The following is a 144,179-nucleotide window of genomic DNA, read 5'->3' on the forward strand; positions in this document are numbered from 1 at the left end:
GGGTTTTACCTGCCCTCTCGGTTGAGCAATGTTTAACGGGGACATATGTACTCTTGCAACACTAATTTTTCAGGCCCTCATCTATACTCTTATCCAACTTTTTTTCCGGCCTTCGCCTACACTCATAGTACCTCAATGTTTCAGGGGTTCGCCTATACTCTTTTGACAGAAATGTTACTGGGGTCTGTCTATACTGCTGCTACATAAATGTTACAGAGGTCTGCGTATACTTCTGCTACAAAAATGTTACTGGGCTCTGCCTATACTTCTGCCACGTTAATGTTACAAGGGTCTGCCTATACTTCAGCTACAGAAATGTTACAGGGGTCTGCCTATACTGCTGCTACACAAATGTTACCAGGGTCAGCCGATACTGCTGCTACATGAATGTTGCTGGGGTCTGCCTATACTGTTACTACAGAAATGTTACTGGACTCTGTCTATACTGTTACTACAGAAATGTTACTGGGGTCTGTCTATACTGTTACTACTGAAATGTTACTAATACTGGGCTCTGCGTATACTGCTGCTACTGAAATGTTACAGGGGTCTGCCTATACTCCTGCTACTGAAATGTTACAGGGGTCTGCCTATACTGCTGCAACACAAATGTTACAGGGGTCTGCCTGTACTGTTACTACAGAAGTGTTACTGGGGTCTGTCTATACTGTTACTACTGAAATGTTACTAATACTGGGCTTTGCCTATACTGCTGCTACTGAAATTTTGCAGGGGTCTGCCCATACTGCTGCTACACAAATGTTACAGGGGTCTGCCTATACTTCTGCTACTGAAATGTTACAGGGGTCTGCCTTTACTGCTGCTACATAAATGTTACAGGGGTCTGCCTATACTGTTACTACAGAAATGTTACTGGGGTCTGTCTATACTGTTACTATAGAAATGTTACTAATACTGGGCTCTGCCTATACAGCTGCTACTGAAATGTTACAGGGGTCTGCCTATACTGCTGCTACAAAAATGTTACAGGGGTCTGCCTATACTGCTGCTACATAAATGTTACTGGGGTCTGTCTATACTGTTACTACAGAAATGTTACTTGGGTCTGCCTATACTGTTACTACTGAAATGTTACCAATACTGGGCTCTGCCTATACTGCTGCTACTGAAATGTTACAGGGGTCTGCCTATACTACTGCTACACAAATGTTACAGGGGTCTGCCTATACTTCTGCTACTGAAATGTTACAGGGGTCTGCCAATACTGCTGCTACATAAATGTTACTGGTGTCTGCCTATAATGTTACTAATACTGGGCTCTGCCTATACTGCTGCTACTGAAATGTTACAGGGGTCTGCCTATACAGCTGCTACACAAATATTACAGGGGTCTGCCTATACTGCTGCTACATAAATGTTGCAGGGGTCTGCCTATACTGCTGCTACATAAATGTTACTGGGGTCTGTCTATACTGTTACTACAGAAATGTTACTTGGGGTCTGTCTATACTGTTACTACAGAAATGTTACTGGGGTCTGCCTAGACTTCTGCTACAGAAATGTTACAGGGGTCTGCCTATACTGCTGCTACATAAATGTTACAGGTGTCTGCCTATACTGCTGCTACACAAATGTTACAGGGGTCTGCCTATACTGCTGCTACAGAAATGTTACAGGGGTCTGCCAATACTGCTGCTACATAAATGTTATTTGGGGGTCTGCGTATACTTCTGCTACTAAAATATTACTGGGGTCTGCCTATACTTCTGCCACGTAAATGTTACAGGGGTCTGCCTATACTTCTGCTACAGAAATGTTACAGGGGTCTGCCTATACTTCTGCTAATGAAATGTTACTGGGGTCTGTCTATACTGTCACTACAGAAATGTTACTGGGGTCTGTCTATACTGTCACTACAGAAATGTTACTGGGGTCTCACTTGACTTCTGCAACATAACTGTTACTGGGGTCAGCTTATACCTTTGCTACAGGAATATTACAGGGGTCTGTGTATACTATGGGTGCACTAAGTCTTCCCATCGTGGTGTTCTACCTATCTGGCCCAAAAAAAACACTGACTGACTAGGGCATGGAGTGTGGGCCGAAGCGAACATGTATTTTCTCTCACGTTACCACAGCTATCCGGGGCACTGCAATGGTATTTCTTTATGTACCGTCTGCGGATTCCTGGGACCCACCCATGCTGTGGGTGCACACAGACTTCCCATAGCGGTGTTGTACCTGCCTGGCACTATAAAAAAAAACAGACTGACTAGGGCATGGAGTGTGGGCTGAAGCCAACATTTATTTTCTCTCATGTTACCTCAGCTATCCGGGGCACTGCAATGGGATTTCTTTATGTACCGTCTGTGGATTCCTGGGACCCACCCATGCTGTGGGTTCACACAGACTTCCCATAGCGGTGTTGTACCTGCCTGGCACTATAAAAAAAAACAGACTGACTAGGGCATGGAGTCTTGGCTGAAGCCAACATGTATTTTCTCTCACGTTACCACAGCTATCCGGGGCACTGCAATGGGATTTCTTTATGTACCTTCTCTGGGATCCTGGGACCCACCCATGCTGTGGGTGCACACAAACTTCCCATAGCGGAGTTTTACCTGCCTGGCACTTAAAAAAAAACCCAGACTGACTAGGGTATGGAGTGTGGGCCGAAGCCAACATGTATTTTCTCTCATGTTACCACAGCTATCCGGGGCACTGCATTGGAACAAACAAGAGGAGCGATACAGCGCTAATGAGACGTTCACAGCTACGCTAGCATTGGAGTCCGCTCTATGCCCGCGATTGCTGAGGGTTTGTGCAGAGGCCTATGTCCTTGGCGCAGTGAAAGTCTGCCATGTTTGGGCACTCTGATTTCATTATGTGTACTGACTTTAAGTTCCTTGGCCCCACCCATGCTGTGGGTGCACACAGACTTCCCATAGAGGTGTTTTACCTGTCTGTCCCCAAAACACTGACAGACTTTGGTAGGGTGCAGAGTGCAGATGGTTTACCCCTTGCGTTGTCGATGAGGTATCCGACACCCAAACAGAATGAGTATTGTGTGGACACATACATTCCCCATTGCTATGTCACTCACAGCACCTTGGGCCACACAAGGTGTTTGCTGGGACAGAGGCTGACCCAGGGCCCGCTCACATACTTCCCACACAGAGTATTGCTGCATTGTGGAGATGTGTAGAAGTGCTGGGCTGGTACCTGAGTCCCCTTTATGACCACGTTTGCATCTCCTGACGGAGGTAGCACAGGATTGGAATGAAGATCGAACGTTAATTTCTCATTGATTCTCAACAGCATTGTGGGCTATCGCCCCCCCCCCCTTTTTAAAGAGGGTCGCTACCTGGCCCTGCCAACCCTCTGCAGTGTGTGCCTCTGGTTCCTCCTCATCGCAGACGCACTTATAAATAGACATGAGGGTGGTGTGGCTTTGAAGCGAGTGTGTGGCATGAGGGCTGCTGAAGGCTGCACAGGGACACTTTTGTGTGTGCTACGGACGCAGGGTCGTGTGGTTGGTTGGGCAGCATGTAACGCAGGAGAAGAGGCAGCGGTGTGTCCAGCAGGCAGTGCATGTGCTTGGTTGGAGGTAGTGTGGTGCTTAGCTAAGGTGTGCCTTGCTAATGAGGGTTTGTCCAAAGTAAAAATTGTTGGGGGGGGGGGCACTCTTGCCGCTATTGTGGCTTAAAGGGGTTGTCCCGCGGCAGCAAGTGGGTCTATACACTTCTGTATGGCCATATTAATGCACTTTGTAATGTACATTGTGCATTAATTATGAGCCATACAGAAGTTATAAGAAGTTTTTCACTTACCTGCTCCGTTGCTAGCGTCCTCGTTTCCATGGAGCCGACTAATTTTCGCCGTCTAATGGCCAAATTAGCCGCGCTTACGCAGTCCGGGTCTTCTGCTTTTCTGAATGGGGCTCCGTGTAGCTCCGCCCCGTCACGTGCCGATTCCAGCCAATCAGGAGGCTGGAATCGGCAATGGACCGCACAGAAGCCCTGCGGTCCACCGAGTGAGAAGATCCCTGCGGCCATCTTCATCAGGTAAGTAAGAAGTCACCGGAGCGCGGGGATTCAGGTAAGCACTCTCCGGTGTTCTTTTTTAACCCCTGCATCGGGGTTGTCTCGCGCCGAACGGGGGGGGGGGGGGTTTGAAAAAAAAAAAAACCCGTTTCGGCGCGGGACAACCCCTTTAATAGTGAGACCTGGGAGCCTGAAATGCAGCCCTGCATGTTGCCCCTGGCCTGCCCTATCCGTTTCTGTGGCGTTTCCATCACTTTCATAGGTTTTCCAGAATTTCCCAAGTGAAAACCTAAGCGGATCATTGGTCATATACAAAAATGCTCGAGTTGCCCATTGACTTCAATGGGGTTCGTTACTCGAAACGAACTCTCGAGCATCGTGGAAAGTTCGACTCGAGGAACGAGCACCCGAGCATTTTGGTGCTCGCTCATCTCTAATTGACACCAATTCTTCACTTATCCAGTTACATGTGTCACAATAAATCAGTCACACAATAATACCTAATACTTTTCACTGCATCTTTGACTCAGATTCTGCAAACATATCTAACATAACATTTTCTGTAGAGTAATAAGTTGGCATTATACAAATAAAGATTATTAGTATCATTATTATTAATATACTATATCTTGCAAATCTACATTTGCATAACAACCAGACTGGTAGTTAGGTTAGAGAAAGTAAATTGACAACACTTACAGAAACCATTGCTCTAACACACTGGTATCCAATCTGTTGGTCAGTAGCTGTTGTGAAACTACAACTTCCAGCATGCTCAGACTGGTGACCGCTGCTCTAGAATATCCTGTTCTTTATTCTATTATAGGTGCTATTGAAATCTGACTTTTTGTTATAGATTTTGTTAACCACCACTACTATATGGACAGTCTGGTTGTACTGTATTTGCTATCAAACCAATCATGTTTGTATTGCTGCAGTCCAAGAGATAGTAACCAAGGGACCAGATTTTAACAGTCCCTGTAGTACAGTGTTACAGTACTTTCAGTGATAAGCTAAATTAGTGATATTGAGTAAAACCCCATAGCCACAGTATATTATTTTGCCTATTTTGACACCTAAAGTAGTCATTAGGTGTCATTAACATTATCTCTTTCTATTAAATAGCAGTTCTCTAATAATTATACTCTTGAAATTTCACCCTTTAAAAGCGTAAGAACAAATCACAACGACTTTTTTTTAGCAACATATTGACAGAATACTGGCTACTAAAGATGAGCGAACACCAAAATGTTCGGGTTCGCGTTATTCGAAACGAACTTCCCGCGATGTTCGGGTGTTCGTTTCGAATAACGAACCCCATTGAAGTCAATGGGCGACCGGAACATTTTTGTATTTCGCCGATGCTCGCTAAGGTTTTCATGTGTGAAAATCTTGGCAATTCAAGAAAATGATGGGAACGACACAGCAAGTTCTCCTCTGCCACAGCTGTAACAGCTGTGGCAGAGAAGAACGATGTTAGCCCATTGAATTCAATGGAGCCGTCAATACAGCCGACTCCACTGAATGCAATGGGCTGCCGGCGATCGCGGGATGAATTGTCGGAAAGGGGTTAAATATATAAGCCTTTTCCTGCAATTCATCCAGAAATGTGTAAAAATAAAAAATATATATATACTCACCTGGTGCCGGCAGAAGGAGTTCAGCGCGGCAGGCTGCAGTTCTCCTGAACTGCTCTGAACAGCTGTGAGTAGTATTCAGCAGCCGGGGATTTAAAATCCCCGCCTGCTGAATAAGATGCCTCTGATTGGTCACAGCCTGACCAATCAGAGGCAGCCCTCACTCACCCATTCATGAATTCATGAATGGGTGTGAGTGAGGGCTGGCCTCTGATTGGTCAGGCTGTGACCAATCAGAGGCATCTTATTCAGCAGGCGGGGATTTTAAATCCCCGGCTGCTGAATACTACTCACAGCTGTTCAGAGCAGTTCAGGAGAACTGCAGCCTGCCGCGCTGAACTCCTTCTGCCGGCACCAGGTGAGTATATATATATTTTTTATTTTTACACATTTCTGGATGAATTGCAGGAAAGGGCTTATATATTTAACCCCTTTCCGACAATTCATCCCGCGATCGCCGGCAGCCCATTGCATTCAGTGGAGTCGGCTGTATTGCCGGTTCCATTGAATTCAATGGGCAAACATCGTTCTTCTCTGTCACAGCTGTTACAGCTGTGGCAGAGAAGAAGGATTTGTCTTCTATATGTTCTCAATGGGGTTGGCGCTGCTGCCGCCGGCCCCATTGAGCGCATATAGAAAAGATTTCTCAGGGAAGAAAGTTAAAGTAACCCGAACATCCGAACATCGTGTGGTGTTCGTTACGAATAACGAACATCCCGAACACCCTAATATTCGCCGGAGCATCAAGCTCGGACGAGTACGTTCGCTCATCTCTACTGGCTACCCTTAGGCCTCATGTGCACGGGCAGGTCAGATTCCTCATGCTGAAGCCCGCAGACCTGCTTACTTGTCCGGGTCTTCTTTTTTGTGTACTGCGGATGTTTGCCCTGACACACAAGCGCAATTGTTTTCCTTTTCAAACTCCTACTTTCCCACGGATCGGATGGCTTCTATTGACTTCAATGGAAGCTGTCCGTGTAGGAACTGCAATAAAATGTAGCATGCTGCAAATTAATTTTCCACATGCGGAATCCAGAAAACAAATCTAAATTTAAGTGCGGACGCCCATGGTTCCCCATGGGCGGCTTGACCTGCGGATCTTCTACTCGGGTGCCTCACGTAGATTCCGCAATTCAAATCTGCCCATGGACATTGGGCTTTAATCTTTCAGTGGCACATCCAGGGCAGTGACTTGAAATTTTATTTTATTCCAATCCTGCAAGCATATAAGATATGTTTTTCCTGTTTTTAAATTTTAATAAGTTTGTTATACAATTGCTAGTTATGCAGTCCCCAAATATAGTGATCAAAGTGAATGAAAAGCAAGGCTTCCCTTCCTTTCTGCAAATGGCATGTATATTAATTGACTAGCAACACTGTCCTATAAGGGCTTTATAGCTGCACTATGGTACATAGCTGCATTATGATCCCTAACAAGTTCTGAGAGTTAACAAGCACATATAAAAGTCAAACAGTCTGTAATTCTTTGATGGATACTAGTGGAGTGCCTTTTTCTAAATGATTGCAATGATGTAGCAGGATCTATTGATCCTCTTGAAAATACATTGGCAATGTTAGCACCAAAAAATACACTAAATAGCTTATTTATGATTAAACAGTTTAATTCTTGCAATTTTTCAACATAAATACAGGTGTTTGTATATTATCACTTTACTTCTCTTTGCCCTTTTGACTTTATACATTTACTAGTATTATTCTATATAACAATTGACAAGTGATGAAGAGTTTCATACACAAAGAAAAAAAAGACACCATAATGTTTTCCTGACAGTTTCATAATTTTCCTTAATTCAGAAACGAAATAACTATGTTGATAACGCCTCTCGCATTGTAATCTATTCATGTATTGCATTTCATCTTGCCTATAAACCTACATGTTCCCTCTGATCTCAGTTGAATTGGAAAGGGTGTTTCAAGTAAATATGCTTTTAGTGTAAAGTGATGCATGAGTGGTTGGCAATGTATAAAAGTAGAATTGAATAAATTGTGAATTATTTGGAAGAGTAAATGAAGTGCATGGTGTTATGTTTATCTACTCTGTTGTATCTATAAGAACATAAAGTACATAAAAATGACCAGGATAAAGTTACAATGGCAAAGCTAATATGTTAGTTTCATTTACATTTTATGTTACTTAATAGAATGCTGTGTGAAACTCAATTTCTACATGTTATTCATACTGTAGTTGTTAGAGCAAAACTCAGATCAGCAGATCCCGGGAGTCAGATCCCACCAATCAGATATTAATGGTCTAACTTAAAGATAAGCTAACAATTTTTAAAACCTATATAACCTCTTTTAAGTATTCAATTTAATTATGGAACTTCTAAATTTGCTCGTAGGTAGTACACAAAGGAGTTCAAACAGTTTTCTGGCCACAGGTTCCACCATCAAGTAAGGGCTTAACTGGATCACCAAAGTCTTTAGCACCCTATAAAAAGTCACTGTCAGTAACACAGTAATGCAGGTAGCCCTCTCTTTCCTTTCTTTAAATTTCAGCAGGGGATTAGAGGGATACATTTTAATATCAATTCTACTGAATATGCAAGACATTTCTGAAAATGTAGAATTTCTCATTCATTTTTTGAAGTTTGAAGTACAGTGGGTCGAGAAAACTGTTGTGCAAATATGTGCAAGGCTATATTTGCCACTTCGTACTGAAAGTCCAGCGCCTAGAGCATCGAGTTGCGAGGGACAAATTTTTTACTTTAGTCCTTCAACTTGCTCCCAGCAGTGGTAGCCGAGCCCTGTTTTCACTGGACCAGGTGGGTGTGGGGGGTTCATACACCGTGATGCCACTTCCGGAGGGAGAGATATAAGAAAGAGCAACCTGACAACTTCTCCCCTCTCATTTTTGCTGTCCAGCAGGAGTGAGTGGCAGACTTCATTTTTTGGCCGATCAACAGTCAGTCTGCCGCTCTACCAGAGGAAGTCTACCAGTCTGCCGCTCTACCTGTCACCTGGAACATGACTTGATCACCCCTTATCAGCACCAGATTGAGGGAATGTGCTAAGCACATTCCTCAAGGTTTAAGAGTGTGGAGAACAGGTTGTACTGTAGGTTCTCTCATAAGGAGGGGGTAAGGGCAGCATGGGCTGAACTGTATGCACTCCTTGTAAAGGGAGAGACTGAACGGAGCACACAGAAGGCTCCTGGGTTGCCTCAATAAGGGGCATCATTATGGGGAGGGGGGGGATTGTTACCACTACTATGTGAGAAACAAAGTGTTTAATTAATGTACTTTGCTCCCCCCCCCCCCCCTCCACCTCCCCTAACACTAATATTTTAGAGGGAGTTTAAAAAACTATTTACAGCAGCTCACTAGCATATATACATCTCAAATTTTGCTGCATGCTGAAATTTGCAACTCTTACCTATCCTGGCCATTTTTGTTATGTTGCTGCATGGTGAACACACTTTTGCAAAAAATAAAAAACTCAGACAACCCTTTTTTAGGTATGGTGGTAATCTTGGTATTTGTGTAGTGTTTTTCTTTTTTTCAATTTCAGTGTAAAGTTTTAATCCTGTCATGGTAAAGTAGTAATATTCAGTCACAGTACAGTGGCATCATCCAGTCACAGTATAGTTGTGTTATTCAGTTAGGGTTAGGTTGCATTGTCCAGTTACGATATGGCAGTGTTATGCTACCACAGCATGGGGATGTCACAGTTTAATGATACTACAGTTATGCCCTGCTGGTGTTGCCCAGTTATGGTATTGTGGTGTTATCCAGTCACTTTATTATTATCTTTGTGTTTGGCTATTCTATGTATACAGATTCCAAATTCTGAGACAATATAGTACCACCTTATTTTCCAGTAGAGCACATTAGACTTGGAAAGTGCACGCTTCAGCATTGAACCCCAAGACCAGGCTGTGTAATAGGCAGCCTTGCCTTGTATACATGTCATTGAGTGGTTTTCAGATTTATCAATTATGTCACTGATAATTTGATATCCTCACAATTGATAATGATTAGAGATGAGCGAGCACCAAAATGCTCGGGTGCTCGTTACTCGGGACGAAATTATCGCGATGCTCGAGGGTTCATTTCGAGTAACGAACCCCATTGAAGTCAATGGGCGACCCGAGCATTTTTGTATTTCGCCGATGCTCGCTAAGGTTTTCATGTGTGAAAATCTGGGCAATTCAAGAAAGTGATGGGAACGACACAGCAACGGATAGGGCAGGCGAGGGGCTACATGTTGGGCTGCATCTCAAGTTCACAGGTCCCACTATTAAGCCACAATACCGGCAAGAGTGGGCCCCCCCCCCCTCCCAACAACTTTTACTTCTGAAAAGCCCTCATTAGCAATGCATACCTTAGCTATGCACCACACTACCTCCAACAAAGCACAATCACTGCCTGCATGACACTCCGCTGCCACTTCTCCTGGGTTACATGCTGCCCAACCCCCCCGCACGACCCAGTGTCCACAGCGCACACCAAATTGTCCCTGCGCAGCCTTCAGCTGCCCTCATGCCACGCCACACTCATGTCTATTTATAAGTGCGTCTGCCATGAGGAGGAACCGCAGGCACACACTGCAGAGGGTTGGCACGGTTAGGCAGCGACCCTCTTTAAAAGGGGCGGGGCGATAGCCCACAATGCTGTACAGAAGCAATGAGAAATAGAATCCTGTGCCACCGCCATCAGGAGCTGCACACGTGGGCATAGCAATGGGGAACCTATGTGCCACACACTATTCATTCTGTCAAGGTGTCTGCATGCCCCAGTCAGACCGGGCTTTTTAATTCATAGACACAGGCAGGTACAACTCCCTATTGTGAAGTCCCTGTGGACCGACAGCATGGGTGGCTCCCTGGAACCCACCGGCGGTACATAAAAATATCCCATTGCAGTGCCCATCACAGCTGAGGTAGTAATGTCATGTTTAATGCAGGTGGGCTTCGGCCCACACTGCATGCCCCAGTCAGACTGGGGTTCTTTAGAAGTGGAAACAGATGCATTTATAATTCCCTGTGGACCCACAGCATGGGTGGGTGCCAGGAAGCCACCGGCGGTACATAAAAATATCCCATTGCATTGCCCAACACAGCTGAGGTAGTAATGTTGTGCTTAATACAGGTGGGCTTCGGCCCACACTGCATGCCCCAGTCAGACTGGGGTTATTTACAAGTGGACAGATGTAGGTTAAACTCCGTGTGCACCTACAGCATGGGTGGCTCCCTGGAACCCACCGGCGGTACATAAAAATATCCCATTGCATTGCCCAACACAGCTGAGGTAGTAATGTTGTGCTTAATACAGGTGGGCTTCGGCCCACACTGCATGCCCCAGTCAGACTGGGGTTCTTTACAAGTGGACAGATGTAGTAACAACTCGCTGTGGACCCACAGCATGGGTGGGTGCCAGGAAGCCACCGGCGGTACATAAATAAATCCCATTGCAGTGCCCAACACAGCTGAGGTAGTAATGTCGTGCTTAATGCAGGTGGGCTTCGGCCCACACTGCATGCCCCAGTCAGACTGGGGTTCTTTACAAGTGGACAGATGTAGGTTAAACTCCGAGTGCACCTACAGCATGGGTGGCTCCCTGGAACCCACCGGCGGTACATAAAAATATCCCATTGCATTGCCCAACACAGCTGAGGTAGTAATGTCGTGCTTAATGCAGGTGGGCTTCGGCCCACACTGCATGCCCCAGTCTGACTGGGGTTCTTTAGAAGTGGAAACAGATGCATTTATAATTCCCTGTGGACCCACAGCATGGGTGGCTCCCTGGAACCCACCGGCGGTACATAAAAATATCCCATTGCAGTGCCCATCACAGCTGACGTAGTAATGTCGTGCTTAATGCAGGTGGGCTTCGGCCCACACTGCATGCCCCAGTCTGACTGGGGTTCTTTAGAAGTGGAAACAGATGCATTTATAATTCCCTGTGGACCCACAGCATGGGTGGCTCCCTGGAACCCACCGGCGGTACATAAAAATATCCCATTGCAGTGCCCATCACAGCTGAGGTAGTAATGTCGTGCTTAATGCAGGTGGGCTTCGGCCCACACTGCATGCCCCAGTCAGACTGGGGTTCTTTACAAGTGGACAGATGTAGTAACAACTCGCTGTGGACCCACAGCATGGGTGGGTGCCAGGAAGCCACCGGCGATACACAAAAATATCCCATTGCATTGCCCAACACAGCTGAGGTAGTAATGTCGTGCTTAATGCAGGTGGGCTTCGGCCCACACTGCATGCCCCAGTCAGACTGGGGTTCTTTACAAGTGGAATCAGATGCATTTATAATTCCCTGTGGACCCACAGCATGGGTGGGTGTCAGGAAGCCACCAGCGGTACATAGAAATATCCCATTGCATTGCCCAACACAGCTGAGGTAGTAATGTCGTGCTTAATGCAGGTGGGCTTCGGCCCACACTGCATGCCCCAGTCAGACTGGGGTTCTTTACAAGTGGAATCAGATGCATTTATAATTCCCTGTGGACCCACAGCATGGGTGGGTGCCAGGAAGCCACCGGCGGTACACAGAAATATCACATTGCATTGCCCAACACAGCGGATGTAACGTCAGCTGTAATGCAGGTGGGCTAAAAATTCATTTGATTACACTGTAGGCGAGGGCTACAAAAATTGCTGTATCAACAGTACTAATGTACATCAAAAAAATTGGCCATGGCCAACCAAGAGGGCAGGTGAAACCCATTAATCGCTTTGGTTAATGTGGCTTAAGTGGTAACTAGGCCTGGAGGCAGCCCAGTTTAACGAAAAATTGGTTCAAGTTAAAGTTTCAACGCTTTTAAGAGCATTGAAACATATAAAAATTGTTTAGAAAAATTATATGAGTGAGCCTTGTGGCCCTAAGAAAAATTGCCCGTTCAGCGTGATTACGTGAGGTTTCAGGAGGAGGAGCAGGAGGAGGAGGAGGAATATTAGACACAGATTGATGAAGCAGAAATGTCCCCGTTTTGGATGGTGAGAGAGAACGTAGCTTCCATCCGCGGGTGCAGCCTACGTATTGCTTACGTATCGCTGCTGTCCGCTGGTGGAGAAGAGAAGTCTGGGGAAATCCAGGCTTTGTTCATCTTGATGAGTGTAAGCCTGTCGGCACTGTCGGTTGACAGGTGGGTACGCTTATCCGTGATGATTACCCCAGCCACACTAAACACACTCTCTGACAAGACGCTAGCCGCAGGACAAGCAAGCACCTCCAGGGCATACAGCGCGAGTTCAGGCCACGTGTCTAGCTTCGACACCCAGTAGTTGTAGGGGGCAGAGGCGTCACCGAGGAAGGTCGTGCGATCGGCTACGTACTCCCTCACCATCCTTTTACAGTGCTCCCGCCGACTCAGCCTTGACTGGGGAGCGGTGACACAGTCTTGTTGGGGAGCCATAAAGCTGGCAAAGGCCTTGGAGAATGTTCCCCTGCCTGCGCTGTACATGCTGCCTGATCTCTGCGCCTCCCCTGCTACCTGGCCTTCGGAACTGCGCCTTCTGCCACTAGCGCTGTCGGATGGGAAGTTTACCATCAGTTTGTCCACCAGCGCCCTGTGGTATAGCATCATTCTCGAACCCCTTTCCTCTTCGGGAATGAGAGTGCAAAGGCTCTCCTTATACCGTGGATCGAGCAGTGTGTACACCCAGTAATCCGTAGTGGCCAGAATGCGTGTAACGCGAGGGTCACGAGAAAGGCATTCTAACATGAAGTCAGCCATGTGTGCCAGGGTACCTGTACGCAACACATGGCTGTCTTCACTAGGAAGATCACTTTCAGGATCCTCCTCCACCTCCTCTTCCTCCTCCTCAGGCCATACACGCTGAAAGGATGACAGGCAAGCAGCATGGGTACCGTCAGCAGTGGGCCAAGCTGTCTCTTCCCCCTCCTCCTCATCCTCCTCATGCTCCTCCTCCTCCTTCTGAACGCGCTGAGATATAGACAGGAGGGTGCTCTGACTATCCAGCGACATACTGTCTTCCCCCGGCTCTGTTTCCGAGCGCAAAGCGTCTGCCTTTATGCTTTGCAGGGAACTTCTCAAGATGCATAGCAGAGGAATGGTGACGCTAATGATTGCAGCATCGCCGCTCACCACCTGCGTAGATTCCTCAAATTTTCCAAGGACCTGGCAGATGGCTGCCAACCAGGGCCACTCTTCTGTAAATAATTGAGGAGGCTGACTCCCACAGCGCCACGCAAGTTGGAGTTGGTATTCCACTATAGCTCTACGCTGCTCATAGAGTCTGGCCAACATGTGGAGCGTAGAGTTCCACTGTGTGGGCACGTCGCACAGCAGTCGGTGCACTGGCAGATTAAACCTATGTTGCAGTGTCCGCAGGGTGGCAGCGTGCGTGTGGGATTTGCGGAAATGTGCGCAGAGCTGGAGCATCTTTCCGAGCAGGTATGACAAGTGGGGGTAGCTTTTCAGAAAGCGCTGAACCACCAAATTAAAGACATGGGCCAGGCATGGCACGTGCGTGAGGCTGCCGAGCTGCAGAGCCGCCAACAGCTTACGGCCGTTGTCACACACGACCATGCCCGGTTGGAGGCTCAGCGGCGCAAGCCAGTGGTCGGTCTGCTCTGTCAGACCCTGCAGCAGTTCGTGGGCCGTGTGCCTCTTCTCTCCTAAGCTGAGTAGTTTCAGCACGGCCTGCTGACGCTTGCCCACCGCTGTGCTGCCACGCCGCGTGACACCGACTGCTGGCGACGTGCTGCTGACACATCTTGATTGCGAGACAGAGGTTGCGTTGGAGGAGGAGGAGGAGGAAGGTGCTTTAGTGGAGGAAGCATACACCGCCGCAGATACCACCACCGAGCTGTGGCTTGCAATTCTGGGGGTGGGTAGGACGTGAGCGGTCCCAGGCTCTGACTCTGTCCCAGCCTCCACTAAATTCACCCAATGTGCCGTCAGGGAGATATAGTGGCCCTGCCCGCCTGTGCTTGTCCACGTGTCCGTTGTTAAGTGAACCTTGGCAGTAACCGCGTTGGTAAGGGCGCGTACAATGTTGCGGGAGACGTGGTCGTGCAGGGCTGGGACTGCACATCGGGAAAAGTAGTGGCGACTGGGAACCGAGTAGCGCGGGGCAGCCGCCGCCATCATGCTTTTGAAAGCCTCCGTTTCCACAAGCCTATACGGCAGCATCTCTAGGCTGATCAATTTTGCAATGTGCATGTTTAACGCTTGAGCGTGCGGGTGCGTGGCGTCGTACTTGCGCTTGCGCTCAAACTGTGGCACTAGCGACGTCTGGACGCTGCGCTGAGAGACATTGCTGGATGGGGCCGAGGACAGCGGAGGTGAGGGTGTGGGTGCAGGCCAGGAGACGGTAGTGCCTGTGTCCTCAGAGGGGGGTTGGATCTCAGTGGCAGGTTGGGGCACAGGGGGAGAGGCAGTGGTGCAAACCGGAGGCGGTGAACGGGCATCGTCCCACCTTGTGGGGTGCTTGGCTATCATATGCCTGCGCATGCTGTTGGTGGTGCCTCCCCAGCTGATCTTGGCGCGACAAAGGTTGCACACCACTGTTCGTCGGTCGTCAGGCGTCTCTGTGAAAAACTGCCACACCGTAGAGCACCTTGACCTGTGCAGGGTGGCATGGCGCGAGGGGGCGCTTTGGGAAACAGTTGGTGGATTATTCGGTCTGGCCCTGCCTCTACCCCTGGCCACCGCACTGGCTCGGCCTGTGCCCACACCCTCACTTGGCCCTCCGCGTCCTCGGCCGCGTCCACATCCTCTAGGCCTACCCCTACCCCTCAGCATGCTGTATTACCAGTGATTTGATTTCCCAGGCAGGAAAGAAATTGGCGCAAGGCTGCACTCAACCGTAGCTGGTTGCGTCTGATTTTTTTACGTTCTCCACGCAGCACACACGTACCCAGAGCCCTTAGGACTGACACAGGCAGGGCAAATATACTTTCTTCCCTTTTGTTTAAAAGGATAGGCCCACTGCGTCTATTCACTGAATAATAATTTTAATAACTGTGTTGCGGCCCTGCAAAACTGTCACAGAACTTTACTGTTGCAGAGTTACTAACTGTGGCAGAGCAGGTATTTCCCAGGCAGGAAAGAAATTGGCGCAAGGCTGCACTCAACCGTAGCTGGTTGCGTCTGATTTTTTTACGTTCTCCACGCAGCACACATGTACCCAGAGCCCTTAGGACTGACACAGGCAGGGCAAATATACTTTCTTCCCTTTTGTTTAAAAGGATAGGCCCACTGCGTCTATTCACTGAATAATAATTTTAATAACTGTGTTGCGGCCCTGCAAAACTGTCACAGAACTTTACTGTTGCAGAGTTACTAACTGTGGCAGAGCAGGTATTTCCCAGGCAGGAAAGAAATTGGCGCAAGGCTGCACTCAACCGTAGCTGGTTGCGTCTGATTTTTTTACGTTCTCCACGCAGCACACATGTACCCAGAGCCCTTAGGACTGACACAGGCAGGCCAAATAGAATTTTTTCCCTGCTTTTTACAAGGAACACCCACAATGCGTGTATTCAATGAATAATGTATGTCTTCTGGCCCTGCCTACACAATTCTATCCCTGTAGTATTAATGCCGGGTGCAATGGTCTGCACAGCCGGTTTTGAGGAAAAAAAAAAATGCAACACTGCTAACAGCAGCCTGGACAGTGCTGCACACGGATAGATGTGGCCCTAGAAAGGACCGTTGGGGTTCTTGAAGCCTACACTAACTCCTAACACTCTCCCTGCCTAACCCCCACTTCTGTCCCTATTGCAGGGCGCAATGCTCTGCAGATCCAATTTTGGAAAAAAAAAAAAAAATACTGTGCTAACACAGTACTGCACACTAGTAGATGTGGCCCTAAGAAGGGCCGTTGGGGTTCTTGAAGCCTACACTAACTCCTAACGCTCTCCCTACAGCAGCTCCAGCACGATAGTACTTTCCCTTAGCTAAGTCACAAGGCATGTGTGGCGAGCCGCGGGAGGGGCCGATTTTTCTACTCGGGTGACATCTGATCTTTCCAGCCACTCACAGCAGGGGGGTGGTATAGGGCTTGAACGTCACAGGGGGAAGTTGTAATGCCTTCCCTGTCTTTCAATTGGCCAGAAAAGCGCGCTAACGTCTCAGAGAGGAAACTGAAAGTAACCGGAACACCGCGTGGTGCTCGTTACGAGTAACGAGCATCCCGAACACCCTAATATTCGCACGAATATCCCAGCTCGGACGAGTACGTTCGCTCATCTCTAATAATGATGAATGATAGTTGTATCATCAATCTTATTCTTTATTAACACTGATCAATTATCATTATGATTGCTCAAAAATAAATGAATCATGACAATAATTGGTGAGTGTAAATTGGGATGTATTCAGGCATACTTGAGCTGTAAATAAAGCCCTGTATATTCATAGCTATCCTGGCATAAAGCCATTGTATAGACAACCCTTGTTATGACCTTGCTATAATTTTGGGAAACCAATAACCTGCAGCCCTTGGCTCTTTTCTTCATGCATGTGGCCAGAAGGTATCAGGTACTCTCATTAGCGCTGCCTTCTGGTAATGAAGAGACCTAGAGTCCACAAGAGTTGATTTCTACACTGGACAGAATGGGATGAACATTATGGGGAAACATTGTTTAAAGGAGATGTCTCGAGGAAGCAGTTAATTTTTTTTTTTGCCCAGTCCCCCCCATTAAACACACATTACTAAGCCCCCCTGTAAATGACATTTCTAGCTGGTTCGTACTTACCGTTCCAGCGTTTCAGCAAGTTATAAAAGTTTCCTCAAGATGGCCGCCGGCTCTTTCCCAGTCGCTCGCTGCAGCCCGACGTGCGCGCTCCCGAGACGCCGCCAGCTGTGTCTCCATGGCAACCGGACGCATCGCAGCCGCCGACCAGACGCCCCGCAGCCGCCGACCAGACAGCAGGTAACCGGCGCTAGCCCCCGGCTCCCCAGCGCTAGCTCCCCCGGCGCAGCGACAGCCCCCCCCATCGCAGCGACAGCCCCCCCGGCCTAGCGCTAGCTCCCCCGGCCTAGCGACAGCCCCCCCGGCCTAGCGACAGCCCCCCCGGCCTAGCGCTAGCTCCCCCGGCCTAGCGACAGCCCCCCCGGCCTAGCGACAGCCCCCCCGGCCTAGCGCTAGCTCCCCCGGCGCAGCGACAGCCCCCCCGGCCTAGCGACAGCCCCCCCCATCGCAGCGACAGCCCCCCCGGCCTAGCGCTAGCTCCCCCGGCGCAGCGGCAGCCCCCCCGGCGCAGCCCGGCGCAGCGGCAGCCCCCCCCCCGACCCATCACTTACCTGGGAGGCTTCTCGGGGCTGCTGGGCTGGTCTTCTCCGCTGGGCAGCTCCAGTTTCTGCACCTTCCTCTAACAGAGGATGGTGCAGAATGGCCGCTTCAGCGCGCTCCCGAGCAGTGACAGCTCGTCTGCGCATGCGCAGAAGAGCTGTAGCGAGGAGCACACTGAAGCGGCTCGTGCTGAATGGAGAAGACCGGACTGCGCAAGCGCGTCTAAAAAAGCAAGCTGCCGGCGAATTTAGACGGAACCATGGAGACGAGGACGCTAGCAACGGAGCAGGTAAGTGAATAACTTCTGTATGGCTCATATTTAATGCACAATGTACATTACAAAGTGCATTAATATGGCCATACGGAAGTGTATAACCCCACTTGGTTTCGCGAGACCACCCCTTTAACAGTTTTTATTTCCAGGGCAACACTGTCTATTAAGTAGGTTTGATGGGGAACTCTTACTACCAAAATTTGTATGGGAGCTCTAATTGTAATCACTTGATTATGTTGGGAACACTAGCTTTCACTTTTGATTATGGGGAACTCTGGCTACCACTTTGGATTTTAGAGGAACCTTAAATTTTTCAGGTTTCAGTACTCAATGTCATCTTCAACTGCTGATAGCAGCAATGACAAAAAGGACATAAGCAGGAGTAGGCCTTACCAGTGCCCTGAATCACTGAGAAAGTGCCGCTCTTCCCTATATAGGTATCCACAGCACACTGATACAGTTGATAGCTATGGAAGAGCAGGGAGTCGGAGATTGGCAGAGGATGGGCCAAGTTGGCACATCAGGCAGCTCCCACTAAAGCCACAGCTCCATGTTCTGCAGGAGGCGAGGCAAGCCCACTGACATTTCTTAGAAGTTGTTCTGCCGGTGCATTAAATCTGCAACATGCAGAACAGATCATAGAGGGGATGACAAAGCATGCCTCAGTACCACCACCTCCTCTTTCTCCCAGTGGCAGGCACACAGTAGTCAGTCTGCATCAGTAAGCCATGAGCATCTTCCCTCTACATCACCCCATACTAAACTGTCTACATTATTCGAAGCAGTCCAAATGGATCAGTCTGAGGAGCTGTTTGACCATTCAGTGTTATGGATATCAACTAAGGCAGTCCAAACAACTAGATGGAGAAAACTGTGATATTGAATTCATTGATGCCCAACCATTTTCTTGCTCCAAAGAGGAAGATGAGGGTGGGTCAATATGCGCACTCTGCCTTCAACATGCAATATGTATTCAGGGGAATAAGCAAATGGATGTGTCAGTTCCCATTGCTCACTGTGATATACAGTCCACTGAGGAGGAGAAGAACCACGAAAAGGGGGTGGATGATAATGAGGTGCTTGACTCAGCATTGACAGACAGCAAGAGTCATCATCGCAGCTTGCAGGTGGGGAGAAAGAGGTAGACATTGCTGGGCAGCATCCTGCCAAACACAGAGTATGGTGCCACTGAAAATTAAAAGGGCAATGTGGTGACCCTCAGCTACTACTAGTTGCAATAGCAGCAACATCAGGCCCATAGCTATGTTTACTCATAGGACTTCTGCAGCATAGGCATTCTTTGAAACCATACGTGATGACAGAAGTGTTGTCATTTGCAGTAAGCAATTAAAATGCAGCAAGAAGGTAAACAACTTCAACACAACATGTATGAACAGTCACATGAACTTCCACCACCCACTACCTTGGAGAGCCTACCTGAGCCGGAAGGCAAAGAGTCAACCTCATGCTTGTCCCTTTTTTATTGCTGTAGCTGTCTCTTCCTCCATCTTCCTCCCTGTTCATGCAATCACCTCTGAGCACAAAGAGGCAGCTTTGTGTAGAGGTAGTAGAATGCCTACTTCACGCTTTTCCTCCATAATTGATGAACGGGCTACAGTTTCTGCTGGTGGTGGTGGAACTGCTGCTGCTCCCATTCTCCTGCTTCCGCCATGTTTCCTCCTGCTACTCCCAAAACGAAAAATTTATAAACCTAAAGAACATCTCTACGTCTTTGTCTTGGAGAAGGCCCTTGCTTGGCTGTTCTATTCATCTGGTAGAATTTGCCCTTTGCAAATTTTATGACATTGCTTTTAAAAAAAGCAGCAAACCTACTTACTGTCTCATGTAGCAACATTTTTTGGTATCTCTACATCTGTTCCTTCGAATAGGCATGTGCTTGAGTTTTGTGTTCACCATGCAGAATTTCTTCTTGTAAAATTTAAGACATTGCTTTTAAAACAGGCAACACACCAATTGTCTTCCTTGGCACAATTCTTGATCTAGGAGACTCTTTTTTTTTGTTTTTAGTGACACCCATGTGCTATTAAACTGTACACTATTTCTTCTATCTTTTGGGATGACCATACTGTTCCTGAGATCTCTAGCTGTATCCCCATGCTTTAGGGGACATTGGCTGCATTGAGGACCTTCTGGACTGCAAATGAGTGAACCCAATTTTCACTCCCATTGACTTTAATGGGAGTCAGAAGCGACACTCACGTATTATGATGATATTCGGCCTTATACTGACATGAACCAATTTAGACTAATCGCTCATCACTACTCTAGAGCAGAACAAACAAGTGTGGCGGTTCAGTTGTTACCATTACTGCCTGGCAATGCTGGGGTTCTATATTCCAATCTGTCCAAGGACAACATCTGATTGGGTTTTATATGTTCTCTTTGTGTTCATTCTTGCTGTTATTCTTTTCCTCCTCTAGAACAGAAAGGACACGTATGGTGGCTCAGTTGTTAGTACTGCTGCTTTGCAGTGTGGGAGTTGTAGATTAAAATTTGATCAAGGGCAACATTTGGATGGATTTTTTAAAGTTAAAGGGGTTCTGACATCAAAAAAAAAAATTGTACTCACCTTGCCTGGCTAGGACCGATCACCAGGCATGTCCCCTCCAGCCGGCATCTTCTTCTGTGCCTTTAAAGCAGAGCAGGAGCGGTCAAAAAGACCGCTTCCTGCTCTGGTCCGTCCGTCAGGCACTTCCGAGGTGAACGGACGGACCGCCCACAGCAAGCACGTCACAAGCAGTGCTTGCTGTGGGCGGCCCGTCCGTCCTGCTGAACTCCGGAGTGCTGCGCATGCGCAGTGGAGACGCAGCCCGTCCTGACTCCTGTCAGAGGGCACCTCTCCATTGCGCATGCGCGCGATCCCGGAGCGGCGCGGCTCGTGCAGACAGAAGAGGAGGAACAGCGCCTGCCGGGAGATGACCCCCCCCCCCCCCCCCGATGTCAACAACAACAGAAGAACAGGTAAGTATTATCTTTTTATGCTTTAGCAGCCATTAAACCATGGGTTCCCTGGGTCCATTAGGCACACCAGGGAACAATGGCTGCTAAAGCATAAAAAAATTATTTGTGTCAGAACCCCTTTAAAGGTGTTCTGCCCTAAAAAGAAATTTGATACTTACCTATTCCTCCCCAATCAGTCTACTTACCAGATCTTCACCTCCCTTATCTTCTCTTGTCTCCTGCAGTCTGGGGTGGGGGGGTCACTTCACCTACAGCTGGCTGACTCCTCTTCCTGTGATGTTATGTACATTGCCCGCAGTCCTTACTGCCAGCCAATGTACATTACGTCACAGCTCACAGGCCAGTAGGGGGAGTGCCGATCTGCTTCAGAGACTGCTCATGTGAGCTGTCTCTGAAATAGATCAGAATACCTTCCTAGGGAGTGAACGCTACAACACAGGGATATGACCTTCACTGACCCACCGGAAGGTATGTGAGGAATGCCATAGCAAGTTGGTCAGCATGTGGTGAGGTGACCCGGGGCACTGCAGAAGCTCAGCAAGGAGAAGATGTGGTAAGGAGACTGACTGGGAAGAAACAGGTGAGTATAGAATTATTATTTTTTTAATGACAAAATCCCTTTAATCTAGAGGTTATTCTTGATGGAATCTGAACCTAGGACCTCAGCACCGAATGGCAACAATGATAACAGCTGAGCCACTTTCATAGCAGAGCATGTTTACCCTCAAAGCTAATACTGTTCATAGCAAAAACTAACTACTGAGTATTCTTACTGACATGATGATTAGCGCATCACCTGTTTTTACTTATTGTTTAAAATATCATTTGTTTTAGATAAGTATATAAATAAGTGCAAGCTATTTCCCAGACATATTGTGTTCAAATATCAAATGAAATTCACACATTTCAAATCATTTGTTGCCAAAAGATATATGAGAAGCATGGAAGATGACCCAAAGTCTTGAAATAGTTTTAACTCCTGCGGTTCTCAGAAGTATCACTTGTAACTTAAAGTAAATATTGGCAGGATATGTCACATATAGAAACATAAAAAAATTGATGGCAGACAAAGACTAGTCTGTCCTTATAGTATTTCATTTTCAGATATTCACTTATCCCAGGCATGTTTAAATTCATTTATTGTTGATTTTCTAACCATGCCCGCTAGAAGATTGCTCCAAGCATCTTCTACTCTTTCAGTAAAAAAAATATTTCTTGACGTTGCTTTTGATTTTTCCCCAACTAATCTCAGAATGTTCCTCCTTGTTCTAGTGTTTAGCTTTCTTCCTGAACTTTATTTATACCTTTAACATATTTAAAAGTTTCTATCACATGACTCTTCTCGCATCTCTCCTCCAGGCTATACAAATTAAGTTCTTTAAGTCTTTACTGATAAGTTTTGTTCTTGAAACTTTCCACCATTTTTAGTGAGTCTCCAGAAGCAAACAGAGTTTGATCTTATCAGAGCTCTATGCAACGGGATCACAATCTCCATCTTTCTACTAATAATACCTCTACCTATGCTGCTAAGAATCCTACTTGCCTTCTTTCTTGACCACTCTGTGGATTCATTTTGGGGCTGTCAGAAATCACAACCCCTTCTATTCTAAGTCCTGGATAACATAGATCATGGATTGATACTCATTCTGAGGATTTCTTTTCCCTAAGTGTAATATTTTACGTTTGAAACATTAAACTGCAGTTTCCATTGTTTTAATATTTTTTCCAGTAGGGTTAAATCTTTTTTCATGTTCAAGACACCACCAGGAGTATTAACTCTATTGCACACTTTTGTGTCATCAGCAAACAGACAGACCTTACCTATTAAACCCTCTCCATTGTCACTTACCAACATATTAAAAAGAATAGGATCCAGGACAGACCCTTGTGGTGACCACTTGTAACTTGTTCCTGTTCAGAATACACTCCATTAACAACACTCTGATATCTTTCCTTTAACCAATTGCGAATCCACCGATCTATTAAAGGATTAAGTCCAATTTTCAATAAATTATCTATAAGCACTTTGTAAGACTATATCAAAGGCTTTATTGAAATACAGATAGGCAATATCCATGGCACCACCTTCATCTACGATTTTTGTAACATAGTCAAATAAATCAATGAGATTAGTTTGACAGGATCTTCTTTCAGTTAAGCCATGCTGTTTAAGGTTCAACAGGTTGTTGGCTTTTAAGTGGTCAAATATCCTCTTTTTAGGAAAATTTCCATTAACGTAACTACTACAGATATCAAACTAACTGGCCTGGCGCTCTCCACTAAGCTCTGTCAATATTTTTTTAAAGTGGCAATAACAGTGAAAAATAGAAAAAATATACAAATTCTAGGGTAAATATGTTATACATTGTGACTTTTTACACCATATAACTGGCGTTCATGTATATCATTTGTGGACACAACTGACCACTCTATTGTGACCTTTAAAAATGGCAGAAACAAATGCAAATCAGGTCAAACTAGGTCTCTATTTGCCTTACTACAATCAATGGTTTTGTCATGGTTTCAATTCAAATACCAGTTTCTGGTGTGGGAGAGGATGGAGAACCATATGATGTAGATGATAATGCCGTCCCAAAACTGAAATTGAAAAGTAGGTAAAGGGGTATTTCCATATGAAACTTTTATGGCATATTCTGTGCAAAGTCTGATAAATATGGGTTTCACCTTTGGGACCTGCAACTACCTCTAGTTGTGGCCTCCACTCCTCTTGGACCAGCTGAATGTTGTGGTCAGGGCTTATGGAAAAAGCCAAGTGAGTTTTGCTATGATGTTTCTGTAACTTTTACATTAGTGAATTAAAGTTACTCATACAGTATAGCATAGTAAGCTATGCTGTTTTTGCAGCTCCTGAGTTACAGAAAAAGTGTAGCTGACTGTGCTACAATGTTTGTGTAACTCCCATTAACTTCTATGGGAGTTACAGAAGTAGCATAGCAAAGCCCGCTAAGCTGTTTCTGTAAGTCCCGGCCACTGCATTCAGGTGGGCCAAGGGCAGTAGGGGCAAAAACTAAAGATAGGCGTGAGTCCTAGAGGTGAGCCCTGCATCAAACAGAATTTATTGCATATCTAGTGAATATGCCATGAAAGTCTAAATTGGCAATACCCTTTAAGAAGCTTAACAGTAGCATCCAGTGACAATCAGCTGCTGCCAGGCAAATAAGATCATGGTATTCATAGATGCACATGACACGGACATAGTTCTACCAGATTTCAAATCATATGCACCAACTGCATATGAAATACCGTGTGTATTTTTGGGTGCAATGGTACTAAAACAAGGTTCAAAAGTGGGCAATCATGAAATTCATGTCATCAGTAGAGTTGGGTTTCTATGTAGATTATCAAATCCCAGATGTAATAGATACTGCTACTGTATATTCTAAAAGTAAAGTGATTAGGAGTGATCCTGATAACTTCATAATCAATAGTGTTGCTTTTCATTCCTCAAAATTTGTGAAGTAAACTCACAAAATAACACTCTACCCATATCAGGAATAATACAATGCTCCCTGGATTCCTCTTTCATGTGTGTACACACATGAGAAAGGCTACCTAGATACATGCAATGATGTTTTCTACCCTAAGGCAACTCACTTTAATATCCTCTTTTACTGTCAACAATATATTTAAATATATCTAATGCACTTCAACTTTCAAATAGCCAGAAGCAATCCTGTACTATATCTTCAATAAGTTATCTGGAGCTTTATGAGAAATTATTACATATGTGCATGAAGCATAGCCCTAAGGCCTCATGTCCATGGGCAAAAGAAGAATTAAAATCCGCAGAGGATTTTAACTCTTCTCCTGCCCGTGGATCCGCATCCCATAGGGATGCATTGACCACCCGCGGGTAGATAAATACCCGCGGATGGTCAATAAAAGTGATCTGGACCATGCTCCATTTTCGTGCGGGTCTCCCCCGGGGACGGCTCCCGCGGGCTTCTATTGAAGCCTATAGAAGCCGTCCGGATCCGCGGAAGACAAAAATCGGAATTTACTCACCAGCTCCGGTTCTTCCCTTCGCCGCGGCGCCATCTTCTCTCCGTCGCGGCCGGATCTTTTTTCTTCGGGCCGGCGCATGCGCGGGGCACGTCACCAACGTGCCCTGCGCATCCGCCGGGCTGAAGAAAGAAGATATGGCCGCGATGCAGAGAAGATGACGCCGCGGCGAAGGGAAGATCTGGAGCGGGCGAAAGGTAAGTTTATTCTTATTTATTCTTATTTTCAGCCCTCATGTCCGCGGGGCAGGAGGGACCCGCGACGGATTCTCCATGGAGAATCCGGAGCGGGCCTGATTTTCCCCGTGGACATGAGGCCTAATTGATGCCCCTGCAATACCAATATTTTATTTTCAAGTGTCAGCGCCGACCTCCCTTGTAGTGGCCGGCGGTTGTTACTGCAGGCACAGCTCCCATTGATTTCAATGAAAGCCATGTCTGTAACTACAAGCACCAGCCACCACACAAAGGTCGGCGCGGAGGCTTCCGCTCTGACCTCTGTTATTGCAGCGCTGACAGAATGCACTCGCACAGCTGAACGGTCCGGTTCCGAGTGGCGGACCCCGTCTGATAAGTTATCGATGACCTATCCTGAGGACAGGTCATCAATAGTATTTCCATGGAAAACCCCTTTAAACCTATTGTTTCCTCATTCTACTAATCTGTTCTACACTTTCAAGAGCATGCATTTCAAACTAAGTTTCTTGGCATGCTTTAATCTCTTGCTTGTTCACCAGAGTTCACTTATCATCTATAGTATGGATGGTAAGCATTATATAAGTCCTTGTCATGTCCCTCCCATGCTGTCTAGAGAACATAGGAACATCTTGGTGGGAATGCAGGTAAAGTACAGTTTTTCGTCAACCCCTTAGTGACCACCAATATTCCTTTATAAGCATATCCTTTTTAATGGTGCTGTGTTTGAAGCTTGACTCCTGATGTAACAGCCAGAGTTAGAGTGCTGACCATGTCATCTAAGTAGTTCAATGAGGGAGTGGGCTTCCTTTGTACTCCATTAGGCTCCCTTGTGAATTGATCGTAGATTGCCAATGAGTTGCTACAGCAGCTTGAGGTTTAAGAACAGTCTCAAGGCTGCAATCTATGGAATCCTACTAGGCCCTGCCAGAGGCATGGTCTAATAGGCTAGAATGATACACTGCAATACAAAATTATTACAGTGTTTTAAATGAATGATAAAAGTGAAAAAAAAAGTTTACAAAAAATACAAAAAAATCTTTTAAAAATCCCTTCTTCTCCTATTATGTAACAAAATAAAATACATACACCCCCAAATTGGTATTACTGTCTTTGCAATGACACAAGCAAAAACATTTATCATGTTATTTAACTCATGTTGTGAATGCTGTGCAGAAAAAAAACAATGCCAAAATTGCTAATTGCTCACAAAAAAATGCAATACACAGCTATAAAAGAATCATATTAACCACACAATGCTAATGTCCCATCCAGAGGCGTAACTTAAAGGGGTTGTCCCGCGCCGAAACGGCTTTTTTTTTTTTTCAATAGGCCCCCCGTTCGGCGCGAGACAAACACAAGGGATGGATTAAAAAAAAAAAAGGTTTAGTACTTACCCGAATTCCCGCGCTGCGGCGACTTCTTACTTACCTTACCAAGATGGCCACCAGGATCTTCACCCACGATGCACCGCGGGTCTTCTCCCATGGTGCACCGTGGGCTCTGTGCGGTCCATTGCCGATTCCAGCCTCCTGATTGGCTGGAATCGGCACACGTGACGGGGCGGAGCTACGAGGACCAGCTCTCCGGCACGAGCGGCCCCATTCACCAGGGAGAAGACTGGACTGCGCAAGCGCGTCTAATCGGGCGATTAGACGCTGAAATTAGACGGCACCATGGCGACGGGGACGCCAGCAACGGAACAGGTAAGTGAATAACTTCTGTATGGCTCATAATTAATGCACGATGTACATTACAAAGTGCATTAATATGGCCATACAGAAGTGCTGAACCCCACTTGCTTTCGCGGGACAACCCCTTTAAAGCTCCTGGGCCCCAATGCAAAATGTGTAGCAGGGCCCCTAATTATAATGTTTTATTAATAGTATTGGAGAAGAGAGGCCTTATGGGCCCCCTAAAGCTCCTGGGTCCGGGTGCGACCGCATGCCCTGCACCCACTATAGTTACGCCCCTGGTCCCATCCACCACTTCTCACTTACCTCACTGCTCACAGAATTATCAGGTGTGGCAATGTGTTTTTGTTACAATAAACAATGTTTATTGTGATACAAGTTATACTGAGAATGTGAATAAGGTTAAGAAGTGAGAAAGACACAGAGATGTTATAAATGCTATATAAAATATTAAAATAAATGACAGCTAAGTGACATCCAGTTATTCATAAGCTAAGAGCCACTCCCATCCTCCAGTTCTACGATTTACAGCTGTAACAGTAAGAGTATATTGTCGTGGTGGAATCTGACGTAGATTTTTCATGTGGATTCTGCCTGTAAAACTGGCAGAAATCCATGACTAGGCTTTGTATTTATGCCACGCATTTTGCTGTGGATTTAGCCTTCGTGAATGGGCAAAGCCCAACTGCATTATGTCTGATGTGAATCCATGTTAAGAAGTAATATGTCACTTCTTGTATTTTCTGTAACAAAGATTTCAGATCCATTGCAGAAAAATCCACATTTCGATCGCGAACAGAGTGATGCAAATTACCATTCAAATGAATGGGATGTGGATTTGGCACAGAATATACCCTAACTTTTTACATCAGTTTATTTAACCCCTTAAGGACCTATTTTGGGCTTAAGGACGCAACGATTTTCGGCAGATTTTCAAAAGCCATAACGTTTTTATTTCTCCGTTGACATGGCCGTATAAGGGCTTGTTATTTGTGTGGTGAACTGTAGTTCTTGATGGTGGCATTTCTGGGTATATAGACTATATTGTAAAACTTTTATGATTATTTTTATAATAGGGAGAGAAAACGCATCAATTCAGTCTGTTTTGGGGCTTTTTTTACAGCGTTTTTTTTTGCAGCATAAATGACACAATACCAAAACTCTTATTTTTTTAGGTTTTTCCACTTTTCTGCAAAATAAAAATCCTGTTGTTGGAAATCTTTTTTTTTTCTAAATTGCTGCATTCAACGTCCTGTAAGTTTTTTTTTTATTTTTCTATGTACAGAGCTGTGTGAGGGCTTATTTTTTGTAAGATGAGCTGTAGTTTTTATTGGTACCATTTTGAGGTACATACAGCTTTTTTGATCACTTTCATTGCATTTTTTGGTAGGCGAAAAGCTAAAAATTAGCATTTTGCCTTATTTTTTTAGCGTTTTTTGCGGTACAGAATAAAAAAAGAATGTGCCATTTATTGTACACATTGTTATGGAAACGATGATACCAAATATGTGGGATCTTAATTTTTTATGCTAATATGAGAAAAAGCACCTAAAAAGTTTTTTTTTTTACATTTTATTTTACATTTTTACTTTTTGCACATTATTTTGATCTTTTTTTTTACACTATCTGTGTCCCTCTGGGGGACTTACACCATACCACCGATGATCGCTGTGATAAGGTATTGCAGGACTTCTCTCCTGCAATGCCTTATCGCTTACTACAGCGATCATAGGCAATGGCAATACAGGACGCCGGTATATCGTGAGAGCCCGAAAGCATTACAGAGGGAGCGTGCTCCCTCTGTGAATCCTTCCCATGTCGTGATCCACATAGATCACGTCAGGGAAGGAGTTAACAGTGGGGGGTGCATCTCCGATTATGATCTTGCACTATCCCCAGGACGTAAGTTTATAACGTAAGCACCCCGCTGCCAGGATGTAAACTTACGCTCTGGAGCGGGAAGGGGTTAAAGGGGTTCTCTCACTCTTAGCTGTTTTCAGACAGCTCCATACATTGCACAGTCACCCACATTGGTACTGCAGGTTGAATCCTATTGAAGTAAATGGGACTGAGGCTGTAGTACCAAAACAGTCCACTGCACAAATCAGGCTGTTTGTAGAATTTTCCTTGAATTGATGCATAGAAAAATAACAAACATGAAAATACAACATAAATTTCTAGCAGTGAAAGTGTTAGTTAAAACAATTCTATGGTAAACAGATTTGTTGAATGCAAGTAATCATTTTATATGTGTTCATACTATAGTATCCTATAATTTATTTGTTTACTCAAATAAAATCTTTGTCCCACACGATTCATTCCCTCTTTAACCACTGAACGACCGCCGATACACCTTTTGACGGCCTGTAGCATCGGGGTATGTATGGAGGAGGATCGTGAAGCGATCTACATCCATACATCACGGGCACCACCTGTTTCTTACAGCCAACACTCGGCGACAACAGCTCCGATAAGCTGTGTGGCTCATCGGAGCTGTTAACCCTTTAAATGCCGTTATCAATTCTGGCATACATATTTGACATCGCTGCTTCCATAAAAGTCCAATCTATCAAAGTAATGCATTATTTACCCCGCAAAATGAACGTCATCATAAAAAAAAATAAAGAACGCTAGAAATGCGCTTTTTTGGTCACTCTGTCTCCAACAAAAAATGCAATCAAAAAGTCATATATTCCAAAATGCAAACCACAGGATGTCAGACAAAAAATTAGCCTTTGCACAACTACGTTGATCGAAAAATAAAAAAGCTATTGCGCACAGAAGAAAAAATAGTTCAGCAAAAAACAACTATATAAGTTTGGCATCATAGCAATCATACTGACTCATAGAATTAAAGGGGTGGTCTCGCGAAACAAAGTGGGGTTATACACTTCCGTATGGCCATATTAATGCACTTTGTAATATACATCGTGCATTAAATATGAGCCATACAGAAGTTATTCCACTTACCTGCTCCGTTGCTAGCATCCTCGTCTCCATGGTTCCGTCTAAATTCGCCGGCAGCTTGCTTTTTTAGACGCGCTTGCGCAGTCCGGTCTTCTCCATTCAGCACGAGCCGCTTCAGTGTGCTCCCCGCTACAGCTCTTCTGCGCATGCGCAGACGAGCTGTCACTGCTCGGGAGCGCGCTGGAGCGGCCATTCTGTACCTTCCTCTGTTAGAGGAAGGTGCAGAGCTGCCGAGCTGTCCGGAGAAGCCGCCCAGCTGTCCCGCCGTCCAGCTGTCCTGGTAAGTGATGGGCCGGGGGGGCTGCCGCTGCGCCGGGCTGCGCCGGGGGGGGGGCTGCCGCTGCGATGGGGCGGCTGTCGCTGCGCCGGGGGAACTAGCGCTGGGCCGGGGGGGGGCTGTCGCTGGGCCGGGGGGGGGGGCTGTCGCTGCGCCGGGGGAACTAGCGCTGGGCCGGGGGGGCTGTCGCTGGGCCGGGGGGGGGGGGGCTGTCGCTGCGCCGGGGGAACTAGCGCTGGGCCGGGGGGGGCTGTCGCTGGGCCGGGGGGGGCTGTCGCTAGGCCGGGGGAACTAGCGCTGGGACGGGGGGGGGGCTGTCGCTGGGCCGGGGGGGGCTGTCGCTGGGCCGGGGGGGGCTATCGCTAGGTCGGGGGAACTAGCGCTGGGCCGGGGGGGGGCTGTCGCTGCGCCGGGGGGGGCTGCCGCTGTGATGGGGGGGGGGGGGGGCTGCGCCGGTTACCTGCTGCCTGGCGGTGGGTGACTGGTCGGCGGCTGCGGTGGGTCCGGTCGGCGGCTGCGGGGCGTCTGGTTGCCATGGAGACACAGCTGGCAGCGTCTCGGGAGCGCGCACGTCGGGCTGCAGCGAAGGACGGGAAAAGAGCCAGCGGCCATCTTGGGGAAACTTTTATAAGTTGCTGAAACGCTGGAATGGTAAGTACGAACCAGCTAGAAAAGTCATTTACAGGGGGGCTTAGTAATGTGTACTTAATGGGGGGGACTGGGCAAAAAAAAAAATTCACTGCGTCCTCGAGACATCTCCTTTAAGTTATTATTATGTCATGTTTGTTGCAGTTTGTGTGCCGTAGAAATAAGATGCACCGAAGGAAGGTGGAATTTGATTTTGTTTTTCATTTCCCTCCACTTAGATTTTTTTCCGAACATTATATGGTACATTAAATAGTACCATTGAAAAACACAACTTGTCCAGCAAAAAAACAACCCTCATACAGCTATGTCAATGAATAAATAAAGGAGTTACAATTTTTTAATGTTCAATAAATTTTATTAACATTTTGCATATCATTACATAACAAGCAGGTAAATTCTCTTCCTTACATGTTATTTCTTCATTCAACAATTGGATTATAATGAACTATTAACTTTAATTATGCATAGATATAATTGCATTTTTACGGTTTTCTTTAATTCAACATGTAAACTAAAGCATATGAGGAGGAAAAAAAAAAGGAGGTACAACTAGGAATGTGGGCGGGGGGGGGGGGCGGGGGGTAGGGGAAGGAGTGGGAGGGGGGAGGGGAGGGGGAAGGGGGGGTAGGATGACAGAGTGTGAATCCAGAACTCTAACCAAGCAAGTATATATTTAAACCAAGAATTTTCTTGTGGTGACCACTTGAACGGTTAATCTTGTGCCTCTGTGTTATTTGTGTTTATTTGTTGGGGTGTGAAGTTATCTATTTGGGAGCATTCTATCCATGGTTCCCACATTTCCATATATTGGCTGACCCTGTCATTTCTATATGCAAAGATTTTTTCATAGATACAGTGTTCTGAGAGAAGCTGGGTCAGATCGGTTAATGAGGGGACACGGTTTGTTTTCCAATTCTTAGCAATTAATAGTTTGATAGAAAGAAGACCATGTGCTACTAACTTTCTGACTTCCCTTGGGATGTCGTTTATGCCTAGCAGTAGAATTGCTAATTCGGGTTTGGGTGGTATGTTTACTCCTGTTATATTATTGAGTAGAAGAAGAAATTCCCTCCACATAGTCTGTATGTTAGGGCATCCCCAAAAAATATGAATGAGTGAGCCCCGGTCTCCACAATCTCTCCAGCATTTGTCAGATACCTCCGCAAAGAAGTCAGCTAGCCTGATTGGGGTTCTATACCATCTTGTGCCAACTTTATTATGTACCTCTAGGAGAGATGCACTAGAAGATGCCTTGATTGCCCATTGATGTGCCATGTTCCATTTTTCTATTGAGAAGGATTGGCTCAACTCTTTCTCCCAATTCAAAAGATGTATTTTTTCTGAGGGTTTGGTTCTTGGTCTCCATTTCCACAAAAAAATTCGTAGATAGTTTTTAGTTTTAATTTGTATGGCGGGGGATCGAATATAAAGCTATATAGGTAAGATGGTAAATGTAACTTCCAAGATGTGGAAGATGCTAGAATACCACGAATTTGGGAGTATGTTAGGAATTCCTTGTCTGCAAGGTCAAATTCTATCTGAAGAGATTTAAATGTTTTTATAGCTACTCCGCTCCCATTTAAAACATCTGAGATAAATTTAATACCTTTGTTTGACCAGGTTTGTACACATAGGTTGTCCGACCAATATTCCAGGATTCGAATTGGAAGGGGAACTAGCTTCCTAGGGCTGTGATTCCTAGATAATTGTATTAGGTGCTTCCATATGGTTATTGCTGTATTAATCGTATGGTTTTTCATAGGTTTTATGGTGGGGTTTAGGCTCGTTGCTAGTAGTAAGTTTTTGAGGGATCTTTTCCCCATTATGTCTTGTTCGATATTTGGCCAGCTTATCCCTGATTGTGGATTGCACCAAGCTCTCAGCTGGGAGATTATGTTCGCTTTATAGTATGCAGTTAGATTAGGGACACCCATGCCACCTTGTCTTCTTGGGCTGTACTTAATTGATGCCGCTACTCTTGGCCTTTTCCCACCTCAGATAAACGTCATCATTTGTTTTTGTAAATTCTTAAGAAGTTTGGTGGGGCAGTTGGTAGCTATTGTGCGGAATTTATACAGGATCCTAGGGAGAACCAACATCTTGTACAGTACAATTCTCCCGACCCAAGAAAACTCTACTCTGCTGTAATTGTGTAGGTTGTTCTGAATATCTTCCATCAAGGTTGTAATGTTGGATTCCATCGAATCCCCCATTGGTGTTGTAATTGTTATGCCCAAATAGTGCATTTCTTTAGATTCTAACGCGAATGGAAATTCTCTTTTAAGTTGTGTTTGCAACTCCGTATGTATATTGACTGTTAATATTTTAGATTTTGAGGGGTTGATTTTATAGTATGAGATTTTCCCAAATTTTTACAGGAGCTCGTAGGCTGTTCTGAGGGATTCCATGGGGGAAGTCAGCATCAGGACGACGTCGTCGGCAAATAAACCTACTTTATGTTGCCTAGCAGACAATGAGACTCCTCTAATATTGGCTTCCATACGGATTGCTTCCGCTAAGGGTTCCATGGTTAATATAAATAGGGCCGGGGAAAGGGGGCATCCCTGCCGGGTTCCATTTGTAATTGTGAACGTATTCGATATGACTCCATTAATGAGGATTTTTGCTGTGGGGGTTCCATATAGAGCTTGAATCGCTCCTAGGATCGTTCCTTCGAAGCCCAGTTTTTTCAGTACCGAGAAGGCATAACCCCAGTGGATCCTGTCGAACGCCTTCTCGGCATCCAAAGTTAGGAATAGACAAGGCGTTCGACAGGCCTCCACCTCTCCCAGCACATCCATTAGTCTCCTAGTGGCGTCCGACGTCTGCCTTCCCTTTACGAATTCTGACTGGTCGCTATGGATTAAATTAGGAATTACCTCGAGTAGACGTAGGGCTAATATTTTTGCGTAATATTTAGTATCATTATTGAGCAATGATATTGGCCTATAGTTGATAGGGGAAGAGGTGTCCTTTCCGGGTTTTGGTAATGTCACTATGTTTGCTTGTAACATTTCTTGGGAGAGGTGTCCTTTTAACATAGCTTGGTTGAATAGATTACGCATATGGGGTGCTAGCTGCTTCTGAAATATTTTGTAGTACTCGGAGGTGAAACCGTCCGGACCTGGTGCCTTATCTTTTTTGGATTTGTTGATAACTTGTGACACCTCCTGGGGGGAAACAGGTGCATTTAATTTGTCCAATTGGGTTTTGTTCAGTGTTGGAAGTTGGATGGAGGACAGAAAATGGTTTATCTCTTCTTCCGAGGGATGCGTAGTGTGGGGCTCCTTATTTATATTGTACAGTGACTTATAATATTTCCTAAAAATTTCCGCTATTTCAAGCGGGTTGGATATTTTGCTACCAGAGGACGGTTCTACTATGTATGGGATTTTTGTTTTAACCCTTTTTTGTTTAACCCTATTGGCCATTATCCTTGTAAATTTGTTGTTGCTCAGATAGTATGTAGACCTCAAAAGTCTCAGGTTTTTTTCGTGGCTATCTATCCGCATATTCCTAACTTTGAGTCTTAGTTGTATTAGCTTATTGTGTGTGTTGATGGATGGTGAGTCTTGTAGTTCTTTTTCTATTGTGGCTAGTTCTGATAGAGTGTTTTTGAGTAATTTTTCTTTCTCTTATTTGTAAATAGACCCTTGTTGAATCATTGCTCCTCTGATCACACATTTATGTGCATTCCACAGAATGAACCGACATGTTCCTGGGGAGTCGTTGATTTTGAAATATTCCTCCAATACACCTTTTATTTTCTTTTGGAAATTTGGTAATTTCATTAGAAACGTGTTGTTTCTCCAATTTCCGCAGAGGGGAACTTGGGAGTCTAGTTTAATTTTTAAGGTGATTGGGGCATGATCCGACCACGAGGTTATGCCTATATTTGCTTTCTGTATTCTTTTAAGAGTTTGGAAGTCCACCAGGAACATGTCGATTCTGGAAAAAGACATATGTCGTGGTGAATAAAACGTATATTCCTTCGAACCCGCATTCAGACATCTAAAGGCATCAAACATATCTGTCTTCTGAATCCAGGATGATAAAGTCGGGCCTCTTCGTTTGTCTGAAGAGCTAGTGTCCATGTTCTTGTCCGCTAATCTTGTCTCTAATAAAGTATTTAGATGCTGCTTGACTGGAGCAAGCAATATTCAAAATGGGGTCTAAAGTGGTATCCCCGGTATTGCTGTATAATATGGACTCGTTTTGACTATGTTCTTCCCCCCTTGGTCTCCTTTTTTCGGGGCTGGTGCTAGGGGAGTGCATATCATTAGTTCCCCTAGCTATGTTATCCTGGGATATCTGCTGGTGTTATGCAGACTGTGGGGAGTGAGAAGCTGATGTTGCTGGGCTGACTGACCCCCCCTCCTTCTCCCCTGTGTTCAGTGAAGCTGGAGTCTCACTCTCCTGCATATACTGTGCAGTGGCTGCTTGGTGAAGTGGCGATTTATGGGTTATTTGATTTACTGGGATCTCCATGGGTGACTGTAAGGAAGCCCGCTCTTCTTCCCCTCCTGCTGCGGGGTCTCCCCCGCCTGTCGCTCCGATCTCCTCATTACTCACTGTGCAGGCTGTGTTGTCCTCCATTGAAGGCTCCCCCTCCGTGCCGCGTGCCTGGAAGAAATCTGTCAGGCATCTCGGTCCTGTTCTGGTCTGCCTTCTTCTGCTCATCTGTGCGAGCTACAGCCTCTCCGATGCCTTTCAAGTACGTTTTTAGAATCTCCTGGCTCTTCTATGTCGCTTTGCTGTTGCTTGGGGTGATCCTCTACTCGGAGCTCAACAAGAAGCACCCGCCATTAGAGTCGTCCAGGCCACACCCCCGAGTTACAATTTTTTAAAAGGGGGGAGGGAAAAGTGAAAATGGAAAAACAAAAAAAAAAAACTTGGTCACTAAGGGGTTAAAGAATGCAAGTAAAAACAAATCTAAAATGGAACATTCATTAGCCTGAGCAGCCAAATTATTCATTTTACAGAAATTCATCGATACTTTGGGGGGAGCAAAAACCCACTCTGAAAGAATTTTTGTAGGTTCCAGATATTAAAAAACGAGCTCTAAGAGATAGAGTAGTTCACAATCAAGGATGTACAATATCTATGTCATATTTGTTTAACCATTCAATAAGTCATTGAAGTCCTTGGGATATATTATATATCGGCGTTGCCGATTTTCGTGCGTGAAAAACGCAGCGTTTTTCGCGGCGTTTTTCGTTAATTTCCATTGACAATCATGGGTGCATTAAGAGAAAAATAAGGAGACATATGCAACTGACAGTTCCTATGTGAAAAATTGCAACGAAACGAATAAAAAAAACCCAAATGGACAAGAACACATTCTATGCTAATTGCTCTTCAGAAAAAACGCAAAACGCAATTTAGCATCGCAGGAAAAAAAATTAGGGTGCCTACCCACTGGCGATTTTTTTTCCTGCGATGCTAAATTGCGTTTTGCGTTTTTTCTGAAGAGCAGTTAGCATAGAATGTGTTCTTGTCCATTTGGGTTTTTTTTTTCGTTTCGTTGCAATTTTTCACATAGGAACTGTCAGTTGCTTATGTCTCCTTATTTTTCTCCTAATGCACCCATGATTGTCAATGGAAATTTACAAAAAACGCCACGAAAAACACCACGGAAAACGTGCGGAAAACGCGCGAAAAACGCTGCGTTTTTCACGCACGAAAATCGGCAACGCCAGTGGGTAGGCGCCCTTAGGAGTGTATTTTTATCCCATATTTAGTCCATGTTTTGTGAACCATATTAAGGAGCTAATGTAAATCTATGTATCTTTTTGCGTTGTGTTTTTCATGGCCATGTTTTACAACACAACCTACAATACTTTTGCCTCCCTATTGTTGCAATGTAATCTGCCATTTATCTCTCTATCTATCTATCCATCCATCCATCCATCCATCCATCCATCTATCTATCTATCTATCTATCTATCTATCTATCTATCTATCTATCTATCTATCTATCTATCTATCTATCTATCTATCTATCTATCTATCTATCTATCTATCTATCTATCTATCATTGCACCTGATCTCTTTGTTATAAATTAACTTCATCACAGAACTTGCATGTTGACTCAGTGGTGTTATGAAAGAGCTTATTAACTTGGCTGCAATCCCGTCTGAGTGTTACTGGTTCTTGCCAGCTGGCTAAAAATAATTCTGAACCAAATTAATTAATGTAGAAAGTTTCCACATCTGTGCGGCTGCAAGGCTGTGCAGTAATGGGGTGGGAAAAGTACTGACAGCCAGTACGGTAGATTCATAGGTGTATATTACTTAAGCAGACAATTGTCTTGAATTATGCAAATTGTACATGCACGCCTGTAATTTTAAGGAGGCTAATAAACATGAAAGAAGAGATGCTATTCGATTTACTAATGTGAAGTATTTTGAAGTGGGTTGAACAAGATTCTAAAAATCTCCCTTTTTTCCCCCAAACAGTGCTACTCTTATATATTGGCTGTGCTTGACACTGCAGTTCAGTCCTTTTACTTGAAAGGAAACAAGCTACAATACCAGATACAGTCCCAAATACTTTGAGCCATTTGTAGAAAAATAAAACCATGTTTTCTAATCATGAACAACTAATTAAATGATCACCTTTTTAGTGAGCAAATGTATAAATGGTTTAAATTACACAAAGGCTCAATGTCCACGGGCGGATTGGATTGCGCATGCAGGCTCCCGCAGCAAAATACACTGCTTACCCGTACGGGTCTTCTGTGTGCCTGTACGGGTCTTCTATTTTCTTCACCGCGGATGTGTGCGGAAGCGTTGGCTTCAATTGCAGACAGGCGTGGATCGGACTGCTTCCGTTGACTTCAAAGGAAGTTGTCCATGTGCAAACCACGCTGAAATAGAGCATGCTGCGATTTGTTTTCCGGACCAAAAGCTCTGAAATACAAATCCCCATGCTTTAATTAATGTACGGAAACGTATGCTTCCCTATGGGCGGCTTGATTTGCAGATTCCGCAAATCAGATCAGCCTGTGGACATTGGGCCTTATGTAGGACACTGATTTTTAAAGCTTGTGATGATGCCAACTTCTGTTATAAGAAGGAAATGTAATTTACACTCTTAGGCCAGTCTCTGACGAGCATATTTGAATTGTTTTATGTGCACGATGAACATGCGTATAATACGTGTTACATTGTGGCAATTCAAATACATTCATTTTCACCGTTACACTCGCACTAGCGTTTTATCATTGCGTATAATACGCAAGTAAAAAGGAACGCGGCATGTTCTATTTTACCGTATATAACGTGCGATAGAGCCCTATTTTTCTCTATGAGTACCTATTAAGGATGAGCGAGTATACTCGCTAAGGCACTACTCGTCCGAGTAATGTGCCTTAGACGAGTATCTCCCTGCTCGTCCCTAAAGATTCGGGGACCGCTGCGGCTGACAGGTGAGTCGCGGCGGGGAGCAGGGGAGAGCGGGCGGGAGAGAGGGAGAGAGAGATCTCCCCTCCGTTCCTCCCCCTCTCCCCCGCAGCTCCCCGCTCCGCGGCGGCTCCCGAATCTTTCGGGACGAGCAGGGAGATACTCGTCTAAGGCACATTACTCGGACGAGTAGTGCCTTAGCGAGTATACTCGCTCATCATTAGTACCTATTAAGCGTTGTGTACATAAGTATGTGCATCATTTATATGCAACATAGCTAAGCGGCAAAGTGGGAAATTAAAAATAAAAAGGGAACCAGGAGGACTGTGCATAACAGCATGCGGGAGATACGATGTCCTGCGCAGTCAAAAATCACTATGTGGTTTCACCCCAAATTATAATGCATGGAGCCATGGTTTCCTGTTGACGGTTAACACATTCAAAGCAGCTGTATGCTAGTTGGAATAAACACTTATAAGCTATATCTACACATGTATCTAGACATTTGTGGTCCCAGATCGTATGTAGCTACCCTCCGTATCAAGAAAAAAAGGCTGTATTTTACTACTATGCATGTAACAGCTAATATTGTTATTGCATTTCATTTACCTTGAAGCAATGTGCCACAGCAAATGACACCTGTCTGCTCAGAGAAAAAAGATAGAGGAAGAAAAAAAATGAAAAAATGTGATTAGCCAAAACAAAGCTACATAAATGAGTTTATTATGTGGAAACTGAGAGTCATTTCACCAGGTGAGAAGTAACAAGCTGTGAAGTAAACACATAAGAAGACTTCTCTCTTCTCAGAGTCTGCTGCCCTCAGGGCTCTGCTATTTTGGCCAGAGATACATGTTGCTCATACTTTTTAAATTAAATTATTTCAGGCAGCTTTTTGGCATGCAGTATAGCTTTATAGGATACATAAATCATACAAATTACCATCGCAAAAGAGAAACTGCATTTACCCACAAACCCTGACATGTCAAAAGGTGTTTTAATTTGATAAGTTAATAAATATTTCACTGTTCCAGGCTGTAATTACCGCTTCAAAACTGACACTAACCATCTTGATGTCAGGTGCCAAATGATTCTGCATTTGTTTAATTCATAATATCAGTGCTATCACTTTATTATTTTGGATTTCAATTAAACAGATATCATGATCACATGTGAATGGTTCTTTTTTCTCAACTCTTTGATGTTTTTTTTATCAGAATATAACTTTAATTTGCAGAAAAAAAACTTCAAAATGTAATTTTTTGCTTGGTGTATATGAAATTTGGGTCATAAGTATTTTGCATTCATATAGAAAATATTAGTGAACAGGATATAGTAAATAGGAAACAGTGCAGTGTAAGTCTTTGCATAAGGGCTTATTCACACAAGCATATATCAGCCGGCTGTGAAATGGCCAGTCAATATACGCTACCGTGTGATGCACAGGGCGGCGTATATGCCGTCGACCTGTCTTCCCCTTCCCTCCCCCTCGCTGGCTCTCTGCAAGGGGAGGAGGTGGGATGGGGCGGGAGCTAGTGTGCTGAGCTCCTGCCCCACTCCGCCCCTTGCCGCTGTTTGCCACACCTTCCATTGCAAACAGCAGCAAGGGGTGGAGAGGAGAAGAGAAGGGGGACAGAGTTTAACAGTCACCCTGCTAAATTTCCTTCCACCTCCCTTCTTTTGCAGCTGTTATTGGCACCCATAGGAGTTAATGCAGCTGCCGCTACCAACGTGAAGGTGCCCGACCGGGCAATACACCCCTGTGCACTGATACATTGTAAACCAATGCATCTGAGGGTCAGCGTATATCGTCCGGGGTGTAAAAACCTGGCCGATATACGCCCGAATGAATAAGCCCTAAAATATATAAATAGTTTTGTTGAAACTAAGGAATATGTAAATACTGGAGTTAGGGCTCAGGTCCACGGGCGTATGAGTAAAATGCTGCGGGTGTCCCATAGCATTTTACCGGTGTTTGTAATGCCGCCTCTGCCGGCAGTGAGCTCATGGGCAGCGAGTGAACTGTGCATGACCACGTATCCCATGCACGTGGTCATGCGCAGTGTGACTGTCATTTTTTTTTATAGCGGGGTTGTGTATGAATCACCGTCCATATGTACTGTATTGTGTATGAACAGTGTTGCGTACGCTGCCCATGCAAAAGTATAGGCCTTGCGCTGCATGGTATGCCGAGAGATAGAACATGCTGCAATCTATTTTTCATGCGTATTGACACACAGTATTTACACGCTTATGTGAATGGATCAATGAAAGTCCATTTATATTTCATTGACTCCATTCACCTCATGTCACACGGCCATACATCACGTGCATAATACGCAATGAAAACACATCCGTGAACATGCGCCCTTAGGTATAGATTTTGGAGATCTAACATGACAAATATCGAGATCATGCAGACATTTTTTTTATGAAAAAAAACTATCTACAGACATTTCAACTGAGGACGGCTTCAGATGGGTGCATGTGCAAATACACTCACCTCTATGGAATATAATAAAGCAAGTCTAGAAATCACAGTGAGGCCTGAGTCAGACGGGCGTTTTTATGCGCAATTTAAGCTTGCGCATGCGTCCGGCAATTTTTTAAAACCATTGCTTTGCAATGGTATCAGACACATGAGCGCTTTTTATGCGCTCGTCCGATAAATTATAGAATAGAAATCGCAGATCGCACCTATCTGCGATCTGCGATTCCTGTTCTCTTCTCTATATGCGCTCAATGGGGCCGGCGGCAGCAGCGCCGACCCCATTAAGAACATATAGAAGACAAATCATTCTTCTCTGCCACAGCTGTAACAGCTGTGGCAGAGAAGAACGATGTTTGCCCATTAAATTCAATGGAGCCGGCAATACAGCCGGCTCCATTGAAAGCAATGGGCTGCCGGCGTGCGCGGGATGAATTGTCGCGAAGGGCTTAAATATATAAGCCCTTCCCTGCAATTCATCCAGAAATGTGTAAAAAAAAAATATATATATATATATATATATACTCACCTTGTCCCGACAGACGGAGTTCAGCGCGGCCGGCCTGCAGTGGGTGTGAAGGGGGTGTGAGTCAGACCTGCCCCTGATTGGCTCAGCGCTGAGCCAATCAGAGGCAGGTCTCACTCACACCCATTCATGAATTCATGAATGGGTGTGAGACAGACCTGCCTCTGATTGGCTCAGCGCTGAGCCAATCAGGGGCAGGTCTGACTCACACCCCCTTCACACCCACTGCAGGCCGGCCGCGCTGAACTCCATCTGCCGGGACAAGGTGAGTATATATATATATATTTTTTTTTACACATTTCTGGATGAATTGCAGGGAAGGGCTTATATATTTAAGCCCTTCCCGACAATTCATTCCGCGCTCACCCGCAGCGCATTGCTTTCAATGGAGCCGGCTGTATTGCCGGCTCCATTGAATGCAATGCGCTGGACAGCTCCAGCCCGTTTCTAATGAAACGCGGCTAGGAGCAGATTTTCGGGCGATTTTTGGGCCCCGGTCACGCGATTTGCAGATGCGCATCCGTCATGCGATCCGCAAATCGCGCGAAAAAATGCCCGTGTGACTAAGGCCTAATGGAGCAGTCTAGTCCAAAGTTGAGATTCAGGTCATAGATATGATAAATTAAATGGTAAGAAACAGAGGACAGAATAACAAGTACTCAAAACACATACATACAACAATGTACTCAATAAAGGTGTAACGGTCAATTAATCCTTTTGTCAGTTCTTGAACCCTGGACCTCCTGCACACCAGAAAGCAGCTCTCTCTGCTGAGCCATCCAGCCATCTGGACAGCTCTCCTGCTGAACCTTAGGCTTGTGTCTGTGCTCCTGATACAGTTCTTGTTTTGGCTCCACCCTACTTGCTAATTGGACATACTATAAAAGCCTGGCCCTTCCTGCAGTTTCCTTGAGTGATTATTGTGTTCCACAGCTGTGATCTAGCTCCTCTCCTCCTTCTCTGCTGCAAATGACTTGAAGACTTCCTGCACGGCTACTATGCCTGCGCCACCTATCAATGCTGCAAGACGCTACAACGTCCTTGAATACATAATAGCAAAGAGGAGGGGCAAGCTTTGGAAGCAGAGAGAATAAAACAACGAAGGTACCTCCATGTTGAATTTCTCTGGGTCTTTCCGGTATTCAAAATAGTGGACACCTTTACATTATAACTATTATTCCTAATTCCACAGAATAGTTTTCCTGAGCCTGGAGATACATATATATATTGCAGTCTCTATCCTAGGACAGGATTTCCAGTAGTCTCATATTAGCAAGTAGGGTGGGACTGGATCAGGAGCACAGAACACAAGGCTAAGGAGAGCTGTCTGGATGGATCAGTGGAGAGAGCAGCTGCTGACCGGTGTTCGAGCCCTGACACCTTTAAATCCTCAAGCTAATTATGTAATTGGCATGGATCCACATATCAGTAGATATAAGTATGTTTCCCGCAACCACTGGAACGAGAGCCATATGTGGCTATTAGGCTTCCTAAATGTGGCCTTACAGGTGGCAACAGCCTTATATACCTTTCCAGGCACCAGAGATGTTATAGCATTGCTGAAATGTACTTTGTGTAAAAACCACATTACTTTAGAATAGAATATCAGGAAAGTAGTATGACCTACTGCACAGGGAACCACACTCTACTCCACACCCCCTACTCGCCCAGCATGTAGTCAACCCTAATATTTAGTTCCCCTCCTGCTGGGTAGGAATAATTGTTCCTCTATCCTCTGCTACACAGTAAAAAGACAGAAAAGGAGACAGAAAAACACAAAATATCTCATTTCGGTCCTACAAGAGTCTCTAAGCTTGTGCACCAAATGTTTTCCCATGTGTGCATTTACAGTATGTGGCTGTATAAGAGTATGTATGTATATAAGTGTCTGTGTGTAAATATATATGTCAATTGATGTACCTGGGGGCAGTTTCAGACTTGCCGTTACGGAGTGTAGTTGCTCATGAATGAGTTTTGTTCTTCTTTGCTCCCTGGCCATTCAACCTCTCTGCTATAGCATAGGAGTTTGAAGAAAATAGCGAGAAGATAGGTTAAGACTATGTGCGGAAAAGATAGGTCAAGTCCTATCTCTTCTTGCCCGTACAATTAACAGACCAGAAACCCAATAGTGAAAATGAAACCATTGAAATCAGGGGTATTGTTCTGAGCCGTTATGGGTCCGTGAATATAATGGCTGCATAACTAGGAAAAAACACATTTGTCTGTTTGAGCGGTAAGGCCGAGATCACATGAACATAATTTTGCAAAGTATTACGTGTGACATGTTTACGCAGGTTATACACGTAATAGCCAGTAATAAAGGTGTATTGCTCTTCATTGTTCCACTTTCAACTACATATGTTTAATGTGACTGTCACATGCATAAAAAAAGATCGCAGCATCTTCTACACGCATAAGATCCCAAAGCAACTATGATTTTGGCCATTTTGAGGGGGAAAAGCAAACTTTTTTTTACAGATTTTATTTTTGATTTTCTGCAACAAAAAAAACCCAGATAGGTTGTGAGCCGGATGCTGCCGTGAACAGAGCCTACATACAATATTTTACACACAAAAATAAGAAGCAATGTAAAAAAATATACATGTCTGATTTTGTTTGTTATGTTGCAGTGGATGAACTGAAAACCAAGTGGTGCCTATCACAGGACCAATTCTGGCGTGAGTACACAGCTAAGGGGAGGAGTAGAACCAGAGGAAAACGAAAGAAACATTACGTATATCTCCACCAGATGATGAACCCTGAGCCAACCATGGACTTGTATCCGTAAGTAAGATTTTACATAGCAAACCTGCTAGAAAATATGACTACTTGCAATAAATAAACATTTACGCCTGTCATAGAGACGTGTTAAAGGCAGTGGGGATTCCTGCTGCTCAGACATGTGCAGTTCAATACAATAACGAGGCTACGGTGCTGTTACCCCTTGGCCATCTCTTGGTTTTTTTATGATACTTCTATCAGTGGTCGACGGCAAAGAACGTGTTTTCACAATGTGGGGTCAGTATAAAAAATAAGCAGATAAACAGCTAAAAGATGTTTTTGGAGACCCATGGTAGTGAACAATTTGTTTCTGAAGCACCACCACTGTTTAAAACTTTTGTCACGTCTGTATGACATGTCAGAAGTCCACAGTGTAGGAAGTGCACTGTGGAGAATCGCTGGATCTTGTGTATTTGGATTTTTCCAAAGCGTTTGATACTGTGCCGCATAAAATGTTGGTAAATAAAATGAGAATGCTTGGTCTGGGTGAGAATGTGTGTAAGGGGGTAAGTAACTGGCTCTGTCATAGAAAGCAGAGGGTGGTTATTAATGGTACTTACTCTGATTGGGTCACCGTTACTAGCAGGGTTCCACAGGGGTCATATTTGGGCCCTATTTTTTTTTTATATATTTATTAATGACCTGGTAGAGGGATTGCACAGTATACTATCAATGTTTGCAGATGACACAAAACTATGGAAAGAAACTAACACGAGAGGACGCAAACAAATTGCAAGAGAATCTGAATAAGTTGAGGCAGAAAAGTGGCAAATAAGGTTTAACACTGATGATTGTAAAGTTATGCATGTGGGCAGGGAAATACATGTCACCATTACACACTAAATGGAAACCACTGGAAGACACTGACATGGAAAAGGACTTGGTGGTTTAAGTTAACTGTAAGCTTAACAGGAGCAACGAGTGTCAGGCAGCTGCGGCCAAGGCAAATAGGATCATGGGATGCATTATAAGAGGTCTAGAGACACATGACGCGAACATTGTTCTTCCTCTTTACAAGCCACTGGCAGACCACACATGGAAAACTATGTTTTGGGCACCAGTATTCAAGAAGGACATATCAGAGCTTGTGCAAATACCCAGGCCAGCAACTTAAGTAATAAATGGAATAAGTGGACTACAATACCCAGAGAGGTTTTCAAAACAGGGACTATTTAGTTTGGAAAAAAGATGGCTGAGGCTCGACATAACTATGTATAAATACATCAGGGAACAATACAGAGACCTCTGCCATCATCTGTTTATATCCAGGACTGTGACTGAAACAAGGGAGCATCCTCTATGTCTAGAGGAAAAAAGGTTTCTACACTGACATACAAGGGGGTTCTTTACTGTAAGGGCAGTGAGACTATGGAACTCTCTACCTGAGTATGTGGTGATAGAAAATTTGATAAAAGAGTTTAAGATGGGCCTGAACGTCTTTCTAGAGTGATACAATACTATATGTTAACCCCTTAGTGACGAAGCCTGTTTGCGCCTTAGTGATGGAGCCAAATTTTGGAAATCTGACATGCGTCCTTCAACGTAGCATAACTCCGTAAAGGCTTTACATATCCAAGTGATTCTGACATTGTTTTTTTGCCACATGTTGTACTTCATTTAGGTTGTAAAAAGAGACCGATATCATTTGTGTATATTTATTAAAAGTACCAATATTGGAAAAAAAAATTCACATTTTCAACCGTAATATCTCAAATATGTCCAAACATACTGTACAAATTTTTGATAAGATATGTATTTCCATCTGTTTACTTTATTCTGAATGCACACTTGAAAAACTTTTGAGTTTGTTTTTAACCATTTAGAGGACGTACAAATTTAACATTACTTTTTAGCATTTTGAGGAACATTTTGTTTTCCTGCACCAAGCCAAGTTTGCAAAGGCTCATGAGTGTCAGAATAATAGATACCCCCACAAATAACCCCATTTTAAAAACTACACCCCTTAATGTATTCACTGAGGGGTGTCATGAGTATTTTGGCCCCACCAGTTTTTTTCAGGAATTAATTCAATTTAGAGGAGAAAAAATACAAGTTCATATTTTTGCAAATCTGTCATTTTAAAGATAATTTTTTTTCCTATAGTGCCCATGAAAATGAGGATTTACACCCCAAAATGGATATCCCCATTTCTCCTGTGTTCAGAAACATACCCATTGTGGCCCTAATCTTATGTCTGGATGCACAACGGGACCCAAAATGAAAGGAGCAGTCGGTGTCTTTCAGAACATAAATTTTGCTTGAAGGCGTTTTAGGCCCCATAGCACTTTTGTAGAGCTCTTGAGCGGCCAAAACCAAAGAGAACCCCCACAAATGACCCCATTTTGAAAACTAGACCCCTTATCGAATTTATCTAGGGGTGTACTGCCCATTTTGACCCCACAGTTTTTGAATGAATTCAAGCAAAGCAAAAGGAAGAAAATGTGATTTTTCGTGTTTTGGCAATTGTCATTTTAAAAACTGCTTTTGTTGTACAGCACACACATGAATTAAGACTAGCACCCCAAAATAGATACCCCTGTTTGTCCCGTGTTCAGATACATACCCATTGTGGCCCTAATCTTTTGTCTGGATGCACAACGTGGCCCAAAATGAAAGGAGTAGTCGTTGGCTTTCAGAACAGAAATTTAGCATGAAGGTGATTTAGGCCCCATTGCCCACTTGTAGAGCCCTTGAGCAGCCAAAACGACAGAGAACCCCCACAAATGATCCTATTTTGAAAACTAGACCCCCTAATGAATATATCTAGGGGTGTACTGTGTATTTTTACACTACAATTTTTGAATAAATCTAAGCAAAGCAGTAGGGAAAAAATTACAATTTTCATTTTTTTGGCATTTGTATTAATTCAAAAACTGTTTTTTTGTACAGCACACATAGGAATGAAGACTTTCACCCCAAAATGGATACCCCTGTTTGTCCCATGTTCAGAACCATACCCCTTGTTGCCCTAATCTACATAAAGGCCACATGGCTAGGCCTATAATGGAAGGAGCACCCGTTGGATTTCAGGGTACAACGGAATAAATTCCAGGCCCCATTGCCCACTTATAGAGCCATTGAGCGTCCAAAATGATAAAGAACACCCACAAATGACCCCATTTTAAAAACTAGACCCCTTAACGAATTCATCTAGGGGTGTACTGCGCATTTTGACCCCACAGTATTTGAATAAATCTAAGCAAAGCAGAAGAAAAAAATTACGATTTTCATTTTCTTGGCAACTTTGTCAATTTAAAAACAGTTTTTTTTGTACAGTGTAGATAGAAATGAAGACATTCACCCTCAAAATGGATACCCCCGTTTGTCCCGTGTTCAAAAACATACCCATTGTGGCCGTAATCTACTTACAGGGCCCATGGCAAGGCCTATAATGGAGGGAACACCCGTTGGATTGCAGAGCACAACTGAATACATTCCAGGACCCATTGCCCACTTGTACGGAATAAAAATTGACACCTTAAAAAAATTCCCCCTCCGTGCCCTTTTCGGCATTCCCCAAATCTTAGATAAAAGTAATAATGTGAACTGTGTAGTATTTCCAAAGACAGTGGTAATTACGGAGGCTGGTTGGGATGGGTACATGGGGCAATAAAACCGGGTATCCCCCCTCCTCTCATGCTTTTTGGGGGTATTTTGTGACCTCAGTAGTGGGTATGGGGTGTAAAAAGTGGCGCTCTGTGAGTCTCCGTAAGCTTACGGAGGTGTGGCGGTCTCACACAGAAGACGCTCAACAAGCTGTTCCTGGAACTGCAGGAAGGCGAACGTTCCCGGGGCTTCTTGTAAATTGCGTATTACAGGTAGCGGTCTGAATAACGCCGGGCTCATGCGGCCGTATGTGGAATGTGCTTGCAGAGGCCCGCAGCGGATCCCAGCTGTGACCCTGCGTACGGCTGCGTAATGTACTGCGCATAACTGCCTAATCACACAGGCGGTCATGCGCAGTATATTTTTTTTGTTGTTGTTTATATTTCCCACACCGTCGCTTAGCGATGACGCGGGTACCCGCAGCCCATATACAAAGTAGTTGCGTATGGGCTGCGGGTATCTCAGCGACCATGGAGCACAATGGGCTCTATGTTGCGGATATCCGCAGTAAAATAGAACCTGCTGCGTTCTCTTTTCTGCGAGTGGATTACGCAATTCCGACCCGCTAATGTGAGCGGACTTGTGTAATCCAATGTGATTGATCTGCATATTACCGTGGATCAGACGCATGCGGAATCCGTAATTCCTATCCGGTCATGTGAGACCGGCCAAAGGTAGATCGCTACCTTTTTATCACGTGACCGGGGACCGCTCAACGAGGCCACCGGTCACTGTTCCAGGCTCTCGGCGACCATTGGTCGCTGGGAGTAAGGAGAGTTTAAGTTTCCTGGGCTCCCCGACTCCTGCGCACGTGTCCGATGTTTTTCCGACGGTTGCATGTGCAGAATCCGGGAAAGTTCACAGAGGAAGATCGCGTTGGGGTGCAAATACGGAGGCCTCTGGTAAAAAGTTTCATCTCATCTCATCGATCGCATCGGTGAGGGGAGATGAACCTTCACCTTTTTTTTACTTTTACGTGATTGCCATTATCCATTGGATAACGGCGAACACTGACCAGGAACCGCTCATTGCGGCTCTCCGTGAAATCTCCAGACTCTCGGCTAAGTTTTGTAGCCAGGAGCAGGGAGATTTTAAATTTGCACAGCTTTTGCGCATGCGCCTGCCACTTTGGCAACGGGCGCGTGCGCAGAAGCTGGGGTAGGGTCCGTGGACAAATCCGTGGGCCTTAGGTACGTCATTTCATCCTCTCTCATGGATATGATCCGTGGGGGGAGATGAAACGCAAGCTTTTTTAATCTTTTTTTTTTACTTTTTACACTTTTTTTTAACTCTACATGATCACTGTTATCCATTGGATAACAGTGATCATGTCTCCGGTGAAATCTCTCTGCTCCTGGCTACACATGGCAGCCAGGAGCAAAGGGATTTTAAATGCGCAGATGGGGATTTCGGGTCCCGGGACATCGGGGAGGACCGAGGTGAGTATTTTCACCTCCCTTCATGGATCCCATCCATGAGGGGAGGTGAAACTTTACCTTTTTTGTAACTTTTTCACGATCGCTGCTATCCAATGGATAGCGGCGATCACGGGCCCGGGGACCGCTCACAGCGGTCCCCGGTAACACCTCCTGGCTCCCGGGCTTCTGCGCATGCGTGTGACGTCATCGTCTGGCACGCATGCGCAGAATGCCGGCGGCGGGTCCGGGAGGACCAGATATTTGGGGGACACCGCGGACAAGCCGGGTGAGTATTTTCAGCTGCCCTGATGGATCCGATCCATCAGGGCAGCTGAATATCTAGCTTTTTACACTGTTTTATGCACTTTATTGCGATCAGCGCTAGCCGATCACAATGCAGGGGGTGACTGCCCGCATCCTGGGATGACAGCTTCATGCTCTTGGCTACCTGCGGGCACCGACAGCATGGAGCTGTCACGTCCTCCGGCAAGTGGGCAATAATCCTAAGAGGACGCATAAAACTATGTCCTCTAGGATTAAAGCCCACTTACTAAGGACGTAGTTTCCCGATGGGGCCGTCACTAAAGGGGTTAAAATCAATAATAACTTCAAAAGGGTCAGTGATTATTCTGATTGCCAGATTGGAGTCAGGAATTTTTTCCCTTAAATGGGGAAACTTGGATTCTACCTCATTGTTTTTTTGTTTTGTTTTTTGCCTTGCTCTGGATCAACATTGGGGGTTAATAGGCTGAACTAGATGGACATGTCTTTTTTCAGTCTTACATACTATGTGTTACTATGTTAGTGTTGAGTGTGCAAAATGAAACTGTTACATCCAATCTTCCTTGCACACTCAAAGCACGAACCCATCATACCCACAAACATAACCAGAAAGAATTGCTATAACAAGTGCAAGGTATTAGTTCATGGATTGACCAGGTCACTTAAGCACCTGCGAGCACACATCAAGGATCCTCGTTGCCTGTGGTCTCTACTCTAATGAGACAAATGCCCACAGGAAACCTGCCTGCAAGCAGGGTGAACATCCCAATAAGGATGACCCCACGCTGGAACCTAAGGACCTAGCTAGCCCAGCAATGGTAAACAATTCAAAGCAGGACAGGACACAGTTCAAACTAACACACCAGGAATTGCATGCAACCCAGAACAGGACTGTTCACAGCACAGGTCTGGCCACCTGCACAGACCTATGGAAAAAAATCGCTGTTCACACCAATGCACACTCAACAGGACTGTTCACACCACATGTCCAGCCACCTGCATAGACACAGGACACATTGCTGTTCACACCACAGCATAGAACAGGACTCCACTCAGAACTCTTATGCATACACATATCAAACTATAGCTAGCCGCGCTGACACACAGGGAACCATGTCAGGAAATCACCCATCTGACCATACGTGACATCAGACACCTGGAGGCCGCACCTGCAAAAGGGGAAGGGATAAGGGGTTCCACATAAGATACAGACAGGGACAACAAGTATCCAGACCGTCCTCAGGGTAGGTGAGAGAAACACTACAGACTAACATGCATAACACCTAGTTCCGAGTCATACTAGCTTCTTTATGCAGAGGAACTGGTATACATAGGCAGCAGACCAGTAGAGATTGGCTGGGTGGAGAAATCCACACCCAGCAGCACACACCCATAGAACAACAGGTCCCAGCATGCACATACCTGACAGAAAACCAGGCTTTTTTCTCATTGAAGACAGGATTTGTAACAACATGGAGAGTCTCCAGGAGGAGCGGGAGGAGGGAGACATATTAGCAACAAATGTTCTAAGGTTGTTGTCAACTCCGGCTACCAACACTTTAGAGGGGACGGATGAAGGCCCAAGCTGTAGTCAGTCCAGTGCACAAGGAGTTCAGCATGTGGACCCAGCACAAGCACCCCCAAAGACAAGGCAGCTACTCAGATGTCTGCTGTTACTCAGGAAGATGCACAAGTCAGCGCTCTTGTACAGAGAAGAGTGCTGGAAGTATTAGAGCAGAGGTAGTCAGAGGACTGGGTGGATCTGTTTAGGTGCAATATTGCACGCATAATCTGGCATGTTCCAGAGGATATGATGGTTTCAACACAGACCTATATGGAGGTTGCAGTACCACACCACATAAGTTACATGTCCTGATTGATCAGTGGCAATATTTTCTGCCACCAGCCAGCAGCATCCCAGGTGTTTGGATGAGAGAAAGCTTGGTGCTCAAATGTAAGTATTAACCGCTTTCTTGGTGAGAGGTATGAGGAGCAAGCTGTGAAGAATTTTGAATGAATTCTTGATAATCGCAAGCCAATTGACCTCTGAAGTGTTTTAAGGGTGCCTAGCTGAGACCTTTTGAGTGCATTGACTTTTTCTATGTCCATATGAAGACTTGCAGGAAAAATTATAAAACACAGGAAAGGAAGTTCTTGATATTCAAACACTTCTCCAGTTTAGCATATAGAAAATGTTCAAGTAGATGAGTAAGATTTGAGTGAACATGTAAGTTATGGGATTTGTGGTCCCATCACTTGCATGTTCATAGCCGGCGCTCAATAAACTGAACCAATCAAAGCCATTCAGTGATGTCATTCACTGAATGGCTGTGAATGATCGAGCACTGGCTGTGATTGGCTGGCGCTCGATCCAATCACAGCGCTTAGTTACACAGCTCTGACGGCGGGGGAATTCAAAGCCGAGCAGGGAGATGACAGCAGGGAGAAGTCTCAAGCAGCTTGCCACACTGCCGGGGAGACCATCGTACCCGGGACACAGATGCTGGCTGGGAGGTGAGTATTGCGGTTTGTTTTTTTACCTCACTCGAGTATAAGCCTAGGGGGGCTTTTTCAGCATAATTTTTGTGATGAAAAACTCAGCTTATACTCGAGTATATACGGTACATATTGTAAAAGGACATCAATAAAAAAACTTAATTTATGAAGTGCTGAACCACAGTAGGTGCATTGCATGGACCAAAGGGCATAACTATGTAGCTGCAGTGGCTAAATTGGGTATTAAGGGCAATCTTCCACTCACTAATTTCTTAGACCTGTATTAAATTATAAGCACTGCACACATCCAATTTGGTTAAGAAATGAGTTCATTTTATGTGATCAAAAAGTATAGCAGTAAAGGGTAGAAGATAGAGATCGTTTATGGCGATTTGATCGAGCTCCTGGTAGTCTATACAAGGCCTGAGAAACCCATTTCTTTTTCTTCACAAAGAAGTCAGCTCCTGCAGGAAACTTAGATTTGCAAATGAAGGCTCTTTCAAAATTGTCTCTAATATGGCAGGGCATAGCATCAGATTCTGTTAGGGACAGAAAATATACCCTTTCTCTGGGTGTTTCACTACTTGGTGAGTGAGAGGGTGCAATCAAAGATGCACTGTATAGGAAGTGTTTCTGTCTTTTGTTTGGAGAAGACATCAATGAATATTTAATATTGAGGTGACATCTCATAAGATACACAGAGGAAGTGAAAGAAGAAATAGACATGAACAGTGTGAGACAGTTTTGAAAACAATATAAACCCCTATATACAATATAAATCTTGCTCTTGAAAGGTTGCAGGAGCTTTTAAACCGTGCCATATTTCTACTATGGTATGGGATTAAAGTCCAGGACCATGCGCCGAATAATTACGGCTCTTGGTCCTTATCGGGTTAATAAAACTGTTAAGGCCAGCATATAAAATGGCTTGAAGAGATTTATCATTCTTGTAGAACTCAGATGATAGTGTCTAGAACTGGATGGCATATTGCCCAGAGTGTTCCTTGCCTAAATTTGAATTGTTTAAATAAAAAATATGAACTTGTGAAGCAGAAGGCAAATGAAATAATACTGAATATGTTCTTGACGCATAGTGCATTAAATCTGAAATATAGTTTTTGTTAATATTAAAAGTTATAAGACAATGCTGTATTTGTCCCATGATGGATACCACCAGCACCCAAGGGACCCTATTGACTTACAATGAGGTGCATTGGGTTTGACCAAGATGTACATTACTTTCACTGGAAATATATTGTGCTGCAACATTGTTTTTTTCATCAAATATGATGGAAGGCGTGAATGTACTCGAAATATAATGAAATACAGTTCTGCATTTTCAGTACAGGGATGGAGAAAGAAGCCCGAAAAATTAGCTTGAGAGTGAAGCTGATCAGTTCACATCCTAACACAGCAGGACACCTCTGGAGCTTGGTCAGTAATCAATTGGACACCAAGTATTTAACCTATCCCCTAGCTCACCTCACTAGAAACTTTACTATTACCCCTGATTGTAGATATTTTAATTCCATATACAGTACGTGTGTCATACACATCTAACAAAACAGTATTAGGCTTTAGTCACACGGGTGTTTTTTCCCACGATTTGCGGATCCCATGACGGATGCGCATCCGCAAATCGCGTGACCGGGGCTGAAAAATCGCCCGAAAAAACTGCTCCTAGCCGCATTTCATTAGAAATGGGCCGGAGCTGTCCAGCGCATTGAATTCAATGGAGCCGGCAATACAGCCGGCTCCATTGAAAGCAATGGGCTGCGGGCGATCTCACGATGAATTTTCGAGAAGGGCTTAAAAATATAAGCCCTTCCCTGAAATTCATCCAGAAATGTGTAAAAACCAAAAAAAAAAAATATATACTCACCTGGTCCCGGCAGACGGAGTTCAGCCGCGGTCAGCCGGCAGTTCTCCTGAACTGCTCTGAGTAGTATTCAGCAGCCGGAGATTTAAAATCCCCGCCTACTGAATGAGCTGCCTCTAAATGGTCACAGCCTCACCAATCAGAGGCAGCTCTCACTCACACCCATTCATGAATTCATGAATGGGTGAGTGCTGCCTCTGATTGGTCCCCGCGCTGAGCCAATCAGGGGCAGCTCTCAGCTGTCATTCAGCTGAGAGCTGCCCCTGATTGGTCCCTGCGCTGAGCCAATCAGAGGCAGCACTCACTCACCCATTCATGAATTCATGAATGGGTAAGTGAGAGCTGTCTCTGATTGGTGAGGCTGTGACCAATCAGAGGCAGCTCATTCAGCAGGCGGGGATTTTAAATCCCCGGCTGCTGAATACTACTCAGAGCAGTTCAGGAGAACTGCCGGTCGGCCACGGCTGAACTCTGTCTACCGGGACCAGGTGAGTATATATTTTCTTTTTGGTTTTTACACATTTCTGGATGAATTTCAGGGAAGGGCTTATATTTTTAAGCCCTTCCCAAAAATTCATCGTGAGATCGCCCGCAGCCCCTTGCTTTCAATGGAGCCGGCTGTATTGCTGGCTCAATTGAATTCAATGGGCAAACATCATTTTTCTCTGCCACAGCTCTTACAGCTGTGGCAGAGGAGAATGAGTTGTCTACTATATGTTCTCAATGGGGTCGGCGCTGCTGCTGCCGGCCCCATTGAGCGCATATAGAGTAGAGAACAGGAATCGCAGATAGGTGCGATCTGCGATTTCTGGTCTATAATTTATCGGACGAGCGCATAAAAAGCGCTCATGTGTCTGATACCATTGCAAAGCAATGGTTTTATAAAATCGACGGACGCATGCGCATGCGCAAATCGCGCAAAAAATCGCCCGTCTGACCGAGGCCTAAAAATGCAGAATGAAGATCACACTTTTTGCTCAGTTACTCTTATAATACTAGAAATTTCTGGGCATTTGACTTTGGGGTAGCAAATTTAGAGATTTTATTTTGGCAACAAAAGGTTTTCGCAGTGTACAGTGAGTGTACAGTAAGTTTGGTATAATATAAGGAAATGGTAAGATAGAAGAGTTGGCCAATCACTAGTTCAGAAACAACACTACCTATCCTTTCAGAGGATACAGAAAAAGTAGGAGGTGAACAATAATCATAAGCATCATGATTGCATCAGCAGCTGAGAGATTCTATTATCCACCATCATTGCTCTGTCCATGTTTTTTATACTTTTATAGCATTTGCCAGTTTATAAAAACACAAAGTATACGAACAAACATAAGTACATAAACATGATAGATATTTCTTTCAATGAAGATATTTTCTTCTTATCGATACATCTTTTAATTTAAATGTCATGCTTAACCCCTTCACAACTAATGATGTATGTATACATCATGAGTAGGATGTAGTGTCAGTACAATGGCCTTCATCAACAGTGGGAATATTGGTGTGATTTATGGCCAATGGCCATGCTCCTGCAGGAATAACCAGAGTCAGAGGAAATCCAAATCCCATTCATTTAACCACCGATACACCATGTTTGCCTGGGCTGATTGGGAATTACCTCTTATAATATGTTAAGTATATCAGAGGCCAATACAGAAATTTCTTCCATGATTTATTTTTACCCAGGTTGGTAACTATAACAATTCATCTAGAAGAAAGGTTTCTATATCTACATAGGCAGGGATTCTTTATTACTGTATAAGAGCCATGAGACTATGGAACTTTGTGTCAGAAGAAGTTGTCATGTTTAATTGGTGGATTCACTGTAGATAATACATTCCATGTGGATATGCCCTTACAGAGCTTTTAATAAGTTGCTTGTTTTTTCTTCTAAAGATAAAAAGATAATGGTCAGATATATTAAGCTATTTACATTAGGCTTCTAGTGTATGTGTCAAAAATGTTGGTGCCCAAAGTCTTGTGTGCCAAAAATTGCAACCTTTACATTTTCTCAGTACTTTTAAAAAGTGCGAGAAAAAGTGGTGGGGCTTAGTGGGAGGGGGCATAGCCTTCCATAGCCCATCAGATTTGCTACAAGGAGGGCCACGGCAAAGTAGCCAGGTACCACACTCTTATGAAAGGTTTGATCGCAGCATCTAAAGGTTTAACTGCAGTGATCAGAGTTAAATCTGATTGCAGCAGTTACCAGTGGCTTTCAGCTGTCAGAAACAGCTGATAGCTGCCAGGTATGGAGCAAACTCTGCTCCTGAGCCCGCTCCATACATCTTTCACGACTGTCCAATGTAAACTTGCTATTGGAGGTCGTGAAGGGGTTAATTTAGACAGAATCAGCACTGCTTACTTTTTTAAATATTTCCATTGACCACCTGTCCTATTTATGTTAGTGGATTCATTACAGATGTAGCAATCTTTAAATTGAATAGTGTGGTGCACTATATACAGTAGTGATTATAGTGCTTCTACGCCATTTATATAGCCTAGCAGTCATTAGAAAATAATAGGCTATGCAAATAGTGTAATGTGTCAAAACAAAGGTTTGGCGCTCCAAAAAAATAGACATAGTGTGCCGAACAATTGTTTGGTGCTTGCTATATCTGTACTTTTCTTCCATTTCCGTTTCTTGCATTTCCGAGTGTGCACTAGCTTTCAAGTATTATATAGTTACTGAATTGTCACTTTTTGGTAACATTTACATAAATAGAGTGATTTTAAAAAAAATGGTACATGTGTAAAACTGATTTACTCATATATGAATTAACATGCAACAGCTAGACAGACATGAAAAGATAGAAAAGCTCTTGAAGTTTTTAATGCACCTTAGAGATATTCGATGTGGGTGGTATTGGTGACACTAGACGATCTAAAACAACGTATCTCCACTGCAGTGGAATTGATAATAGTGGATATATGAGATTAAATGGGCATTTGGGGACAAAGCAATGGACACCACTCAGATAAAGGAGTGGTACAACTGCTTCAAAGATGGTCACTAGAGATGAGCGAACGTACTCGTCCGAGCTTGATACTCGTTCGAGTATTAGCGTGTTCGAGATGCTCGTTACTGCGAGTACCACGCGATGTTCGAGTTACTTTCACTTTCATCTCTGAGATGTTAGCGCGCTTTTCTGGCCAATAGAAAGACAGGGAAGGCATTACAACTTCCCCCTGCGACGTTCAAGCCCTACACCACCCCCCCTGCAGTGAGTGGTTGGCGAGATCAGGTGTCACCTGAATATAGAAATCGGCCCCTCCCGCGGCTCGCCATAGATGCATTCTGACAGAGATCAGGGAAAGTGCTGCTGATGGTGGAGCTGCTATAGGGAGAGCGTTAGGAGTTATTTTAGGCTTCAAGAACCTCAACGGTCCTTCTTAGGGCCACATCTGACCGTGTGCAGTACTGTTGAGGCTGCTTTTAGCAGTGTTGCACAATTTTTTTTTTTGTATATCGGCCGTGCAGAGCATTGCGTCCGCAGTCTGCAGTCATTGTACAGAGTATAGGGCCAGTACTGGTGAGGCAGGGAAAGAGATATTCGGGCTATATAGGCAGTGGGCTTTTTCCAAAAAATTGATCGCCGTCATCCCGCCAGAGGGAAACAGTATACATAATATTATACGCTGCCTACAGTATCTGTCTGCTGGGGGTAGTAGTCGTAATTAATACGCAGCTAAGCGTTACAGCAGGCTTGCGCAAAATTGTTTCCTGGATCTGCTGTCTGTTACATGATCGCCATCATCCCGCCAGAGGGAAACAGTATACATAATATTATACGCTGCCTACAGTATCTGTCTGCTGTATCAGCTCAGCATTTAAAAAAAAATAGAAGCAAAATACTTAAGGCTTACTACTGGCCTTTGGCCACTTGACTGCTTTGGCGCTGTGAATTCCACTAGCTCAGTCAAACACATACGTCTCACTACAGGCGTGCGCAAAATTGTTTCCTGGCTCTGCTGTGCGTTCCGTAAGGGAAGTCAGCCTCCAACCACAGGCCAATAAGCGGCACATTTAATTACAGCGTTCTGTTTCTGCACTACTGGTAATACAGCATGCTGAGGAGTAGGGGTAGGCCTAGAGGACGTGGACACGGGCGAGGACACGGAGGCCCAAGTCAGGGTGTGGGCACAGGCCGAGCTCCTGATCCAGGTGTATCACAGCCGACTGCTGCGGGATTAGGAGAGAGGCACGTTTCTGGCGTCCCCACATTCATCTCACAATTAATGGGTCCACGTGGTAGACCTTTATTAGAAAATGAGCAGTGTGAGCAGGTCCTGTCGTGGATGGCAGAAAGTGCATCCAGCAATCTATCGACCACCCAGAGTTCTGCGCCGTCCACTGCTGCAACTCTGAATCCTCTGGCTGCTGCTCCTCCTTCCTCCCAGCCTCCTCACTCCATTACAATGACACATTCTGAGGAGCAGGCAGACTCCCAGGAACTGTTCCCGGGCCCCTGCCCAGAATGGCCAGCAATGGTTCCTCTCCCACCGGAGGAGTTTGTCGTGACCGATGCCCAACCATTGGAAAGTTCCCGGGGTCCGGGGGATGAGGCTGGGGACTTCCGCCAACTGTCTCAAGACCTTTCAGTGGGTGAGGAGGACGATGACGATGAGACACAGTTGTCTATCACTCAGGTAGTAGTAATTGGAGTAAGTCCGAGGGAGGAGCACACAGAGGATTCGGAGGAAGAGCAGCAGGACAATGAGGTGACTGACCCCACCTTGTTTGCTACGCCTACTGAGGACAGGTCTTCTGAGGGGGAGGCAAGTGCAGCAGCAGGGCAGGTTGGAAGAGGCAGTGTGGTGACCAGGGATAGAGGCAGGGCCAGACCGAATAATCCACCAACTGTTTCCCAAAGCGCCCCCTCGCGCCATGCCACCCTGCAGAGGCCGAGGTGCTCAAAGGTCTGGCAGTTTTTCACTGAGAGTGCAGACGACCGACGAACAGTGGTGTGCAACCTTTGTCGCGCCAAGATCAGCCGGGGAGCCACCACCAACAGCCTCACCACCACCAGCATGCGCAGACATATGATGGCCAAGCACCCCACAAGGTGGGACGAAGGCCGTTCACCGCCTCCGGTTTGCACCGCTGCCTCTCCCCCTGTGCCCCAACCTGCCAGTGAGATCCAACCCCCTCTCAGGACACAGGCACTACCGTCTCCTGGCCTGCACCCACACCCTCACCTCCGCTGTGCTCGGCCCCATCCACCAATGTCTCTCAGCACACCGTCCAGCCGTCGCTAGCGCAAGTGTTGGAGCGCAAGTACGCCGCCACGCACCTGCACGCTCAAGCGTTAGACGTGCACATAGCCAAATTTATCAGCCTGGAGATGCTGCCGTATAGGGTTGTGGAAACGGAGGCTTTCAAAGGTATGATGGCGGCGGCGGCCCCGCGCTACTCAGTTCCCAGTCGTCACTACTTTTCCCAATGTGCCATCCCAGCCCTGCACGACCACGTCTCCTGCAACATTGTACGCGCCCTCACCAACGCGGTTACTGCCAAGGTCCACTTAACAACGGACACGTGGACAAGCACATGCGGGCAGGGCCACTATATCTCCCTGACGGCACATTGGGTGAATTTAGTGGAGGCTGGGACAGAGTCAGAGCCTGGGACCGCTCACGTCCTACCCACCCCCAGAATTGCGGGCCCCAGCTCGGTGGTGGTATATGCGGCGGTGTATGCTTCCTCCACTAAACCACCCTCCTCCTCCTCCTCCTACGCAACCTCTGTCTCACAATCAAGATGTGTCAGCAGCAGCACGTCGCCAGCAGTCGGTGTCGCGCGGCGTGGCAGCACAGCGGTGGGCAAGCGTCAGCAGGCCGTGCTAAAACTACTCAGCTTAGGAGAGAAGAGGCACACGGCCCACGAACTGCTGCAGGGTCTGACAGAGCAGACCGACCGCTGGCTTGCGCCGTTGAGCCTCCAACCGGGCATGGTCGTGTGTGACAACAGCCGTAACCTGGTGGCGGCTCTGCAGCTCGGCAGCCTCACGCACGTGCCATGCCTGGCCCACGTATTTAATTTGGTGGTTCAGCGCTTTCTGAAAAGCTACCCACGCTTGTCAGACCTGCTCGGAAAGGTGCGCCGGCTCTGCGCACATTTCCGCAAGTCCCACACGGACGCTGCCACCCTGCGCACCCTGCAACATCGGTTTCATCTGCCAGTGCACCGACTGCTGTGCGACGTGCCCACACGGTGGAACTCTACGCTCCACATGTTGGCCAGGCTCTATGAGCAGCGTAGAGCTATAATGGAATACCAACTCCAACATGGGCGGCGCAGTGGGAGTCAGCCTCCTCAATTCTTTACAGAAGAGTGGGCCTGGTTGGCAGACATCTGCCAGGTCCTTGGAAACTTTGAGGAGTCTACCCAGATGGTGAGCGGGGATGCTGCAATCATTAGCGTCACAATTCCTCTGCTATGCCTCTTGAGAAGTTCCCGGCAAAGCATAAAGGCAGACGCTTTGTGCTCGGAAACAGAGGCGGGGAAGACAGTATGTCGCTGGATAGTCAGAGCACCCTCCTGTCTATATCTCAGCGTGTTGAGGAGGAGGAGGAGGAGGAGCATGAGGAGGGGGGAAGAGACAGCTTGGCCCACTGCTGAGGGTACACATGCTGCTTGCCTGTCATCCATTCAGGGTGTATGGCCTGAGGAGGAGGAGGATCCTGAAAGTGATCTTCCTAGTGCGGACAGCCATGTGTTGCGTACAGGTACCCTGGCACACATGGCTGACTTCATGTTAGGATGCCTTTCTCGTGACTCTCGCGTTACACGCATTCTGGCCACTACGGATTACTGGGTGTACACACTGCTCGACCCACGGTATAAGGAGAACCTTTCCACTCTCATACCCGAAGAGGAAAGGGGTTCGAGAGTGATGCTATACCACAGGACCCTGGCAGACAAACTGATGGTAAAATTCCCATCCGACAGCGCTAGTGGCCAAAGGCGCAGTTCCGAGGGCCTGGTAGCAGGGGAGGCGCAGAGATCAGGCTGCATGTACAGCACAGGCAGGGGAACACTCTCTAAGGCCTTTGACAGCTTTCTGGCTCCCCAGCAAGACTGTGTCACCGCTCCCCAGTCAAGGCTGAGTCGGCGGAAGCACTGTAAAAGGATGGTGAGGGAGTACGTAGCCGATCGCACGACCGTCCTCCGTGACGCCTCTGCCCCCTACAACTACTGGGTGTCGAAGCTGGACACGTGGCCTGAACTCGCACTGTATGCCCTGAAGGTGTTTGCTTGTCCTGCGGCTAGCGTCTTGTCAGAGAGGGTGTTTAGTGCGGCTGGGGGAATCATCACGGATAAGCGTACCCGCCTGTCAACCGACAGTGCCGACAGGCTTACACTCATCAAGATGAACAAAGCCTGGATTTCCCCAGACTTCTCTTCTCCACCAGCGGACAGCAGCGATACCTAAACAATACGTTGGCTGCACCCGCGGATGGAAGCATTGTTCTCTATCACCATCAAAAACATGGACCTTTTAGCTTCATCAATCTGTGTATAATATTCATCCTCCTCCTCCTGCTCCTCCTCCTGAAACCTGACGTAATCACGCCGAACGGGCAATTTTTCTTAGGCCCACAAGGCTCAGTCATATAATTTTTGTAAACAATTTTTATACGTTTCAATGCTCATTAAAGCGTTGAAACTTTCACCTGAACCAATTTTTATTTTAACTGGGCTGCCTCCAGGCCTAGTTACAAATTAAGCCACATTAACCAAAGCGATTAATGGGTTTCACCTGCCCTCTTGGTTGGGCATGGGCAATTTTTCTGACGTACATTAGTACTGTTGGTACACCCATTTTTTGGGGCCCAATTAATTTTTTGCCCACCTGCATTAAAGCTGACGTTACATCAGCTGTGCTGGGCACTGCAATGGGATATATTTATGTACCGTTGGTGGGTTCCAGGGAGCCACCCATGCTGTGGGTCCACAGGGAGTTGTAACTGCATGTGTCTACTTCTAAAGAACCCCAGTCTGACTGGGGCATGCAGTGTGGGCCGAAGCCCACCTGCATTTAATCGGACGTTAGCTCTGCTGTCCAGGGCACTGCAATGGGATACATTTATGTACAGCCGGTGGCTTCCTGGCACCCACCCATGCTGTCGGTCCACACGGAGTTGTAACTGCATTTGTCCACTTCTAAAGAACCCCAGTCTGACTGGGGCATGCAGTGTGGGCCGAAGCCCACCTGCATTTAACATGACATTACCTCAGCTGTGATGGGCAATGCAATGGGATATATTTATGTACCGCCGGTGGGTTCCAGGGAGCCACCCATGCTGTGGGTGCACACGGAATTCCCATTGCGGAGTTGTACCTGCCTGTGACTATTTATAAAAAACCGCGGTCTGACTGGGGCATGCAGACACCTTGACAGAATGAATAGTGTGTGGCACATAGGTTCCCCATTGCTATGCCCACGTGTGCAGCTCCTGATGGCGGTGGCACAGGATTATATTTGTCAATGCTTCTGTACAGCATTGTGGGCTATCGCCCCGCCCCTTTTAAAGAGGGTCGCTGCCTAGCCGTGCCAACCTTCTGCAGTGTGTGCCTGCGGTTCCTCCTCATGGCAGACGCACTTATAAATAGACATGAGGGTGGTGTGGCATGAGGGCAGCTGATGGCTACGCAGGGACACTTTGGTGTGTACTGTGGACACTGGGTCGTGCGGGGGGTTGGGCAACATGTAACCCAGGAGAAGTGGCAGCAGAGTGTCATGCAGGCAGTGATTGTGCTTTGTTGGAGGTAGTGTGGTGCTTAGCTAAGGTATGCATTGCTAATGAGGGCTTTTCAGAAGTAAAAGTTGTTGGGAGGGGGGGGCCCACTCTTGCCGCTATTGTGGCTTAATAGTGGGACCTGGGAAATTGAGATGCAGCCCAACATGTAGCCCCTCGCCTGCCCTATCCGTTGCTGTGTCGTTCCCATCACTTTCTTGAATTGCCCAGATTTTCACAAATGGAAACCTTAGCGAGCATCGGCGATATACAAAAATGCTCGAGTCGCCCATTGACTTCAATGGGGTTCGTTATTCGAAACGAACCCTCGAGCATCGCGATAATTTCGTCCCGAGTAACGAGCACCCGAGCATTTTGGTGCTCGCTTATCCCTAATGGTCACACATCAGTGGAGAGTGAAGCACGTTCTGATAGGCCCTCAACATCCAGAATGAGATCTCATTGGCCAAGTGAGAACCTTGGTGATGCAGGGTCATCGAATCACAATCAGAGAACTTGCATACAAGGCAAGCATCAGCATTGGATCCGTTCATTCAATTTTGACTGAGGATTTGGGCTTCAGGAGAATCTCAGCGAAGTTCATGCCAAAGCACAGGACATGCTGCAGATTGTGAACAGTGATCCCAAATTCCTCAACACAGTAAGGAAACCAAGTTGCAGTCATCACAATGGAAGCATTCAACATCCCCGAGGCCATAAAAAGCAAGGCAGGTTTGCATCAATGCCAAACTCATGCTGATGGTCTTCTTTGACTCCAGTGGTGTGGTTCATCACGAATATGCACCCCATGGCACAACTATCGCCAAGGAGTACTACCAAGAGGTTTTGCATTGCCTTCGTAATGCTGTGAGATGCAAGCAGCCAGACCAAACGGCTGGGCAATTGGCAGTTCCATCACTATAATGCAGCAGCCCATTCCTCACATTTGATACAGAGTTTCCTGGTCAATCACAACACACCTGTGCTTCATCAGGCTCCCTACTCTCTTGATATGGCTCCATGTGACCTCTGACTTTTCCCCAAGCTGAAAAGGCCCCTGGATTTCAGTCCAGAGAAGACATCATGCAGAATGCAACGGACCAGCTACTCGCCATCTAAAAAGGCATTTCAGCACTGCTTTCGACAGTGTCAGAAGCATTGGGAGAAGTGTGTGGCTGCCCAAGGGGACTACTTTGAAGGAGATTAGTGTAAAATTGTTGTATCTGAAGACAAATAGTTTTTATGAATAAAGGTTGGATACATTTTGAGCACACCTCATACCAGGATGGATCTGGGAAGAACTAGACTATACTATTGAGGTGACATCTGCTGTGTCTCCAACAGTGCCCACATTTAACATTTGTAAAGTGAATTAAAATCTTGAGGAGTTCTTTTATCTTTTCATGTCATTCTGGCTGTTGTATATCAATTATTTATGTATAAATCAGATTTACTTTTGCACCATTCTTTTTAAATTACTTTGTAGATGTAGTCATAACTAAATGTTTTAATATGTAATTTTTCCTTATATAAAATATAATACTGTACAAACCTTATGTGCAAAATCATCTACTCCAAAGAACCACATGATGGCAGAAGACGGTTTCTCTCTATTAAAATTCACAGCAATGTTGTATTTACTATATTAACTGTAGCCTCATAAGACCTACTACAAATTATTCACCAGTTTTCACTGTAAAGAAATTATTACACTGGTTATCCATGAAAATGCAACATTTTTCAGCATAGAAAACTGCCAAGAAAGCCTAATTTAAATAAATGTATTTACACAATCTGTCAAATAACAAAAGCTAAAGTATAGTTGATAATAAAAAAATCTATTTGTGATGCTCTTACTTTTTTCAGCAACTGAAAAAGGGTGTTCTAGTTTCAGCAATGTGTTATTTGTGTAATGGAGAGTTATACTCCTTGTCTACTTTGTATATCAATTTCTTACAGTTTTCAAGCTTTCTGTTTGCTTACTTCCAATGGATATAAATCTGTCTTGCTTATGAGAGGGACACACAAAATCCCAACTTGCTAAAAGACACAACTCCAATAACTGTATTGTAACTCTAATGAGCCCTCACATGACCAGGACAGAATTCAATCCTTGGTAGCAAACAATGAAGGATCCTAATGAATAGCTGCAAGCAGAGATCATGAAAATATATTGAAAGGAGTTGTACTTTTTCATTATGCAAAATCTAATCTTTATTTATTAAAACCTTAAAACTCTTAAGTAATCGCTGTAAAATTGCTTAAAGTAAACCTGTCACCGTTATATGTAGCCCTATTTAGGGGCAGCATACTAAAGCGACAAGTCCATTCTACTATTAACCCAAACAGCACAAAATATGGTGCAATTTGGCTAATAGCACCTAACAAATAATACAGTGTACTCACAGTTATGAGTGTGCTGTATTTATGAGTGGAACATTCCCCTCATCTCCTTCCAACCCTCAGACTAATAAAAGATAGCTGCAGTGTACTGTGCTGTTTAGGTTAATACTACAGTGGATCCATCTTCATAATACTCTCCCATTAAATAGGTGACAGATCCACTTTAAAACTGAGCCTGATAATCTAAAGTATAGTTTCAGAATTTTCTACAATACACTCCTAAGGATTAATTATCTGCCTACTTGCAGTGATTGCAGTTTTACTTATAATTACCATTAATAACTTTTCAAAGAGATTGGTTAATGAAACAATTTCCATACTTACTGTATATTATTAAATACAAAAGCATTTTTATAGATGAAAGTGTCCAATGGACAATTGCTATATAGAAAATTCTAAATACCTCATTGTTGTGTTCTCTTAGAAGTCTTTTATAGTACATTAGGTGAAAATTCTTTCAACAGTTAATGGTCATATGGCATTTGAGTTTAGCTGGTAAACTAGAGCTTTCTATACATGTCTATACTGTAGGTTTTTATCTAGTGTGTAAATTGTATGAAGTCTGTATCTCAAGGATATACTTGTATATGTAGTAATGTATGTAATTTTAATCAGGACCTCAACCACTTCAGGACAATAACAGTTTTGGCATTAAGGGGTTGTTCCCATCTCGGCTAAACATAGCCAAGATGTGAACACTGTTGATTACGAAGTGACCAGGCTGACAGAAATAGTTGAGCTACATGGTGAGAGCAGTGAGCTACATTGTTTATGCAGCTCCTAAGTTAGGAAAGCAGTGTAGCTCTCAGTAGAGATGAGCGAGCACCAAAATGCTCGGGTGCTCGTTACTCGGGACGAACTTTTCGCGATGCTCGAGGGTTCGTTTCGAGTAACGAACCCCATTGAAGTCAATGGGCGACCCGAGCATTTTTGTATTTCGCCGATGCTCGCTAAGGTTTCCTTGTGTGAAAATCTGGGCAATTCAAGAAAGTGATGGGAACGACACAGCAACGGATAAAGCAGGCGAGGGGCTACATGTTGGGCTGCATCTCAATTTCCCAGGTCCCACTATTAAGCCACAATAGCGGCAAGAGTGGGGCCCCCCCCTCCCAAAAACTTTTACTTCTGAAAAGCCCTCATTAGCATGGCATACCTTAGCTAAGCACCACACTACCTCCAACAAAGCACAATCACTGCCTGCATGACACTCTGCTGCCACTTCTCCTGGCTTACATGCTGCCCAACCTCCCCCCCTCCCCCCCACAGCGCACACCAAAGTGTCCCTGCGCAGCCTTCAGCTGCCCTCATGCCACACCACCCTCATGTCTATTTAGAAGTGCGTCTGCCATGAGGAGGAACCGCAGGCACACACTGCAGAGGGTTGGCACGGCTAGGCAGCGACCCTCTTTAAAAGGGGCGGGGCGATAGCCCACAATGCTGTACAGAAGCAATGAGAAATAGAATCCTGTGCCATCGCCATCAGGAGCTGCACACGTGGGCATAGCAATGGGGAACCTATGTGCCACACACTATTCATTCTGTCAAGGTGTCTCTGCATGCCCCAGTCAGACCGGGCTTTTTAATTCATAGACACAGGCAGGTACAACTCCCTATTGTGAAGTCCCTGTCGACTGACAGCATGGGTGGCTCCCAGGAACCCACCGGCGATACACAAAAATATCCCATTGCATTGCCCAACACAGCTGAGGTAGTAATGTCGTGCTTAATGCAGGTGGGCTTCGGCCCACACTGCATGCCCCAGTCAGACTGGGGTTCTTTACAAGTGGAAACAGATGCATTTATAATTCCCTGTGGACCCACAGCATGGGTGGGTGCCAGGAAGCCACCGGCGGTACATAGAAATATCCCATTGCATTGCCCAACACAGCTGAGGTAGTAATGTCGTGCTTAATGCAGGTGGGCTTCGGCCCACACTGCATGCCCCAGTCAGACTGGGGTTCTTTACAAGTGGAAACAGATGCATTTATAATTCCCTGTGGACCCACAGCATGGGTGGCTCCCTGGAACCCACCGGCGGTACATAAAAATATCCCATTACATTGCCCAACACAGCGGATGTAGCGTCAGCTGTAATGCAGGTGGGCTAAAAATTAATTTGATTACACTGTAGGCGAGGGCCCACAAAAATTGCTGTATCAACAGTACTAATGTACATCAGAAAAATTGGCCCTGGCCAACCAAGAGGGCAGGTGAAACCCATTAATCGCTTTGGTTAATGTGGCTTAAGTGGTAACTAGGCCTGGAGGCAGCCCAGTTTAACGAAAAATTGGTTCAAGTTAAAGTTTCAACACTTTTAAGAGCATTGAAACATATAAAAATTGTTTAGAAAAATTAGATGAGTGAGCCTTGTGGCCCTAAGAAAAATTGCCCGTTCAGCGTGATTACGTGAGGTTTCAGGAGGAGGAGCAGGAGGAGGAGGAGGAATATTAGACACAGATTGATGAAGCAGAAATGTCCCCGTTTTGGATGGTGAGAGAGAACGTAGCTTCCATCCGCGGGTGCAGCCTACGTATTGCTTACGTATCGCTGCTGTCCGCTGGTGGAGAAGAGAAGTCTGGGGAAATCCAGGCTTTGTTCATCTTGATGAGTGTTAGCCTGTCGGCACTGTCGGTTGACAGGCGGGTACGCTTATCTGTGATGATTCCCCCAGCCGCACTAAACACCCTTTCCGACAAGACGCTAGCCGCAGGACAAGCAAGCACCTCCAGGGCATACAGCGCTAGTTCAGGCCACGTGTCCAGCTTCGACACCCAGTAGTTGTAGGTGGCAGAGGCGTCACGGAGGACGGTCGTGCGATCGGCTACGTACTTCCTCACCATCCTTTTACAGTGCTCCCGCCGACTCAGCCTTGACTGGGGAGCGGTGACAGTCTTGCTGGGGAGCCATAAAGCTGTCCAGGCCCTTAAAGACTGTTGCACTGCCTGGGCTGTACATGCTGCTCGATCTCCGCACCTCCCCTGCTACCTGGCCCTCGGAACTGCGCCTTCTGCCACTAGCGCTGTCTGATGGGAATTTTACCATCAGCTTGTCCGCCAGGGTCCTGTGGTATAGCATCACTCTTGAACCCCTTTCCTCTTCGGGAATGAGAGTGGGAAGGTTCTCCTTATAGCGTGGGTCGAGCAGTGTGTACACCCAGTAATCCGTAGTGGCCAGAATGCGTGCAACGCGAGGGTCACGAGAAAGGCATCCTAACATGAAGTCAGCCATGTGTGCCAGGGTACCTGTACGCAACACATGGCTGTCTTCACTAGGAAGATCACTTTCAGGATCCTCCTCCTCCTCATCCTCCTCAGGCCATACACGCTGAAAGGATGACAGGCAAGCAGCAGGGGCACCGTCAGCAGTGGGCCAAGCTGTCTCTTCCCCCTCCTCCTCATCCTCCTCATGCTCCTCCTCCTCCTCCTGAATGCGCAGAGATATAGACAGGAGGGTGCTCTGACTATCCAGCGACATACTGTCTTCCCCCGCCTCCGTTTCTGAGCGCAAAGCATCTGCCTTTATGGTTTGCAGGGAACTTCTCAAGATGCATAGCAGAGGATTGGTGACGCTAATGATTGCAGCATCGCCGCTCACCACCTGGGTAGACTGCTCAAAGTTTCCAAGGACCTGGCAGATGTCTGCCAAGCACGCCCACTCTTCTGAAAATAATTGAGGAGGCTAACTCCCACTGCGCCGCCCATGTTGGAGTTGGTATTCCACGATAGCTCTACGCTGCTCATAGAGCCTGGCCAACATGTGGAGCGTAGAGTTCCACCGTGTGGGCACGTCGCACAGCAGTCGGTGCACTGGCAGATTAAAGCGATGTTGCAGGGTGCGCAGGGTGGCAGCGTCCGTGTGGGACTTGCGGAAATGTGCGCAGAGCCGGCGCACCTTTCCGAGCAGGTCTGACAAGCGTGGATAGCTTTTCAGAAAGCGCTGAACCACCAAATTAAAGATGTGGGCCAGGCATGGCACGTGCGTGAGGCTGCCGAGCTGCAGAGCCGCCACCAGGTTACGGCCGTTGTCACACACGACCATGCCCGGTTGGAGGCTCAGCGGTGCAAGCCAGCGGTCGGTCTGCTCTGTCAGACCCTGCAGCAGTTCGTGGGCCGTGTGCCTCCTATCTCCTAAGCTGAGTAGTTTCAGCACGGCCTGCTGACGCTTGCCCACCGCTGTGCTGCCACGCCGCGCGACACCGACTGCTGGCGACGTCCTGCTGCTGCTGACACATCTAGATTGCGAGACAGAGGTGGAGGAGGAGGAGGAGGAGGAGGAGGGTGCTTTAGTGGAGGAAGCATACACCGCCGAACATACCACCACCGAGCTGGGGCCCGCAATTCTGGGGGTGGGTAGGACGTGAGCGGTCCCAGGCTCTGACTCTGTCCCAGCCTCCACTAAATTCACCCAATGTGCCATCAGGGAGATGTAGTGGCCCTGCCCGCCTGTGCTTGTCCACGTGTCCGTAGTTAAGTGGACCTTGGCAGTAACCGCATTGGTGAGGGCGCGTACAATGTTGCGGGAGACGTGGTCGTGCAGGGCTGGGACGGCACATCGGGAAAAGTAGTGGCGACTGGGAACTGAGTAGCGCGGGGCCGCCGCCGCCATCATAGCTTTGAAAGCCTCCGTTTCCACAACCCTATACGGCAGCATCTCAAGGCTGATAAATTTGGCTATGTGGACGGTTAACGATTGAGCGTGCGGGTGCGTGGCGGCGTACTTGCGCTTGCGCTCCAACAGTTGCGCTAGCGACGGCTGGACGGTGCGCTGAACTACACTGGTGGATGGGGCCGAAGACAGTGGAGGTGAGGGTGTGGGTGGAGGCCATGAGACGGTAGTGCCTGTGTCCTGAGAGGGGGGTTGTATCTCAGTGGCAGGTTGGGGCACAGGGGGAGAGGCAGCGGTGCAAACCGGAGGCGGTGAACGGCCTTCGTCCCACTTGTGGGGTGCTTGGCCATCATATGTCTGCGCATGCTGGTGGTGGTGAGGCTGTTGGTGGTGGCTCCCCGGCTGATCTTGGCGCGACAAAGGTTGCACTGCACTGTTCGTCGGTCGTCAGGCGTCTCTGTGAAAAACTGCCAGACCTTAGAGCACCTCGGCCTCTGCAGGGTGGCATGGCGCGAGGGTGCGCTTTGGGAAACAGTTGGTGGATTATTCGGTCTGGCCCTGCCTCTACCCCTGGCCACCGCACTGCCTCTTGCAACCTGCCCTGCTGCTGCTCGTGCCTCCCCCTCTGAAGACCTGTCCTGTGTAGGCGTTGCACACCAGGTGGGGTCAGTCACCTCATCGTCCTGCTGCTCTTCCTCCGAATCCTCGGTGCGTTCCTCCCTCGGACTTACTGCCCTTACTACTACCTCACTGCAAGACAACTGTGTCTCATCGTCATCGTCCTCCTCACCCACAGAAAGTTCTTGAGACAGTTGGCGGAAGTCCCCAGCCTCATCCCCCGGACCCCGGGAACTTTCCAATGGTTGTGCATCAGTGACGATAAACTCATCTGGTGGGAGAGGAACCACTGCTGCCCAATCTGAGCAGGGGCCCGAGAACAGTTCCTGGGAGTCTTCCCGCTCCTGAGCATGTGTCATTGTAGTGGAGTGAGGAGGCTGGGAGGAAGGAGGAGCAGCAGACAGAGGATTCGGATTTGCAGCAGTGGACGGCGCAGAACTGTGGCTGGACGATAGGTTGCTCGAAGCACTTTCTGCCATCCAGGACAGGACCTGCTCACAGTGCTCATTTTCTAATAAAGGTCTCCCGCGTGGACCCATTAATTGGGCGATGAATGTGGGGACGCCAGAAACGTGCCTCTCTCCTAATCGCGCAGCAGTCGGCTGCGACACACCTGGATCAGGAGCTCGGCCTGTGCCCACACCCTCACTTGGCCCTCCGCGTCCTCGGCCGCATCCACGTCCTCTAGGCCTACCCCTACCCCTCAGCATGCTGTATTACCAGTGATTTGATTTCACAGGCAGGAAATAAATTGGCGCAAGCCTGCAGGCCAAATATAATTTTTTATCTTTTTTTAAAAAGGAAAGGCCCACTGCCTCTAGTGAATGAATAATAAGTTTAATTACTGTGTTGCGGCCCTGCAAAAGTGTCACAGAACTTTACTGTTGCAAAGTTATTAACTGTGGCAGAGCAGGTATTTCCCAGGCAGGAAAGAAATTGGCGCAAGGCTGCACTCAACCGTAGCTGGTTGCGTCTGATTTTTTTACGTTCTCCACGCAGCACACACGTACACAGAGCCCTTAGGACTGACAGAGGCAGGGCAAATATACTTTTTTCCCTTTTGTTTAAAAGGAAAGGCCCACTGTGCCTATTCAATGACTAATAACTGTGTTGCGGCCCCGAAAAAGTGTCACAGAACTTTACTGTTGCAAAGTTATTAACTGTGGCAGAGCAGGTATTTCCCAGGCAGGAAAGAAATTGGCGCAAGGCTGCACTCAACCGTAGCTGGTTGCGTCTGATTTTTTTTACGTTCTCCACGCAGCACACACGTACACAGAGCCCTTAGGACTGACAGAGGCAGGGCAAATATACTTTTTTCCCTTTTGTTTAAAAGGAAAGGCCCACTGTGCCTATTCAATTACTAATAACTGTGTTGTGGCCCTGCCTACACAATTCTGTGCCTGTAGTATCAATGCAGGGTGCAATGCTCTGCACCGCCGATTTTGAGAAGAAAAAAAAAAAGCAACACAGCTAACAGCAGCCTGCACAGTACTCCACACAGTTAAATGTGGCCCTAGAAAGGACCGTTGAGGTTCTTGAAGGCTACACTCACTCCTAACACTCTCCCTGCCTAAGCACCACTTCTGTCCCTAATGCCGGGTGCAATGCTCTGCACTGCCGATTTTGAGGAAAAAAAAAATTTTCTCCACTGCTAACAGCAGCCTGCACACACGTAGGTGTGGCCCTAAGAAGGACCGTTGGGGTTCTTGAAGCCTACACTCACTACAAACACTCTCCCTACAGCAACTCCAATAGAACAGCACTGTCCCTCAGCTAACTCACAAGGCATGTGAGGCGAGCCGCGGGAGGGGCCGACTTTTATACTCGGGTGACATCTGATCTTCCCAGCCACTCACAGCAGGGGGGTGGTATAGGGCTTGAACGTCACAGGGGGAAGTTGTAATGCCTTCCCTGTCTTTCAATTGGCCAGAAAAGCGCGCTAACGACTCAGAGAGGAAACTGAAAGTAACCCGAACACCGCGTGGTGCTCGTTACGAGTAACGAGCATCCCGAACACGCTAATATTCGCCCGAGCATCAAGCTCGGACGAGTACGTTCGCTCATCTCTAGCTCTCAGTGCTATGCTGTTTGTGTAACTCCCATTGACTTCTAGTGTTACAGAAACAGTGTATTGCAGAGTACTCGGCTATTTCCATCATCCTGACCAACTCCCTCCACTGCATTCGGGTTAACCAGCGAGGGAGGTGCATATATTAGACTTTGAGGGCACATACTTTGAGATGAGAATGGGAATCCCCATTTAAGGACCCAATAAATGTTTAGTTTCTGTCTTAATCCGACAGCCTTAACATAATTTTTTTTGTTGAGGTCTTGTTTCTTGCAGGTATTGTAGAATTTTTAGGCATCATTTTGAAGTATATTTGAAGTAGTTTAGTAATGTATTAGCTTTAAATCATTGGTGATAGATATTTGCATATATGTTTTTTTTCCTATATTTAATAAAAGTGAAAAATTTACATTAGTTTCATTTAATTTTATTTCACTTTTTATTAAGTTCCTGAAGTCAATTTGACTAATGAAAGTGTATTAATTTATAGACATGTGCTAACAATTACTATTACTGGTCAGCCCAGGGATGTTGGGCATCAAAAGCCAGGGCTAAGGGCTCCTTCACACGGCGTATGCGCATTTGCAGCCACATTAGTGCTGCATTTTTGTAAAAAGAGTAATGCTTTTTTGTGCGTGTATCTTACTGTACTTTTTCTGCCCTCAGGGCATGTTCATTTGCGCATGGCAAACAAGACACACCCCTTGAAATGACTTATTAGTTCCAGATGTGTTCTTTTTCCAGTGGAATTACGTACATCTTTGTATATTGCATGCGCATTTGCGCATCTTCTATGGGGACCTTTGGTTTGCAAATGTACAGAACAGTAGAGCATGCTACCTTTTTTTTGTGACCAAAATGCGAGCGCAAGATCTGAAAATGTGAACTAACCCATTTAAATCAATGGGTTCTATTCTCTGCCTATTGCATGTGCAAATTTTGTGCTTGCAAATATGCCTTTGTGAAAGACCCCTAATGGGGGGGAAAACACAACTTCTGTGTGTTTTATATGTGTTGCAATTAGCATTGATCTCATCATCGAAGGTGTGAAACATGTGATACTCAGTTCCATTAATCACTTATATACCAAAACTCCTATAAGGCTTTTTATAGCTGTTTTACAGTTTAAAGGGGTTGTCCCGCGCCGAAACGGGTTTTTTGTTTTTTTTAACCCCCCCCCCCCCCCCCGTTCGTCGCGAGACAACCCCGATGCAGGGGTTAAAAAAACAAACCGCTCAGCGCTTACCTGAATCCCGGCGGTCCGGCGTCTTCATACTTACCTGCTGAAGATGGCCGCCGGGGTCTGCTCCCTCCGTGGACCGCAGCTCTTCTGTGCGGTCCATTGCCGATTCCAGCCTCCTGATTGGCTGGAATCGGCACGTGACGGGGCGGAGCTACACGGAGCCGGCATTCTGCACGAGCGGCTCCATTGAAGAGAGCAGAAGACCCGGACTGCGCAAGCGCGGCTAATTTGGCCATCGGAGGGCGAAAATTAGTCGGCTCCATGGGAACGAGGACGCTAGCAACGGAGCAGGTAAGTAAAAAACTTTTTATAACTTCTGTATGGCTCATAATTAATGCACAATGTACATTACAAAGTGCATTAATATGGCCATACAGAAGTGTATAGACCCACTTGCTGCCGCGGGACAACCCCTTTAATTTACAGTGTTTCTACAACCCCAATTCCTAAAAAGTTGGGACTCTGTGTAAAATGTAAAGAAAAAAATAATGCAATGATTTTGAAATTTCATGTAACCGTATTTTATTTACAATACATAAAAGAACAAATAGCAGAAGTTGAAAGTGAGACATTTTTCATTTAAAAAAATTAACTGATTTTAAAATTGATGGTAGCGAAACATCTCAAAAAATTGGGACAGAGGTATGTCCAATGGCAGAGTAAGGGGACCGAAAACCTGAGGCGTTTCACACAACTAGGCCCCACCATGTCCACAGCAAATCGATCACGTTTGAAAATACCCTAAGGCTTCATTCACATGACCATTGTTTTGCACGCACCTATGTGCGTCTATTAGAACCATTGTTTTCCGATGGTGTGTTCACATGTCTATGTTTGACAAGCGTGCGAATTCGCGCACCTGCAAAAGATAGGACATGCTTGCACTGCAAAGGCCCATGCTGTACGTAATTATTCCCCACAGAGAGTCACCTCATTACTGAACACTGTCACAGCACTGTCAGTGTTGAGTGATGATGGCACTCCCCGCAGGGAGTAAAGAATCACAAGTCACAGCTGTGACAGCCTTGGCAGAGGACCGCAATGTTCTCCCATTGCTTTCATCCTCCCTAGCTTGTGTAAAAAAATAAAAAGTATATATATACTCACCTCCCCAGCACTGTTGGGGCTTGGCATGTCTAGCCGTTCGGCTTCCCTGCACTGTACTGAAGCTCTTTCAGCAGGCGAGGATTAAAAATCCCCGCCTACTGAAAGGGATGTGTCTGATTGACTGAGCTCTCAGCTAATCACAAGCAGTGCTCAGCAATACATTGAATGACAGCTGAGCACTGCCTGTGCTTGGTCACAGCACTCTGCCGATCACAGACAGCACTCAGCCATTCATTGAGCATTCATTGAACATACATGATGGTATGTTCATGTGTAGCAGATTTGGTGCTGAGTTGGACGTAGATCTGCAGCATAAAATCATTCCTTCAGTACAAAAGGTGAAATATGCTGCAGATCTGCATTAAAATCTGCACCAACACTAAAATCTGCAATGTGTGAATACATACCTAAGGGTATGTTCACATGGTGGATTCTGCTACAGAATTTTCTGTACTAAATCTGCCTGGATGAATGCAGCAGAAATCCATGGCTACTGGGCTACAAATACGTACGTGAATTTACCCCAACTAATGGGCTAAAAATATACCGCGCACATGGTATCACTGTAATCATCATGGCCTTTAAAATTAGCTCCATGCTGTCATATGATCACATATTTCCATCACATAGTCATTCATACCAACGTATTGTCACCAAATAAAGACCACCACAAAGATCAACATTATTAACACTGTGTGAGGGCCAAATAATGCCACTAGACTGTGAGCACACATGCCACCATAGTATTACTGAAAAAAGCAAAGACCAGAATTATCCTACACCCCATAAAGTGACCATAAAGCAGTATATACGTGATCTACACAGGCACTTTACAGACCAGATAAATGATTACAGTACCATTATATCCAGTAATCACAGGTGAAATCTCCTCTGACTGGAGTTGTCCACTTTCCCTTCTTATTCATCTGACCCAAACTGTCATAATGACTTCTCCTGGTCATAGCTTGTCTCAGCAGAATCTGACACACTGAGATCTTTAACTCCTCAATTTTCCAGGGACCCAGCTTCATTTTACAAACTTCCACATAATCTCCCTATCCTTACTGGGCCGGATAGTAGTAAAGCCACCTAAAGTGGCCCACACAGTAATAGTATCCCCCTTTTTGTGCCACCTTTCCCCACATAGTAAGTGCCACCTTTCATGTTCCACACATAGTATAAGTGACCCACTCAATAAAAATGCTCTCCTTATGACCTCACTCAGTAATAATGCCCCAAATAGGACCCCACTAAGCCCACGCTCTCCATTAACGAAATCAGATTAAGTGTTCCTTTAATTTGAACTTCTCATTCCTGTCTCCAAGACTTCTCCAGAGCAGCACCAGTCCTCTGGAATGCGCTACCCAAAACTATATGAGCAATCCCTAACTCACAAAACTTCAGGCGTGCTCTAAAAACGCACCTCTCCAGGCAGGCATACCATATCCCCTAAAGCAAACCCCTCTGTTCTCTACCTGATAACATGCTCCCTGTCCTACTGATTGCAATCCCTGCTAGCCACTTAGCCACTATCAACCACTCCCTGCAGTCATACTAATTCAGACACTACGGCTTATGTCTGACCATTATCTATGTATATAGCATCCCACACTCTCCACCTTGCCATACCGTGCACATCTCCAGACCCTTCACCTCCTGCATCACCCTATTATCTGTAGTATGTAAGCTCGTTGGAGAGGGACCATCACCCCTACTGTTTCCATCAACTGATTATTACATGTAACAGTGGTTTTGTTTCTGTTCCCCCTGTCTAGCAAGTGCTGCAGAATATGTTGGCGCTATATAAATAAAGACTACTATTTTCCTTATGTTATCTACATTGACAGTGCAGTGGGGTGTGTGCACTTTATGACAACTGCAATGAATAAGAATTAATTGCTACAAGAAATGTCAATAGACTAATATGGTCTCCAGTAAGAAATGGAGTACATCAGAGGTTGTGAATAGCTGTAATATGCCTGAGGTCTTAGTCAAAGCAACTCAGAAAAATGCTTTACAATCGATACTTCAGCACGGATGATGGTTGGCAGTAACATATCACTGGCACTAGTAAAATGCCAGTGATATGGCTCTGTCCAGGATGCCAAGTTTCAATAATGCCAAGATGCACTTGATGTTACTACTGTATCTTTTGCTTCAACTTTTATTGCCATACAACCAATAGCTAGGAAGGATGCTCTAGATTATTTTATTTAGAGAAGCAAGAAATGACTTATTCTTAATAAAGTTATTATAGGATATTAAGTTTACTAATTTGTCTGGACTTGTATTAAAGGGGTGGTCTCGCGAAACCAAGTGGGGTTATACACTTCCGTATGGCCATATTAATGCACTTTGTAATATACATCGTGCATTAAATATGAGCCATACAGAAGTTATTCACTTACCTGCTCCGTTGCTAGCGTCCTCGTCTCCATGGTTCCGTCTAAATTCGCTGGCAGCTTGCTTTTTTAGACGCGCTTGCGCAGTCCGTTCTTCTCCTTTCAGCACGAGCCGCTTCAGTGTGCTCCCCGCTACAGCTCTTCTGCGCATGCGCAGACGAGCTGTCACTGCTCGGGAGCGCGCTGGAGCGGCCATTCTGTACCATCCTCTGTTAGAGGAAGGTGCAGAGCTGCCCAGCTGTCCGGAGAAGCCGCCCAGCTGTCCTGCCGTCCAGCTGTCCTGCCGTCCAGGTAAGTGATGGGCCGGGGGGGCTGCCGCTGCGCTGGGGGGGCTGTCGTCGCTGTCGCTGCGCCGGGGGGGGGCTGTCGCTAGGCCGGGGGGGCTGCCGCTGCGATGGGGGGGCTGCCGCTGCGATGGGGGGGCTGTCGCTGGGCCGGGGGGGCTGTTGCTGCGATGGGGGGGCTGCCGCTGCGATGGGGGGGCTGTCGCTGGGCCAGGGGGGCTGCCGCTGCGATGGGGGGGCTGTCGCTAGGCCGGGGGAACTAGCGCTAGGCCGGGGGGGGGCTGTCGCTGCGATGGGGGGGCTGTCGCTAGGCCGGGGGGGCTGTCGCTGCGATGGGGGGGCTGCCGCTGCGATGGGGGGGCTGCCGCTGCGATGGGGGGGCTGCCGCTGGGCCGGGGGGGCTGCCGCTGCGATGGGGGGGCTGTCGCTGCGATGGGGGGGCTGTCGCTAGGCCGGGGGAACTAGCGCTAGGCCGGGGGGGCTGTCGCTGCGATGGGGGGGCTGTCGCTAGGCCGGGGGGGCTTTCGCTGCGATGGGGGGGCTGTCGCTGGGCCGGGGGGGCTGTCGCTGGGCCGGGGGGGCTGCCGCTGCGATGGGGGGGCTGTTGCTAGGCCGGGGGAACTAGCGCTAGGCCGGGGGAACTAGCGCTAGGCCGGGGGAACTAGCGCTAGGCCGGGGGGGCTGTCGCTAGGCCGGGGGGGCTGTCGCTGCGATGGGGGGGCTGTCGCTAGGCCGGGGGAACTAGCGCTGGGCTCCGGGGCCTTCACCTGGGCTCCGGAACCTAGCGCTGGGCTCCGGGGCCTTCACCTGGGCTGAGGGTCTAGCGCTGGGGAGCCGGGGGCTAGCGCCGGTTACCTGCTGCCTGGCGGTGGGTGACTGGTCGGCGGCTGCGGGGCGTCTGGTCGGCGGCTGCGGGGCGTCCGGTTGCCATGGAGATTATAAGCATTTGAATTCCCCGCCTCCAGAGATGACGTCATCAACAGAATCACGTGACTGGCGTCTCGGGAGCGCGCACGTCGGGCTGAAGCAAGGGCTGTACACTTTGGGAGAAGAACCGGCGGCCATCTTTGGAAAAGTTTTTAAAAGTTGCTGAAACGCTGGAACAGTGAGTAGAAACCGGCTTTAAAAGTCATTTAAACGGGTGCTTAGTTTTGTATGCTGAATAAGGGGGACTGGGCAAAAAAAAAAACTCACTGCTTCCTCGAGACATCTCCTTTAATGTCCAACCACACATACCTTTTCAAAGCATGGGCATTAGTTTACATTTGCACAGATAGATACATAGATTAGATACATAGATTAGATACATAGATTAGATACATAGATTAGATACATAGATTAGATAGATAGCTTTTTTTTAAAGATTTTAACCCCTCAAGTACATAGCTTAGTATGGGCTTTTTGGAGAGCATTTTATAAATATGCACTTTGCAAAAGCTATAACTTTAATTAAAACTTTCCTGGTGATCTGAGGAAGAGGAAGGAGCAATATTACTAACTTTGGTGGTCCAGTGTAGCACCTTTCTTTGTATTATAGGACGAGAAGGGTAAGAGGCAACTGTACACTCCTGTAAGGGTATGTGTAGTCATAGCTGAGTTTTTCTGCATATAAATTCACACCAAAATCCACAAATGACTTCATTTCATGTGGATTACCACCACGGTTTTCACTTGCAGTGAATGAAATCTGCTGTAAAAAAAACTATTGCTTTTCCTTGACAGAGAATTTATATGGATTTGCAAATCTGAAGCATGAATATTTTCTACTGCAGATTTTTTCCATTGTGAGCGAATGGTGTTTCTTAAAACTCTATTTACTGATATTGTACTCTACTTTGTTGCGGAATTTTGGCACGTATTCTGTAGCCAAAATCCTGCAACAATTCGGCTTCGTGTGAACACATTCTTAAATTTAATGTGTTCTCATCTTTTGCTTATGGGCACAACTCTGCTACGCTATACTCAGGGGGCGGCTGACAAATTTTAGCCTACGGGGAAAGCACACGGCACTGGCCCATGAATAGCGGCCCACTCTAATATGTTCACATGGTGGAATCCTAATGAAATTTTCCCACACTGATTCCGTCTATAAAACTGTGACAGAAATCGGCACATAGATTTAGCTGGTATTAGTGTATCTTGATGCCACCGGAAGTGTGGGTGGCAACAAGATACAGTCTTCTTGACAGGCCGGCCACTCCCCCCTGTCAGGTCCTGGCACTCACTAACAACACCTTAGCCAGCGTTGTAGTGAGCTGCGTATCTGGACAGTGAGGGAGTAGCGGCACAGGCTTTCCCGGCCACCTGCAAGCATTGTGCAGCAGTGGGGGAGCAGACTGAGCGGCGGCAGCAGAGCCGCCCCCCTGTCGGCCTCCCTGCACTCAGCAGTGGTGATGGATTTTGGTGGGCCAGTGGCGGCAGCAGCGACAGCGCCCACAGTACTGTGATGCCACACAATACATAACAGAGGGAGGGGGACGCAAAGGCTGGAGGCCAGCGGCGGACAGTGAGGGAGCCGTGGGGACGGCAGAGCCGCTTACCTGTCGGCCTCTCTTCACTCTGCAGCGGCCGCTGACACAGAGAGTGGGGGACCCAGCTACCCTGACTGTCACTGAGGGAGGGAGACATGAGAGAGGGAGCGGTGCAGGGGCGCCAGAGCTGCTTCCCTGTCACCCTTCCTGCACTGTGCAGCGGCTGCGAAAGCACACAGGGAGTGGGGGAGCTGCGGGGCTGACAAGAGGCTGCAGGCCAGAGGCGAGACTGAAAAGAAAGGACCTTATAGGCTTGAGCTAATCGGAAGCTAGGGGTGGGAGAGGGGCGCTCCTCCTGTCAAATCCCTAGCTTACAGTGGTGCCAAGATACACTAATACCGATTTAGCCCTGTCAATGGACAAAATCCATGTGCAGAATTTTCTACCTGATTCTGTGCACATATCACGACTTCATGCAGAAGTGTATAGGGAATTCCACATGTGGATATTGCCCATAGAAAGGGCTGAAACTGCATACGGATCTGCGCTGCAATTTCAGGCCTCGGTCAGACGACCATTTTTTGCCACGATTTGCGGATGCGCATGCGATCTGCGCATATATAGAGCCATTGTTTCGCAATGGGATCGGTCACATGTCCGCTTTTTATGCGGATATGCGATAAATTATAGGACACGACGAATCGCAGATCGCGCCTATCTGCGTTCTGCGATTCCTTGTGTTCTATATATGCGCTCAATGGGGCCGGCGGCAGCAGCGCTGACCCCATTTAGAACATATACTATAAAGATCATTCTCCCCTGCCACAGCTGTAACAGCTGTGGCAGAGAAGAACGATGTTCGCCCATTGAATTCAATGGAGCCGGCAATACAGCCTGCTCCCTTGAAAGCAATGGGCTGCCGGCGAGCACGGCATGAATTTTCGGGAAGGGCTTAAAAATATAAGCCCTTGCCTGAAAACCATCCAAAAATGTGTAAAAATAAAAAATATATATATATATATACTCACCTTGTCCCTGCAGCCGGAGTTCAGCCGCTGCCGGCCGGCAGTTCTCCTGAACTGCTCTGTGTAGTACTCAGTTCACAGACGTGACTTATACTAAAACTATAAATTTTATTAAGATAACGTTAAAATACGAATAAGGGCACAACACTAACAAACATAGGTGAACCAGGTGTCATAGATCACTTATTATCCGTGGCACCCTGGATTATGACACTCGATGATTGTTTAAGTCTAAATGAACAGACACTCCACCAAGACAACGATGCTCTGTGTAGTACTCAGCATGCGGGGATTTAAAATCCCCGCCTGCTGAATGGGCTTCCTCTGATTGGTCACAGCTCTCACCAATTAGAGGCAGCTCTCACTCACCCATTCATGAATGGGTGAGTGAGTGCTGCCTCTGATTGGCTCAGCGCAAGGACCAATCGGGGGCAGCTCTCAGCTATTAAATGACAGCTGAGAGCTGCCCCTGATTGGTCCCTGCGCAACAAAATTGTACAGTCATTGACTGTCACAGGCCAGTGAAATCTGACCACATTGTGTCCTTCGATTTTAACTTGTCTATCTATTTAAAATAAATGCAGAACCAAAACCAACTTCAGTACATAAATATGGCAACATAACTAAGCTCATAAAATGAATATAATACCAGAACCAAGCTTGTGACATAAATGCAGTCCCAGAGCCAAGCTCTTAATATAAATACAGCATCGAAACCAAGCACATAACATAAATACAGCACCACAACCATTCTCATAGCATAAATACAGCACCAGAACTAAGCTTATAACATCAATACAGCAGCAGAACCAAGCTCATAATATGAATATAGCATCAAAACCAGAAACTATATGTTTGGAGTTGTCCAAATTCAGTTTTCTTCTCTCTGGGTCCAAACCACCACTGCCTTTTTTTTCAGCCATAGCTCTCTTCTGCACACTCTCCCTGTCTAGCTTCCACAACCTCTAATGAGCTTCTCAGTGTGCCCTTATAGTGATAGTGCCCCCACTGTAGTCCTATTACATAAGAATGACTCTATTGTGGTACCACAATGTAATAGTGCCCATGTTGTGGTGCAACTAAGTTATAGTGCCTTTCCTGTGGTCACAGTAAGTGATAGGGCTCAATTAAGTAATAAGACCCCCTCTGTGGACACAATTACTACCACGTCCTCCACTGTGGCTACTATTGGAAATAGAAATCCCTCTGTGGCTCCAATTATAAAAAAAAAAGACCATTTTGTATCCCCAATTAGTAATGAGAGCTTTTCTGTGGACCGAAGAAGCATCTGATTCTGAGCCCCAACTAATAAGTCTGTTCTATAGCCAGAATTAGTAGTAAGACCTCCACTGTGGTTCCACTAAGTAATAGTGCCCCCATTGTTGTCCCAAAAAGTAATTGTGTCCATTGCTTTGGACTAACTAAGTAATAATACCCCTACCTGTGGCCCCAAGTAGTAATTGGTCCCTATCTCCTACGTCATAACCTTGCTCCTCCTCTTTCCAGCTCTGTCACTCAGTCAGCAATGAATGCTGGAGCTGAGGGAGAAAGAATGGGGTTATGCTGTAACACATCAGGACATCAGGTCCTGTCTCCTGTGTGAGTATGTCTAGATGAGGAAAATACTCTAAGTTTTGCAAGTGGCCAGACTTTTTAGCAGCAGAGGCAGAGTGGCCCAAAACAATTGCTGGGGGGCTGGCCCTGGGGGCTCATGCCCTGCTGACCACCGCCCAGCCTGCCCCCGGCTATGCTGCATACAAACACAACTGTGCTATGCTACACAAACACAAGCCTCTGCTATACACACACAACGTTGCTATGCTACACACATACACACCTCTGCTATGCTGTGCACACATTCAGCCCAGCTCCAGGTAGCTTTTTAATTTTAATAAAGGGTATAAATGATTGTTGCAGTTATGGGAAAACTTTAATTTCTTGCTGTGCTCCCATGCTGGCTGGGTATGACTCCTCTGATGCTTCTGATGGGTCACAGGATCATGGCATCAGAAAGCTCGTTCACTCCACCTTCCATCTCTGTTACTGTGGTCTGCTGCATTCAGGAGGACCCGCAGAATGGGGATCTTTCTTCTATAAGATGCAGACACTTTTTAGCAAGTTTTTGTCCTGTTAAAAAGTGTGTCTTCCAATACAAAAATAGGGTACCGTGTTTCCCCAAAAATAAGACAGTGTCTTATTTTAATTTTTGTTCAAAAAGGTTTAACTTTTTTACATGTATAGCTGCCTGGACACTATTTAAATTGACTTTTTTAATTAACTGTTAGCAGGGCTTAATTGTGGAGTAGGGCTTATATTTCAAGCATCCTCAAAAAGCCTGAAAAATCATTTTGCATCCTCTAAAATTCTGGAAAATCATGCTATGTCTTATTTTCAGGGTATGTCTTATTTTCAGGGAAGCAGGGTATATTGACTTCATCCTGAGTGTCATTACAATTACGGTGATGCCAAATTTATATACGTTTTATTATTTACTACCTTTGCACAACTGTAAAAGCTTTATTTAACCCCTTAATGACTCAGTCTATTTTGGACCTAAGGGCACCATGATTTTTGGGGCTATTCATCTCCACTTTCAAAAGCCATACCTTTTTGTATTTTTTGCATTATTTTTGACATTGCTGTACAAAAGCTTGTTCGCTGTATGGTGATCTGTAGTTTTTATTGGTACAATTGTGGATTACATATAACCTTTTTTGTAGTGGCGCATAAGTGGATCCTACAAAAGCACCTTTGTAATTATTTGTTGACGTTTAAATACAGCAGGGCAAGCAGGGGTTAACCACTGGTTACCATGTCCTGCAACTGAGCTATTAATAATCTGCCTGACAACCAGTTAATTCTCATTGGTTGCCAGCAGATTCAGCCCTGATAGGACAGCAGCACAGATGAGCCGAGCAACCTGATAGGCTGTCAAGCCGTGAGGTGATAGGAGTGTGGAAGCCTGTGATTGGAACACCCGTTGCCTGGTTACACCAGAGCAGCACACGGGAGGAAAAAAAATAAAAAGCATGCGTATGCTGTGAGGTGACAGTTGGTCCAGACAGTTAGTCCAGTGAGTTGGTCATAGGAGGAGACAGAAGGGAGAGGTTAGTTCAGTCAAGAGTCCAGTCAGAGGAGAATAGAAGGGAGAGAGGAGTCAGGTCAGTTCGTCCTGTGAAAAGACAAGAGCTAGTGTTAGTCAGTCAGTGAGTTTACTGCTAGACAGAGAAGAAGATAGTTTATTTACTAGAGAATGCAGTGCGTAGGAGCCGGAGAATAGTGAGCTGTAGATGACAGCTAGTGAGAGAGATCAGTTAGTGAGTGTACAGTCAGCTGTCAGTGTATGCAGCAGAGAAGTCAGTGTCGGTATAGGAGCGAGTGTCAATAGAATAGTGATTAGGAGTTGTCATAGGGACACAGTCGTTGGATAGTGAGGAGAGGATTAGTGACAGTGAAAGCTGTTGTCGGGACATCGGAGGAGTCCGGAGCCCTGCAGATTCCTGTCAGGAACCATTCAGGAGACTCACCAGACCCTGTGGTGAGTTGCGGCCTACTACAGCAGAGTGACAGCACTGATCCCTGGGGAGAAAGAGAGTAAGCAATCGCTGAAGAGGGATAAGTACCACCAAAACTCCCTTGCCATACACCATCCATTATCAGGATTTCCACGGAGGCTGTTTATGTCAGGAGGCCCCCTCAGCAGCACCCCCTCACAATCAGGAGAGATAAGGCTCTAAATTTCCGCTAAGGCCTAATGGTCCACCAGCGCCTGCACGGAGGCAAATTAATGTGGATTAAAAGGAGTAAAATTGTTTAATTGCTGCAGATTGACTGTACTATACACCAGTATAATTTCTGGTATTATCTCCATCACAAAAGAGAAAAGAAAAAGAATAATTAATTATGTTTATTTCACTAAACCACGGCTTGGTGTGATTAATTCGTCATCTTCATCACCCATTACATTTCATGCTGTAAAGCACTGGCGTCACATACAAATTAATAGAAATACTAACATATTCCACAACAAGACCCATTTATCACGCCACGTGGAGGCTGTTGGTGTGGGATCTGCTGGGCGGAAGCCAGGGGACAGCCACCAGTATAGGAAGAAGAAAGCATACCCCATCACCATAACCAACCGCCCCTCTACATATTTGATCACTTTCATTTCATTTTTTGAGGGCCTATGGGGGCCTTCACACTGGCGATCGCGATATCACAGCATTTTTTTAAAGTAAATCTCAATAGGACTTTCTAATATTAAAAACGCATCGCACAAAAATCGCAAAGCACAAACTTGCGATTTTTGTACAATGCATTTTTAACATTAATAAGTCCTATTGACATTTGCATTAAAAAACGCGGCGATATTGCGATCGCAAATGTGAAGGCCCCCTAACTAAACAAAAAAAATTTGCCTGAGTTTTTTCCTTTTTTCTTTTTTTTAATAGTGCTTGCCATGGAGAATAAAAGATGTTTTCAATTTATTGTAATATATTGTTAGTACAGATGCAGAATTCCCAAACATCAATTTTAAAAAATGGGAAAAGTGAGAAAAAGGGTGTTTGCATTTTACTTTATTTTTAAGGTGATATTTTTTTAACTATTTTTAAGTTTTTCTCCCCTTTTTTATGTCCCTTATGATCACTCAAATTATTCTGTACTGTATGTTCACTATTCTTTCACATAGGAAGCCATGTCAAAGCCGGAGGCCACTGATTGGCCTTCTTGTTAACATGGCAACCCATCAACCCTCCGCCACGATGACATCATAGAGGGAGTTCCCTCCCTCTGTTAACTGCATACATGCCTCAATCAACATTTATAGTAGCATGTAAAGGGTTATGGCAGAGAGTGGTGTTCTTGGTGATCCCCGCAATGCAACAGGAGTCTCCTGAGCCTGCCCCATTTAAGAAAAAAAAAAATGTCCCTTATATGAAGAAAATTGGCTTCTACCTCATTGTTTTTGGATTTTTTTTGGCTACTTCTAGATCAACATTGAGATGGGGGTTAATAGGCTGAACTGGATAGACATATGTCTTTTTAGGCCTAACATACTATATTACTATTATTTTAAGATATTTTGCTTTTCACTCTGAATAGCGGATCTTTTTCTCACTTAAATAACACTAAAAATTATTATAAGCCAGTGTACAATGCCTATTGGGCCTAAAAGGTCCGCATACTTGGCAGATGTTAGGGACATTAGGTAACCAGTTGCCATGGTAACCCACTAGCACCTCACAATCACGTCATGGAAGAGTCAATGAGCTTACAGAGGGAGTCTAATCCCTTTATAGCACCAGTTAGTATTTGCAGTCAGTATTGACCACAGCATCTGAGTGGTTAAACGGCCAGAATCAGAGTTAAATGGCCACTGTAGTGATTTCTATATTCATTTATTATGCAGCTATTCCCCAGTACATATAATTAGGCTACTGTTGCCTTGGTTAGTTGTTTCTCTCTATCTGAAACTCTGAGCCTATTTTTCCTTGGATGGTCATCTGATTTCAGTTTTGACCAGCTCAGATCTGCTTGGAGTTATTTGTTTGCTTCCTAGTCAATTTCTAAGTCTGTGTGATGTTGTTACACAGGACCAGGCTGCAGGGAATAATATCATTCTTGTCACACAACTATAATAGAGGAGATCACAGCTTATTTAGAAGACAATAGGAGCTAATGATAATCAAAATACCCCCCTCTGTAAAAGAGATGGTATAATGAATAGATCGGAACAATGTTGACAGCCAGCAGGGGAGTGGAGGAATAGCACAGGCAGTTTACGACTCAAAAGGCTACTGGCAGAGGCAATCTTAGCTCTGTCTGCAACAAGTTTTCTGGCACCACCGTCAGGACTGTTATGTGGTAGCAGACAATTGCAATGCAGCAGGCAATCACTTTTGTGGCCACCAGGATCATGGTCAGGTGGTCTACTGACTAGAGATGAGCGAACGCGTTCGTCCGAGCTTGATATTCGTGCGAATATTAGGGTGTTCGGGATGTTCGTTATTCGTAACGAACACCATGCGGTGTTCTGGTTACTTTCACTTCCTTCCCTGAGACGTTAGCGCGCTTTTCTGGCCAATTGAAAGACAGGGAAGGCATTACAACTTCCCCCTGCAACGTTTAAGCCCTATACCACCCCCCTGCTGTGAGTGGCTGGCGAGATCAGGTGTTCGCCTAATATAAAAGTCGGCCCCTCCCGCGGCTCGCCTCAGATGCGGTGTGAGTTAGATGAGGGACAGTGCTGTTTATACCGGAGCTGCTGTAGGGAAAGAATTGGTAGTTAGTGTAGGCTTCAAGACCCCCCAAAGGTCCTTATTAGGGCCACTGATAGCTGTGTGTTGGCTGCTGTTAGCAGTGGGATTTTTTTTTTTCTCAAAATCGCCTCTGCAGACCGTTGCACCTGGCATTAGGGACAGAAGTGCTGCATAGGCAGGGAGAGTGTTAGGAGTGAGTGTAGCCTTCAAGAACCTCAACGGTCCTTTCTAGGGCCATATTTATCCGTGTGCAGTACTGTCCAGGCTGCTGTTGGCTGTGCTGCATTTTTTTTGGGCTTCTCAAAATCGCCTCTGCAGAGCATTCCACCCTCCATTGATACTGCAGGGAAAGAATTGTATAGGCAGGGCCACAACACAGTTATTATTCATAGAATATACGCAGTGCTGCCTGTTGGTGGGAAAAAACTGAAAACAAATCTATTTGTCCAGCCTCTGTCCGTCCTAACGCCTGTGGACACGTGTGAGCTGCGTGAAAAACATTGCTAAATCATACGCACCCAGCTACGCTTTACTGCTGGCTTCGCCATTTGCTTTCCTTAATTGGGAAAAAAATACCTGCTCTGCCAGAGTTATAATAACTCTGCTACCCTCACGTTCTGTGACACATAAGCAGGGACACAGCACAGTTATTAAACTTCTCATGTTCATTGAATATACGCAGTGCTGCCTGTTGGTGGGAAAAAACTGAAAACAAATCTATTTGTCCAGCCTCTGTCCGTCCTTACGCCTGTGGAGACGTGTGAGCTGCGTGAAAAACATTGCTAAATCATACGCACCCAGCTACGCTTTACTGCTGGCTTCGCCATTTGCTTTCCTTAATTGGGAAAAAAATACCTGCTCTGCCAGAGTTATAATAACTCTGCTACCCTCACGTTCTGTGACACATAAGCAGGGACACAGCACAGTTATTAAACTTCTCATGTTCATTGAATATACGCAGTGCTGCCTGTTGGTGGGAAAAAACTGAAAACAAATCTATTTGTCCAGCCTCTGTCCGTCCTTACGCCTGTGGAGACGTGTGAGCTGCGTGAAAAACATTGCTAAATCATACGCACCCAGCTACGCTTTACTGCTGGCTTCGCCATTTGCTTTCCTTAATTGGGAAAAAAATACCTGCTCTGCCAGAGTTATAATAACTCTGCTACCCTCACGTTCTGTGACACATAAGCAGGGACACAGCACAGATATTAAACTTAGATAATTCATTCACTAGAGGCAGTGGGGCCTTTCGTTTTCCAAAAAGGGCAAAAATTATATTTGGCCTGCAGTCTTGCGCCAATTTATTTCCTGCCTGTGAAATCAAATCACTGGTAATACAGCATGCTGAGGGGTAGGGGTAGGCCTAGAGGACGTGGACGCGGCCGAGGACGCGGAGGGCCAAGTCAGGGTGTGGGCACAGGCCAAGCTCCTGATCCAGGTGTGTCGCAGCCGACTGCTGCGCGATTAGGAGAGAGGCACGTTTCTGGCGTCCCCACATTCATCGCCCAATTAATGGGTCCACGCGGGAGACGGTTATTAGAAAATGAGCAGTGTGAGCAGGTCCTGTCCTGGATGGCAGAAAGTGCTTCGAGCAACCTATCGTCTACCCGCAGTTCTGCGCCGTCCACTGCTGCCAATCCGAATCCTCTGTCTGCTGCTCCTCCTTCCTCCCAGCCTCCTCACTCCACTACAATAACACCTGCTCAGGAGCGGGAGCACTCCCAGGAACTGTTCTCGGGCCCCTGCTTAGATTGGGCAGCAGCGGTTCCTCTCCCACCAGAGGAGTTTATCGTCACTGATGCCCAACCATTCGAAAGTTCCCGGGGTCCGGGGGAAGAGGCTGGGGACTTCCGCCAACTGTCTCAACAACTTTCTGTGGGTCAGGAGGACGATGACGATCAGACACAGTTGTCTTGCAGTGAGGTAGTAGTAAGGGCAGTAAGTCCCAGGGAGCAGCGCACAGAGGATTCGGAGGAAGAGCAGCAGGACGATGAGGTGACTGACCCCACCTGGTGTGCAACGCTTACTCAGGAGGACAGGTCTTCAGAGGGGGAGTCAAGGGCATCAGCAGGGCAGGTTGCAAGAGGCAGTGCGGTGTCCAGGGCCAGGGGTAGAGGCAGGGCCAGACCGAATAATCCACCAAGTGTTTCCCAAAGCGCCCCCTCGCGCCATGCCACCCTGCGGAGGCCGAGGTGCTCTAAGGTCTGGCAGTTTTTCACAGAGACGCCTGACGACCGACGAACAGTGGTGTGCAACCTTTGTCGCGCAAAGCTCAGCCGGGGAGCCAACACCAACAGCCTCACCACCACCACCATGCGCAGACATATGATGGCCAAGCACCCCGCAAGGTGGGACAAAGGCCGTTCACCGCCTCCGGTTTGCACCCCTGCCTCTCCCCCTGTGCCCCAACCTGCCACTGAGATGCAACCCCCCTCTCAGGACACAGGCACTACCGCCTCATGGCCTGCACCCACACCCTCATCTCCGCTGTCCTCGGCCCCATCCAGCAGTGTAGTTCAGCGCACCGTTCAGCCGTCGCTTGCGCAAGTGTTCGAGCGCAAGCGCAAGTATGCCGCCACGCACCCGCACGCTCAAACGTTAACCGTCCGCATCGCAAAATTCATCAGCCTTGAGATGCTGCCGTATAGGGTTGTGGAAACGGAGTCCTTCAAAAGTATCATGGAGGCGGCGGCCCCGCGCTACTCAGTTCCCAGTCGCCACTACTTTTCCCGATGTGCCGTCCCAGCCCTGCACGACCACGTCTCCCGCAACATTGTGCGCGCCCTCACCAACGCGGTTACTGCCACGGTCCACTTAACTACGGACACGTGGACAAGCACAGGCGGGCAGGGCCACTACATCTCCCTGACGGCACATTGGGTGAATTTAGTGGAGGCTGGGACAGAGTCAGAGCCTGGGACCGCTCACGTCCTACCCACCCCCAGAATTGCGGGCCCCAGCTCGGTGCTGTTATCTGCGGAGGTGTATGCTTCCTCCACTAAAGCACCCTCCTCCTCCTCCTCCTCCTCCTCTGTCTCACAATCAAGATGTGTTAGCAGCAGCATGTCGCCAGCAGTCGGTGTCGCGCGGTGTGCCAGCACAGCGGTGGGCAAGCGTCAGCAGGCCGTGCTGAAACTACTCAGCTTAGGCGATAAGAGGCACACGGCCCACGAACTGCTGCAGGGTCTGACACAGCAGACCGACCGCTGGCTTGCGCCGCTGAGCCTCCAACCGGGCATGGTCGTGTGTGACAACGGCCGTAACCTGGTGGCGGCTCTGCAGCTCGGCAGCCTCACGCACGTGCCATGCCTGGCCCACGTCTTTAATTTGGTGGTTCAGCGCTTTCTGAAAAGCTACCCACGCTTGTCAGACCTGCTCGTAAAGGCGCGCCGGCTCTGCGCACATTTCCGCAAGTCCCACACGGACGCTGCCACCCTGCGCACCCTGCAACATCACTTTAAGCTGCCAGTGCACCGACTGCTGTGCGACGTGCCCACACGGTGGAACTCTACGCTCCACATGTTGGCCAGGCTCTATGAACAGCGTAGAGCTATAGTCGAATACCAACTCCAACATGGGCGGCGCAGTGGGAGTCAGCCTCCTCAATTCCTTTCAGAAGAGTGGGCCTGGTTGGCAGACATCTGCCATGTCCTTGGTAATTTTGAGGAGTCTACCCAGGTGGTGAGCGGCGATGCTACAATCATTAGCGTCACCATTCCTCTGCTATGCATCTTGAGAAATTCCCTGCAAACCATAAAGGCAGCGGCTTTGCGCTCGGAAACGGGGGCGGTGGAAGACAGTATGCCGCTGGATAGTCAGGGCACCCTCCTGTCTATTTCTCAGCGCGTACAGGAGGAGGAGGAGCATGAGGAGGATGAGGAGGAGGGGGAAGAGACAGCTTGGCCCGCTGCTGACAGTACACCGGCTGATTGCCTGTCATCCTTTCAGCGTGTATGGCCTGAGGAGGAGGAGGAGGATCCTGAAAGTGATCTTCCTAGTGAAGACAGCCATGTGTTGCGTACAGGTACCCTGGCACACATGGCTGACTTCATGTTAGGATGCCTTTCTCGTGACCCTCGCGTTGCACGCATTCTGGCCACTACGGATTACTGGGTGTACACACTGCTCGATCCACGGTATAAGGAGAACCTGCCCACTCTGATTCCCGAAGAGGAAAGGGGTTCGAGAGTGTTGCTATACCACAGGACCCTTGCGGACAAGCTGATGGTAAAATTCCCAGCCGACAGCGCTAGTGGCAGAAGGCGCAGTTCCGAGGGCCATGTTGCAGGGGATGTGCGTAGATCGAGCAGCATGTACATCCCAGGCAGTGCAACAGTCTTTAAGGGCCTGGCCAGCTTTATGGCTCCCCACCAAGACTGTGTCACCGCTCCCCAGTCACGGCTGAGTCGGCGGGAGCACTGCAAAAGGATGGTGAGGGAGTACGTAGCGGATCGCACGACCATCCTTGGTGACGCCTCTGCCCCCTACAACTACTGGGTGTCGAAGCTGGACACGTGGCCTGAACTAGCCCTGTATGCCCTTGAGGTGCTTGCTTGTCCTGCGGCTAGCGTCTTGTCGGAAAGGGTGTTTAGTGCGGCTGGGGGAATCATCACAGATAAGCGTAGCCGCTTGTCAACCGACAGTGCCGACAGGCTAACACTCATCAAGATGAACAAAGGCTGGATTTCCCCAGACTTCTGTTCTCCACCAGCGGACAGCAGCGATACGTAAGCAATACGTAGGCTGCACCCGCGGATGGAAGCTACGTTCTCTCTCACCATCCAAAACGGGGACATTTCTGCTTCATCAATCTGTGTCTAATATTCCTCCTCCTCCTCCTCCTGCTCCTCCTCCTGAAACCTCACGTAATCACGCTGAACGGGCAATTTTTCTTAGGGCCACAAGGCTCACTCAAATAATTTTTCAGAACAATTTTTATAAGTTTCAATGCGCTTAAAAGCATTGGAACTTTAACTTGAACCAATTTTTCGTTACACTGGGCTGCCTCCAGGCCTAGTTACCACTTAAGCCACATTAACCAAAGCGATTAATGGGTTTCACCTGCCCTTTTGGCTGGCCATGGCCAATTTTTGGGATGTACATTAGTACTGTTGATACAGCAATTTTTGTGGGCCCTCGCCTACAGTGTAATCAAATTAATTTTTAGCCCACCTGCATTACAGCTGACGTTACCTCAGCTGTGTTGGGCAATGCAATGGGATATTTCTATGTACCGCCGGTGGCTTCCTGGCACCCACCCAGGCAGTGGGTCCACAGGGAGTTAAACCTACATGTGTCCACTTGTAAAGAACCCCAGTCTGACTGGGGCATGCAGTGTGGGCCGAAGCCCACCTGTATTACGCACGACATTACTACCTCAGCTGTGTTGGGCAATGCAATGGGATATTTTTGTGTACCGCCGGTGGGTTCCAGGGAGCCACCCATGCTGTAGGTGCACACTGAGTTTTTAATACATCTGTACACTTCTAAAGAACCCGTCTGACTGGGGCATGCAGTGTGGGCCGAAGCCCACCTGTATTACGCACGACATTACTACCTCAGCTGTGTTGGGCAATGCAATGGGATATTTCTATGTACCGCCGGTGGCTTCCTGGCACCCACCCAGGCAGTGGGTCCACAGGGAGTTAAACCTACATGTGTCCACTTGTAAAGAACCCCAGTCTGACTGGGGCATGCAGTGTGGGCCGAAACCCACCTGCATTAACCCTTTCCAGTCCACTGTGTGACCTGTGAAGACATTAGGGTTTAAGGCTGTACAGCTCCGTTGTTGGTAGACGTCCGTCGGGGTTCTCTTACTGTATATTGCCAGCCTCTCTGCTGTCGGAGCCTATCCTACGTGTCAGCTCATGCAGTACTGGCTTTAGCCAGCATATAGCGCCGTTGTATAACAGCAGAAAAAGAGTAAGCCCCCTAGGAAAACCATATACAAATTGGATTGGAAAGGGTTAAGCACAACATTACTACCTCAGCTGTGTTGGGCAATGCAATGGGATATTTCTATGTACCGCCGGTGGCTTCCTGGCACCCACCCATGCTGTAGGTGCACACGGAGTTTTTACTACATCTGTACACTTATAAAGAACCCCAGTCAGACTGGGGCATGCAGTGTGGGCCGAAGCCCACCTGCATTAAGCACGACATTACTACCTCAGCTGTGTTGGGCAATGCAATGGCATATTTCTGTGTACCGCCGGTGGGTTCCAGGGAGCCACCCATGCTGTGGGTCGACAGGGACTTCACAATAGGGAGTTGTACCTGCCTGTGTCTATGAATTAAAAAGCCCGGTCTAACTGGGGCATGCAGACACCTTGACAGAATGAATAGTGTGTGGCACATAGGTTCCCCATTGCTATGCCCACGTGTGCAGCTCCTGATGGCGGTGGCACAGGATTCTATTTCTCATTGCTTCTGTACAGCATTGTGGGCTATCGCTCCGCCACTTTTAAAGAGGGTCGCTGCCTAGCCGTGCCAACCTCTGCAGTGTGTGCCTGCGGTCCCTCGTCATGGCAGACGCAATTCTAAATAGACATGAGCGTGGTGTGGCATGAGGGCAGCTGAAGGCTGCGCAGGGACACTTTGGTGTGCGCTGTGGGGGGGAGGGGGGGCGGTTGGGCAGCATGTAACCCAGGAGAAGTGTCAGTGGAGTGTCATGCAGGCAGTGATTGTGCTTTGTTGGAGGTAGTGTGGTGCTTAGCAAAGGTATGCCATGCTAATGAGGGCTTTTCAGAAGTAAAAGTTGTTGGGAGGGGGGGGGGCCCACTCTTGCCGGTATTGTGGCTTAATAGTGGGACCTGGGAACTTGAGATGCAGCCCAACATGTAGCCCCTCGCCTGCCCTATCCGTCACTGTGTCATTCCCATCACTTTCCTGAATTGCCCAGATTTTCACACATGAAAACCTTAGCGAGCATCGGCGAAATACAAAAATGTTCTGGTCGCCCATTGACTTCAATGGGGTTCGTTGTTCGAAACGAACCCTCGAGCATCACGGGAAGTTCGTTACGAATAACGAACACCCGAACATTTTGGTGTTCGCTCATCTCTACTACTGACATAACAATCAGTGCAGCCCACCAGGAATCTGCCCAGCCTGACAGATTGCCAGTCTGAGCCTCATGATAGCTCCTTTTATCTTTGCTCAATATCTGTAGGGTCTGTGGTGCCCTTATACACCTACTGTCTATTTGTAGGTCAGTCTCTCAATAACTCTACCGTACCTCACTTGTGGGGAGACTCCCCTCTACCCACCTCTTTACCCAGTCCTCAATTGCAAGTCTCATGCACTCTGTACTTTCTGTGGCCCTCTGCAGCTAGTATGCCAAAGCCAACTCCTCCTGACACCCAATCACTTTTGCAGAAATTCAGTCTCTTGGGCATGCAGTGCTTCTTAGAACACTGTGGACTCAGTAGCTCAGACCCTATTAAGTACATTTGTAGCTCAGACCCTATTAAGTACATTTTTCACGGCTCATATAGACTTATAGTATTACTAACAGGGATGCTCTCTCGATCCACAGGGAGCAGTCAACAGTGTTTGGCACCAAGGGCACTTATCACTACTCCATCTTAGCAATAGGGGAAAAGGAAAACTCACCACCAGCCTGGCAATAATTGCATGTCCTACATATCACTGTCCATACGTAGCACAGTACACTCTCACTGACTTGAGGATCTGCACATAATTGTCCTAGGACCATAGGTCCTGCACACATACCATACAATGCAATAACATAATATTACCTTGCTGTTGTGATCATTAAAGGGGTTGTCCCACGAAACAAAGTTGGGGTATACACTTCTGTATGGCCATATTAATGCACTTTGTAATGTACATTGTGCATTAATTATGAGCCATACAGAAGTTATTCACTTACCTGTTCCGTTGCTAGCGTCCTCGTCTCCATGGTGCCGTCTAATTTTCAGCGTCTAATCGCCCGATTAGACGCGCTTGCGCAGTCCGGTCTTCTCCGTGTTGAATAGGGCTGCTCGTGCTGGAGAGCTTCTCCTCGTAGCTCCGCCCCATCACATGTGCCGATTCCAGCCAATCAGGAGGCTGGAATCGGCAATGGACCGCACAGAAGACCTGCGGTCCACCGAGGGTGAAGATCCCGGCGGCCATCTTCGCAAGGTAAGTAAGAAGTCACTGGAGCGCGGGGATTCGGGTAAGTACTATCCGTTTTGTTTTTTTTTAAACCCCTGCATCGGGTTTGTCTCGCGCCGAACGGGGGGGCTATTGAAAAGAAAAAAAAAACAGTTTCGTCCGGGACAACCCCTTTAATAAAGTCTTTTGCTGAAACAAAGAAATGGTTAAAGCAGGTTTAAAAGAAAGACATTTTAAACAAGAAACTGAACAGCCCAAGGGTACACATACACTATAATTTACTTATAAATCACAACTACTGAAAATGTCTACAGTATATATTCAGGTTGATGTCAAAAGTAGCAGCAGGAATGTGCATGGGCATTCCTAAAATATTAGAATCTTTTCCCAACTACACTACAGAAAATATGAAATAAAATAAAGAGAATGGGATAAGCCAGCTTTTAGCGCAGCCTATATCTTATTTTCTGTTTTTATGTAAATACTATTTTGACTAAATCACAAGGTGAAAAACTTATTTAGAAATTGTAATGCATTCACATAGATGAATAACCTGCCTTCTAACAGCAAAGCAAGTCTGAAAACAGACAGTATTCTGGAACTGCAATGCATTTAGTCCATATTATCCATCCCGGAGAAGCTTTGACATGCATCTGCTTCTTAATCTCAAAATAAGCCTCTTATTTTTCTTGGGAGTTTGAGCCTATTTTGTTCACACTGGGCAGATTATGCCTAATGTTCATTTAATGTTTTGTATTTCAAATGAAGAACCATGTAAAATTGCCCTATGCACTCTAACAGGATCATTATTATAAACTAGTCTTCGGTTTAGGATAGTTTGCCTATATCTTTTCAAAAATATATGATATTTTATATGTATTTTATCACTACATTCTGAATGTCTGCTGTTTTACAACAATTTAGATTGCATTATATATGCAGTGGCTTTAAATGATTATTGCTTGAATTTTTTATAGCAAATGTATTTTAATCACATTTTTCAAGTTTGATATTCAGTTATTCGGACAATGCTAGATGAATGATATTTTTCTTTTGTTTAACACAATGATAGCAAATGTTTACCTATTTATCGCTAAAAATGAATTGAGAACTGAGGGATGACTTTCGTTTTTAGAATAAAAGGTCCAATATAAGGTTCTGTATGATTAATTGTAATGAAAATTAGTACAGCAAGACAGGTACTGTGGTATTAGCAGCAAATTCACTTCAAAATGGGACTATAACTAGCAAGTAAAATTTACCGTATATACCGGCGTATAAGGCGACGGGGCGTATAAGACGACCCCCCAACTTTCACCTTATACGCCGGTATTACAGTGGAGAAAAAAAAAATCAGTACTCACCTCCCCCGGCGGTCTGTCGCACTCCGGTAGGCTATCGCTCCCATCTGGTCCCGGCAGAACATTGCTTTCTGAATGCGGGGCTTGAAATCCCCGCCTCCAGAAAGCTAATACACACGCCGTCAGGCAGTTACAGCCATTCAATGACATCATTGAATGGCTGTGATTGGCTAAAACACACGTGGCTTCAGCCAATCACACTATTCAATGACATCATTCAATGGGTGTGATTGCTAACACACGTGCGCCTTTAGCCAATCACAGCCATTCAATGATGTCATTGAATGGCTGTAACTGGCTGACGGCGTGTGTATTAGCTTTCTGGAGGCGGGGATTTCAAGCCCCGCATTCAGAAAGCAATGTTCTGCCGGGACCAGATGGGAGCGATAGCCTGCCGGAGCGCGACAGAACGCCGGGGGAGGTGAGTACTGATTTTTTTTTTTTTGACACTTTTTTTTTGTATTACCGGCGTATAAGACGACCCCCGACTTCAGAGCAGATTTTTCGGGGTTCAAAAGTCGTCTTATACGCCGGTATATACAGTATCTTCAATTTACTACACTCAACCATAAATATAAATTACCAATAAAGATGGGAGTGTTTCACCCATTTGGACATGGGCATCAATCATAAGTCAATGCCAATGGAACCCCTGTTCCATTCAATCATCCTACTTCAGCCACTGTAGATAAATATTATCCTGCAGTGCACAAGAGCAATATACTGTATGTATAGACTGAGAAACAGACCAGAGGAAAATTGATGACTTCGAACCTTGGTGCTGAAGGAAACTCCTACAAATTCCTTGGACCAGCAAGATCATGTGCAAAACCGTCCTAGACTGCATCAAACCAAACCATACTTCGGCCACATAATGTGAGCTAATTCTTTAAAAACATTGGTAATGTTTGGAGTGATCAGCGGCAAAAGAAGACCTGGCCACCAAAGAAAGCACTAAATTGATACTATCAAAGCCAACACCAACATGCAAATGATCAAACTGAAAGAAGCCGTACAAAACAGAACTTCAGGGCTGATCTATAAAGAGAGTTGGCCCGAACTAAGCGAATAAGGGTAGGTAGGTAGATAGATAGATAGATAGATAGAGTGCACACATAATCCTTACAATGCTCTTTCTAAATTTAATATGTTGCTGGTTTAAGACTCTTAGGCCTCATGTCCACAGCACTCACGGATTTCGTGCAGGGAATCCTGCACAGAATTCGCCCGTGCCCATGGCCAGTGAGACCTGCTTACCTGATTTCCCCGGCAGTGGCGTCCGGATGGATCCCTTCCCTTCCGGGTTTGCTGTACTGTGCATAGTCCTCACAGCTTGCTGTCAGAAATGCGCAGTACAGTTTTTTTTTTCTTTAATCTTCTGCTTTCGCGCGGATCCATGGCACATCCACAGTGTCAGCTGTACTATGCAGCTGACACCTTGCTCTAATGGCCAGGCTTATAAATAACTCTTATTTTGTCCTTTTACCCCTTAGATTCCATGGTTAATGCTGAGCCCTTAGTTGTAAATGCCATGGAGATGCTTGCGAGGGATTCCTAATTGGCAATGCATGCAAGAAAGCATGAAAAAATTGAAACGGTAAAAAACTTCTCTAAGGAAAAGTGTGAATAAAAACATCTACCAGTCAACGTTAAAGACTGGAATATAGTTATAAGGAATCTTTTGTGGATGTTATTTCCACAAATGGAGAAATATTATGCATTAGACTACTTGCACACAGGCAATGTAAAAGTTGCGACTGAGATTCTAAGGTGCAACTTACATTGGTAGGCACTTGAACATCCCATCCGTGTGTTGTCAGATGTGCTGAACACCACATATTGATGTGCTATTCTTGTCCAAAAATCAGACAAGAATAGAACATGCTGAGTATCAGTCCATGTGAATACATCCACTGAAATGGATGTGTACTATTTCTGTCTGATTTAGAGTGACTACCCACTACATTTTTTTTTTTACTGCAAAATTCGCAGCATTTTTTTTCTGCAGGGGTCTATGGGACTTGTAATGTTTAAATCGCAATTTACCACGAAATCGTGATTTTGCGCGATCGCGATTTTAACATTAAAGTCCCGTAGACCCCTGCAGAAAAAAAAACACTGCGAATTTTGCAGTGAAAAAAAACGCAGTGGGTAGTCACCCTTAGGAGTCCTATCCACTGGCAATAGCGATATCGCTGCGAGAAAATCGCAATGTTAAAATCGCATCGCAATGCTGCAAAATCGCAAGCTTTTGCGTTGCGAGAATCTGTTTTGCCATTGCACTGTATGGGCGACAGAAAAATGTAAAACGCTGAAACAATCCTCCTGCTGCGAATTTTAATCCTCGCATCGCAGCTTGCCCTTAAACATCGCTAGTGGAAAGGTTGTCATAGAACAACATGTGCGGGACTTTCCTGCGAGAGCTCGCACTCTCGCATCGCACTGAAAACGTGCGATTACCTCGCCAGTGGAAAGGAGCCCTTAGGGAACAATTTTTTTCTGGCCCCAAAATCGGATTGTCTGTGTGGAAGAAGCCTTAGAGTCAAGAGGGTGCTTACTTTTGAACTTAATAAAATGGTATATCTAGGAATTTTTTCTTCAATAAATTATTGCAAAGTCAATTCATTATTATTTCATGTGCAGCTACATCATCCTTACCATTATATGCTACCTGAACAAAAGATCAAATATTGATACATCCACATATGTTAAAAATAAGAAATAATCTTTACATCAGGAAGGTCTGTCTATACTTTATCATATTTTATCTAAATGCCATATTTTCAAAATATTCTCCTATAAATGAGAAACAAACCTCTTTTAAACAAAAATGATATGCCAGACATATTATTTGGATTGCCTGTGGTTCTAAAATACCATGACAGACCAGGCATGAGCATGGTATATGCTACAATTCTACTGTTCCCACCCTACCTGTTCCCATGCCAGGGCATATATTTTAGCCCTGGGTGAGAAGGGGTTCTCGTGAATGGGTATACACTTCCGTCCTATGGATGGAGCTGGCTCACAATCTGAGCCTGTACCATCCACAGTGGAAGCTGGCTATGACTGATAGCTGGCCTCCCAATGCAACAGTGGGGATTGGTGAGAACTGTTAAACCCTTACATGCTGTGATTAGTGTTGATTGTGGCATGTAAAATGATCACAGAGGTTCGGCGCTCTCTGTGATGTTAATGGCCCTCTGCCATGTAATTGTGGAAGGCCAATGGGTTGACATGCCAGCCAGATGCCATCCAATGATGTCTAGGTTTCCCATGGACTGTGATCATTATGATAAGTGATAATGCATTGCAGTACAGAAGAATGGCAGAATTTATGTTTTTTTTCCCTGCCCTCCAAATAAAATAAATAAAAGTTATGCAATACATAATATGTACCCAAAAAATAGTACCAATAAAAACTACTGCTTGCCATGTCAAAAACAAGCGCCATGTAGCCAATTTGGCAAAAATAAAAATAAAAAAAAGTTCTGGCTTTTGAAAAGCGGAGATAAAAATCTCCAAAAAATTCATTGTGCCCTTAGGTCCAAAAAAGGCCACGTCACTAAGAGTTTAAAAAGCATTTGTATTAAACAGACAGTGTATCACAGAGAGCAAGTAAACGTCTGCTTACTGACTAAATAATTTTCTACAGTGCTGGAAAACTTTTGACACCCCTAGTGTTTTGTTTTTTTTTTCACTTTTTCCAAATTTATTTACATACTCAGATATTAAATATAAAAAACATACACATTAACAAATTTACATTAAATTTGCATTAATGTTATAGTTAGAGATGAGCGAACGTACTCGTCCGAGCTTGATATTCGTGCGAATATTAGGGTGTTCGGGATGCTCGTTACTCGTAACGAGTACCACGCGGTGTTCCGGTTACTTTCAGTTTCCTCTCTGAGACGTTAGCGCGCTTTTCTGGCCAATTGAAAGACAGGGAAGGCATTACAACTTCCCCCTGTGACGTTCAAGCCCTATACCACCCCCCTGCTGTGAGTGGCTGGGGCGATCAGATGTCACCCGAGTATAAAAGTCGGCCCCTCCCGCGGCTCGCCACACCTGCCTTGTGAGTTAGCTGAGGGACAGTGGTATTGTGCTGGAGCTGCTGTAGGGAGAGCGTTAGGAGTTAGTGTAGGCTTCAAGAACCCCAACGGTCCTTCTCAGGGCCACATCTAATAGTGTGCAGTACTGTGTTAGCACTGTATTTTATTTATTTTTTTCAAAATTGGATCTGCAGAGCATTGCGCCCTGCAATAGGGACAGAAGTGGTGGTTAGGCAGGGAGAGTGTTAGCAGTGAGTGTAGTCTTCAAGAACCCCAACGGTCCTTTCTAGGGCCACATCTATCCGTGTGCAGTACTGTCCAGGCTGCTGTTAGCAGTGTTGCATTTTTTTTTTTTTCTCAAAACCGGCTGTGCAGACCATTGCACCCGGCATTAATACTACAGGGATAGAATTGTGTAGGCAGGGCCAGAAGACATACATTATTCATTGAATAGACGCAGTGTGGCTTGTCCTTTGAAAAACAAGGGAAAAAATTCTATTTCGCCTGCCTCTGACAGTCCTCAGGGCTCTGGGTACGTGTGTGCTGCGTGCAGAACGTTAAAAAAAATCAGACGCAGCCAGCTACGTTTTCTACAGGCTTGCGCCAATTTTTTTCCAGCATGGCAAATCCCTGATCTGCTGGAGCCAATAACTTTGCATCACTGCAGTTCTCTGACACATTTGCAGGGCCACAACACAGTTATAAAACTTAGTAGTATTCATTGAATACACGCAGTGTGGCTTGTCCTTTGAAAAACAAGGGAAAAAATTCTATTTCGCCTGCCTCTGACAGTCCTCAGGGCTCTGGGTACGTGTGTGCTGCGTGCAGAACGTTAAAAAAAATCAGACGCAGCCAGCTACGTTTTCTACAGGCTTGCGCCAATTTTTTTCCAGCATGGCAAATCCCTGATCTGCTGGAGCCAATAACTTTGCATCACTGCAGTTCTCTGACACATTTGCAGGGCCACAACACAGTTATAAAACTTAGTAGTATTCATTGAATACACGCAGTGTGGCTTGTCCTTTGAAAAACAAGGGAAAAAATTCTATTTCGCCTGCCTCTGACAGTCCTCAGGGCTCTGGGTACGTGTGTGCTGCGTGCAGAACGTTAAAAAAAATCAGATGCAGCCAGCTACGTTTTACTGCAGGCTTGCGCCAATTTTTTTCCTGCATGGGAAATCCCTGATCTGCTGGAGCCAATAACTTTGCATCACTGCAGTTCTCTGACACATTTGCAGGGCCACAACACAGTTATTAAACTTAGTAGTATTCATTGAATACACGCAGTGTGGCTTGTCCTTTGAAAAACAAGGGAAAAAATTCTATTTTGGCTGCAGGCTTGCGCCAATTTCTTTCCTAGCTTGGAAATCACTGGTAATACAGCATGCTGAGGGGTAGGGGTAGGCCCAGAGGATGTGGACGCGGCCGAGGACGCGTAGGCCCAAGTGAGGGTGTGGGCACAGGCCGAGCTCCTGATCCAGGTGTGTCGCAGCCGACTGCTGCGCGATTAGGAGAGAGGCACGTTTCTGGCGTCCCCACATTCATCGCCCAATTAATGGGTCCACGCGGGAGACCTTTATTAGAAAATGAGCAGTGTGAGCAGGTCCTGTCGTGGATGGCAGAAAGTGCTTCGAGCAAGCTATCATCCACCCAGAGTTCTGCGCCGTCCAGTGCTGCAAATCCGAATCCTCTGTCTGCTGCTCCTCCTTCCTCCCAGCCTCCTCACTCCACTACAATGACACATGCTCAGGAGCGGGAAGACTCCCAGGAACTGTTCTCGGGCCCCTGCTCAGATTGGGCAGCAGTGGTTCCTCTCCCACCAGATGAGTTTATCGTCACTGATGCACAACCATTGGAAAGTTCCCGGGGTCCGGGGGATGAGGCTGGGGACTTCCGGCAACTGTCTCAAGACCTTTCAGTGGGTGAGGAGGACGATGATGATGAGACACAGTTGTCTTGCAGTGAGGTAGTAGTAAGGGCAGTAAGTCCGAGGGAGGAGCGCACAGAGGATTCGGAGGAAGAGCAGCAGGACGATGAGGTGACTGACCCCACCTGGTGTGCAACGCCTACACAGGACAGGTCTTCAGAGGGGGAGGCACGGGCAGCAGCAGGGCAGGTTGCAAGAGGCAGTGCGGTGTCCAGGGGTAGAGGCAGGGCCAGACCAAATAATCCACCAACTGTTTCCAAAGCACACTCTCGCGCCATGCCACCCTGCAGAGGCCGAGGTGCTCTAAGGTCTGGCAGTTTTTCACCGAGACACCTGACGACCGACGAACAGTGGTGTGCAACCTTTGTCGCGCCAAGATCAGCCGGGGAGCCACCACCAACAGCCTCACCACCACCAGCATGCGCAGACATATGATGGCCAAGCACCCCACAAGGTGGGACGAAGGCCGTTCACCGCCTCCGGTTTGCACCGCTGCCTCTCCCCCTGTGCCCCAACCTGCCACTGAGATCCAACCCCCCTCTCAGGACACAGGCACTACCGTCTCATGGCCTGCACCCACACCCTCACCTCCGCTGTCCTCGGCCCCATCCACCAATGTCTCGCACCGCACAGTCCAGCCGTCGCTAGCGCAAGTGTTGGAGCGCAAGCGCAAGTACGCCGCCATGCACCCGCACGCTCAATCGTTAACCGTCCACATAGCCAAATTTATCAGCCTTGAGATGCTGCCGTATAGGGTTGTGGAAACGGATGCTTTCAAAGCTATGATGGCGGCGGCGGCCCCGCGCTACTCAGTTCCCAGTCGCCACTACTTTTCCCGATGTGCCGTCCCAGCCCTGCACGACCACGTCTCCCGCAACATTGTACGCGCCCTCACCAATGCGGTTAGTGGCAAGGTCCACTTAACTACGGACACTTGGACAAGCACAGGCGGGCAGGGCCACTACATCTCCCTGACGGCACATTGGGTGAATTTAGTGGAGGCTGGGACAGAGTCAGAGCCTGGGACCGCTCACGTCCTACCCACCCCCAGAATTGCGGGCCCCAGCTCGGTGGTGGTATGTTCGGCGGTGTATGCTTCTTCCACTAAAGCACCCTCCTCCTCCTCCTCCTCAACCTCTGTCTCGCAATCTAGATGTGTCAGCAGCAGCAGGACGTCGCCAGCAGTCGGTGTCGCGCGGCGTGGCAGCACAGCGGTGGGCAAGCGTCAGCAGGCCGTGCTGAAACTACACAGCTTAGGAGATAGGAGGCACACGGCCCACGAACTGCTGCAGGGTCTGACAGAGCAGACCGACCGCTGGCTTGCGCCGCTGAGCCTCCAACCGGGCATGGTCGTGTGTGACAACGGCCGTAACCTGGTGGCGGCTCTGCAGCTCGGCAGCCTCACGCACGTGCCATGCCTGGCCCACGTCTTTAATTTGGTGGTTCAGCGCTTTCTGAAAAGCTATCCACGCTTGTCAGACCTGCTCGTAAAGGTGCGCCGACTCTGCGCACATTTCCGCAAGTCCCACACGGACGCTGCCACCCTGCGCACCCTGCGACATCGGTTTAATCTGCCAGTGCACCGACTGCTGTGCGACGTGCCCACACGGTGGAACTCTACGCTCCACATGTTGGCTAGGCTCTATGAGCAGCGTAGAGCTATAGTGGAATACCAACTCCAACATGGGCGGCGCAGTGGGAGTCAGCCTCCTCAATTCTTTTCAGAAGAGTGGGCCTGGTTGGCAGACATCTGCCAGGTCCTTCGAAACTTTGAGCAGTCTACCCAGGTGGTGAGCGGCGATGCTGCAATCATTAGCGTCACCATTCCTCTGCTATGCATCTTGAGAAGTTCCCTGCAAACCATAAAGGCAGCCGCTTTGCGCTCGGAAACAGAGCCGGGGGAAGACAGTATGTCGCTGGATAGTCAGAGCACCCTCCTGTCTATATCTCAGCGCGTTCAGGAGGAGGAGGAGGAGCATGAGGAGGATGAGGAGGAGGGGGAAGAGACAGCTTGGCCCACTGCTGACGGTACCCATGCTGCTTGCCTGTCATCATTTCAGCGTGTATGGCCGGAGGAGGAGGATCCTGAAAGTGATCTTCCTAGTGCGGACAGCCATGTGTTGCGTACAGGTACCCTGGCACACATGGCTGACTTCATGTTAGGATGCCTTTCTCGTGACCCTCGCGTTACACGCATTCTGGCCACTACGGATTACTGGGTGTACACACTGCTCGACCCACGCTATAAGGAGAACCTTCCCACTCTCATTCCCGAAGAGGAAAGGGGTTCGAGAGTGTTGCTATACCACAGGACCCTGGCGGACAAGCTGATGGTAAAATTCCCATCCGACAGCGCTAGTGGCAGAAGGCGCAGTTCCGAGGGCCAGGTAGCAGGGGAGGTGCGTAGATCGAGCAGCATGTACAGCCCAGGCAGTGCAACAGTCTTTAAGGGCCTGGACAGCTTTATGGCTCCCCAGCAAGACTGTGTCACCGCTCCCCAGTCAAGGCTGAGTCGGCGGGAGCACTGTAAAAGGATGGTGAGGGAGTACGTAGCCGATCGCACGACCGTCCTCCGTGATGCCTCTGCCACCTACAACTACTGGGTGTCGAAGCTGGACACGTGGCCTGAACTAGCGCTGTATGCCCTGGAGGTGCTTGCTTGTCCTGCGGCTAGCGTCTTGTCGGAAAGGGTGTTTAGTGCGGCTGGGGGAATCATCACAGATAAGCGTACCCGCCTGTCAACCGACAGTGCCGACAGGCTTACACTCATCAAGATGAACAAAGCCTGGATTTCCCCAGACTTCTCTTCTCCACCAGCGGACAGCAGCGATACGTAAGCAATACGTAGGCTGCACCCGCGGATGGAAGCTACGTTCTCTCTCACCATCCAAAACGGGGACATTTCTGCTTCATCAATCTGTGTCTAATATTCCTCCTCCTCCTCCTGCTCCTCCTCCTGAAACCTCACGTAATCACGCTGAACGGACAATTTTTCTTAGGGCCACAAGGCTCACTCATCTAATTTTTCTAAACAATTTTTATATGTTTCAATGCTCTTAAAAGCGTTGAAACTTTAACTTGAACCAATTTTTAGTTAAACTGGGCTGCCTCCAGGCCTAGTTACCACTTAAGCCACATTAACCAAAGCGATTAATGGGTTTCACCTGCCATCTTGGTTGGGCATGGCCAATTTTTACTGAGGTACATTAGTACTGTTGGTACACCAATGTTTTGGGGCCCTCACCTACAGTGTAATCATAGCAATTTGTATGTTCTTCGCCTGCACTCATGGTACAGGTGTGTGGGGTTGGCCTACACTTTAGCTACATAAATGTAACTTGGGCCTTGGCTATACTTCAGCTACTGAAATGGAACTAAGACTGCGCTCCCACTATACTGCTGCTTCAGAATTGTTACTGGGGCCTGTGTAGGCTGCTACTATTACTGAAATGGAACGAAGACTGCGCTCCCACTATACTGCTGCTTCGGAATTGTTACTGGGGCCTGTGTAGGCTGCTACTATTACTGAAATGGAACTAAGACTGTGCTCCCCCTATAATGCTGCTAGTGATATGTTAGTGGGGCTTGTCGCTAATGCTACGGCTGAAATGTTACTAATTCTGGGCTCAGCCTATACCGCTGCTAATGGTATGTCTCTGGGGTGTGGAAACAGAGGCTTCCCAAAGACATGATGGCGGCGAGGCCATTTCCCACCAACGCTGTTACTGTTAAGGTGCATATAACCACGGACACGTGGAGAGGTCACGTAGTGCCTCCAAAACATCCCCCGCCACGGCCCACTTAATCCTGGCCACATTCCGAAAACCAACAAAATAAAACCGTGCTACTAGGTCCGCAGTCACCACCACATTACCACCAACGCGGTTACTGTTAAGGTACATATTACCAGTCTGACTGGGGCATGCAGTGTGGGCCGAAGCCCACCTGCATTAAGCACGACATTACTACCTCAGCTGTGTTGGGCAATGCAATGGGATATTTTTGTGTATCGCCGGTGGGTTCCAGGGAGCCACCCATGCTGTAGGTGCACACGGAGTTTAACCTACATGTGTCCACTTGTAAAGAACCCCAGTCTGACTGGGGCATGCAGTGTGGGCCGAAGCCCACCTGCATTAAGCACGACATTACTACCTCAGCTGTGTTGGGCAATGCAATGGGATATTTTTGTGTATCGCCAGTGGGTTCCAGGGAGCCACCCATGCTGTAGGTGCACACGGAGTTTAACCTACATGTGTACACTTGTAAAGAACCCCAGTCTGACTGGGGCATGCAGTGTGGGCCGAAGCCCACCTGCATTAAGCACGACATTACTACCTCAGCTGTGTTGGGCAATGCAATGGGATATTTCTATGTACCGCCGGTGGCTTCCTGGCACCCACCCATGCTGTGGGTCCACAGGGAATTATAAATGCATCTGTTTCCACTTGTAAAGAACCCCAGTCTGACTGGGGCATGCAGTGTGGGCCGAAGCCCACCTGCATTAAGCACGACATTACTACCTCAGCTGTGTTGGGCAATGCAATGGGATATTTTTGTGTATCGCCGTTGGGTTCCAGGGAGCCACCCATGCTGTCGGTCGACAGGCACTTCACAATAGGGAGTTGTACCTGCCTGTGTCTATGAATTAAAAAGCCCGGTCTGACTGGGGCATGCAGAGACACCTTGACAGAATGAAGAGTGTGTGGCACATAGGTTCCCCATTGCTATGCCCACGTGTGCAGCTCCTGATGGCGGTGGCACAGGATTTTATTTCTCATTGCTTCTGTACAGCATTGTGGGCTATCGCCCCGCCCCTTTTAACCCCTTAATGACGTGGCCATTTTTCTTTTTCCATTTTCGTTTTTTCCTCCCCCCTTTAAAAAAAATCATAACTCCTTTATTTATCCATCCACGTCACTGTATGAGGGCTTGTTTTTTGCGGGATGAGTTGTATTTTTCAATGGTGCTATTTAAAGTACCATATAATGTACTGAAAAACTTTTAAAAAATTCTAAGTGGAGTAAAATGGAAAAAAAACGACTTTTTGCCATCTTTTAGTACGTCTTGCTTCTACGGCGCACAAATGGCAACAAAAACGACATGATAACTTTATTCTATGGGTCGGTACGATTACTACGATGCCAAACTTGTTTAGGTTTTTTTTTACTATACTCTTTTTTTTTTTTTTAAAGACATAAAATTTTTTTCAATTATTTTCTGTCGTCATTTTGTGCGCGCGATAACTTTTTTATTTTTCCGTCGACGTAGTTGAGCAAGGTCTCATTTTTTGCGGGATGTCCTGTAGTTTCTGATAGTACCATTTTGGAATACATATGACTTTTTGATCGCTTTTTATTGCGTTTTTTCTTGGAGACAGGGTAACTAAAAAAGTGCATTTCTGGCGTTCTTCATTTTTTGTTTCGGACGACGTTCACTGTGCAGGAAAAATTATGTGCTACTTTGATAGATCGGACTTTTACGGACGCGGCGATACCAAATACATATTTTTAATTTATTATTTAGATTTTTTAATAATAGATATGGCAAAAGGGGGGTGATTTAAACTTTTACAACTTTTTTTTTTTTCAATTAAAAAAAAACTTTATTGATTCTTTTTTTTACTTTACTTTGAAGTCCCCCTGGGGGACTTTAAGATGCAATGCTTTGATCGCTCCTGTGGGGACGGCTTGATAGGCAGTCTGCTAAGGCAGCCCTGGGGCCTTTCATTAGGCCCCCGGCTGCCATGATACGTGCAAGGCTCCCCCGATCTCACCGCGGGGGGGGCGCGCGGGACCCCCGAACATCGTTCGGGGGATTTAAATGCCGCTGTCAGAATTGACAGCGGCGTTTAAATGGTTAATAGCCGCGGGTGTCAGCTGTTATAAACAGCTGATGCCCGCACTGTATGCCACGCAACCTCTCTTCATACATACCCCAACGCTCCATGACGTACCAGGTACGTCATTGGTCGTTAAGGGGTTAAAGAGGGTCGCTGCCTAGCCGTGCCAACCCTCTGCAGTGTGTGCCTGCGGTTCCTCCTCATGGCAGACGCACTTCTAAATAGACATGAGGGTGGTGTAGCATGAGGGCAGCTGAAGGCTGCGCAGGGACACTTTGGTGTGCGCTGTGGGGGGGAGGGGGGCGGTTGGGCAGCATGTAACCCAGGAGAAGTGGCAGTGGAGTGTCATGCAGGCAGTGATTGTGCTTTGTTGGAGGTAGTGTGGTGCTTAGCAAAGGTATGCCATGCTAATGAGGGCTTTTCAGAAGTAAAAGTTGTTGGGAGGGGGGGGCCCCCACTCTTGCCGCTATTGTGGCTTAATAGTGGGACCTGTGAACTTGAGATGCAGCCCAACATGTAGCCCCTCGCCTGCCCTATCCGTTGCTGTGTCGTTCCCATCACTTTCTTGAATTGCCCAGATTTTCACACAAGGAAACCTTAGCGAGCATCGGCGAAATACAAAAATGCTCTGGTCGCCCATTGACTTCAATGGGGTTCGTTACTCGAAACGAACCCTCGAGCATCGCGAAAAGTTCGTCCCGAGTAACGAGCACCCGAGCATTTTGGTGCTCGCTCATCTCTAGTTATAGTTCATACTGTTACAAATAATAGTTATGTGCATACTAACCTAGCAAAACTATATACATGGTATGTAGTTTAGATTTGATGCAGATGTCTTATCTGATGTTTTCAAAATTTGATGCACATATAAACTTTATAAACCAAATTAATCTAACATTCAGATAACAGTAACCTTTAAATGTAAAAATTGTGACTTAACAGTGGCAGTTATCAATGTTAAGATCCTAAAAGTACGAACCTCAAATTTGATTGAGATAACACATGAAGATGTATGCATAACTGGAATGTACTGTGGTTTTAAAAAAATCTGTGTAAGTGTAAAATCCACTATCTAAAATCTCACCTCATTTTTCTGACTTGCTGGTGCATTTCCTAATATTTTTTAATTTAGAATTTTAATTTAACTGATAAACTTCACTTCTGTTATCTAAGCCATCTTCTGTCATGTAAGCAATATCTGACAGCATTTAAGACCTAATCCCCCATGTCCACATTTGAGCACCATTTTATAGTAGATTATATATTATTGGTTTTGATATGTTCGTCCTCCTGTCAACAGAAAATACAAAATATGTTTGTTCCAAAACACAACTCTGATATTCCTAGAAGTGCATTAAATTATGCAATACAAATAACAAGCTTTTGAGCAAATGCCCCTTTTCAAGCATTTCTCAACACACTAAAGATTCAGGCGGTATCTTAAACTGTATTCACACGGGTGAGATTTCCACATGAGTTCTGTCCGTGTCCAAGAAGTTATGTACCAATTTATTTGAATAGGCTCATTCACACAAGCAATTTTTTTTTTTTTTTTTTCACATGGACCGATAATCTGTGTTTGAAAAATCATTGCATGTCCTATAATGGTCCTATTTTTGGGAAATATTAGAATATGTAATGTACAGTGTCCCGCATATTGGACAGAACACAGAGTGTCCAATTAATGCCCCATGCGAGTTAAATCTCAGGCGCAACTCACTCTCAGACGTGTGACTATAGCCTCAAATAGACAATGTAAAGATGCTGACCTCTGAATTAACTATATGCATCATCATGGCAAATGTAAACAAAAAGACTGAAACAGAACAAAGCAATTAATATATTTGTTTATAAATACCATAAACAACATCTATAACATACGTGAAGCCTCCTTGCAAATACCTTATTTTACCAGTGTGCATTGATCCTGAGTTGCAGTCCCAGTTCGAGAAGACTACTTAAGGATTACTTCATTTTTTCCATTGCGTTAAAAGACATGTAAGAAAACAGCTCCATTTGATTAGCATGAGTTAAATCACTTTTTTTTTCAAATGTTTAAATGTTTTGATGATGGTCTTTATTATTACATTTTATACATGTATTTTTTTGGCATTTTTGAAGTTCTATAGAGAAGCTTATAGAAAAAAAAATGCTACAGCTTGTGGATGTTAGATTTTGGAAAACACCACTTACCCCAAATCATTAGAAAAACAACACCAAAAGTCATAACATCTAGCAGCTTTGTTTGTGCACAAAACAAAATACAAAGAAAACTGACACAAAAAATGAGTTTCCAGGTTGAGTGTGAATCCAGCTGACAAATTCCTTTACACAAGACGTCTGTCAGGGACACTAGTGTCCAGCAGTCATCCCAGCGACTATCCCTCCTGTGCTTGTTCTGTGAGTAGAAGCGGAGTAAGCCAGGGTTTAATCTGGCCTCCCTATCTCCATTTTCCAGTAAACAGGGAGTCCTTCAAAGACTGAGAGATGTTAACACAGCCCAACAGTCGCATGTTTTTTATGTGAGCTAAAAACCAAGTGACTCTAACAAATGGGCGATTTGTGCCCTGCCGGTGGCTGCTTGTACAGGGGACGGCTATCGTCCAAATTTACTGCTTCCAGCAATAATTCCGGTGATAACTGCCTCATGTAAAGGTACTTAGGAGATATTTCTGCATAGATGTCAAGCCAGAAAGGAACATTGGTAGATTTCAGTCATGAAATTTGTATAACTGTAAGGGCTCACACCCACTCGCAATCCGACTTCCCTGCAATGCGAGAGTGAGTGAAAACGCATGACAATGAAACCCATGATTTTTAATGGTTTCATTCTCATTTGCAATGTTTTCAATGTAATCTCGCATCACAAAGATGAATGTGCAATATCACCCATTGTTTTCAATGGGGCCAGCGGCAGCAGCGCTAGCCCCATTGAAAACAATAGGGAGAATATCGCGCTCCCCTGACACAGCTGTGACAGTGGTGGCAGGGAATTCCTTCACCCCCGCGGGCACCGCGGGGATGAAGGAATCCTCTGCCACAGCTGTCACAGCTGTGGCAGAAGTCTGTTTTCCCATTGTGCCAATCAGAGGCAGTACTCAGCTGTCATTCAAGGACAGCTGGGCACTGTCTCTGATTTGCCACAGCGCATAGCCAATCAGAGGCAGCGCTTTCTGGAAGCAAGGATTTTTCAATCCTCGGCCTCCAGAGCAGAGAAGAAGACTGCTGGGGCTGGAGAGAAGAGCCAGACGGCTCTTCTAGGTGTGTTAATCTTTTTTCTTTTTTTTACTGCTTGCTATGAATTTTAGGGAAGGGCTTATATTTCAAGCCCTTCCTCAAAGTATCGTTGCAAACCCACTGCTTTTAATGGGGCCACAGCAGTGCCAGCCCCATTGAAAGAAATGGGAAAGCATCACGGACTTCTGCCACAGCTGTGTCAGGGGAGTGCGATGTTCTCCCTATTGTTTTCAATGGAGATAGCGCTGCTGCCGCTGGCCCCATTGAAAACAATGGGCAATATCGCCCATTCTTCTTTGCAATGCGAGATTACATTGAAAACATCTCAAGTGACAATGAAAATACTGAAAATCATTGGTTACATTATCATGCATTTTCACTCACTCTCGCATCGCAGGGAAGTCGGATCGCCAGTGGGTGTGAGCCCTAAAGTTGCTATAAACGACAATATAGGTTGTTTCTCAGAATCAGCACAAAATATGCAATAGAAAGTACTTTGTAATTACATTGTAAGCAAATTAGCTTAGTATGTTAAAAATAAAATGGTATTCAAAGGTTGATTTAGAAACTTAAAAATATATTCCAAAACCAACAGTAGCATTCTAATCTCATAAATGGTTGCTATTACATTTTCATCCCTGACCACTGACCTTAGTCAGCCCTCATCTGGAATAATGTGTCCAGTTCTGGACACCCAATTTTTAAAAAGACATCAAAAACGTTCAGAGAAGAGCCAACAGGATGGTGAAGGGTCTGTAAACCATGAACATTGAGAAATTGTTGAAGAATCTGGGAATGTTTAGCTTGCAGAGAAGAGGTCTGAGGGGTGACAAATATCCAAAGGGATTATCCCTATTCTCATTCGCACAAGGAAAGACTAGAAGCAATGGGATGAAATTGAAAGGGTAGAGACACAGATTAGATGTTAGACAGTGAGGGTTATCAATGAGTGGAACAGCTTGCCATAGGAGGTGGTGAGTTCTCCTTTAATAGAAGTCTTCAAACAGAGGCTGGACAGTCATCTGTCTCGGATGATTTAGTGAATCCTGCACTGAGCAGGGGGTTGGACCCGATGACTCTGGAGGTCCCTCCCAACTCTACCATTCTATGATTCTATGACTGCAGCATAGTGGCAAGTTTTTGTTTGCTCATATCTTGGTTATATGTCCAGGAAATATTCAGATAAATAAGACATAAAAGAATATAACACTAAAATTGGGGGTTACTTATTTCTATAATATTTTTATTTTTATAGACTTGTTGCAAGTATAGAACATTTTGAACATTATAAAATAGTACAAAGTTTGTCATTTTTCGTAGTTAAAATTGAGAAAATAAAACAGAGTGGATTTTTCATTGGCAGCATAATGACATTACAAACTTAGGGCTCTTTATGCTGAAAGATAATTATCGTTTAGAGTAAACACGGCCAATGATTGAGCAACATACAATAATTCATTCGCTTATCATTTGTCCATTTTATGCCTGCATAAACTAAACGATAAATCGCCCATGTAAACAGGCAATCTATGATCTGTGAATGACTGCCTTTTTATGCTAAATGGAGGTAGGTGGCTAGAAGAGATTTCCAGAGTGCTCCACCTCCATTCAGTGAGCGACAATCTTTGGGACAACTATCGGGATTTTAAGCGACCAATATTCTTATCATAGAAAAGAAGCTCTAAAAGCAGCCTAAGACCCAGGACTATTATCACAAGTCGATATACAATATACAGTATGTTGTAGACACACCAATGCTTAAAGTCAATCTGAGTTTTCAACAAATTTTCTAAAATATAACAGGTTCTCCTTACACACTCATTTGTTGCTGTTTTGTACCCTATTTTATGTCTGAAAGTTCCGATTTTCAAATGGCATTTTTCTTTTGCCATACTGTTTGCAGTCCACTTTCAGGAAGGGGGTGTGTAGTAAACCTAGCATTCTGCCAGTAGTTCACTGTCCTGCACTTTTTTCCCTTACTTCCAGTGCTCCACTGCACAGTCTGTGGTCCAATCAGCATCTAAATGTCTGCCCCTCTACTTTTCACAGGATGATTCAGACGTTCTAGCCAAATGTTGAGCAAATCAAAAATATAGTGTACACATACACACAGACACACACAAATCCCCAGAAGAAACAGCGATCATGAAGATCTTAATCACAGTATCAGCAGATCTGTCACCCTGCGGCCTGGTAAAGGAGAAGGAAAATAGATTATATATTAGATAAACTTATCTGTCTTTACTTATGTATGTTTATGATATATATATATATATATATATATATATATATATATATATATATATATTCTAATATAATATATATATATGTTTTACTACTTCTAAAAAACAACTTGAAGTAGCCCGTTCACACACTCCGAGGGGTGTGCTGCATGCTTTCAAGGCTCTCTTAGGAGCCTATGGAAAGCAAGCAGCAAAGACAGGACATGTCCTATCTTTGTGCGCACCTCGGAGCCGACATGAGAGTTTGCATGTCCTATCTTCTGCAGGTGCAAGCAGTGTGCACGTCCAAAATTCCTTTCTATTGGAAACCATTGGTTCTATTTAGACGCAATCTTTTCACGCACCGCTAATGCGCTTGGAACGCACTGGTTTGAAAGAGCCCTAAGGGTTTGTTTTTCGTTGTAAAAGCTGTCGTTTTAATTAATACAATTTTTATATACATGTGACTTATGATCATTTTTTGTTCTATTTTTTTTGGGGGGGGGCGTGATGGGGTACCCAAACAATGTTTACAACATTCATCGTGCAAGTTAGATGATGGGATATTTTAATAGTTCTGACTTTCATGGACGTGGTGGTCTTTTTTTCTTTGATTTTTATGCGTATACTAAGAAAAGAGGGATTTTTTGAACTTTTAAGATTTTTTTTTTTTTTTTTAGTATTTAAAACTTTATTACTCTTACTTTTCTTGCAGTCCCCTTAGGCCTCCTTTACATGAGCCACTAACAGAGCTCAAAATCGCATAAACAAACAATAGCCATGACCAAGTCATGGCTATTCTTCACAATTTTTCACAGCTGCCTGTGGTGTCTTGCAGTGAACTGATGCTTCAGCCCCGAAATCCCTCAATCGGAAAAACTACTGTAATCGAATTTTCAAAAAAGGGGAGGGGGAGAAAGTTTGACTAGCTACTGTCAAGCTCCCTCCCCCTCAATTTTTTTGGACGACTTGCATAGACTCCTATAGTAGTCTATGGAGCCTCCAGCATTTTGCCATCAAAAGATGGGATAAGACCTATCTTTTGATGCGATAGGAATTTTGACGTTAAAATAACACGCCTATGTTTTGTCTTTTGATGCACGATTCGTTAGTCTGAAGGAACCCATAAGAAACCATTGCTTCCTATAGACATGATTTTTTGATGCGGTTACTTTGCGTTAAAATGACGATTGTATGAACTAGCTCTTAGGGTACTTGAACCAGCGTTCATTTGATCGCTTATACAATGTTTCTGTATCTAGAGGTGTCTTTATGGTCCCTTACAGCAAGAGAGGGAGGATTTTGCAAGTAAACAGCCAAGAATGGGGGAGGTTGAAAATCATAAAGCAGCTTTCATTATACTGTGATTATTTTTATGGTTTCATCTGGCTTAGAAGTTGTAGTGGTCAGTGCTGCTGTGTACTTCTAATTACAAACACATTATTGATTTTATTTTGTTTTACACCTCTCTGCCACTGCCACTGACCAAAATCTCGTTCCTCTCCTTTCAGCTACTGAATTCCTGGGCAGCGGCAGAGAGAGCTGTAAAAAAGGAAATCAATACTTTGCTCAGAGGGACACAGAACATGACTTGCTTCACTGGCTAGTGCATAGCGACCAGTCTTTGTAATTACAAGCACATGCCAGCACTAACTAATCTGACTTCTGAGTCAAATTAAACAACAAATTACAATTACATCATAGGTCTTCAAGGGGTTAAAATGTACTTTGTCATGATGCCTGACAGAGTTTGATAATATTCCATAAAAGTAAATCTTATCCACCTGCTATGGAAAGATTCCACACGGAATATATACAGTCATGGGAAAGCAGTATGTAAATTGATTATGAAGTGATGTTACTTCAGGTGACGGCTTGGGAATGCCCATAACTGTATAAAGGCCCTTTTACACACAACATTACTCAAAATTCGTCCTAACGGACGAAAATAAGCGATAATCATTACATCTAAATGTGGGCATCGTGCAATTTTCGTTTAAACTATGGATTTCAGTTCACTTAAAATCCATCATTCACAACTCCGAAAGACTAAGCAAATACATTCTATTTGAATGTATTTCACTCAACCTTTAACCCCTTCAGTGGCAGGTTTATTATTACCATGTCATGCCTCGCAGGGCAGTTTTTTTTTTTTTTTTTTAAATGAGTCAACAATGCAATAAAAACCCTGGAAGATTTCAAATGACAGCTCAGTGCTCTGCACATTTCAATGCTCAACCTGTCCACAGAAATCTTCCAGGGTTTAACTGCATGTTCGGTACAGCAAGTTCCGGAGATTTTCCTGGCGTGCCACTAAAGGCCTTAATAGACTGCAGGATGTTTTTTCCCATGGCATGTTTATACTAGCCACAAGGAAAACTATGAAATCTGCTGCCAGCCTCCAGGAGAACAATGGAATGTATCGGCAGCTGTTTACACAGCTGTGCTTGTGTTTAAACACATGCTAGGCTCTGCAAACAACTCCTAGAGGTCCTTTTACATGCAAATGAAGATGATAAAGTGTTAATAGCCATTAACACGTTATGCAAATAGATAGCTAAATCTTTCAATCTTTTAATTGTTTGAAAGATTATCTTTGTGTGTAAAAAGGCCTTACGTTGTAAAGTGTTATCTTGTGAGTGATGTTGGAAACTAGCCATAGTGCTCGTGACAAGTTGATGGGAATTATCAGAGTTTTAAACAAGGCATCAAAGTGCATGCCAAATGAATGGGAAATTCTATTTCTGAGGTTGTGCGGGCATTTAACATTTGTTGATCCACAATGTCATGTGTGTACCACAAATACAACATCGAAGGCATTACCACCCACAGTGGACGGTGCAGTGGCTGCCCATGTTTGCTTACTGATCACAACCAGCGATGTTTGCCAAGAATTGTCCATGCCAAGAGAAAAGCAACTCCAGCAGACATCACATCCACATTCAATGCAGAAGGTCCCACGTGCATATTCCATAGGGCAGTGCAGAATGCTTTAGCTTCCATGGGATGTGTGAACAGAAGACCCACCAGAGTGCCTCTTTTAGCACCACAACACTGGACACAACACCTCATCTGGGCTAATGAGGTTGCTAACTGGACCCTAGAGGACTGGCAACATATGATGGGGTCTGATAAGTCAAGGTACCAATTGTTTTGGGCTGATAGTAGAGTTCATGTGTGGCACAGACCCCTTGAAGCCATGTACCCAAGTTGTCAACAAGGCAGTTTGCCAGCTGGTGGTGGTTGCATACTGATGTAGGGTATGTTCTCATGGCATTCTTTGATTCCCTGTTCTGCCTAAACATGTTATTGACCAGTGTCCACTAAGTTTTACTACTTGGTGACCATTTGTAGCCCTATATGGACTACATATACTGTACTCCCACAATGATGGAATATTCCAGCAAAATAATGCACCATGCCATCAGGCCCAAGTTGTCTAGAATGTATACCAGGAGTATTCTGGAGAGTTCCTTCAACTGATTTGGCCTGCATATTTGCCAATTTATGTGATGTAATGGAGAGGTCCATTCCCACCCAAGATCCTGCATCTACAAATACGACAAAGCCGTGGATGTATATCCTGATGCCATGGTTCAATAGCTCTCCAGATGTCTTCTATTCACTTGTGGAATTGTTTAGTTGCTGCACTGTTCCTGTCTCATGAACATGTAATTATACAAAGAATTTCCAGTTAAACATATTCTCCAGGCAATGAGCTACAGAGCAATAACTAAGCTGTCTAGGTATGGTTAAGTTTCTTCTTGTTAACATTATAGCCTTCTTTTGGGTGTGAATTGACACTAAAAACTGTAAATTAGTGGCAAAACAAAAAGCTGTTTGCATGGCCTTAAAGGGGTTGTCCAACTTCTAGCTATTTTGCTGCACAAAGCAGACAGCTCCCTACATTGTATAGTAGCCCTAGTTGGTACTGCAGGCTGAGTCTTATTCACTATAGTAGAACTTACACTCTCTTCATCATGCCTCTGCCTCCTACAAATGCAGGAGGGTCAAAAGTAGTGAGGAGTTTTCTAGTAAGAATTGTGGGTTGCCTCTTGGCCAATTCATGCCTTTTTACCATTACCTTACAGAAGACAATTTACCTTTAGGCCTTAGTCAGACGGGCGTTTTTTCGTGCGATTTGCGGATCGCATGACGGATGCGCATCCGCAAATCGCGTGACCGGTGCCCGAAAATCGCCTGAAAATCTGCTCCTAGCCGCGTTTCATTAGAGCTGTCCAGCGCATTGCATTCAATGGAGCCGGCAATACAGCCGGCTCCCTTGAAAGCAATGCGCTGCGGGCGAGTGTGGGATGAATTGTCGGGAAGGGCTTAAATATATAAGCCCTTCCCTGCAATTCATCCAGAAAAGTGTTAAAATAAAAAATATATATATACCCACCTGCTCCCGGCAGCCGGAGTTCCGCGCGGCCGGCCTGCAGTGGGTGTGAAGGGGGTGTGAGTCAGACCTGCCTCTGATTGGCTCAGCGCTGAGCCAATCAGGGGGCAGGTCTGACTCACACCCCCTTCACACCCACTGTAGGCCGGCCGTGCGGAACGCCGGCTGCCGGGAGCAGGTGAGTATGTGTATGTATGTATGTGTGTGTGTGTGTATATATATATATATATATATATTTTTTTTTTTTTTTTTATTTATTTTTTTTTATTTTAACACATTTCTGGATGAATTGCAGGTAAGGGCTTATATATTTAAGCCCTTCCCGACAATTCATCCCGCGCACGTCGGCAGCCCATTGCTTTCAGTGGAACCTGCTGTATTGCCGGCTCCATTGAATTCAATGGGCAAACATCGTTCTTCTCTGCCACAGCTGTTACAGCTGTGGCAGAGAAGAATGATTTGTCTTCTATATGTTCTCAATGGGGTCGGCGCTGCTGCCGCCGGCCCCATTGAGCGCATATAGAGAAGAGAAGAGGAATCGCAGATAGGTGCGATCTGCGATTTCTGTTCTATAATTTATCGGACGAGCGCATAAAAAGCGCTCATGTGTCCGATACCATTGCAAAGCAATGGTTTTAAAAAATCGCCGGACGCATGCACATGCGCAAATCGCGTGAAAAAACGCCCGTCTGACTAAGGCCTTACAATCACATTTCTTTATTTTCTTCTTTCTTTTTGCTTCAATACAAGTAAAATAAAAATAAACATTTTTGTAATAGTTTTCTAAAAAAAACCCTCAATTTATGCCCGTAGCTGCTATAAAGATCTGCACATCTCCTTTTTATAAGACAACAAGCAATGTGTAATCTCATCCTGCAGTTATCCACCTTCTATCTGTTCCCCACTTCCTCGTAATGTACATTTGTCAGGCTATTGAGACATAGGGTACAGATGGAAGAAGGTATGGCTGGATGGTCAGAGCACAGAGAAACAGTGTGTGTCTGTACTGAAGCTAGAGACAAAATTCTGGAAACATTTTAATTCAGAACTATGGTACATGTAAAATGGTTTGGATTTTAATTTTAGATGCATTGGAGCAATAAAAAAGAAAAGATAGAAAAATTCATTTTGATAATGGACATACCATTTATGAGTGTAATGTTACATTACAATGATTAGCTAAAAGACTATTTGTGTCCAGTCGATTATCATTGAATGGAGAATTATTGAAAAGGAAGATATTGCATATCACCTATTTTCTTTATTTTTTATTAACTAAAATCAGATACTGAGTAGAGATGAGCGAACGTACTCGTCCGAGCTTGATGCTCGGGCGAATATTAGGGTGTTCGGGATGCTCGTTACTCTTAACGAGCACCACGCGGTGTTCGGGTTACTTTCACTTTCATCTCTGAGACGTTAGCGCGCTTTTCTGGCCAATTGAAAGACAGGGAAGGCATTACAACTTCCCCCTGTGACGTTCAAGCCCTATACCACCCCCCTGCTGTGAGTGGCTGGCAAGATCAGATGTCACCCGAGTATAAAAATCGGCCCCTCCCGCGGCTCGCCTCAGATGCGTTGTGAGTTAGCTGAGGGAAAGTGCTGTTGTGTTGGAGCTGCTGTAGGGAGAGTGTTAGGAGTGAGTGTAGGCTTCAAGAACCCCAACGGTCCTTCTTAGGGCCACATCTATCCGTGTGCAGTACTGTGGAGGCTGCTGTTAGCAGTGTTGCACAATTTTTTTTTTTTCAAAATCGGCTGTGCAGAGCATTGCGCCCTGCAGTAATACTACAGGGACAGAAGTGGTGGTTAGGCAGGGAGAGTGTTAGGAGTGAGTGTAGGCTTCAAGAACCCCAACGGTCCTTCTTAGGGCCACATTTAACCGTGTGCAGTACTGTGCAGGCTGCTGTTAGCAGTGTTGCATTTTTTTTTTTCAAAATCGGCTGTGCAGAGCATTGCGCCCTGCAGTAATACTACAGGGACAGAATTGTGTAGGCAGGGCCAGAAGACATATATTATTGATTGAATGTAGTCAGTGGGCCTTCCCTTTTAAAAAAAAGGGAAACATTCTATTTGGCCTGCCTCTGACAGTCGTCAGCGTTCTGGGTACGTGTGTGGTGGGTGGAGAACGTAAAGAAATCATACGCAGCCAGCTACGTTTAATAGCAGGCTTGCGCCAATTTATTTCCTGCCTGGGAAAAATCACCGCTCTGCTGCACTTCATATAACACTGCAGTTCTGTGGAACACATTTCTTATCTGATTGAATATAGTCAGTGGGCCTTCCCTTTAAAAAAAAAAGGGAAACATTCTATTTGGCCTGCCTCTGACAGTCCTCAGCGTTCTGGGTACGTGTGTGGTGGGTGGAGAACGTAAAGAAATCATACGCAGCCAGCTACGTTTAACAGCAGGCTTGCGCCAATTTATTTCCTGCCTGGGAAAAATCACCGCTCTGCTGCACTTCATATAACACTGCAGTTCTGTGGAACACATTTCTTATCTGATTGAATATAGTCAGAGGGCCTTCCTTTTAAAAAAAAAAAGGGAAACATTCTATTTGGCCTGCAGGCTTGCGCCAATTTATTTCCTGGCTGGGAAATCACTGGTAATACAGCATGCTGAGGGGTAGGGGTAGGTCTAGAGGACGTCGACGTGGCCGAGGACGCGTAGGCCCAAGTGAGGGTGTGGGCACAGGCCGAGCTCCTGATCAAGGTGTATCGCAGCCGACTGCTGCGCGATTAGGAGAGAGGCACGTTTCTGGTGTCCCCACATTCATCGCCCAATTAATGGGTCCACGCGGGAGACCTTTATTAGAAAATGAGCAGTGTGAGCAGGTCCTGTCGTGGATGGCAGAAAGTGCTTCGAGCAAGCTATCATCCACCCACAGTTCTGCGCCGTCCAGTGCTGCAAATCCGAATCCTCTGGCTGATGCTCCTCCTTCCTCCCAGCCTCCTCACTCCACTACAATGACACATGCTCAGGAGCGGGAAGACTCCCAGGAACTGTTCTCAGGCCCCTGCTCAGATTGGGCAGCAGTGGTTCCTCTCCCACCAGAGGAGTTTATCTTCACTGATGCCCAACCATTGGAAAGTTCCCGGGGTCCGGGGGATGAGGCTGGGGACTTCCGGCAACTGTCTCAAGACCTTTCAGTGGGTGAGGAGGACGATGACGATGAGACACAGTTGTCTATCAGTGAGGTAGTAGTAAGGGCAGTAAGTGCAAGGGAGGAGCACACAGAGGATTCGGAGGAAGAGCAGCAGGACGATGAGGTGACTGACCCCACCTGGTGTGCAACGCCTACTCAGGACAGGTCTTCAGAGGGGGAGGCAAGGGCAGCAGCAGGGCAGGTTGCAAGAGGCAGTGCGGTGTCCGGGGGTAGAGGCAGGGCCAGACCGAATAATCCACCAACTGTTTCCCAAAGCGCCCCCTCGCGCCATGCCACCCTGCAGAGGCCGAGGTGCTCAAAGGTCTGGCAGTTTTTCACTGAGAGTGCAGACGACCGACGAACAGTGGTGTGCAACCTTTATCGCGCCAAGATCAGCCGGGGAGCCACCACCAACAGCCTCACCACCACCAGCATGCGCAGACATATGATGGCCAAGCACCCCACAAGGTGGGACGAAGGCCGTTCACCGCCTCCGGTTTGCACCGCTGTGTCTCCCCCTGTGCCCCAACCTGCCACTGAGATCCAACCCCCCTCTCAGGACACAGACACTACCGTCTCCTGGCCTGCACCCACACCCTCACCTCCGCTGTCCTCGGCCCCATCCACCAATGTCTCGCACCGCACCGTCCAGCCGTCGCTAGCGCAAGTGTTTGAGCGCAAGCGCAAGTACACCGCCACGCACCTGCACGCTCAAGCGTTAACCGTACACATAGCCAAATTTATCAGCCTGGAGATGCTGCCGTATAGGGTTGTGGAAACGGAGTCCTTCAAAAGTATGATGGCGGCGGCGGCGGCCCCGCGCTACTCAGTTCCCAGTCGCCACTACTTTTCCCGATGTGCCATCCCAGCCCTGCATGACCACGTCTCCCGCAACATTGTACGCGCCCTCACCAATGCGGTTAGTGCCAAGGTCCACTTAACAACGGACACGTGGACAAGCACAGGCGGGCAGGGCCACTACATCTCCCTGATGGCACATTGGGTGAATTTAGTGGAGGCTGGGACAGAGTCAGAGCCTGGGACCGCTCACGTCCTACCCACCCCCAGAATTGCGGGCCCCAGCTCGGTGGTGGTATGTTCGGCGGTGTATGCTTCCTCCACTAAAGCACCTTCCTCCTCCTCCTCTGCCTCGCAATCTAGATGTGTCAGCAGCAGCAGGACGTCGCCAGCAGTCGGTGTCGCGCGGCGTGGCAGCACAGCGGTGGGCAAGTGTCAGCAGGCCGTGCTGAAACTACTCAGCTTAGGAGATAAGAGGCACACGGCCCACGAACTGCTGCGGGGTCTAACAGAGCAGACCGACCGTTGGCTTGCGCCGCTGAGCCTCCAACCGGGCATGGTCGTGTGTGACAACGGCCGTAACCTGATGGCGGCTCTGCAGCTCGGCAGCCTCACGCACGTGCCATGCCTGGCCCACATCTTTAATTTGGTGGTTCAGCGCTTTCTGAAAAGCTACCCACGCTTGTCAGACCTGCTCATAAAGGTGCGCCGGCTCTGCGCACATTTCCGCAAGTCCCACACGGACGCTGCCACCCTGCGCACCCTGCAACATCGGTTTAATCTGCCAGTGCACCGACTGCTGTGCGACGTGCCCACACGGTGGAACTCTATGAACCACATGTTGGCCAGGCTCTATGAGCAGCGTAGAGCTATAGTGGAATACCAACTCCAACATGGGCGGCGCAGTGGGAGTCAGCCTCCTCAATTATTTTCAGAAGAGTGGGCCTGGTTGGCAGACATCTGCCAGGTCCTTGGAAAGTTTGAGGAGTCTACCCAGGTGGTGAGCGGCGATGCTGCAATCATTAGCGTCACCATTCCTCTGCTATGCCTCTTGAGAAGTTCCTTGCAAAGCATAAAGGCAAATGCTTTGCGCTTGGAAACGGAGGCGGGGGAAGACAGTATGTCGCTGGATAGTCAGAGCACCCTCCTGTCTATATCTCAGCGCGTTGAGGAGGAGGAGCATGAGGAGGATGAGGAGGAGGGGGAAGAGACAGCTTGGCCCACTGCTGACGGTACCCATGCTGCTTGCCTGTCATCCTTTCAGCGTGTATGGCCTGAGGAGGAGGAGGCGGAGGAGGAGGAGGAGGAGGAGGAGGAGGAGGATCCTGAAAGTGATCTTCCTAGTGAAGACAGCCATGTGTTGCGTACAGGTACCCTGGCACACATGGCTGACTTCATGTTAGGATGCCTTTCTCGTGACCCTCGCGTTGCACGCATACTGGCCACTACGGATTACTGGGTGTACACACTGCTCGACCCACGGTATAAGGAGAACCTTTCCACTCTCATTCCCGAAGAGGAAAGGGGTTAGAGAGTGTTGCTATACCACAGGACCCTGCCGGACAAGCTGATGGTCAAATTCCCATCCGACAGCGCTAGTGGCAGAAGGCGCAGTTCCGAGGGCCAGGTAGCAGGGGAGGTGCGGAGATCGAGCAGCATGTTCAGCACAGGCAGTGCAACACTCTTTAAGGCCCTGGACAGCTTTATGGCTCCGCACCAAGACTGTGTCACCGCTCCCCAGTCAAGGCTGAGTCGGCGGGAGCACTGTAAAAGGATGGTGAGGGAGTACATAGCCGATCGCACGACCGTCCTCCGTGACGCCTCTGCCCCCTACAACTACTGGGTGTCGAAGCTGGACACGTGCCCTGAACTTGCGCTGTATGCCCTGGAGGTGCTTGCTTGTCCTGCGGCTAGCGTCTTGTCAGAGAGGGTGTTTAGTGCGGCTGGGGGAATCATCACAGATAAGCGTACACGCCTGTCAACCGACAGTGCCGACAGGCTTACACTCATCAAGATGAACAAAGCCTGGATTTCCCCAGACTTCTCTTCTCCACCAGCGGACAGCAGCGATACGTAAGCAATACGTAGGCTGCACCCGCGGATGGAAGCATCGTTCTGTATCGCCATCCAAAACGGTGACATTTCTGCTTCATCAATCTGTGTATAATATTTCTCCTCCTCCTCCTGCTCCTCCTCCTGAAACCTCACGTAATCACGCCGAACGGGCAATTTTTCTTTGGGCCACAAGGCTCACTCATATAATTTTTCCAAACAATTTTTATACGTTTCAATGCTCCTACAAGCGATGAAACTTTAACTTGAACCAATTTTTCGTTAAACTGGGCTGCCTCCAGGCCTACTTACCACTTAAGCCACATTAACCAAAGCGATTAATGGGTTTCACCTGCCATCTTGGTTGGGCATGGCCAATTTTTTCTGAGGTACATTAGTACTGTTGCTACACCATTTTTTTTGGGCCCTCACCTACAGTGTAATCATTGTAATTTCTATGTTCTTCGCCTGCACTCATGGTACAGAAAGGTGTGTGGGGTTGGCCTACACTTTTGCTACATAAATGTAACTGGGGCCTTGTCTATACTGCAGCTACTGAAATGTGAAAGAGACTGTTATCTCCCTAAACTGCTGCAATGGGAATTGTTACTGGGGCTTGTCTTGAGTGCTACTATTACTGAAATGGAACTAAGACTGCGCTCCTCCTATACTGCTGCTTCGGAATTGTTACTGGGGCCTGTCTTGAGTGCTACTATTACTGAAATGGAACTAAGACTGCGCTCCCCCTATACTGCTGCTAGTGATATGTTAGTGGGGCCTGTCCCTAATACTACCGCTGAAATGTTAATAATTCGGGGCTCTGCCTATACCGCAGCTAATGGTATGTCACTGGGGTGTGGAAACAGAGGCTTCACAAAGACATGATGGCGGCGAGGCCATTTCCCACCAACGCTGTTACTGTTAAGGTGCATATAACCACGGACACGTGGAGAGGACACATAGTGCCTCCAAAACATCCCCCTCCTCCTCCAACAATGAAAACATTCTTGGCAAATACCTTTGCATTGGTCCGTCTGGTGGCAGTCCAAGAATTTCACCTTTAACGACACAACAAGAGAGCACCACCACCATCCCCCCGCCACGGACCACTTAATCATGGCCACATTCCGAAAACCAACTACATAAAACCGCGCTACTAGGTCCGCAGTCACCACCACATTACCACCAACGAGGTTACTGTTAAGGTACATATTACCAGTCTGACTGGGGCATGCAGTGTGGGCCAAAGCCCACCTGTATTGTATCTGACGTTAGCTCTGCTGAGTAGGGCACTGCAATGGGATATATTTATGTACCACTGGTGGGTTCCTGGCACCCACCCATGCTGTAGGTGCACACGGAGTTTAACCTACATCTGTCCACTTCTAAAGAACCGCAGTCAGACTGGGGCATGCAGTGTGGGCCGAAGCCCACCTGTATTGTATCTGACGTTAGCTCTGCTGAGTAGGGCACTGCAATGGGATATATTTATGTACCACCGGTGGGTTCCAGGGAGCCACCCATGCTGTAGGTGCACACGGAGTTTAACCTACATCTGTCCACTTGTAAAGAACCCCAGTTTGACTGGGGCATGCAGTGTGGGCCGAAGCCCACCTGCATTAAACACGACATTACTATCTCAGCTGTGCTGGGCAATGCAATGGGATATATTTATGTACCGCCGGTGGGTTCCAGGGAGCCACCCATGCTGTAGGTGCACACGGAGTTTAACCTACATCTGTCCACTTGTAAAGAACCCCAGTCTGACTGGGGCATGCAGTGTGGGCCGAAGCCCACCTGCATTAAGCACGACATTACTACCTCAGCTGTGTTGGGCACTGCAATGGGATATATTTATGTACCGCCGGTGGGTTCCAGGGAGCCACCCATGCTGTAGGTGCACACGGAGTTTAACCTACATCTGTCCACTTGTAAAGAACCCCAGTCAGACTGGGGCATGCAGTGTGGGCCGAAGCCCACCTGCATTAAGCACGACATTACTACCTCAGCTGTGTTGGGCAATGCAATGGGATATATTTATGTACCGCCGGTGGCTTCCTGGCACTCACCCATGCTGTAGGTGCACAGGGAGTTTAACCTACATCTGTCCACTTGTAAAGAACCCCAGTCTGACTGGGGCATGCAGTGTGGGCCGAAGCCCACCTGCATTAAGCACGACATTACTACCTCAGCTGTGTTGGGCACTGCAATGGGATATATTTATGTACCGCCGGTGGGTTCCAGGGAGCCACCCATGCTGTAGGTGCACACGGAGTTTCACCTACATCTGTCCACTTCTAAAGAACCCCAGTCTGACTGGGGCATGCAGTGTGGGCCGAAGCCCACCTGTATTGTATCTGACGTTAGCTCTGCTGAGTAGGGCAATGCAATGGGATATATTTATGTACCGCTGGTGGCTTCCTGGCACCCACCCATGCTGTAGGTGCACACGGAGTTTAACCTACATCTGTCCACTTCTAAAGAACCCCAGTCTGACTGGGGCATGCAGTGTGGGCCGAAGCCCACCTGCATTAAAGGGGTTGTCCCGCGCCGAAACGGGTTTTTTTTTTTTTCAACCCCCCCCCCGTTCGGCGCGAGACAACCCCGATGCAGGGAGGTAAAGAAAGCTCACCGGAGCGCTTACCTTAATCCCCGCGCTCCGGTGACTTCTCTACTCACCGCTGAAGATGGCCTCTTCCTCCGTGGACCGCAGCTCTTCTGTGCGGTCCACTGCCGATTCCAGCCTCCTGATTGGCTGGAATCGGCACGTGACGGGGCGGAGCTACACGGAGCTACACGGAGCCCCATAGAAGACTGCAGAAGACCCGGACTGCGCAAGCGCGGCTAATTTGGCCATCGGAGGCCAAAAATTAGTCGGCTCCATGGAGACGAGGACGCTAGCAACGGAGCAGGTAAGTATAAAACTTTTTATAACTTCTGTATGGCTCATAATTAATGCACAATGTATATTACAAAGTGCATTATTATGGCCATACAGAAGTGTATAACCCCACTTGCTGCCTCGGGACATCTCCTTTAAGCACGACATTACTACCTCAGCTGTGATGGGCAATGCAATGGAATACATTTATGTACAGCGGGTGGGTTCCAGGGAGCCACCCATGCTGTGGGTGCACACGTAATTCCCATTGCGGAGTTGTACCTGCCTGTGACTATTTATAAAAAACCGCGGTCTGACTGGGGCGTGCAGACACCTTGACAGAATGAATAGTGTGTGGCACATAGGTTCCCCATTGCTATGCCCACGTCTGCAGCTCCAGATGGAGGTGGCACAGGATTGGATTTCTCATTGCTTCTGTACAGCATTGTGGGCTATCGCCCCGCCCCTTTTAAAGAGGGTCGCTGCCTAGCCGTGCCAACCCTCTGCAGTGTGTGCCTGCTTTTCCTGTGGCAGACGCACTTATAAATAGACATGAGGGTGGCGTGGCATGAGGGCAGCTGAAGGCTGGGCAGGGACAGTTTGGTGTGTGCTGTGGACACTGGGTCTTGGGGGGGGGGCAGCATGTAACCCAGGAGAAGTGGCAGCGGAGTGTCATGCAGGCAGTTATTGTGCTTTGTTGGAGGTAGTGTGGTGCTTAGCTAAGGTATGCCATGCTAATGAGGGCTTTTCAGAAGTAAAAGTTGTTGGGAGGGGGGGGGGGCCACTCTTGCCGGTATTGTGGCTTAATAGTGGGACCTGTGAACTTGAGATGCAGCCCAACATGTAGCCCCTCGCCTGCCCTATCCGTTGCTGTGTCGTTCCCATCACTTTCTTGAATTGCCCAGATTTTCACATATGAAAACCTTAGCGAGCATCGGCGAAATACAAAAATGCTCCGGTCGCCCATTGACTTCAATGGGGTTCGTTACTCGAAACGAACCCTCGAGCATCGCGATAATTTCGTCCCGAGTAACGAGCACCCGAGCATTTTGGTGCTCGCTCATCTCTAATACTGAGACATTGTTTGTTTTTTTTTTTAAAACTGTTTTTATTTTCTGGTTGTAGATTTTTTTAAATTATGGGGTAGCCGTCTTTCCTAAGCAGTTATACAGAGATATGCTTTATACCAACTACATGGACTATAGTAACCTGATGCTTACAGATGACACATCGACTTATATGGGAGAATATTCTTGGCATATTCTATGATCTGTACAGAGTTCACTATGTAGGGAGAGGGGAAGAGGTAAGCTGTCACCTACTTTACATAGTGTATCCTGTGTTATCTATACAGTATATAAGTTCACTTAAGGCCCATTTTCTCAGGGCAATGATGGCTAAAACAATCGCTAAAAGGTGATCATTTTAGCGATCATTGTTGCATCTAAATGTGCGCCCATCGTGCACTTTTCGGTCACTGCTAGCTGATCGTTAAATTCAGTCCAACCTAAAAATCGTCTGTCAGCCTTATCAGCAATTCTCCACGGGGAGTGCTGATAGCATTGCTTCCCGCTGGAGAACAAAGGAATTGAATGATAAGAGCTATTAACTACTTTCAGCTAAGGCTTCATTTGCACACTTAATTGCTCTTAAGTAGCTACTTAAAAGTTTATGCAAAATGATCACTCAAAGCTGTCACTCAAACTGTCGTTTAAGCGATTTTTGAGCGATCATCGGGCCATGTAAATCGGCCTTAACTTTTTCTCCAAGCACTGTGGATATTTACTTAACGTGAGCAATAAAATACATGAATAGTTCAACTGTTTGTCTGTTATTAGTTTAGTTAGATTCATTTGTGTATAATTGTAGCTTAACCCCTTCACGACCAAGGACGTACCGGTACGTCCTGTGGCCGCGGGGTATGTATGAAAAGAGGTTGCGATGCAACCTCTCTTCATTCAGTGTGGGCGTCAGCTGTTTATAACAGCTGACACCCGCGGGCAATAGCCGCGGGCGTCGCGTGGCCGATCGCGGCTATTAACCATTTAAATGCCGCTGTCAATTCTGACAGTGGCATTTAAATCCCGCAAACGATGTTCGGGGGTCCCGCACTGCCCCCCTCCCCCCGCGGTGAGATCGGGAGAGCCATGCAGGTGTCATCATGGCAGCCGGGGGCCTAATGAAAGGCCCCAGGGCTGCCTTAACAGACTGCCTATCAAGACATCCACACAGGGTGGCTTGATAGACTACCTGTCAAAAAGCAGTATGACGTAATGCGATAGCATTACGTCATACTGCAGGAGCGATCAAAGCATCGCATCTTAAAGTCCCCCAGGGGGACTTCAAAGTAATGTAAATAAAAAATCAATAAAGTTTTTTTTAATTGAAAAAAAAAAGTTGTAAAAGTTTAAATCACCCCCCTTTTGCCATATCTATTATTAAAAAATCTAAATAATAAATTAAAAATATGTATTTTGTATCACCGCGTATGTAAAAGTCCAAACTATCAAAGTAGCACATTATTTTTCCCGCACGGTGAACGTTGTCTGAAAAAAAAAAATAAAGAACGCCAGAAATGCACTTTTATAGTTACCCTGTCTCCCAGAAAAAATGCAATAAAAAGCGATAGTCGTATGTATTCCAAAATAGTACTATCAGAAACCACAGGACATCCCGCAAAAAATGAGACCTTGCTCAACTACATCGACGGAAAAATAAAGTTATCGCGCGCACAAAATGACGGCAGAAAATAATTGAAAAAATTTTTATGTATTTGAAAAAAAAAAGGAGTATAGTAAAAAAAAACTATACAAGTTTCACATCGTAGTAATCGTACCGACCCATAGAATAAAGTTATCATGTCGTTTTTGTTGCCGTTTGTGCGCCGTAGAAGCAAGACGCACTAAAAGATGGCGAAATGTCGTTTTTTTTTCATTTTACTCCACTTAGAATTTTTTAAAAGTTTTTCAGTACATTATATGGTACTTTAAATAGCACCATTGAAAAATACAACTCGTCCCACAAAAAACAAGCCCTCATACAGCGACATCAATGGATAAATAAAGGAGTTAAGATTTTTTTAAGGGGGGGAGGAAAAAACGAAAATGGAAAAAGAAAAATGGCCACGTCATTAAGGCCTTAGTCACATGGGCATTTTTTCCCGCGATTTGCGGATCGCATGACGGATGCGCATCCGCAAATCGCGTGACCGGGGCCCAAAAATCGCCCGAAAAAACTGCTCCTAGCCGCGTTTCAATAGAAACGGGCCAGAGCAGTGCAGCGCTGTCCAGCGCATTGAATTCAATGGAGCCGGCAATACAGCCGGCTCCATTGAAAGCAATGCGCTGCGCCGATCTCACGATGAATTTTCGGGAAGGGCTTAAATATATAAGCCCTTCCCTGCAATTCATCCAGAAATGTGTAAAAATAAAAAAAATATATATACTCACCTGGTCCCAGCAGACGGAGTTCATCCGCGGCCGGCGGCAGTTCTCCTGAACTGCCCTGAGTAATATTCAGCAGCCGGGGATTTAAAATCCCCGCCTGCTGAATGAACTGCCTCTGATTGGTCACAGCCTGACCAATCAGAGGCAGCTCTCACTCACACCCATTCATGAATGGGTGTGAGTGAGAGCTGCCTCTGATTGGTCAGGCTGTGACCAATCAGAGGCAGCTCATTCAGCAGGCGGGGATTATAAATCCCGGGCTGCTGAATACTACAGAGAGCAGTTCAGGAGAACTGCCGCCGGCCGCAGCTGAACTCCGTCTGCCAGGACCAGGTGAGTATATATATTTTTTTTGTTTTTACACATTTCTGGATGAATTGCAGGGAAGGGCTTATATTTTTAAGCCCTTCCCGAAAATTCATCCCGCGCTCGCCGGCAGCCCATTGCTTTCAATGGAGCCGGCTGTATTGCCGGCTCCATTGAATTCAATGGGCAAACATAATTCTTCTCTGCCACAGCTGTTACAGCTGTGGCAGAGGAGAGTGATTTGTCTACTATATGTTCTCAATGGGGTCGGCGCTGCTGCCGCCGGCCCTATTGAGCGCATATAGAGAAGAGAACAGGAATCGCAGATCGCAGATAGGTGCGATCTGCGATTTCTGTTCTATAATTTATCGGACGAGCGCAGAAAAAGCGCTCATGTGTCCGATACCATTGCAAAGCAATGGTTTTATAAAATCGCCGGACACATGCGCATGCGCAAATCGCGCAAAAAAACGCCAGTCTGACTAAGCCCTAAGGGGTTAAATAACAATCAGAGCACATTTTCAAGCAATCAGTGCAGAAATCCAGGTAACTTTAGAGGGTTCAGTTACTGTTTCTCACAACTGTACATCTAGCACATGGCACCAATGGTAAAATTTATTAGTTTATTACTTAAATTAGTCTAATATTAACGGTACTGCTATTATATAGCTACCTTTCTATCAACACTCACTACAAATTAGGTTTATTTACCAAATTCACAAAATTTCGGTTGTTTGAAAATACAATCAAACAAGAACAATTTAAATAGCCCAACACAAGTGATTTCTCCAAATTTATCACAAATTTCCCCTTTTAATAAGTACAGTCTTTGAATGATTCAAATCATCTGTGACTACCGTCTTTAGTAGAATTTGCTATGGAGCTCAAGTCAGGTGACTATAATGGCCATTCCAGAATTTTCCAGGATGACTTCTGAAACAACGCCTTTGGACTTTGAATGAAAGTACAAATTAGGATAGTGCTCCTATCGATGCAGGAATCCAATTGGATAAATGAAATAAGTTTACACTTACCCGGTGTATAGTGGAGCCTTGTCCGGACTCCACTACCACCTCCATATCCTTGTATGCCTTGAATAATGATACGAATCAGTCTTGGGTATTCTTTAGAATCCTGCTGGGCTATAGCAGGAGAGCTGCCGGTCCTCTGTGTCTCACTAAGCAGTGAGACCCACTGTGGTATTGATCAATAAACAATGACTTGATAAAGTCATTAAGTCATTGTATGATGAAATGCGTTGCACTTGTGTTTTACTGAGGAATAAAGAAGGATTTTTCCTGTTAATGGCATTGTTCTTTTCCTGGAGAAGATTTTTCTAAAGGAGCGTGGACCGCCTCTTTTTTGTTTATTGTTGGACTTTGAGGTATGCTTGGGGAAATTGTCCTGTTGGAAGGTCCAATGGCACCCAAGATTTCGTTTTCTCACAGAAGGCAGGATTTCCTGATTGTTGATCTATGTTTCCCTCCACACACTGCAGGTTTCCAGTTCCAATGGAAGCAAATCAGCTCTAGAGCATCTCCAATCCACCGCCATGCTTCACTGTAGGCACAGTGTGCTTTTCAGTGTATGCGTCATTCATCCTTCTCTAGACATACCACTAATTCATAGGCTTGAAAAGTTCCAGTTTTGTTTCATTGCTTGACAGGACAGAATCCCAAAACTGTGGTTTATTTATATGTTTTTGGACATACTGAAGCTGACTTTCCTTGTGCTTTTGGGTTTCAGCTTTAAGTAAACAGTGGCGCCTTGACATATGAGTTTAATCCGTTCCGGAGTGCGTAAGCCAAAAAACTCGTATGTCAAAGCACTTTTCCCCATTAAAATGCACTGAAATGCCATTAATGCGTTCCAATTTATTTCAATGGGGATACTGACTACAAGTAAAAAAACTAAATCAATACTCACCTACCACTAGCATTCCGCTATGTTCTGCGGAGCTGCTGCAGGCTGTCGCTCCCTCCTCCACACTGACACAGAGCATTGCTTTCTGGATGCCGGGCTTTAATGCCCCGCTTCCAGTAAGCTAATGCTCTGATTGGTTAACTCATCGCCGTGTCAGCGAATGAAAGTCTGCACTGTGTTAACCAATCACAGCCATTCAATGACATCATTGAATGGCTGTGATTGGTTAACACAGCATCGGCTTTCATTGGCTGATGCTGCGCTGAGTTGAACAGAGGATTAGCTTGCTGGAGGCGGGGCATTCATGCGCATCCAGAAAGCAATGCTCTGTCTGCCTGCAGCAGCACCACAGATCATCGCAAGGACGAAATACCAGCAATAGGTGAGTACAGATTCCCCTTGAGCCTCAGCTTGTGAGTTTTTTGACTTGCAAGGAGGCTCATAACCCGAGTTTTTTTATTTTAATTTTGAACTTGTGAGTTATGCTTCCAGCTGTTTCACTAGGAATATTTTCTATATTTTTTAAATGTTTTCCCTGTTTGTTCAAGACAATATTTTGTTCTCAACGTTTTGGACCACTCTCCTGACTTAGGGTGCTTTAATATGGGATGACCTGTCAGGCACAGATGCCCCACAGGCCATCCCAGCAATGATCGTTCCTGTGTTTTTTTTCATTCTGGCCTGCCTGCCTCCATTCACAGTAAAAAGGCAATCTTTCATAAATACATTGTATGGCAGTCATGTATGTATTCGTTCAGTTTTTACGCATGCAGAAACTGAATGAGTAACCAATATATTATTCATCGTTCAGTCATGCATGCATTTAGACTGAATGATAATCATTCAGATTCTCACTGATCTTAGGAATCCAAACGAGTTTATCGACTCGTGTAAAAGGATCCTTAACCATATTTCTAACATGCAATCAAATGTCACAGTCAACAAAGCCCTAGCCAGTCCACATGTTTAATATTTTTATCTTAATCACACCCAATGCAGCTAATGAAGCCCTTGATTGGTTGAATGTTTCAGACAACAATTGATTTGCAAATGTATCCTATTATCAGGGATTCTATTAAGGGGGTTAATAATTCTGAGACCACTTGTTCAATTAGTTGTGTTAAGCTATTTATTAATTATATTGTCCTTGTTTGATTTGTTCTTTTTTTTCCTTTTGTGAACAGCTGAAAAATTGTAATTTTAGAAAATAGACTTAATTTGCTATGGGGGGTTGAATAATTGTTATTCTATATAAAATAATTTTCTAACTATATTGCCTTTAAAGTTTCTATAGCAGTGTTAGATGATCTCTCCATATTTATAAATAGTGTTGAGCAAAACAACCCAGTTGAAATTTTTCTGGTGGCCTAGTGGCTACCACAGTTGTCCTCCAGTGCTGAAGTGCTAGGTTGAAATCTGTCAACATCTCCATGGAGTTTGTATGTTCTCCCTGTGTTTCATAAAAATCATCTTTATTTAACTCCATGCAGATGTTGGTGTTGCTCTGATTTAAACCTAGGACCCCAGTGCTGCAAGGCATTGCATAGTGCTCTGTTAAGGGTTTCATAGTGGCAAACTAAACAGGGTAATTCCTGTCCACTACCAAGAGCACCTACAATGTCCACACGAGCATCAAAACTAGACCATGAACAATGGAAGAAGGTGGCCCAGTCTCATGAATCATTTTTACTTTTACATCATGTGGTGCTTTATTTATTTGGCTGAGGAGGGAAGAGGAGGAAGAAGGGGCAACAGCAGCAGCATAGTGGCTCAGTGGTTAGCACTGATGTCTTGTATCACTGGGGCCGTCAGGTTCAAATTGGACCAAGGGTACCATCTGTATGGAGTTTGTATGTTATTCCTGTTGGTTTCTTTTTTATAATAGAAAGAATATTTCTATATTTAAAATAGAAATGTATTTCTGCAGTGCATACATTTATTGAGGAGCAGGAGGTAAATAAAGCATGATAGCTCAGTGGTTGGCACTGTTGCCTTGTATCGCTGGGGATGTAGGTTCAAACTTGATCAAGGGCAACATCTGCATCTAATATAAATAAGCCTACATGCTTTTTCTTTGGTGTATGATGTTGGTGTCATTAGATGACACACATGCTCACTGGTGCAGTAAAATCATCAAATGTGAGTTTAATACATTCAGGGACCTTTCAGGTGGGTTGAAAGTTACAATGTTAAGTCTTTGGGGGGTGCTGCTGTGCTTCAGGCATGTGCTGGAATGAGTGACGCATTGCTAAGCAACACAGCATACACTGCTAAGCTGCACTATACATTACCCAACCAAGAGCGATAGAGAGACAGAGTGAGAGACAGAGTGAGAGACAGAGTGAGAGACAGAGTGAGAGACAGAGTGAGAGACAGCGTGAGAGACAGACAGCGTGAGAGACAGACAGCGTGAGAGACAGACAGCGTGAGAGACAGACAGCGTGAGAGACAGACAGCGTGAGAGACAGAGAGGCAGACACAGAGAGAGAACAATAGAGAGACAGAGAGAAAGCAAGAGATAGATAGTGAGACATACAGAGAGCGATAGAGATACAGAGAGCAAGAGCAATAGAGAGACAGACAGAGTGATAGAGAAACAGAGAAAGCAATAGAGAGAGCGATAGCGAGACAGGGAGTGATAGAGAAACAGAGCAATAGAGAGACAGACAGAAAGAGAACAATAGAGAGACAGAGAGGGCATAGAGAGAGAAAGCAATAGAGAGCGATAGCAATTGACAGACAGAGCGATACAGACAGAGACAGAAAAACATAGACAGAGACAGACAGAGACCTGTAGGCTATTTTATATTAGATATCTGCTCAAAATACAAAGTGACACTCTAAGGCCGCCTGCAGACGAGCGGGTCGGATCCGGCGGCGAGAATTCTCGCCGCGAGACCCGACCCGAGCGCCTGCAGAGACGAGCGCGTACTCACTCGCGCCCGGCGGCCCCGGCTCTTTCATGTGCCGGCGGCCGGGCAGCCGGTGCATGCGCAGACCGGAGCCGGCGGCCGGGTGAGTGACGTTTCTGTGCGAGGCTCTGCGAGCCCCGCACAAAAATAGGACATGCCGCGCGCGGTTTGTTTGCCGCGCGAAATTTCGCGCGGCCAAACTGCGGCCGTCTGCATAGGAGTGCGTATTTTAATGCACTCCTATGCAGGCTTTGAGCGGCGGAAATCACGCGGGAAATCCTGCCGCGGGAAGTTCCGCCCGTGTGCAGGCAGCCTAAATAAGACAAAACACATAGTATTAAACTGCTGCAGAGCTTGAACAATAGGAGTGAGGGCCCTGCTCACAAGAGTTTACAGATTATAAAGAAATAGGGAAAGTAGAGTAGACATAAGAGGTATAAAGGCTTGTTATGTACAGGCAGTGGGAACCATATATATTTTGAGCTCGCCGGACCACAATCTCATTCCACCAGATGGATGGCAGCACAGCACAGAAGAACATCCAGACCAAGACTTTAATAAAACTGGTACTGCAGCATTTGCAGAGAATCACAGGTTATCACACAGTCTTCACACTGTTGTTACGCATCACAGTGTACATTCATAAAAAACAAATTCTAGCTGTCTGGCTACTCACTGACACAGGACTTCTTTATGATTATCAGGCCTAGATTCTTAACATGTCATAGTCCATCAAATCATACCCATCCAGGGTGTCAATCTAGATGTCGTCCTTCCCTGTCAGATTCATGACTATTCAGACCGGCAGCAGCCGTTCACTTTCTCTAAACAGTGTTCTTGAAATTGACTCCTCAATGGACCCAGAACTCAAAAAATCATGAACTTTTCTATTCTGCAGTCACATCTATTTTGGCTGATTAATTAGCAACAGAAACACCCTCTCTGAGGTGCAATGCAGGGTGTAGTTGGAAGAAAAGAGTCAGATTTCAAAGGGGGAGTGTAGAAGCAGGGTAGATGGAGAAAAGTTTGCATTAGGGAATTTGGTATGCCCCCCTTAAGAGATGAGTTTTTAGGGCTCGCTTAATGCTATGGGTTGTCAGAAAAATCTGAGTGGGAGTATTGGATTAAAGAGAAATTTAGTTTAAGGTCATTAGTTGAACTGATGGTGTCTGATTTGAACCTAGGACCCCAGCACTACAAGGCAACAGTGCTAACTGCAGAGCCACAGAAGAAAAGGAGCTACCATATTTCCCCAAAAATAAGACCGGGTTTTATATTTTTTTTGGTCCAAAAGATTTTACTTTTTACATATATAGCTGCCTGGACACTATTTAAATTGACTTTTTTTAAATTAAATGTTACTAGGTCTTATTTTTGGAGGGCTTAAGGCTTATATTTTGAGGGCTATTTTCACTTACAAATTGTGTTAAATAGTTTATAAGATTTTATATTTAGCATATCTAACGACACCACCATATGTTGGGATACACATATCCAGTTTTTTAAAATATGTACTCTATTGTTAATATCTTTTTTTTTTTAAATCATAAAAACAATAAATAATAATAATAATAATAAACTTTATTTGTATAGCGCCAACATATTCCGCAGCGCTTAAAAACGTACTGTTTAAACAAAAGAAGTTATATGTTTTGGTCTATTGTATGGCTTTTGCTAAGTAAGATCTCTATTTTTGCCCATGGTATATTGTGACATGTACCTCATGAGGGTGCGGGCAGACGAGCGCATAAACGGCGCGTTTTTGCGACCAAACGTATATACGTGACCATCTGAGGCAATGGTTTCGAATGTATTCGTTCACATGGGCGATTTTACGACGCGTAAAAACGGCAATTCGAAAAAAAACGGAACATATGCGACCGAAATACGCGCCAACGCATATTCGATCGCCGAAAAGACCGTTTGCAAGGTAGGAACAAACGAAAATACGCTTTCTAGCTCTGGTCGTGATCGGTGAAAAACGATCGCTCGGGCGATTATACGCTGCGCTCGTGCGAACGTAAATACGCCTACGCTCGTCTGCCCGCACCCTAAGAGTGAGATACATCATTACAATGATAGTTTACACACTGCACTAAAATAAAAATCCGTGATTGGATATAAATTCCCACTATTCCATTTTCTTTCTCTAAGTCAATGTGTAATACGAGCACATAGTGCTTAGGCTTTCCATAAACTACAAAAGAAAACTGTGATTTAATAGGCACAGTTCAATGGAAACTTTTTTTGTCCTCAACCAAAAGCATTAAATTAAGGTAATTACTAAGAAAAAAAGTTTGTCTTTGAAGGTAATGTACAGCTTTCAACTGTCCCAGTACAAGCAATTGAACTAAGTACATATCGGATTTCACAAGTCTTCACCATTGCAATACCATGATTTTATTTATCAGAGAGTTGCTTTCTGCAGGTAGAAGATCTTAATGACATTAATTAAAAAAGATGGGTACTAAACTTATTAAAACAAGTTTTTCATGTTTTATACATGTTTTATTGCCAAGAAGGCCTTAATTTGCTCTATTAATAGGCGTAGTAAAAAGTTCAACATGCATTATATGAAATCTATAAATGTCTGATTAAAGTTAATACTTGTTACTTGCAATTTGCAGCTTATTACAATTTACAAAAGTTAAGTTGTAATGTATACATTGAGTGCTGTGGTAAAGTATAGGTTTGAAAAGTTTTATCTGTTTAAACATACAGTGGTGCCTTGGCTTACGAGTTTAATCCATTCCATGATGGAGCTCTTAAGCCAAAACACTCGTATGTCAAATCACTTTTCCCCATTGAAATGAAGTGAACTGCCATTAATGCATTCCAGAATAATGGCGTTTCAATTCATTTCAATGGGGAAACTAACTACACTACATGTAAAAAAAGAAACCTCAATTGAATGACATTATTGAATTGCTGTGATTGGTTAACCCAGCACTGGCTTTCATTGTCTGACATGGCACAGGATTAACCATTCAGAGCATCAGCTTGTTGGAGGCGGGGTATTCAAGCCCTGCTTTCAGGAAGAAATGCTCTGTTGGCGTGGAGGAGGATGGGGCATCCTGCAGCAACACCGCAGACCATCGCGAGGACCGAAACAACGGCAATAGGTGAGTATTAGTGTGTGTCCCGCCCCCCCCCCCTCCCGAGCCAGTTTGCGAGCTTCTTGACTTGCGAGCAGACTTGTAACCATAGTTTTTGCTCTTAAATCAGAGCAAAAATTTGCGAGAGAGCCTGCTCACAAGCTGAGGCACTCGCAATCCGAAGTACCACTGTATTTAAAATCATATAACTGTCCTTTGAAGTGAGTCAATAAAGTCGAAGTATTTCAGCACCACAATAGATGACTTTTTAACATTGGAAGATTTTCAGGCACTTTAGCACCTGGTAAAAATTTAATAATGTATTTTCAGCTTTTTTTCTCAAATATTTTACTCCAAGATCGCTTATAATTTGCTGTTGAACACATTAAAGTAGTTTTCTATGGAAAAAAAAATGTACAGGCTTAAAATTGTTAAAATAAAGAAAAAAATGTATAGTCACTTGCTCCAGCAGCTCTCCGTCCAGCAATGAAGCTGTGGTCCCTGCTACTCAGAGCCAAGAAGAAGCTGATAGGTGGTCATAAGGCCTTGATTGTGCATGTGTCCACTCAGCCAATCACTGGCTTCAGCAGATTTCGAAGAACCACCCACTGGCTTCTTCTATGTTGTGAGCTGCAGGGCCAGAGACTCCAATGATGGATAGGGAACCGCTAGAGCAGAATATATATTTTTGCTATATTTCATACCATTTTAAGCCCATTTTTTTTTCTTACTAAGAAACACCCTATTTGCGCCTGAAATTAGATCCATTTGCGCCATGCAGATACGTTTTTAATAGTGGAGTAAAAAGTGGGTGTGGTTTCCCTCTTCACCAGAATTTGACAACATTTAGGACATGCGACTTATTAAAAAGACACAAATATTTATGCAATCTTACTCCAGCTGGTGGTAGAAAAATTTATTTAAAGATACCAAACATTTATGAACAGCATGCAACATTTTGATAAATTTGTTGTAAATAATAGCAATGTGGTATATCGTCCTCTATGGGGCATATTAATTTGTGCCAGAATTCTGGTGGCAAAAAGTGACAATTTTGTCACAATTGCCAAAATGGCAACTTTTCTTACATTAAGGCTGCACCCTGCCATTTCTTCAAAAAATAGGTAAGGCCCAAATTTAGGCAGCATGGCCATGTATTGCCTATTATTTTTACAATAATCTTACAGTAAAGAACCCTCTTTTATGTCGGTGTAGAAACATTCTTTCCTTTAGATGCAGAGGATGCCCCCTTGTTACAGTCACTGGTCCTTGGTACAAATAGATCATTGGAGAGATCTCTGTATTGTTCCCTGATATATTTATACATAGTTATTAGGGTGTCCCCTCAGCCAACTTTTTTTCTAAACTAAATAACCCCAATTTTGATAACCTCTCTTGGTATTGTAGTCTGACCATTCCATTTATTGCTTTAGTTCCTGGCCTTTGTACCTGCTCAAGCTCTGATATGTTCTTGTTGAGTACTGGTGCCAAAACTGTACATAATATTCCATGTGTGGTCTGCCCAGTGACTTGTAAAGAGGAAGATCAATATTCTCATCATGTGCCCCTAGACCTCTTTTGATGCATCCCATGATCCTATTAGCTGCCTGACACTGGTTAATCCAATTAAGCTTACAGTTAACTAAAATTCCCAAGTCCTTTTCCACGTTAGTGTTACCCAGTAGTTTTCCATTTAGTGTGTAATGGTGACATGTATTTCCTCTGCCAATGTGCATACCTTTGCATTTATCAGTGTTAAACCTCATTTGCCACTGTTCTACCTTGCATTTTCTCTATTGTTAATTTCTTTAGATAGTTTTGTGTCATCTGCAAATATTGGTATTTTACTGCACAAGCCTTCTACCAGATCATTAATAAATATATTAAATAAAATAGGACCCAAAACCGCCCCCTGTGCTATATCCCACTACTAACGGTGACCCAGTCAAGGTATGCACCATTTATAACCACCCTCTGCTTTCTATCACTAAGCCAGTTAATTAAGCACTTACACAAATTTTCGCCCAGACCAAACCTTCACATTTTATATATCAACTTTTTTTGCAGCTGTAGCAAATGCTTTGGAAAACTAGTTACACAAGATCTAATGACTCTCCCCAGTCCAGTCTAGAACTTACCTCCTCGTAGAAGCTGATTAGATTGGTTTGACAGGAGCGATCTCTCACAGCCCATGCTGATATGGAGTTATACAGCTATTTTCCTTGAGGTTCTCCAGGATAGCATTTCTTAAAAACCTTCAAACATCTTAGGCCTTAGTCAGATGGGCGTTTTTTCGCGCGATTTGCGGATCGCATGACGGATGCGCATCCGCAAATCGCGTGACCGATGCCCGAAAATCGCCCAAAAATCTGCTCCTAGCCGCGTTTCATTAGAAACGGGCTGGAGCTGTCCAGCGCATTGCATTCAATGGAGCCGGCAATACAGCCGACTCCATTGAAGCAATGCGTTGCGGGCGAGTGTGGGATGAATTGTCGGGAAGGGCTTAAATATATAAGCCCTTCCCTGCAATTCATCCAGAAAAGTGTTAAAATAAAAAATATATACATACTCACCTGCTCCCGGCAGCCGTAGTTGCGCGCAGCCGGCCTGCAGTGGGTGTGAAGGGGGTGTGAGTCAGACCTGCCCCCTGATTGGCTCATGTGTCCGATATCATTGCAAAACAATGGTTTTAAAAAATCGCAAATCGCGCAAAAAACCGCCCGTCTGACTAAGGCCTAACCCAGAAGAAAAGTGGCACTTACCGGTCTTCCTGGATTATATTAGTGATATTTAGTGGAGAGTTTACATTATCACTATTAATTTTCTTCTGTGAATACACTGGGAAAAAAACCTATTTAATAGATTTGCTTTCTCCTCACCACCCTCTACAATTTATCCTACATTATTTACATGCTTGTTACTCGTGACTTTGTCCACGTGAAATTTGTATTTTTTCAATATAATCTATGTTTTGCTGTATATTGAAATGTAAAAAGTTGAAATAGTGAAAGGAATGCAACTGCAATATGCTATGTTAGCACAGTTCTGTACAGTATGTTTTTGGTCTTGTCATCTTTTGCTAGGATATAAACGTTTTGTGGACTGTATACATGTGAGCACATAATGATTGGTTGGTATTTCTTCTATTGCTGAGGTAAAATTAAAGCTGCGCTGTGATTGGTTGCTATGGGCAACACAGATTTTCTTTAAACTCTTAATTCATGTTAATGTGTCTTTTATTTAAGTTGTAAGGCAAAATCAGTCTGTTTGTGTCATACAGCCCAGCTTTCATTTGTTATACTACTGAGGTAAAATGAAAGCTGCGCTGTGATTGGTTGCTAGAGCTCCCTTTCATTTCTTACACAGCTGAGGTAACATAATATGTTAGGCTTAATGAAGACAATGTCCATCAAGTTCAGCCTGTTTCAACATCCCCCTTGTTAATCCAGTGAAAGGCAAAAAAAAAAAAACAATTTAGCTCATTTGGAGGAAAAAAAATTACTTCCTGACTCTATAATGGCAGCCAGAGTAATCCCTGGATCAACATTTGAGATCAACAACCCATCGGTCACCTAATGTCTATATCCTATAATATCATAGTGCTCTACAAAGACATGTAGTCCCCTCTTAAACTCCTCTATGAATTTTGCCATCACCATGTCCTGCTGAAAAGTGTTGGATACACCCTGCAGAAATGGTAGCGTGATGAGCTGTAGTAAGTGTAGTAGTGCAGTACACAGAAGGGCCTGTAGAGGGCTGCAGACAGGACTTCTGGTGTGAGGGTTAACACAAAGGGGTGGAGCAGGAACTAGAAAAGGACCAGTTCCTGCCAGAATCAGGCTAAAAAGAGAGAGAGAGAGGGGGAGAGAGAGAGAGGACCAGCGCAGCAGAGCTGAGGTGCTGCAGGCTAGTGGCCTAGAAAAGGCCAGAGTCCAACAGGGACGACAACCCTTGACTCACCCAAGCAGAGAGAGAAGACCAGCGCAGCAGAGCTGAGGTGCTGCAGGCTGGTGGCCAAGCAAAGGCCAGAGTCCGACAGGGACGACAACCCTGGACTCACACCGAAGTTGAGAGAGACGTTGGCTGAGAGAGAGAGCCAGATTCGTGGAGCTGCAAGGGCTGCTAGCCCAGGGTCTAGTGCAGACCAGGAGTTTGACAGGGAAGACTACCCTAAACTCTACACCCAGGTGGGGTGCTCACATGAACTGTGTATTTTGTTGTTATATGATGTGCTGTGATGAATAAAGGCTGGCAGGAGCCTAATAAAGAAATCCACATCTCCTGAGCAGTTTCTACATGTGTGAGGCGCCATTTCCATATAAGAGGTCAATGATCCGAGGCAAGTGTACCCCGTTAGCTACATAAGATAGTAACATAGTATGAATGAAGACAATGTCCATTTAGTTGAGCCTGTTTCAACCTCCCTGTTGATCCAGAGGAAGGCAAAACCCCCAAGAGGCAGAAGCCAATTAGCCCTTTCGGGGCAAAAATTCCTTCCCGACTCCATAGTTTCAGTCAAAATAATCCCTGGATCAACCTCTGATAGTTCCTACCTGTCTGTAAGACTGGATCAACAACCCTGTTGGTCACCTAATGTTTATATCCTGTAATATCCTTCCACTCTAGAAAGACATCTAGTCCCCTCCTAAACTCCTATATGGATTTTGCCATCATGACATCCTCAGGCAGAGAGTTCCACAGTCTCACTACTCTAAGGCCTTAGTCAGACGGGCGTTTTTTTTCGCGATTTGCGCATGCGTCCGGCGATTTTTTTAAAACCATTGCTTTGCAATGGTATCGGACACATGAGCGCTTTTTATGCGCTCGTCCGATAAATTATAGAACAGAAATCGCAGATCGCACCTATCTGCGATCTGCGATTCCTGTTCTCTTCACTATATGCGCTCAATGGGGCCAACGGCAGCAGCGCCGACCCCATTGAGAACATATAGAAGACAAATCATTCTTCTCTGCCACAGCTGTAACAGCTGTGGCAGAGAAGAACGATGTTTGCCCATTGAATTCAATGGAGCCAGCAATACAGCCGACTCCATTGAAAGCAATGGGCTGCCGGCGTGCGCGGGATGAATTGTCGGGAAGCGCTTAAATATATAAGCCCTTCCCTGCAATTCATCCAGAAAAGTGTAAAAAATATATATATACTCACCTGTTCCCAGCAGACGGAGTTCAGAGCGGCCGGCCTGCAGTGGGTGTGAAGGGGGTGTGAGTCAGACTTGCCTCTGATTGGCTCAGCGCTGAGCCAAATATTGATATTTTACTGTGCAGTCCCTCTTATCAGGTCATTGATAAATATATTGAACAGAATGGGGCCTAGTACTGAACCCTGTGGCACCCCACTAGCAATGGTGGCCCATTCAGAGTATGAACCATTTATTACCACCCTCTGTTTTCTGTCTCTGAACC

Source organism: Eleutherodactylus coqui, chromosome 2 (assembly GCF_035609145.1).
Source record: "Eleutherodactylus coqui strain aEleCoq1 chromosome 2, aEleCoq1.hap1, whole genome shotgun sequence".
NCBI lineage: Eukaryota > Metazoa > Chordata > Amphibia > Anura > Eleutherodactylidae > Eleutherodactylus > Eleutherodactylus coqui.